This window comes from Argiope bruennichi, chromosome 7 (assembly GCF_947563725.1).
Source record: "Argiope bruennichi chromosome 7, qqArgBrue1.1, whole genome shotgun sequence".
Lineage (NCBI taxonomy): Eukaryota > Metazoa > Arthropoda > Arachnida > Araneae > Araneidae > Argiope > Argiope bruennichi.
The window spans coordinates 107,573,732-107,717,910 of NC_079157.1; the positions used below are offsets into that span (position 1 = coordinate 107,573,732).

The 144,179-nt window shown below is 28.6% G+C and overlaps 8 protein-coding genes and 1 long non-coding RNA gene across 9 annotated transcripts; 2 read left to right on the forward strand and 7 right to left on the reverse strand.

Moving 5' to 3' along the window:
• Positions 1-4,208: 4,208 nt before the first annotated feature.
• Positions 4,209-9,503, reverse strand: LOC129975113 (zinc finger protein OZF-like). The gene has a single exon (XM_056088055.1). It carries the CDS (start codon positions 9,370-9,372, stop codon positions 7,699-7,701), a length of 1,674 nt encoding a protein of 557 aa, XP_055944030.1. The 5' UTR covers positions 9,373-9,503; the 3' UTR covers positions 4,209-7,698.
• A 10,769-nt stretch (positions 9,504-20,272) lies between these two features.
• On the reverse strand, positions 20,273-25,493 carry LOC129975114 (zinc finger protein OZF-like). Its single transcript, XM_056088056.1, has one exon. It carries the CDS (start codon positions 25,387-25,389, stop codon positions 23,716-23,718), a length of 1,674 nt encoding a protein of 557 aa, XP_055944031.1. The 5' UTR covers positions 25,390-25,493; the 3' UTR covers positions 20,273-23,715.
• A 15,993-nt stretch (positions 25,494-41,486) lies between these two features.
• LOC129975115 (gastrula zinc finger protein XlCGF46.1-like) lies at positions 41,487-44,342 on the reverse strand. Its single transcript, XM_056088057.1, has one exon. The coding sequence runs from the start codon at positions 44,033-44,035 to the stop codon at positions 42,389-42,391; it is 1,647 nt and encodes a 548-aa protein (XP_055944032.1). The 5' UTR covers positions 44,036-44,342; the 3' UTR covers positions 41,487-42,388.
• A 6,047-nt stretch (positions 44,343-50,389) lies between these two features.
• Positions 50,390-55,895, reverse strand: LOC129975994 (uncharacterized). Its single transcript, XR_008785065.1, has 2 exons — positions 55,599-55,895; positions 50,390-51,754 (listed from the first exon to the last, which is right to left on the reverse strand). It is a non-coding gene; the product is annotated as an uncharacterized LOC129975994 (long non-coding RNA).
• A 17,299-nt stretch (positions 55,896-73,194) lies between these two features.
• LOC129975522 (spidroin-2-like) lies at positions 73,195-74,543 on the reverse strand (the record flags this gene model as incomplete). The annotated part of the gene is made up of 1 exon (XM_056088584.1): positions 73,195-74,543. A coding segment is annotated over one exon (1,338 nt), but the record flags the coding sequence as incomplete, so codon positions are not given.
• LOC129976744 (spidroin-2-like) lies at positions 74,456-76,920 on the reverse strand. The gene has a single exon (XM_056090472.1). The coding sequence runs from the start codon at positions 76,908-76,910 to the stop codon at positions 74,544-74,546; it is 2,367 nt and encodes a 788-aa protein (XP_055946447.1). The 5' UTR covers positions 76,911-76,920; the 3' UTR covers positions 74,456-74,543.
• Positions 76,921-89,317: 12,397 nt separating this feature from the next.
• LOC129976720 (tonsoku-like protein) lies at positions 89,318-93,619 on the reverse strand. The gene has a single exon (XM_056090422.1). The coding sequence runs from the start codon at positions 93,527-93,529 to the stop codon at positions 89,591-89,593; it is 3,939 nt and encodes a 1,312-aa protein (XP_055946397.1). The 5' UTR covers positions 93,530-93,619; the 3' UTR covers positions 89,318-89,590.
• A 265-nt stretch (positions 93,620-93,884) lies between these two features.
• Positions 93,885-109,671, forward strand: LOC129975730 (tryptophan--tRNA ligase, mitochondrial-like). Its single transcript, XM_056088914.1, has 7 exons — positions 93,885-94,116; positions 96,418-96,590; positions 99,494-99,575; positions 101,451-101,531; positions 104,359-104,441; positions 106,666-106,784; positions 109,162-109,671. Exons 1-7 carry the CDS (start codon positions 94,051-94,053, stop codon positions 109,626-109,628), a joined length of 1,071 nt encoding a protein of 356 aa, XP_055944889.1. The 5' UTR covers positions 93,885-94,050; the 3' UTR covers positions 109,629-109,671.
• An 8,083-nt stretch (positions 109,672-117,754) lies between these two features.
• Positions 117,755-138,074, forward strand: LOC129976148 (survival motor neuron protein-like). Its single transcript, XM_056089575.1, has 7 exons — positions 117,755-117,913; positions 124,296-124,358; positions 124,446-124,508; positions 127,448-127,675; positions 130,250-130,426; positions 131,818-131,979; positions 137,852-138,074. Exons 1-7 carry the CDS (start codon positions 117,902-117,904, stop codon positions 137,912-137,914), a joined length of 768 nt encoding a protein of 255 aa, XP_055945550.1. The 5' UTR covers positions 117,755-117,901; the 3' UTR covers positions 137,915-138,074.
• Positions 138,075-144,179: the final 6,105 nt, after the last annotated feature.

Consider the following 144,179-nt stretch of genomic DNA (forward strand, 5'->3'; position numbering starts at 1 on the left):
ACTTAAAACTATAAGCATATATAAAAATATATATATAACTAACATAAATACAATTTAATTACAAAAGCATGCAACTAACCTAAAAATAATTTAAATCATTGAAAACAGGTTAAAAAAAAACTACTTAAAAAACGACGTACTTAAAACTATAAGCATATATAAAAAATATATATATAACTAACATAAATACAATTTAATTACAAAAGCATGCAACTAACCTAAAAATAATTTAAATCATTGTAAACAGGTTAAAAAAAACTACTTAAAAAACGATGTACTTAAAACTATAAGCATATACAAAAAATATATAACATAAATACAATTTACTTACAAAAGCATACAACTAACCTAAAAGTAATTTAAATCGTCCGTTGATAATGGTTGCCATGCCAACGATCAGAACACAGTGCGCATGCGTGAATTTTCTTCGCCTTTTACATAACGCAAATGCGTGAATTTTTCTACGCCAGTTGGGGTAACGCTATGAAGATTAGACATTTTTAATTTCCTTTATTCTGTGCTATTTTAATTCAAAAGTACTTCAGAATGAATCTGAAACATGGATTAATTAACAATGTTTAATTTTAAATGCATAAAACATTAAGAAAATAAACAGAATCGTTTGAAATAATCCGCCGAAAAATCTTAACCCTAGCCTCATTACTGTTGGGAGAAAAAAAGAACTAAAGCCTAAATCATTTGGCGTTGGGGAAAATTGAAGATTTTTTTGGCGGAAAAGTTGGCGGTGGGAAAATGGAAGATTTTTTTGGCGGGAAAGTTAGTTTTTAATTAATAATTGACTACCCCTAACATTTAGGGGGATGAAAAATAGATGTTGGCCGATTCTCATAGATACCGGATAAGCACAAAAAATTTCATCAAAATCGGTCAAGCCGTTTCGGAGGAGTATGGCAACGAAAACTGTGACACGAGAATTTTATATATTAGATATATATATATATATATATATATATATATATATATATATATATATATATATATATATATATATATATATATATATATATATATATATATATATATATATGTAATGATATTTTAACTCTAATTTCAATTTAATTAATTTTCAAGATTTTATCTTAATTTAGCCCATAGTAACTTCATTCTAAAATATTCTCTTATTTCGTGATCCAATTCCACTGTCTCTACTTAATTAATTCAAGAGAAGCTTTGTTAAACTGCTGAATCAGCTAAAACTAACTTTCCCACACTACGCTTGAAGAGATAAAATACCGCTGATCAGGCAAATTCTTTTTTAAAATCTCCCTGTGTTTCCGCTACCTTCTCCGCGCATGTAACGAAAATCCCTATCGAAATCTCGTAATATAGTAGTACTATGAAGAAATATTTTCTCTATCTATTTCTCTGGTTATATAAGACCAGGGATAAAATGTCCAAGAGCTTTTCCCTCATTCCTTATCTGTGTCGCTCTGTGTGCTCATCGCTTGTACATATGCTTGCTTCTTCAAAATGAAATAAAACGTCACAAAAATTAAAAGTATCTTCACTGTCTTCAGACGGCATCATGCTTCACAACAAATAATGTTTTATATATATATATATATATATATATATATATATATATATATATAGATAGATAGATAGATAGATAGATATGTAAGCATATAATTCTTAAAATCAGAAGGCAGGTTCGAAGACATAGAAGAGACATTTTGGATTTTTAAATTCGTTTTAATCCATCCTTGAAGGACTTAATATATTTACAAGAAGGTGCGGACAAAACACGTCCGCCTCAGGGCGAGACAAGAGCAGAAGTGGGGAAATTATCCCTCGTCTTATATAACGTGAGATTTCCGTCACGTGTCGATTCAATATATGTGTTGACCTTGAGAAGGGCAACGCAGTGACGGTTTTCACTCAGCACGTGCAACTGAAGCCGCATCATTTTTACAAAGCTTCAGTTGAATTAATTAAATAGAAAAAGTGGAATGGGACCAGAAAACAAGAGAACACTTTAGAATGACCCCGACATGGGCCGAATTAGGCAAAAATTTAGGAAATTAATTTGGATTAAATTAGATATTAAAATATCATTGCATATACAGTAGACTCCCGATTATCCGCGGGCGGGTTATCCGCGGTGCGGATTATCCGCGCCTGCCGCACAAAGTTTTTTTTTTTTTTGACTGATTTTTTTCAAAAAGGTACAGTTTTACAGTTATGCTTTTGTAATTACATAATACATTACAGTATTAAAACAGTACATATGTATTAATTTTTCTGTGTATCCTTGACGCCTGTCGTAAATACAAAGCACTTTTCTATTTTCATTAACAAAATGCATTTTAGGTTAGTTTTGAGTGATATACTAAAATATTAAGCGTTAGTTAAACATTTCCTGCTGTTTATTTTTCGTTTTATTGTACATAAAAAGATTTTTCAAAGTTGGAATGACTGTTTTCTTTTTTGCTATACCCGTTTTTAGCTTTTTTCGGATTATCAGCGATTTTTGTTATCCGCGGAGGCCGCGCCACCCAATTCCGCGGATAATCAGGAGTGTACTGTATATATATATTCTTATAGCTTTAATTACAATTTTTCTAGTTTTAATTTCACTAACCGTCACGAGCAAGGCTGTGGCAATAAGATAAATGAGAGTATCATTTAAATTTCAAACATAATTCTTCGAATTTTTCCATGTTTTTGAATTTGCAAACAGTCCTAAAGTACAAGTATACTCAAAACTGGCTGACTGTAAATCACAATTCAACAACTCAGGCAAACTTAGACTTAAAAATATTTGGATTATGTAGAAAGTTCTTCGAAATTTTTAACATGCCTTTTGCAAAATTTTGTCTAACATCTTTTTATTTATTATTTTGTACGCGATGTTTCGATATCTACGCTCCTGAAATTAGTTCACAACTAAATATTATGCGGGTTCAGTTTCTCATTATATCTATTACTTAAGAATTGTGTACTGTATTGAATTTCTTTAATTAAGTTGGAGAATTCAAAAAGAAACATCAAAACCTTCTCGTACTTCGTACAGGCTCTTAAAAGAACTCATCGACTCCGATTAGATTCACATTATTGCACCTAATGAATTTCTTTATTGTACCTTATCAGTTTCAATTGATAACTTTTTTTAAAAAATGTGACAATGATTTTCAAAAAGTAAGCAATGCGGCAAATACCGCTTAATGTGATATCATTAATATCATTCTGTTTCTTATTATCTACATTTTTGGTTCTAAATTATAACATTCAAATGTACACAACAATATTTGCTTAGTGTAAACGCTACATCGTTTAATTTTATCAGTTTTGAAGTTAATAATTCACCATTCCTTCATTTTCCATAAGCTTCAAGGATTCATTTTCGAGGAATTTTTTGCCCATATTTGCAAAGAAACACATGGGAGTCATTTTTCCTATGGGATGGAGTTCACATTTTTCATGTCTGGACTAAAGAAGTTTGGATTGGTTTAAACAGACAACTACGCTGCCAAGTCTAGCTGAAATCTATAGAGCAGCCATAAACTAATGTCGCCTGCAAGTGAATTACGATGTAAAATGAATAAAAAAAAAGAAATGATTTGAGATTCAAAGACATAATTGTAATTCTCAACAAGTGTGAGTAATAAATGCTGACAATTCGGATAGGGACAAAAATTTGGAAGAAAAAAAAGGGGAAAGGAAGGGGGAAAAACCCTCCTATGATTGAATCAAAGATTTGCTCGTTTGAAATCCAGCAAAGCAGCATTCTTTAACAAATTTAAAACGACAAGACTATGAGCAATATATAGGCGATATATATATATATGTTACTAAGGAAAAATTAAAAAAGTTTTTAGTATTATTTTTTAAATAAATCACAAATCTCTCCGAGATTTTCTTCTGTCTTGATGTAATGGTATAGTTGATTTTAACTCAATTCGGTTATCGACATTCCCGAATAGTTCCCATTAAGTGGAAGCTAATGTAGTAAAAAATATAATTAAATGTTACTAAATGCAACATGGACGAAAAAACAATACCTGCTACAAAAGTTTTGAAGAATATTCCTGAAATATTATTAGATACAACTTCATCACTGAACTCTTCAGTTAATGTATGTACTGTTCCAAGAAAATAATACAAACTAAAATTTTTTTTAAACAATTTTTATTAGTATACTAAAATGCAAAATGCAATTCTTTTAAATAAGAAATCTAGATGTCGAAACTAACCATTGATAAAAAGTTTCAGGCATTGATAAAAATACACTAAAATCTTAATTATCACAATTAATTGAGACCAGGAATGTTAGGATTAATGACAAAAAAACTAACTATGCTAATTTTTTGCTGATGACAATCCAAATTAATATTAATTTAATGAATACAAAAGTTTGTATATCTACATTCTTTATCAATATATAATTACCTGAAACTACCACATAAAATCTCTTGTTTTCCTATTTTTATTCAGAAAATTTTTTCCATGAATTCATCTCTTGGCATGATAATGTTTATAAATTAATTTACTATCAATAAATTCCATCACAATGGTATATATGATGCAAAAATCATGCAAAATGCTTTATGGATCAATATGATTTGATTTAGTTAGCAAATTTGGCACATTTTGAGTAGTAGACTATATAAAAAAAGAAAGGATTCAGTAAGAAAAGATATTTGAAATAAGAAGTTACATATCCTTTAATAATTCTAAAAACAATTTTTACTCAGTTTAATTCTCTTTTAACTTTCTGTCAATGCTATTTATTTTTTCTCCAATTTTAATAAATTTTTGAAAGTAATTTTAAATATTTTTTTTCAGCATTGCCTCTCATTATTTTATTTATTTGCATCTATACATATGCACTTTGCAACAATATTAAATAAATTTCTCGTATGTATTTATAACCAAGAGCATATGCGAGAAATACAATCAAGTGGACAAATTTCTTCTAAATTTTTAACAAACAGATCATTAATTCCTTACTCCCTTTCCAGAAATTGGAGTTCTGCTGCACCATCATTAAATTGAAAATTTAATCACATTCAAAATACACTTTAACTTTCAATAAATCTGAAATAATTTTCTTTCCTTTGATATTCATTCTAATTAAATTTGTATTCTTACTCTTTCAACACATAATGCTTCAACAATTGTTTTCTTTGACCTGTAGATTTTTAACAAAAATAAAAATTACTACTTTTAATTTATTACCCTAATTATTAAGAAATTCAGCAACTTTTACTTCTAATAACTTCCTAGATATAACTTGTCAAAAATTTAACCATTGACTGACTTTCTTATAATGAATAAAATTAAAACTAAATAGAATTCTCATTCACTAAAAAAGTTGAAATCAAATTAAGTGATTAATTATTAACTAAGCTCTGAAAATTCTATAATATATAATCATTACAGTCTGAGCATTTTCTGTAGGCGGTTCAAGGTCGCATTTTCTACCTTGTTACTGGTTGTCTGCCTCGCAAGTTTGAGGCAGATAACAGTGTCACTCTTTTTTCCTTTTTTACATAGCTATTAAGGTATTCCGAAGGTAAGGTATTCCCGAAACGTACTGGCATGGAAAAAATACAAGCTTTGTTGAAACCATGGCAATGGAGAAGGAGAAAGAGTAAAGAGTAGAGAAAATGAGTGTCCTTGAAACGCCTACAGAAGTTGTACAGATTATAGGAACATACAATTGTTATTAGGAGCATACAACCATAAAGAAATTTAGAATTCCAGCACATTATAAATTAAGTTCTAAATTGATGAAAAAAATTTTATCCTTAAAAATATTAAACATATCAATTTAAATAAAACTTTGTTTGAAAACTTATTCACAAAACATTATATATCAAGAGGATAGAGAAGATCTCATATAGTAACAATAAATTCATACTGAAAAGAGATTCTAATAATTAAAATCAAAATATATTGTAAAATAAAAAAAATACTGCACAATAATACATATGTTTTATATAAAACTTCATAAAATCTCACAATATTAATTAATCAATAAAATGTAAAAACAGTGTTTTTTGTAATTGAAGAGTTAAAAATAATAATAATAATATTCTTTAATATTTTATTCAATTCTTACAAGGACAAAATTTTAAAATTATGGATTAAGATAACTGAATAGGATTTGAGGGAGGGGGGGGGATATGAAATTTCCATAACTGTTAAATATTTTAGCACAGATTGAAAAAAATAAAGTCTCTGAATGATTTTAACACAACACTAAAAAGTTAAAATAATTGGTACTTTTCCATTACATAGCACCAGTGCTAACATGATCTAATGCAAATATTTAATTATTTTTCATTCTACATTGTTAGTAATATTTGGCAATAGCTGGTATTAATACTTTTATTTGGTGACAATTGGTTTAAAGGAAATAAAAAAAGTACAATATAATTATATTAAATTTTCTTTCATTATTCACCAATCTAAATTTATTTCTGCAATTTTATATTCCAATGACTGTTTACATATAAATCAAGTTTGGAAAACTCTTCTTTTTTTTTAAGTCTAAAGAGAGGATTATACATCAGAAGAGAATGTTTCAGCTCATATCTATGAAACAGATTTAAATGAAACTGGAATAACATGACCACTATCTTTAGAGTATATATAAAACAATGCACAATAAAAAGTTTTTTTTTTCATAAATTTATAAAATTGAAAAATATTTAAACATAAAATTAAATAAAAGTTTTAAATGAAATGGATAATTTCAAATAAGGACTGTAAGTAGTCATATTGTTACCTGAAGAAATACAGTATAAACAACTCAATGTAATGTTAGAAAACTATTTATATGTATGACAATATAGTAACTGCAACATCATTATAAATAATTTAAAATATTATTCATAGAAAATCAAGTATTATTCTATTGGCACAGCTTGACTTATTGCTACTATTGGATAATGGAATGTGAAACATTTTCCCAGAAATGCTGTTGTCTTTGAAAGTGGATGCCTATTATCAAACAACAAGATTTTCTCAGTAAATTGGAAATGTACAAGAGAATTTTCCATATTTCTTGAAGGATTCAGGAAAGAGAACCTGATCAGATTGATGAAAAGTAAACACTAAATAATAATCTTTTCTGAACTTGATAATATATAGAATCATTCATAGAAAAAAATGCACATAGCTTATGTTTAAGATTAATATTTATCTCAAATTCAAAAAGTATGCTTAATAATTTTCACAAAAAATTTGGAAGTTTTTAATTTTTGCAGGTCCTAAACAAACATAAAAATAAACTTAATTTTGTTCAGTCTTAGGCATTTGATCGTGAGTCATTTTAATGGACATTCAAAGAATTCTTTACATACCCTATAAAAAAACCATTTATAATTCATCTAATGCCCAATTACAGCTTCCATTTCTGATTTTAACATTAGTCTTAATCTTAACATACCACAAAACATAAAAGTTGGCACAAAATCCACTTTTTAAATAGTTTGTCAGCTGCCAGCATGTGTGAATATGTAAATATTATTGATATCTTCCACCACAGGTAGAAATTCCACAGTATTCCATGAATTTAAAATATAATTTTTGACAGCCCTTATGAATGAAAAGTTGTTACACCAACAGAGAAGGGTGTGGGGTGGGAGCAAAAAAATGTCCAATTATATCAAATTTCCAATTCCTAGAATAATATAAATTATTATTAGATGAAATGAGAAAATTATTGCATCATGCATCAGATTTTTCCTGTGTATGCAATCTTGAATGTTTAACTAAAGTATCAGGTCGATTAAAACTTTTATTGCATATTTTACACGCAAATGCATTCCTATCCTTATGAAGACGTATATGGTTTTTTAAACTTTGACTGTAATTGTATGCCTTGCCACATTCCTGACAAACATATGGCTTTTCTTTGGTATGTGTACGTAAATGTGGATTTAATCGATATTTTGTAGCAAAACCTTTACCACATATTTCGCATACATGTGGGTTCTCTTTTGTATGTGTTAATGAATGTATCCTTAATGAACTTTTTTCCTGAAACCCTTTGTTACATACATCACATCCAAATGGCTTCTCCTTTGTATGAGTAAGAAAATGTCTTTTTAAACTGCTGGATTGGGAAAATCCTTTGTCACAGAATGTACATACATATGGCTTTTCATTTGTATGTGTCCCCATGTGAACTCTTAAGGAACCAGGCTTGGAAAGTCCTTTTCCACATATTTTACATATAATGGATTTGTCTTTTGTATGAATACGTATATGACTCCTTAAAATAGAAATTGTGTGGAATCTTTTGTCACAGATATCACAAACGAAGGGTTTACTTTCTGCATGAGTCAAAGAATGTTCTTTAAGATAACTCTTGCGATGATATGCTTTACCACATATTTCGCATACATACTGCTTTTCATCTGAATGAATAGGTACATGTTGCTTTAAACTATCATTAGTTTTAAATGCCTTATCACACTTCTCACATTTATAAGGTTTCCAATTGGAATGGGTAAGTAAATGGAATTTCAAATGTTTTTTCAGACAGAACTCAGCACTACACAATTCACACACATGTTTCTTTGCATATACACGTAAATGAGATTTTAAATTTCGGGGATCAGAAAACTTTTTGCCACAGACTTCACACATATAGAGCTTTTCAGAATTATGTCTCAATAAATGATATTTTAAACTTGCTTTACGAGAATATGCTTGCTTGCACACTTCACATACAAATGGTTTTTCATTTGTATGTATAATTGAATGTGCTTTTAACATACCACAAGTAGAATACTTTTTGTCACATACACTGCACTTATATGGCTTTTCATTTATATGACAGATCATGTGTTGTTTTAAAACATAATTTTGATGGAAACCTTTGTTACATACTTTACATATGTAGGGCTTTTCTTCTGTATGAATACAACGTATATGCAGTTTTAAATTTCTGATACAAGAAAATCTTTTTCTACATACTTCACAAAAATGTCTATTCTCCTTTGAGTGAGAATATAATTTTTTTAAATTTCCATTTTTTAAAATACTTTCAGTTTTTAAACAGTTATTTGTACCTGCATGCCTTAGTAAATGACTCCTTAAATATCTCTTTAGAGCAAATTTTTTGCCACACACTTCACAAACAAAAGGAGTAATACCTTTGTGTAAAATCATATGCGTTTTTAAAGTATCTCTTCTGGAATATCTTCTACCACATATTTCACAAACATGAGGACTTTCATTCATATGAGAACATGAATGAATTTCAAAATCTTTATTTTGAGAAAAATGTTTGCCACACTTTTGACAATCATAGCTATATTTCTCTACTTCAGGAAGTGATACTGTATAGTAATTTGCAATAGAGATTTCTTTACACTCGAGTTGTTCTTCTGTCATCTCAGTAAATTTTCAGAGGCCGATATCAAATTTCAATTATTCTTAAGAAGAGAGGGGAAAAAGAAAAAAAAAAATCCGATTTAAGTGAAGATCAGTGTGCACCCGAGTTAGTTGCCAAAATTGCAACCCATCGGAATGCTGTTTTGTTTACTACTTTTTGCAATGGTTGAGTTGTACATAAACTACAACTGTCTTATGACAAATGTTAAATTAAAAATATTAAAAAAATATCGATTAAAGTATTTAATTTTGTTCTTTATTATAATTAAAATTTATTAAATAAAGAAAGTAATGCTTATAATTAAAAGTTATTTTCTTCTTCCGTTATTCTTTTGCAATTTTTAATTGTCAGTATGCGATTTAAAAAATCGTATGCATTCTCACTGTAAAAGATGCTGCAATGGAATTCTTCACAATTCTTTTGGTATTCTAACGGTTGGTTTCCTTCTTTATTTGTTATGTCGGAAGTATTTCGAACCTGTAGAATGGATAAGAGTGAGTTATATATATATATTACGAGTTGATGAAGTTAGGAAAGGATGCTTGTTTGAAATTTTGTATAGAGAATGTTCCGATTGCTTCTTTCTTCGCTCTTTAGGTTATGTACTGTTTCTGTTATTCACACAGTCTTTATGTTCAATGTGCTAGCGAAGAAGTAGGATGTTTTTTTTTTAAGTGAAAAAATTCTGCTCGGTGCAGAAGACAAGTGCCTAGAAGGCGCCGGGCAGTATGGAAAAAATCTTTATTGGCGACTTGGCATTGTTGGAGCAGTGGGTGCACACTAAAATTCACTTTTATCAAGAATCCTTCTAAGTTAATCATACAGCCTCTATAGAGCTTTTCACGTCCTTTTACATCAATACTGTTGATACTTTACTGTGGATGGTCGCCAAGGGTTAACGCCAAGCAGTAAACAAAGCGAGCGATAGCTCACCGACTTCGGTTGCCCATTCGTTTCTTCCCTGTGAGTATTATCTGTTAAAGTGTGTTCACACGAGGCCAACTATTGCGCGCAATAGAAGGTCACGCCTACTTCAAGAAAATCACGTGACTGCAACGGGACAATGGCAAATAGATTCCAATTTTTTTTTGCTTTCGCTTTAATCCGGTTTTGTGCTTCCGCTTTGGCATAAAATTCTATTTAGTAATGATATCATTACAAAAGAATATTAATAAAAATGAATAATAAAACTTTAGTTATATCCTAATTAGTAAATTAATTACTCATATAATTAAACGTTTTTTTAAATAAATTATTCCCTACAGTAATAATTATTTTGTTCAAATATTTTATTATTTTTTAATAATACCAATAATTTTTTTCACTATATTTTAAATATTTAGGGTCGGTAGTTTAGTCGCGTTCTATTCCTTACGTTTGTATTGAATAATTATTCCTTAATAATTATTCCTAACTTTTTATTAACAATTAATATTTTCACTTCCTTTTGAATTGAAGTTTCAGTAAAAAACTGGCGTCAAGGTTGACAAAGGAACTGAAAATTAAAAAAAAAAATTATTATATGAATAAAATTCTATAAAAATGACGAATAGAAAAGGCAAAACTATAGAAATGTGCTTATCCCTGTTCCAGTTATATCTATGTAATCTTTAGGCTTCCTTTGTTCATTATAATGATATTTTTGTGTGTTCCTTTTCAGAAATTAGGCTCAAGTACTCAGATAAATGGGAAGGCGGGTGCCTAAAATTTGTATAGAATCAGTAGTAACAAGTAACATTTTTTTTTTTTTTTTTTTTATCATTTGATTATGTATTTTTATGGAAAAAAAATATACTGTGTAAAATTTTTTATAAAAATTATTAATTAATACCATTAACATTTTCTGTATATTGCTAAAGTTTTTATATCAATAAAAAGAAGTATTAAATATGGCTTTTTTACAGGATCATCTACAAATAATAGTTTAATTAAATCTGTTGATTACAATTTTTATTTTAAACCAGAAATTGGAGCCAATAATATTTATAATTTTCGTTTACTCAAAATATAAAAAAATTACACTTTTTTAAAAATTAAAAATTGGATAATATTGTGAAATATTTTTACTGTTATGCAATTATTATAAACAAGCACAAGCTTTTTTTTTTAATCAATGGATTTGAACAATTTTCGTTTCATGGTTTTATAAAAGTTCAGTGAAAATCCAAAAACAAACTTCGTATAACTTTAAAAAGTATGGATATTTTCAAGGTTTTTCACTTAAATTATCTTTTTTACTGTCACTTAATCAATAAATGAAAATGTTCTCTTGCAAAAAAAAAAAAAAAAAAAACTTAAATAGATCAGGCACGCTTCTAAGCGGTCAGCTCATTTGTAAGTAATTTCGTATAAGACTGAGATGCAAAAGTAAGTTGGAATAAAGAAAAACAAACCTATAAGTTTTAAATTTTTTTTAAAAAAATCGTCTCGTGGAGTGTTTTTACAATTTTTGAAAAGATACAGGGAGATTTCTGATTGAAAGAGTTCTTTGAAATAAAATCTGAAACCAACAAACTAAGCAACATTTCTTCTAAAAAGTACCAGAGAATTACTTAAGTTAATTCCGCGATAAGGTGAGGAATGTAGCGAAACAAGGTAAATAATAAGGCTAATTACTTTACTTATTTCGCCATTGTTTGGTGAATTTATTTTCGTTAATGGTTAACATATTCTTTAAAATTTAACAGAATGGAAAAAATTTCTTCGAATTTTATGAGATTTATAAGCGTAATAGTTCTTTTAAATACTTTTTAAACTCCTTTTTCAAAGTATTTTTTAATAATCTTATTTAAGTATTGAATCTCAAATTCATAAGAAATGCAAAGTATCAGGTTGTGTTTGATTGACTCAATAGATTCACAAGCTATTTCAGTTTGAAATTCTTTCAAGAGAAATTTTTCGTGAATTCCAAATTAGTAATAGTAAAGATAGAGATCTTTTATAATATATGAAAGAAATTCCTCTGATAAGAAGAAAAAGGAATAAAGGTACAATTGTTAATTTCTGAAGTAAAGAAAGTTATCTTGCACTTTTAAATATTTGTAAAACATTAATTCAACAATAAAACTCAAATAAATTTTTCTGCTTTATTTCTTTTCTCAAAAGAAAATAATGAAGCCCTCTTAATGTGATCGCGGCTAATATTAACATTCACTTTATATTTTCAAAATCTTCTGGCCCCAAAATGATGTAATAGAATGTACACAAAAATTTTTACGGGTATTTAGTGTGATCGCAACATTGCTTAATGTTATTAGTTTTGAAGTAAAGAATAGAACGATCTGACATTAGTAACAAGAGATTGACATTCATAGAATTCTTTGTCCTCTTTCTAAGAAAATATCTGCAGGCGGAGTCATTTTTCCCATGCGATGGGGATTCACATTCTTTTGTATGGATAAAAGCGATTTAGATTGCAGAAATGCAGGTTGAACAGACATACACTGAATATATAATTGATTTTTTCCTGCGATTGAATTATGAAAGAAAAATGGATTGAAAAAAAAAAAACAACTTATTTGAGTGTTAAAAGACACAAATGAAAGTCTTAACAGGTATGAAAGTTACCTAAAATGACTTATGGTATAGCTAAAATTTTCAAAGCCTATTTTTAAGATTTTGAAAAATCATGACTTTTTTCGTGGGCAAGACCAATCTGTTAGCAAAAATAGGATGCTGGTTTCTTTCCATCCGAATGCGTGCACACAAACTGTTGATGATTCGAACCTCGTTCATAACGATTTATCAAATGAAGTGAAATGATGCTTCCAATTATTTATGCAAATGTTTTTCACTATATATAAGAGCAGAAGCACTCGATACTTAGATGCATAGACGTAGATTTAGATTTTCTTTTTTTTTTTTTTTATTTGTGTTCGTAGTCTGTGTCGGTGTTATGTTTTATAATGTATTAAATGTTTGTTTGTTTCTCTCAAGAAATAAAAATCTGTTTTTAAGAAGTCTTCTCGACCTGCAACATATTATAAGAACCAGTCACATGCATTTTTCACTGCTATTATTAGAACATTTTACTCTTCGGGCCTTACAGACGATTGATCTTGGCAATTACAGGGTTTGAACCCAAATATCGTCTGACACAATCAATAATCGTTAATAATTCCATCGAAGGCAAATATATTGAAGAAAGCCCTTTCATAAAAATCAAAATGAGTCAAGCATTTGATATTTGGAACATCTTCAAATAAATTTTAAAAATCAGTACAAGTACGAACATTATACGAGTGAACTATTAAGGAATAAATGTTAACAAGTAACAATTAATAAATTTTTTAAATGTTATTTTTGAAATAAATTATCGATATTCCTGAAGCGTTATTTCCCCCCCCCCTTTTTTTTATCTGAAAAAAGTATAGTTGATTTTGCCCAATTCATTTATTGCTATTAACCAATTAATATTACAAAAATTTTAAGTCCCGACGTGATCGAGAGTACGTAGTGAGAAAATGCTTCAAAAATTAAGCACCTTTTTACATTCATGCATACGCGAGTCTGATTATTTGCTAAGCATTTTTCTACTTTATAATAAAGTTTTGTTTTTATTGAAATTTTTTAATTAGTTTTAAATGCGTATTTTTGAAATTTTAAGTTATTTCTGCAATAACATAATAATTTTAATATTTATATCTGCAACACTGCAGAAGCGTCTATTGTAAAACCATATTTGGTTTTGACAAAAACAAAAAGTGATCATAGTTTTAGCATTATCAAAAAATTAAATCACAATTTAATCAATCAGTTAAACTTTTTTACTCTTTTAAAATAACAATAAAAATTTTTCTTCTTTTTCGACATTTTTTTAAATTAGCATGGAATTCGGACGTAAATTAAAATTTCCTCCTGCACTAACTCACCATATATAGCAGTTTTAGAATATTTTATTTGTCGCTTTATAAAGCAAAGTGCTAAAGTATACCAGGACGGCTATCATCATAAGATTGTCAAATTTGCCAGAAATTGACGGTAGAACAATGCAATGTTTTAAGTGAATTTTCCAGATCAAATTTTTTAATAGAAAGAAATAATAAAAATAGTAGAAGTAATAATAGAAATTTAATAGAAAATAATTATGAAAAATTGTTTTATCACTTCTTATTTCTGATGCATAGTAAAGAGCTTTTTTTTTTTTAATGTTTCTCATTTCGCAAAGTTAAGAAAAACCTGCTTTTTAACCTCTATGCAAAAATAATTAAAATTTTATTACTTTAGCTTTAAAAAAGTAAGAAAAATATGATTATATATTTAAGAAAGAAATAAAAATGATTCCCAATTTCTATTTTTCATAAATAATGGAAACAAATCCACGAAGATAAAAAACAACTCTGCAATTACAAGTAAAATGGAAAAAAAAAAAAAAAAATAGTTAAATGCCTTTTTTTTAAATAGTAATTTTTGAAGCTAGTATAAGACTAAATGCTGCACTGCCTTAAAATTTCATAACACCTATCAAGTAAAGAACCTTATTCAATGAATTGCTTTAAAGTTTTGCATTTTGTTTGAAAATTTTGAATTAAATTTGAAAAGCAAAAAAAAAGCATTTTTAAAAAAAAATCATAACATTAACACGTTTAACATGATTCAACAATTCAATAAAAAAATATTATTTTGAATTTTTTTTTTAAAATTATTGTTACAAATTGTATTTAAGATTAATTTCCCAAAAATAACAATTTTCAAATGGACGAGAAAATTTACAAAAAAAAAAAAAAAAAAAAAAACATTAGCGAAGAAATCTCTATTATTGGAAATCTGGGGCTTCCAGTTAAAATCTCATCATATTCGGATTTTACGCAACGACTAATGCAATGAGTAAGAATTCAATATACATTTCTTTAAAAAGTAAATCCTTTTAACAAGTTGTATAAGACATTGCTCCAAAACGAAATATTAACGAGAACGATGATCAAATGTGTAACGAAATAAAGCGGCTTCACTGTAAGCGTTTTTAGATATCTTAGGAGCACAAAATTCATCTTGTTCTATTCATAATTTCCGTCTGTTAGACAAATCTGCGTATTTTTCTTTAATAATACATAAAAAGTTTAAGCATACATTTATCAGACATAACTGAAGCACCCTCTTTGAATGTAACTGAAGATCGAACGTTTTTTCGAAGTAGCAAAGTATGGCACAGTACGCATTTGCTATTACCCCTTCTGGATAACCTTCCCAATATTTCAATAAATAACAATGCACATTCTTGAAGAAAGAGGGGGCGGGGAAAAAATATTTAATTTTATTTTAATTCATGTTGGCACCCCTCAGAAAGTTTTCTTGAAGAAAAGTGATAAACTAAACTAAATAAGAATTTATTATAAAAATATATTCAGTTTTTTTACAGGAAAAATTTAAACATCATATCAACTACATGTAAACGGTTTTATTCTGCTATTCCTTTTTGTGGCATAAGAGAAAATAAATATATATGGTTTGTTTAAAAGAAGAAAAAAAATAGATAAATAGGGAGAAAATATAGTTTAAAAGAATGAGAATGATTGATTTCGAAAGTGGTAGGAAACAATATTATGAGAAAAAATTATATATATATATATATATATATATATATATATATATATATATATATATATATATATATATATATATATATATATATATATATATGAATTTTTTCAGATTTGGATCACTGGACAAAAAATGTAAATAAATGATTTCATCAATATTATAGGATATTTTTTTATGATTTGTGCTACTTTGAAACAAATACTTCATTGCTCTTGAGAAAAATGGTAGAATACTGTTACAAATTTGTAATTTTGCTACCCGGTACGAATAGTATCATCCTGGGAAAAACCGTTAAAACCCTTTGTAAGATCTGTCCTGTGCGTCAATGATCTGAGAGATTGGCGGTCATTTGGCGACTTGGCGACAAATTTGGCGGCTTTGGTGACAAAATTGATCATACTGGAAAGTTCGAGAAGTTTCACGATCCATCCAGTAGGAACGGAGATACATCCAGAGACACCCTGATTGGTCAGAAGATTCTAGCCCCGCCTCCCAGAGCTATAAAAGACAGACACTCTGAAGCTGCAGGGAAGTCTTTACTCTTCTCACAGCTTAGAAACTAAAAACCGCAAACACTGTTATGGAAAAACTGGATATACTCATGAAGGCAATTCGATAACCCAAGTCAACCTGTCATTAACTAGTTTTCTCCTGTAATAGCCTTCGCATAGTCTATTGGAACGCAAATGGCATTAACAATAAAATAATTGACCTTCGTAATTTTGTAAATAAGTATAACCCCGATGTAATCCTACTGCAAGAAACCAACCTTAGACCACAAAGAAAAATTTTCCTGGCAAAATATTTCTTATATTACAGTTACAGAGCTAACCAGGCTGGCGGCGGTACTGCAATTTTAATTAAAATTGGTTTACCTCACAGTGAGGTCCCCCCACCTTTACTACAACATGTAGAAGCTAGCCTGGTAAAATTAAATTTTAAAAATCAAGATCCAATAACCTTAATCTCTATTTATATCTCCCCTAGTGCAGATAATTCCAATTTTATTTTCGACATCGAAAACCTGATGCAAACAGGATCTAATCAAATAATTTGCGGAGACTTTAACGCTCACCACGTTAGCTGGGATTGTAAGCGTAACTGCCCAAAAGGTAATTCCCTAAAATCATTCGCCCTTCAGGCCGGATTAGACATTATAGCACCGTCCACCCCCACTAGATTTGGGCCTCAGTCAGCCAATACAATAGACCTCACCTTAATTAAAGACTTCCTGTACCCATATGAAATTCACTCCTTACCTGTAGCTCTGACCATAATCCCATCTTATTAAATTTTTTCTTTAAATATTCCCTGTCCAATAATCTTAATAAATATAAAACAAACTGGAATAATTTTAAATTAACCCTCAGTCAATCAGAAACCCCAAACATTGATGAATTTACAAACCCAGATAAACTTGACCATTTTGTAAACATCTTCGAATCGCAAATTATTAATGCAAAAAATCTAGCCTCCACCCCCATTATAAATAGTCAAAATTTTATTGGCCCTAAAATTAGAGACCTAATCAGGGACAGGAACTTAGCCAGGAAAAATTTTCAAAAAACCAGAGACCCAGTCTTCAAGAGACTAATGAACCAAATTAATAAGGAAATTGAAAAACTTAACAATAAAATCCAAAACAATGAATTTATACACAAATTAATTAGTGTTAACATAGAAGACGGATCAATCTGGAAACTTGTCAAAACTTTTAAAAGTAAAAAACAAAAAATTCCGGCCCTTAAAGGCCCTGCTAGTATTACAGTAACTGATAAAGAAAAAGCAAATTGCCTGGCGGCTAGCCTTGAGAAACAATTTCAACTTAATGAATTGAACAATTTCACCACAGAACATAATGTAAATAATACAGTCAAAAGCTTTCTCGACTCATTGCCACAAAAAATTTATTGATATTCCCCCTCCCTCAACTGATGAATTAAAGGATCATATTAAAAAAACTTAATATCAAAAAAAAAACCCTGGCCTTGACAGTATTAACAACCAAATGTTAAAAACACTTCCGGACAATTACCTAAAATTTTTAATTAATAAAATTCATAGCATTCTCAAATTAGGACATTTTCCCATGTTATGGAAAACAGATGCAATTATCTCCATATTAAAACCAGGAAAAGACCCAACTGATCCCTGCAGTTATAGACCCATATCCCTACTCTCCTCTGTCAGCAAAATTGCTGAACAGATAATTCTCAATAGATTAAATAATTACCTAGAAGAACATAATATACTAACACCTGAACAATTTGGATTTCGCCGAAACCTATCTACAACCCACCAATTAATAAGAGCAGTAGAATTCATTGAGGAAGGTTTTTAAAATAAACAAAAAACTGCAGCGGTTTTCCTTGACATTCAGAAAGCTTTTGACAGAGTTTGGCAAGATGCTCTTATAAACTAGCTAATTAATTACAACATACCTCCACACCTTATCAAAATTATAATTTCTTACCTCAGTTACAGATCCTTTAAAATCAAGATAAACAATGAATTTTCTGAAGTAAAACCTATTCTTGCAGGTGTACCTCAAGGATCTAAACTAGGGCCAATTTTATTTTCCTTGTTTATTAATGATATCCCCAAGCAATTTAACACTATGTTGTGCATGTACGCTGATGACACTGCAATACTAGCTAGAAACAAAAATCGAAATTTCATTACCATAGCTTTAAACCGACATATTAAATCTCTTGAGGACTGGTTCGTCGAATGGAAAATTGAAATAAATGCTAGTAAAACTGAAGCTATAGTTTTTAATAAAAATAACTGTAAAAAGAATTTCTCCCCAGTTAAAATTAAAAATCAAACTATCCCGTGGTCTAAAGAATACAAATATTTAGGCGTTATTCTAGACAGTAAATTAACTTGGAAACCCCACTTTATTTACACAGCTAAAAAGTTTCGAGACCTAACTCGTAAATTTTATCCCTTAATTTTTCAAAACTCCAAAATGAGTAGACAAAATAAAATGCTTATTTACTCTGCCTACTTGCGTCCTGTATTAACTTATGCTTGTCCTGTATGGGGATATGCTGCCAAGACTAATCTTAGACTTATTGAACGCCAGCAAAATAACTTAATTAGAAATTTCTGCAATATGAAATACTACATGCCCAATACAAATATGTACTTATGTCTAAACTATCCCCCTCTTAAAAAATTCATTAAAAATCTAGCCACTAACTTCTTTAAAAATATGGATAAGAATGAAAATGAACCAATAGCTAAAATTCCCGAATATAAACCATCTACAAACTCTAGAAGACCCCGTAATATAATACTTTAATTTATCTCAGGCCTTTAGTTTTTCTTCCTTTTATTTTTTCAAACTCAAATTAAACAGTATCTCAATAGCCAATTCTAGCTGCTCACAAGCAGTAAAAACTTACTAAGCCCAACGGCAGCGTACCCCCCCCCCCCCCCACACTCACCCTAATATCAGACAATCACAATGAGTCCTGGCACTCGTCATCTCCGGGGCTAGAAGCCTCTCAACCAATCAGGAACTTTCGAGGCATATCTCGGTTCCCAATGGACGTATCGAGAAAATTCTCGATGTTTCGGGTATAATCTATTTTGGCGCCAAATTCGTCGCTAAGCTCCGGGACCCTCCGACGCGACACCCGGACTACGTCCAATACCGATGACTGTAAAACAGTCTTTCTGATGATGGAACCAACTATGCTCACAGATTCGTAACAATATATTAAATAGTATTTCATATAAACATGATTTATACTAGCCGCATCACCCATGGCCCCATCATCATTAATTCCATTTATTTGCTTGAAAATAAAGCAAAAAACATATTTTTCGTATAATAGCTTACGATATTCTTATAATCGATCTCTTAAGATTCTTAACCGTAGTAATTAATTAATTACTATACTAGCTTTTGGATACATGACAGCTTTAGTTTTGTCCTAGGGAACATAAGAATCCAATCAAGACTAATAAACTTATTAAGTAAAATAAAATCTTATTTTATGAACTAAACCTTAAAAAAAAAAACAATAAAAAAGAAATGATAATTTCTGACTTCAGAGATTGAGTGCGGAGTATTTCAATTTGCAGCTCTTAACCTCCGGTCCTAATAATGTTGAACGAAAATACAGAACATGTGCAATAAAATTGATTACAATTTTTCTAGTTTTAATTTCACTAACCGTCATGAGCAACGCTGTGGCAATAAGATAAATTAGAGTATTATTAAAATTTCAAAATTATTAAAATTTCAAGTTTTTTAAAACAAGTTTTTATTAGTATACTAAAATGCAAAAAGTAATTTTTTTAAATAAGAAATCTAGAGGTCAAAACTAACCATAAAAGCTTCAGGCATTGATAAAAATACACTAAAATCTTAATTATCACAATTAATTGAGATCAGGAATGTTAGGATTATTGACAAAAAACTTACAATGCTAATTTTTTGCTGATCACAATCCTAATTAATATTAATTTAATGAATACAAAATTTTGTATACCTACATTCTTTATCAATATATAATTGCCTGAAACTACCACATAAAATCTCCTGTTTTCCTATTTTCATTCAGAAAAATTTGCTCAGGAATTCATCTCTTGACATGATAATGTTTATAAATTAATTTACTATCAATAAATTCCATCACAATGGTGCAAAAATCATGTAAAATGCTTTATGGATCAATATGATTTGATTTAGTTAGCAAATTTGGCCCATTTTGAGTAGTAGACTATATAAAAAAAGAAAGGATTCAGTAAGAAAAGATATTTGAAATAAGAAGTTACATATCCTTTAATAATTCTAAAAACAATTTTTACTCAGTTTAATTCTCTTTTAACTTTCTGTCAATGCTATTTATTTTTTCTCCAATTTTAATAAATTTTTGAAAGTAATTTTAAATATTTTTTTTCAGCATTGCCTCTCATTATTTTATTTATTTGCATCTATACATATGCACTTTGCAACAATATTAAATAAATTTCTCGTGTGTATTTATAACCAAGAGCATATGCGAGAAATACAATAAAGTGGACAAATTTCTTCTAAATTTTTAACAAAAAGATCATTAATTCCTTAGTCCCTTTCCAGAAAGAGTTCTGCTGCACCATCATTAAATTGAAAATTTAATCACATTCAAAATACACTTTAACTTTCAATAAATCTGAAATAATTTTCTTTCCTTCGATATTCATTCTAATTAAATTTGTATTCTTACTCTTTCAACACATAATGCTTCAACAATTGTTTTCTTTGACCTGTAGATTTTTAACAAAAATAAAAATTACTACTTTTAATTTATTACCCTAATTATTAAGAAATTCAGCAACTTTTACTTCTAATAACTTCCTAGATATAACTTGTCAAAAATTTAACCATTGACTGACTTTCTTATAATGAATAAAATTAAAACTAAATAGAATTCTCATTCACTAAAAAAGTTGAAATCAAATTAAGTGATTAATTATTAACTAAGCTCTGAAAATTCTATAATATATAATCATTACAGTGTGAGCATTTTCTGTAGACGGTTCAAGGTCGCATTTTCTACCTTGTTACTGGTTGTCTGCCTCGCAAGTTTGAGGCAGATAACAGTGTCACTCTTTTTTCCTTTTTTACATAGCTATTAAGGTATTCCGAAGGTAAGGTATTCCCGAAACATACTGGCATGGAAAAAATACAAGCTTTGTTGAAACCATGGCAATGGAGAAGGAGAAAGACTAGAGAAAATGAGTGTCCTTGAAACACCTACAGAAGTTGTACAGATTATAGGAACATACAATTGTTATTAGGAGCACACAACCATAAAGAAATTTAGAATTCTAGCACATTATAAAGTAAGTTCTAAATTGATAAAAAAATTTTTATCCTTAAAAATATTAAACATGTCAATTTAAATAAAACCTTGTTTGAAAACTTATTCACAAAACATTATATATCAAGAGGATAGAGAAGATCTCATATAGTAACAATAAATTCATACTGAAAAGAGATTCTAATAATTAAAATCAAAATATATTGTAAAATAAAAAAAATACTGCACAATAATACATATGTTTTATATAAAACTTCATAAAATCTCACAATATTAATTAATCAATAAAATGTAAAAACAGTGTTTTTTGTAATTGAAGAGTTAAAAATAATAATATTCTTTAATATTTTATTCAATTCTTACAAGGACAAAATTTTAAAATTACGGATTAAGATAACTGAATAGGATTTGAGGGAGGGGGGGGGGGGTATGAAATTTCCATAACTGTTAGATATTTTAGCACAGATTGAAAAAAATAAAGTCTCTGAATGATTTTAACACAACACTAAAAAGTTAAAATAATTGGTACTTTTCCATTACATAGCACCAGTGCTGACATGATCTAATGCTAATATTTAATTATTTTTCATTCTACATTGTTGGTAATATTTGGCTATAGCTGGTATTAATACTTTTATTTGGTGGCAAATGGTTTAAAGGAAATAAAAAAAGTACAATATAATTATATTACATTTTCTTTCATTATTCACCAATCTAAATCTATTTCTGCAATTTTATATTCCAATGACTGTTTAAATATAAATCAAGTTTGGAAAACTCTTTTTTTTTAAGTCTAAAGAGAGGATTATACATCAGAAGAGAATGTTTCAGCTCTTATCTATGAAACAGATTTAAATGAAACTGGAATAACATGACCACTATCTTTAGAGTATATATAAAACAATGCACAATAAAAAGTTTTTTTTCATAAATTTATAAAATTGAAAAATATTTAAACATAAAATTAAATAAAAGTTTTAAATGAAATGGATAATTTCAAATAAGGACTATAAGTAGTCATATTGTTACCTGAAGAAATACAGTATAAACAGCTCAATGTAATGTTAGAAAACTATTTCTATGTATGACAATATTGAATAAGTAACTGCAACATCATTATAAATAATTTAAAAAATTATTCATAGAAATTCAAGTATTATTCTGTTGGCACAGCTTGACTTATTGCTACTATTGGAGAATGGAATGCGAAACATTTTCCCAGAAATACTGTTGTCTTTGAAAGTGGATGCCTATTATCAAACAACAAGATTTCCTCGGTAAATTGGAAATGTACGAGAGAATTTTCCATATTTCTTGAAGGATTCAGGACAGAGAACCTGATCAGATTGATGAAAAGTAAACACTAAATAATAATCTTTTCTGAACTTGATAATATATAGAATCATTCATAGAAAAAAATGCACATAGCTTATGTTTAAGATTAATATTTATCTCAAATTCAAAAAGTATGCTCAATAATTTTAACAAAAAATTTGGAAGTTTTTAATTTTTGCAGGTCCCACACAAACATAAAAATAAACTTAATTTTGTTCAGTCTTAGGCATTTGATCGTGAGTCATTTTAATGGACATTCAAAGAATTCTTTACATACCCTATAAAAAAACCATTTATAATTCATCTAATGCCCAATCACAGCTTCCATTTCTGATTTTAACATTAGTCTTAATCTTAACATACCACAAAACATAAAAGTTGGCACAAAATCCACTTTTTAAATAGTTTGTCAGCTGCCAGCATGTGTGCATATGTAAATACTATTGATATCTTCCACCACAGGTAGAAATTCCACAGTATTCCATGAATTTAAAATATAATTTTTGACAGCCCTTATGAATGAAAAGTTGTTACACCAACAGAGAAGGGTGTGGGGTGGGAGCAAAAAAATGTCCAATTATATCAGATTTCCAATTCCTAGAATAATAAATATAAATTATTATTAGATGAAATGAGAAAATTATTGCATCATGCTTCAGATTTTTCCTGTGTATGCAATCTTGAATGTTTAACTAAAGTATAAGGTCGAGTAAAACTTTTATTGCATATTTTACACGCAAATGCATTCCTATCCTTATGAAGACGTATATGGTTTTTTAAACTTTGACTGAAATTGTATGCTTTGCCACATTCATGACAAACATATGGCTTTTCTTTGGTATGTGTACGTAAATGTGAATTTAATCGATATTTTGTAGCAAATCCTTTACCACATATTTCGCATATATGTGGGTTCTCTTTTGTATGTGTTAAAGAATGTATCCTTAATGAACTTTTTTCCTGAAACCCTTTGTTACATACATCACATCCAAATGGCTTCTCCTTTGTATGAGTAAGAAAATGTCTTTTTAAACTGCTGGATTGGGAAAATCCTTTGTCACAGAATGTACATACATATGGCTTTTCATTTGTATGAGTAACCATGTGAACTCTTAAGGAACCAGGCTGGGAAAATCCTTTTCCACATATTTTACATATAATGGATTTGTCTTTTGTATGAGTACGTATATGACTCCTTAAAAGAGGAATTGTGTGGAATCTTTTGTCACAGATATCACAAACGAAGGGTTTACTTTCTGCATGAGTCAAAGAATGTTCTTTAAGATAGCTCTTGCGATGATATGCTTTACCACATATTTCGCATACATACTGCTTTTCATCTGAATGAATAGGTACATGTTGCTTTAAACTATCATTAGTTTTAAATGCCTTATCACACTTCTCACATTTATAAGATTTCCAATTGGAATGGGTAAGTAAATGGAATTTCAAATGTTTTTTCAGACAGAACTCAGCACTACACAATTCACACACATGTTTCTTTGCATATACACGTAAATGAGATTTTAAATTTCGAGGATGAGAAAACTTTTTGCCACAGACTTCACACATATAGAGCTTTTCAGAATTATGTCTCAATAAATGATATTTTAAACTTGCTTTACGAGAATATGCTTGCTTGCACACTTCACATACAAATGGTTTTTCATTTGTATGTATAATTGAATGCGCTTTTAACATACCACAAGTAGAATACTTTTTGTCACATACACTGCACTTATATGGCTTTTCATTTATATGACAGATCATGTGTTGTTTTAAAACATAATTTTGATGGAAACCTTTGTTACATACTTTACATATGTAGGGCTTTTCTTCTGTATGAATACAACGTATATGCAGTTTTAAATTTCTGATACAAGAAAATCTTTTTCTACATACTTCACAAAAATGTGTATTCTCCTTTGAGTGAGAATATATTTTTTTTAAATTTCCATTTTTTAAAATACTTTCAGTTTTTAAGCAGTTATTTGTACCTGCATGCCTTAGTAAATGAATCCTTAAATATCTCTTTAGAGCAAATTTTTTGCCACACACTTCACAAACAAAAGGAGTAATACCTTTGTGTAAAATCATATGCGTTTTTAAAGTATCTCTTGTGGAATATCTTCTACCACATATTTCACAAACATGAGGACTTTCATTCATATGAGAACATGAATGAATTTCAAAATTTTTATTTTGAGAAAAATGTTTGCCACACTTTTGACAATCATAGCTATATTTCTCTACTTCCGGAAGTGATACTGTATAGTAATTTCCAATAGAGATTTCTTTACACTCGAGTTGTTCTTCTGTCATATCAGTAAATTTTCAGAGGCCGATATTAAATATCAATTATTCTTAAGAAGAAAAAAAAAATCCGGTTTAAGTGAAGATTAGTGTGCACCCGAGTTAGTTGCCAATATTGGGTAGAGTTAACCGGAGGACGTATTGGAGGATCAAGCTAGGTTCCAATTAGTGCCTGTAGACGGCGCCAGCAGTTTACAGCCATCTATAGGCGCTAACAAGAACTATCCCAATTGCAGGATTAGCTATAATAGGGGTTATATGATTTGGCAAAAGCACATTTGTGGCGAATTATGCCAATCTTTTTCATTTCCTATTACGCGATTTTGTTTTTTATTTTATTTTATTTTGCCAAAACTTGGAATCGTCAAACTGATTCGTTTCTTTTACTCTTTCTGAAACTTTACTCGTTTCTTTTACACTCTTTCAGAAATTCATCTGATAATTTTTTTTTTATTTTAAATTGATTTTGATGTAAATAAATTCTTTATTATTATTAAAATGTATTTATTTATTAAGAATTTTTTAAGTCATTTGTTAAAAATTATTATTTATCAAATAACTTATTGAAAATATAATTGTATTTATTTATTATTTTTTATTTATTTTATTATTGTATAATTATTTTTCATTTGAAAGAAAACGTCTCCAACAGTCGATAATAATAGAAATATTTTCATGCGAAATTTGAATAAATAAATGCTTTTATGTTATTGCGATTCGAAATAACATTTGGTTGCAAGGACTCTCCATATAATATATATATAAATTTTTTACTAAATGCAAATTTTTTTTCTAATAAAGGAGAACGTGCGCGTGTGTATGCAGAGAAGAATAAATATGTAGGAAAGGAGGGTTGGAAAGTGTAATGTTTGGTAGAGCAATTTTTTAATTTTTATTATTTAAAAACAGCGAAAAAGTTTGAAGTTTTTCTGCAATAACTTACGAAAATGTTTCCAAATTAAAAAAAGATTTTAATTCATCTTTAAAATAAAAGTATATTTAGACATATATCTTTCTAATTATAAAATCTTATAATATTCTTTATTTTAACAAATTTTTAAATTTTGATTTTCAGCAATATTGTAAATGAAAGACAAATCATTTTCATTTTTCAATCAAAGCCTGAACGATTTTTCTTTGTTAAAAAATATGAGATAAAATTATTCATACTATTAACATAATAAAATTTATAGGCTGGCATGCTATGAATAAATTGCATCTTTCGAGGCAGGTTGTTGGACTTAGAGCTTCCAAATTTGGCTGGCAATTAGCTATTTCTTAGATAGCAATATAAAGAAATCTTGTTTCAAAAATTAAATTAAAATTTTAATAAAAAAATAACAAAATTCCAGTATTTTCTTTATAACTTCGAAATATATCATTGACCAAAAATATTTTAAATTTTAAAAAAATTAATTTTTTAGTTATCTTTTTTTTTAAAATTCCATTCAATGTTTTTCTTCTTTGATCTTAGTATTTTTCAAAATACTTTTAAACATATTTTTCAAAAATATTTTTCATTGCCTTAGTAAACTATACTTCTATATGAGCACATTGCAGTGATATTCAATACAATTTTATGCGCATATTATTGTCATTTTAATTTTTTAAAGATAATATAAAACTAAACAATTAAAATCTACAATCTTGGCTTTCTATAATATTTTGGATAAGATTCAAATCTACTTTATTATTTTCATTTCTATTATTTATTTTTTATTTATTTTATTTCATTTATTTTAGGTTAACATAAAATTAAAAATTAGGTATAACTGGAGCATCGTCTTTTTTTCTTTTTTTTCCTAATAAAATACAGTTGATTTTTTTATTTGACCAGCTTTTTATGGCTTTTTTCTATCATTTAATAAAAAGCAATTTTAAAAATTAACTTTCTATTAGTTTTAATATATTTACTTCTTAGCTCAATCATTAAATAAGTCCTCTATCAACTGCAAGATAATTCTTTTCGAAGGTTATGTTAATTATTTATATATTATAGTTTGCTTAAACAGTAATTCACATAAAAAACTAAGAATTAAAGAAGAATTAAACTAAAATTAAGTATTAAAAAAATAATTCTCAAAAAAATTCTCATGGACAGTATTTTTTATAATAATTTACAATTATATGTAACTTGTTATTTTTTTGCAGTTCATGCATTAATTTAACAAAAATTAAATTTATTGCAAATACTTTAATTGACATAATTAAAGTAATACTAAATGAATGATGGACAGACCAGCTGGTCACCGAAAGCAGCTGGTACATCCCTAATTATTTCGATTTCGTTTCCAAAGTATACATCTAACAATAATCATCCTTATAATGTAAATGTGTTTTCAATGTGAAACAAACCGTCTACTTATATCATTGGGGAACGCGGTGTTTATTTATTAAATAGTTAGCTAACATTAGAGCTCATGTTTCTTCTTCGGCTCTAGCCATGTCATACATGGAATACCTGCTTAGTTATGCACCGACTCCTCTTAAAATCCAAAATTAATATTTATTGACTGATTCTCTATTTAGCATTTATGTTCAGCTGCCGGGTATGCGCCTATATTGTCATATTAATGTTGAATGCGTAGCATGGACCTTTAATTGTTCTATAAATTTCTACATATCTTTTCTAATCAACTACTATTCTATGAATAATCTACATTTATTCTCTGAAAATGTAATGAACTTGTTTGTAGATTATTTGATGAAAATAAGCTGGAATGTATAAACCCCTTCAAACCCATAATGGGATTTATGATATTTGATTTTATCAAGTAAATTCTTTCACTCAGACTTCAAATCTGAAGAAATAAAAAATTCAATTAAATGTGCATCAAAAACTATTGTTATGACTTTTTCAAACGCTATCAATAGAAGGATATTGGAAAACCTATCAGGAAAAATGATAGAAAAAAAAAAACCATGAAGGAGCCCGAAGTGGAGCAGTTCTCTTAGTTTTCGGAAAGGGGGCATCCTACAATGGCAAATTTTCAGGCACTGTGTTTTAATTTTGTTGAATTAAATCCTATTAATCCTTCCAATGATTAATACATTAATCTTATCCGATATCAATAACATCATTTAATTGATCTTGACCATTTGTTATATGCTAGGAGAGAACAGATTAAGGAAAAAAATGTCTTTGACGGCAGATCAAAAAGATCCTTATATTTTCTATAGACTACTTATATTCTCTTTTCAAATTTATCACAGAAATTATACAAAAAATAAATATTAAGGTGATTCGAACCTTTAATTCGAAATAGTATAGTATAATTCGTAGTATAATAATATTTTAGGTTTCATTTTAATCTATCTTTATATTGTTCTTTTTCCTTAATTACAACAGCAATAAAGTAAATAAAAATGGTGTTTAATATCGACAATATCAAACACATTCTTGAGTATAAGACCAAGAATTAAGCAGGATCGGTCTTCAGTCGATTGCTTCCAACTGAGCGACGTTCATAAGGTCTCTTTCATATTTCCTGCATACAGGGTTAATTTTTCTTCCGCCTTGCCATGGACCTTAACAAACATAAAAGAATCCTAGTAGTCTTTTTATGAAGGGTATTGTATGTTCGTAACATAAAATTTACAGCTACTCTGTCTATTTAGTAGGGGGAAAAAAGGGAGGCACGAGAAGGGTATTGGGACCAGACATTTCCGTACGAGTTAAACGTCCAATAAATCATTCTTAACTCATTGAAAAAAGGGGCTAGGGAGTGATTAGTCTTTGCTAAAAAAGCATAAGCCTGCTGGCAAGAATGTTTAGTGAGAAAATGTATTGCTATTTTAACTAAATTTTGGTATTTAAACATAAGGAAAAAGCTTCTGTCTGCTTGTACATGTGCTGACTTTACAAACCAGCCTTTTTGACATGTATCAATCAAATTTGGCAAATATTTAGTTTGGTGGGTAAAAATGTGCTTTTCAGAGTGATTAAAAATTTTTTAATTAATTAAAAATTAAGCGAAATATTGGTCTTTATTCTGGATAACTTTTTAAAAGTTTACAGTAGAAAAATAGTTTTTATAGCATTATAAAATTAATGCTGTTTTGTTTACTACTTTTTGCAATGGTTGAGTTGTACATAAACTACAACTGTATTATGACACATGTTAAATTAAAAATATTAAAAAAATATCGATTAAAGTATTTAATTTTGTTCTTTATTATAATTAAAATTTATTAAATAAAGAAAGTTAAGCTTATAATTAAAAGTTATTTTCTTCTTCCGTTTTTTTAATGTAAATACGAACAGAAATTATTTATTCTTTTGCAATTTTTAATTGTCAGTATGCGCTTTAAAAAATCGTATGCATTCTCACTGTAAAAGATGCTGCAATGGAATTCTTCACAATTCTTTTGGTATTCTAACGGTTGGTTTCCTTCTTTATTTGTTATGTCGGAAGTATTTCAAACCTGTAGAATGGATGAAGAGTGAGTTAAAGATGCATATATATATATATATATATATATATATATATATATATATATATATATATATTACGAGTTGATGAAGTTAGGAAATGAAATTTTGTATGGAGAATGTTCCGATTGCTTCTTTCTTCGCTCTTTTGGTTATGTACTGTTTCTGTTATTCACACAGTCTTTATGTTCAATGTGCTAGCGAAGAAGTAGGATGTTTTTTTTTTAAGTTAAAAAATTCTGCTCGGTGCAGAAGACAAGTGCCTAGAAGGCGCCGGGCAGTATGGAAAAAATCTTTATTGGCGACTTGGCATTGTTGGTGCAGCTGGGTGCACACTAAAATTCACTTTTATCAAGAATCCTTCTAAGTTAATCATACAGCCTATATAGAGCATTTCACGTCCTTTTATATCAATACTGTTGATACTTACTTTACTGTGGATGGTCGCCAAGGGTTATCGCCAAGCAGTAAACAAAGCGAGCGATAGCTCACCGAAGTCGGTTGCCCATTCGTTTCTTCCCTGTGAGTATTATCTGTTAAGGTGTGTTCACACGAGGCCAACTATTGCGCGCAATAGAAGGTCACGCCTACTTCAAGAAAATCACGTGACTGCAACGGGACAATGGCAAATAGATCCTAATTTTTTTTTGCTTTCGCTGTAATTCGGTTTTGTGCTTCCGCTTTGGCATAAAATTCTATTTAGTAATGATATTATTACAAAAGAATATTAATAAAAATGAATAATAAAACTTTAGTTATATCCTAATTAGTAAATTAATTACTCATATAATTAAACGCTTTTTTAAATAAATTATTCCCTACAGTAATAATTATTTTGTTCAAATATTTTATTATTTTTTAATAATACCAATAATTTTTTTCACTATATTTTAAATATTTAGGGTCGGTAGTTTAGTCGCGTTCTATTCCTTACGTTGTATTGAATAATTATTCCTTGTATTATTTTCAAACTTTTTTTTAATAATTAATATTTTCACTTCCTTTTGAATTCAAGTTTCAGTAAAAAACTAACGTCAATGTTCACAAAAGAACTGAAAATTAAAAAAAAATTATTATATGAATAAAGTTCTATAAAAATAACAAATAGAAAAGGCAAAACTATAGAAATGTGCTTATCCCTGTTCCAGTTATATCTATGTAATCTTTAGGCTTCCTTTGTTCATTATAATGATATTTTTGTATGTTCCTTTTCAGAAATTAGGCTCAAGTACTCAGATAAATGGGAAGGCGGGTGCCTAAAATTTGTATAGAATCAGTAGTAACAAGTAACATTTTTTTTTTTTTTTATCATTTGATTATGTATTTTTATGAAAAAAAAATATCCTGTGTAAAATTTTTTATAAAAATTATTAATTAATACCATTAACATTTTCTGTATATTGCTAAAGTTTTTATATCAATAAAAAGCAGTATTAAATATGGCTTTTTTACAGGATCATCTACAAATAATAGTTTAATTAAATCTGTTGATTACAATTTTTATTTTGGACCAGAAATTGGAGCCAATAATATTTATAATTTTGGTTTACTCAAGATATAAAAAAATTACACTTTTTTTAAAATTAAAAATTGGATAATATTGTGAAATATTTTTACTGTTATGCAATTATTATAAACAAGCACAAGCTTTTTTTTTTTTTTTAATCAATGGATTTGAACAATTTCCGTTTCATGGTTTTATAAAAGTTCAGTGAATATCCAAAAACAAGCTTCGTATAACTTTAAAAAAAATGGATATTTTCAAGGTTTTTCACTTAAATTATCTTTTTTACTGTCACTTAATCAATAAATGAAAATGTTCTCTTGCAAAAAAAAAAAAAAAAAAAAAAAAAAAAACTTAAATAGATCAGGCACGCTTCTAAGCGGTCAGCTCATTTGTAAGTAATTTCGTATAAGACTGAGATGCAAAAGTAAGTTGGAATAAAGAAAAACAAACCTATAAGTTTTAAATTTTTTTTTTTAAAAATCGTCTCGTGGAGTATTTTTACAATTTTTGAAAAGATGTAGGGAGATTTCTGATTGAAAGAGTTCTTTGACATAAAATCTGAAACCAACAAACTAAGCAACAGTTCTTCTAAAAAGTACCAGAAAATTACTTCAGTTAATCCCGCGATAAGGAGAGGAATGTAGCGAAACAAGGTAAATAATAAGGCTAATTACTTTATTTATTTCGCCATTGTTTGGTTAATTTATTTTCGTTAATGGTTAACATATTCTTTAAAATTTAACAGAATGGAAAAAATTTCTTCGAATTTTATGAGATTTATAAGCGTAATAGTTCTTTTAAATACTTTTTAAACTCCTTTTTCAAAGTATTTTTTAATAATCTTATTTAAGTATTGAATCTCAAATTCATAAGAAATGCAAAGTATCAGGTTGTGTTTGATTGACTCAATAGATTCACAAGCTATTTCAGTTTGAAATTCTTTCAAGAGAAATTTTTCGTGAATTCCAAATTAGTAATAGTAAAGATAGAGAACTTTTATAATATATGAAAGAAATTCCTCTAATAAGAAGAAAAAGGAATAAAGGTACAATTGTTAATTTCTGAAGTAAAGAAAGTTATCTTGCACTTTTTAATATTTGTAAAACATTAATTCAACAATAAAACTCAAATAAATTTTTCTGCTTTATTTCTTTTCTCAAAAGAAAATAATGAAGGCTTCTTAATGTGATCGCGGCTAATATTAACATTCACTTTATATTTTCAAAATCTTCTGGCCCCAAAATGATGTAATAGAATGTACACAAAAATTTTTACGGGTATTTAGTGTGATCACAACATCGCTTAATGTTATTAGTTTTGAAGTAAAGAATAGAACGATCTGACATTAGTAACAAGAGATTGACATTCATGGAATTCTTTGTTCTCCTTCTAAGAAAATTTCTGCAGGCGGAGTCATTTTTCCCATGCGATGGGGATTCACATTCTTTTGTCTGGACAAAAGCGATTTAGATTGCAGAAATGCAGATTGAACAGACATACACTGAATATATAATTGATTTTTCCTGCGACTAAATTATGAAAGAAAAATGGATTGAAAAAAAAAACTTATTTGAGTGTTAAAAGACACAAATAAAAGCCTTAACAGCAATGAAAGTTACCTAAAATGACTTATGGTATAGCTAAAATTTTCAAAGCCTATTTTTAAGATTTTGAAAAATCATGACTTTTTTTGTGAGCAAGACCAATCAATAAACGTTAATAATTCCATCGAAGACAAATATATTGAAGAAAGCCCTTTCATAAAAATCAAAATGAGTCAAGCATTTGATATTTTGAACATCTGTAAATAAGTTTTAAAAATCAGTACAAGTACGCACTTTATACGAGTGAACTATTAAGGAATAAATGTTAATAAGTAACAATTAATGAATTTTTTAAATAAATTATCGATATTCCTGAAGCGTTACCCCCCCCCCCCTTTTTTTTTATCTGAAAAAGTATAGTTGATTTTACCCAGTTCATTTATTGCTATTAACCAATTAATATTACAAAAATTTTAAGTCCCGACGTGATCGAGGGTGCGTAATGAGAAAATGCTTCAAAAATTAAGTACTTTTTAAGCACCTTTTTACATTCATGCATACGCGAGTCTGATTATTTTCTAAGCATAGGATGTTTTCTATTTTATAATAAAGTTTTGTTTTTATTGAAATTTTTTAATTAATTTTAAATGTGTATTTTTGAAATTTTAAGTTATTTCTGCAATAACATAATACTAATTTTAATATTTATATCTGCATCACTTCAGAAGCGTCTACCAAAACAAAAAGTGATCATAGTTTTTATAGCATTATCAAAAAATTAAATCACGATTTAATCAATCAGTTAAACTTTTTTACTCTTTTATAAGATTAACAATAAAAATTTGGCTTCTTTTTCGACATTTTTTTAAATTAGCAAAATACCAATTAATTTGGATGGATACATCATTTCTGAAATTAAATTGGTATTGATAAAAATGAATAGCATGACTTTTTTTTTTTTTTTTTTGGATATATGCTGCAACAAATGAAATTCGGATGTAAATTAAAATTTCCCCCTGCACTAATTCACCATATATAGCAGTTTTAGAATATTTTATTTACAGCCTTATAAAGTTAAGAGCTAAAGTATACCAGGACGGCTATCATTATAAGATTGGCAAATTTGCCAGAAATTGACGGTAGAACAATACAATGTTTTAAATGAATTTTCCAGAACAAATTTTTTAATAGAAAGCAATAATAAAAATATTAGAAATAATAATAGAAATTTAATAGAAAATAATAATAAAAAATTGTTTTATCACTTCTTATTTCTGATGCTTAGTAAAGAGCCTTTTTTTAACTGTTTCTCATTTCGCAAAGTTAAGAAAAATCTGCTTTTTAACCTCTATGCAAAAATAATTAAAATTTTATTACTTTAGTTTTAAAAAAGTAAGAAAAATATGATTATATATTTTAGAAAGAAATAAAAATAATTTCCGATTCCTATTTTTCATAAATAATGGAAACAAATTCATGAAAATAAAAAACAGCTCTACAGTTACTAGTAAAATGAAGAAAAAAAATGACAGTTAAATACTTTTTTTTAAATAGTAATTTTTGAAGCTAATATAAGACTAAATGCTGCACTGCCTTAAAATTTCATAACACCTATCAAGTAAAGAACCTTATTCAATGAATTGCTTTAAAGTTTTGCATTTTGTTTGAAAATTTTGAATTAAATTTGAAAAGCAAAAAAAAAAAAAAAAAGCATTTTTTTTAAAAATCATAACATTAACACGTTTAACATGACTCAACAATTCAATAAAGAAATGATATTATTTAGAATTTTATTTTTTTTTAAATTATTGTTACAAATTATATTTAAGATTAATTTCCCAAAAATAAAAATTTTCAAATGGACAAGGAAATTTACAAAAAAAAAAAAAAAAAAAAAAAAAAAAAAAACATTATGGAAGAAATCACTATTATTGGAAATCTGTGGCTTCCAGTTAAAATCTCATCACATTCGGATTTTACGCAACGACTAATGCAATGAGTAAGAATTCAATATACATTCCTTTAAAAAGTAAATCCTTTTAACAAGTTGTATAAGACATTGCTCCAAAACGAAATATTAACGAGAACGATGATCAAATGTGTAACGAAATAAAGCGGCTTCACTGTAAGCGTTTTTAGATATCTTAGGAGCACAAAATTCATCTTGTTGTATTCATAATTTCCGTCTGTTAGACAAATCTGCGTATTTTTCTTTAATAATACATAAAAAGTTTAAGCATATATTTATCAGACATAACTGAAGCACCCTCTTTGAATTCAACTAAAGATCGAACATTTTTTCGAAGAAGCAACAAGTATGGCACAGTATGCATTTGCTATTACCCCTTCTGAATAACCTTCCCAATATTTCAATAAATAACAATGCACATTCTTGAAGAAAGAGGGGGCGGGGAAACATATTTAATTTTATTTTAATACATGTTGGCACCCCTCAGAAAGTTTTCTTGAAGAAAAGTGATAAACTAACTAAATAAGAATTTATCATAAAAATACATTCCGTTCTTTTACAGGAAAAATTTAAACATCATATCAACTACACGTAAACGGCTTTACTCTGCTATTCCTTTCTGTGGCATAAGAGAAAATAAAACGTTCTGGATTGTTTAACAGAAAAAAAAATTTAGATAAATAGAGAGAAAATACAGTTTAAAAGAATGAGAATGATTGATTTCGAAAGTGGTAGAAAACCATATTGTGAGAAAAAATAATATATATATATATATATATATATATATATATATATATATATATATATATTATTTGTGGTGAAGCATGATGCAGTTTGAAGGCAATGAAGATACTTTTAATTTCGTGACGTCGTTTTATTTCATTTTGAAGAAGCAAGCATATGTACAAGCGACGAGCACACAGAAAGGAATGAGGAAAAAGCTCTTGGACATTTTATCCCTGGTCTTATATAACCTATGATTTTGATAGGGAAAACATTTCTTCACAGTGCTTATGTATTATGAGATTTCGATAGGGATTTTCATTACAGGCGCGGAGAAGGTAGGGGAAACACAGGGAGATTTTAAAAAAGAATTTGCATGATCAGCGGTATTTTATCTCTTCACGCGCGGTGTGGGAAAGTTAGATTTTAGCTGATTCAACAATTTAACGAAGCTTCTCTTGAATTAATTAAGTAGAGACAGTGGAATTGGATCACGAAATAAGAGAACATTTTAGAATGAAGTTACTATGGGCTAAATTAAGATGAAGTTACTATGAAAATTAATTAAATTGAAATTAGAGTTAAAATATCATTACACATATATATATATATATATATAATGTCAATAAATGATTTCATCAAAATTATAAGATATTTTTTTATGATTTGTGCTACTTTGTAACAAATACTTCATTCCTCTTGAGAAAAATGGTAGAATACATACCAAGGAAATTTCTTTTTAATTAGATTTGTTAAATGATTTCTTTGGTATGGTACGGAAATTACGAGAGGAGTGCCGACTTAGTTGTCGTCCTCATCACCTGTCTGCAACTAAAAATTACGAGGTCTATCTGAAAACAGCCATCATGCTGGACGAATTTCAAAATAGAATATTAATCTAACTAAACTAACTCGGTAAATGGAAATATCTCGGGAACAGTAAATTACATTTTCTTCATACTCTAATTACATGACAACTTTTGCTTCGGACATTCGTTACCGCATTCCTTGAAATCAAAATTTATAGAATTTTTTTCCTTGATTTTCTTGAATTATTTATAGATTTTGTCTTTTAGCATCGAATTATAACATCTATGGATGACTTGATTTTAACCATAATTTTAAAAATCTAAACATCTGCTCCTCATTGATTGTAACATTGTTTAGAGGGTTAACTTATGAAATGAGATATAACCCTTTAAATTTCTTATAATTTTGTTTAGGTTTTTTTTATACTTAATAAATTAAATTTTTATTGGTATTTTTTTTAATAATATGTAATTGCTTTTTCAAAATCCTTTCACACAGTATGAAACTTTTTTGTGCAGCTAAGAGATTTCAAAATTATTTAATAAAACTAATATTCTGATTTAAGAAACATGAAGTTGCAGGCTATAAGAAAAGGCAAGCTTATAGAAGCAGGTAATAAGAGAATGTAAATAAATATTAAATATTTCATATAAACATGATTTATACTAGCCGCATCACCCATGGCCCCATCATCATTAATTCGTTTTATTTGCTTGAAAATAAAGCAAAAAACATATTTTTCGTTTAATAGCTTACGATATTCTTATAATCGATCTCTTAAGATTCTTAAACATAGTAATTAATTAATTACTATACTAGCTTTTAGATATACGACAGCTTTAGTTTTGTCCTATCGAACATAAGAATCTAATCAAGACTAACAAACTTATTAAGTAAAATAAAATCTTATTTTATGAACTAAACCTTAAAAAAAAAAAAAAAAAAAAAAATGATACTTTCTGACTTCAAAGATTGAGTGCGGAGTATTTGAATTTGAAGCTCTTAACCTCCGGTCCTAATAATGTTAAATACAGAACGTCCTAATAAAATAAATCCGGTCCTAATAAAATACAGAACGTGTGCAATAAAATTGATTACAATATTTCTAGTTTTAATTTCACTAACCGTCATGAGTAAGGCTGTGGCAATAAGATAAATTAGGGTATCATTAAAATTTCAAACATAATTCTTCAAATTTTTCCATGTTTTTGAATTTGCAAAGTACAAGTATACTCAAAATTGGCTGACTGTAAATCACAATTCAACAGCTCAGGCAAACTTAGACTTAAAATATTTGAACTATGTTGAGAACTCTTCGAAATTTTTAAATCATTTTTTACAAAATTTTGTCTATCTTTTTTTGTTTGTTTATTATTTTATACGCCAAGTTTCGATACCCACGCTTCTGAAGTTGGTCCACATTTAAATATTATGCGGGTTCAGTTTTTCATTATATCTATTACTTAAGAATTGTGTACTATATTGAATTTCTTTAATTAAGTTGGAGAATTCAAAAAGAAACATCAAAACCTTCTCGTACTTCATACAGGCTCTTAAAAGAACTCATCGACTCCGATTAGATTCACATTATTGCACTTAATGAATTTCTTTATTGTACCTTATCAGTTTCAATTGATAACTTTTTTTTAAAAATGTGACAATGATTTTCAAAAAGTAAGCAATGCGGCAAATGCCGCTTAATGTGATATCATTAATATCATTCTGTTTCTTATTATCTACATTTTTGGTTCTAAATTATAACATTCAAATGTACACAAAAATATTTGCTTAGTGTAAACGCTACATCGTTTAATTTTATCAGTTTTGAAGTTAATAATTCACCATTCCTTCATTTTCCATAAGCTTGAAGGATTAATTTTCGTGAAATTTTTTGCCCCATTTGCAAAGAAACATGTGGGAGTCATTTTCCCCGTGGGATGGAGTTCACATTCTTCATGTCTGGACTAAAAACGTTTGGATTGGTTTAAACAGACAACTACGCTGCCAAGTCTAGCTGAAATCTATAGAACAGCCATAAACTAATGTCGCCTGCATGTGAATTACGATGTAAAATGAATTAAAAAAAATGATTTGAATTTAAAGACATAATTCTAAGTCTCAAGAGCTGTGAAGTTACGAAATTTACTGCTGCTTTTTTGGGGGGGGGAAAAAAAAAAAAAAAACCTTTTAGTGAGCAAGAAAAGCAATAAATGCTGTCGTTTCCAACGGGAGCAAAAATTTTGAAGAGAAAGAAGGGGAATTTGGGGGGGGGGGCACCTACGATTGAATCACAGATCTGTACATTTGAAATACAAACAGCAACATTGATTTACAAATTTAAAACGACAAGACTATTAGCAATATAAAGGTGAAGTGTCAAAAAAAAAAAAAATGTTACTAAGCAACAATTGAAAAAGTTTTTACTGTTATTCTTGAAATAAATCACATATATCTCCGAGATTTTCTTCTCTCTTAATGTAATGGTATAGTTGATTTTAACTCAATTCGGTTATCGACATTCCCGAATAGATCTCATTAAGTGGAAGCTACAGTAGTAAAAAATATAATTTAACGTTACTAAATGCAACATGGACGAAAAAATAATACCTTCTGCAATAGTTCTGAAGAATATTCCTGAAATATTATTAGTAACAACTTCATCACTGAATCTTTCAGTTAATGTATGTACTGTTCCAAGAAAATAATACAAACTAAAAAAGTTTTTTAAAACAAGTTTTTATTAGTATACTAAAATGCAAAAAGTAATTTTTTTAAATAAGAAATCTAGAGGTCAAAACTAACCATAAAAGCTTCAGGCATTGATAAAAATACACTAAAATCTTAATTATCACAATTAATTGAGATCAGGAATGTTAGGATTATTGACAAAAAACTTACAATGCTAATTTTTTGCTGATCACAATCCTAATTAATATTAATTTAATGAATACAAAATTTTGTATACCTACATTCTTTATCAATATATAATTGCCTGAAACTACCACATAAAATCTCCTGTTTTCCTATTTTCATTCAGAAAAATTTGCTCAGGAATTCATCTCTTGACATGATAATGTTTATAAATTAATTTACTATCAATAAATTCCATCACAATGATATATATGATGTAAAAATCATGAAAAATGCTTTACAGATCAATATGATTTGATTTAGGGTTAGCAAATTTGGCATATAGTTACATTTTGAGTAGTAGACTATAAAAAAAAGAGAAAGGATTCAGTAAGAAAGGATATTTTAAAATGTTAACTAAGGAGTTACATATCCTTTAATAATTCTAAAAACAATTTTTACTTAGTTAAATTTTTTTTTTTAACTTTCCAGCAATGCTATTCATTTAATAAATTTTCGAAAGTAATTTTAAATATTTTTTTCAGCATTGCCTCTTATTATTTTATTATTTGCATCTATAAATATGCATCTTGCAATAAGGATGCATATATAATTAAGAGTATACGCAAAAAATACAGTAAAAATGGACAAATTTCCCCTGAATTTGTAACATAATAACATTTGTAACATAATAACATAATTTCGCCCTTTCCAAAAATTGGAGTTCTGCTGCACCACCAATAAACTGGAAATTAAATCACATTCAAAATACATTTTAACTTTCAATAAATCTGAAATAATTTTTTTTCTTTTGATATTCATTCTAGTTCAATTTCTATTCTAACTCTTTCAGCACCTAATGCTTCTACAATTTTTTTTTTCTTTGACCTGTAGATTTTTGACAAAAAAAAAAAATGCTTTTAATTTATTGCCTTAATTATTAAGAAATTCAGTAATTTTTATTTCCAATAATTACCTAGATGTAGCTTTTCAAAAATTTACAGTCAATTGACTTTCTCAGAATGAAGAAAATTAAAACTAAACAGAATTCTCAGTTCACTGAAAAGGTTTAAATAGAATTATGTGATTAATTGATAACTAAGCTCTGAAAATTCTATAATAATATATAACCATTAGGAACACACAACCATAAAGAAATATAGACTTCTAGTATATTAGGAAGAAAGTTCAAAATTAATAACAAAATTTTATCTTTAAAAATAATAAACATGTCAATTTAAATAAAACCATGTTTGAAAACCTATTAAGAAAACATCACATATCAAGAGGATACAGAAGATCTGGTATAGTAATTTAGATCTCATCTAGTATTTATCAATAAATTCATACTGAAAAGAGATTCCAATGATTAAAATCAAAATATATTATGGAATAAAAAAAAATACATATAATCAAATACACTAGTCTGCACTGTAGCAGATGGAAAGTGTTTTTTTTTAATCAAAAATTGTGCCATATACAGACTAATACATAAATTTTACATACAACTACTTAAAATCTCATATTAATTAATCAACGATAAAATATAAGAACAGTTTTTTGCAATTAAAGAGTAAAACAAAACACAAAAAAATTATAATAATATTTTTTAATATCTTATTCAATCCCTGAGAGTAATGATTTTTAATATTATAGATTTTAATAACAAAAAAAGAGGGGGGGGGGTATGAAATTTCCTTAACTGTTAAGATATTTTAGCACAGAATGAAAAAATAAAGCCTCCGAGCAATTTTAACATAAAACTAAAAGGTTTAAATAATTGGTACTTTCCCATCAACATAGCACCAGTGCTAAAATAATCTGATGCTAATATTTAATTATTTTTTATAATATATAGTTGGTAATATTTGAAAACAACTGGCATTAATACTTTTACTTGATGGCAATTGGTTGAATGAAAATAAAAAGTGTATGGAATAATTATACAGACTTGTTTCATTATTCACCAATCTAAATCTGTTTCCGCAATTTCATATTCCAATGATTTTTTACATATCAATCAAGTTTAGAATTTTTTTTTAAAGCCTAAAAAGATGTTTATAAATCAGAAGAGAAAGTTTCAGCTCTTATCTAGAAATTCTGATAGGAAGCAAATTTAAATTAATTAAAAAATTTAATTAATTTAAATGAAACTATATTAACATGACCACAGTTTCTAGAATATATGTAAATATATATACAATACAAAATTCTCATAATTTAATAAAATTGAAAAATATTTAAATTTAAAATAAACTAAAACGGTTTTAAATGAAATGGCTAATTTGAAATAAGGACTATAATTAATCATATTGTTATCTCAAGAAATAGGTACAGTATTAACAGCTCATTGTAACTCAACTTTTATATGTATGATAATACTGAATAAGTAGTTGCATCATCATTATAAATAATTTTAAAAAATTATTGCTAGAAATTTACGTACCATTCTGTTGATATGGTTTGACTTATTCCTGCTTGGGACATTTTCCTAACAATGCTGTTCTCCTTGAAAGTGGATAGCTATTATCAAACAATAAGATTTTATTGGTAACCAATTAGAAATGTATGTGAGAATTCTTCCCTATTTCTTAAAGGATTCGGGACAAAGAACCTCATCAGATTGATAAGTAAATACTAAAGAATGTTTGCTGAACTCGATATTGGAATATATATAACCATTCATGGAAAAAAATGTTTATTTTTAGCTTAGCTGATATTTTAGATAAGTATTAATCTCAAATTCGAAATGTATTCTCAAAAATTTTAACTTTAAATAACCTTTATCAAACCTTAATGTTGGTGCTATTCCATTAGTGGATTATAAGAAAAATTTGGCAGTTTTTATTTTTAACATAACAAACATATCAAAACAAAATCTATTTTAACATTAGCTCACCACAAGTGTTGGCACAAAAACCACATTTTGAAACGTTTGTTAGCTGCCAGCATTCGTACATAAGCAAAATTTAGAGATATCTTGCATCACAGGTATATATCCATAGTATTTCACATATTTAAAATATATTTTGAGTTCCTATGAATAAAAATTATTTCAGTTACATGCAGAGATAGAAGGGGGGGGGAAGAAAGAAATATCCAATTACATTCAACATCCATTTTTTAGAATAATAAATATAAATTATGATTAAATAAAATAAGAAAAGTTTGGATCATGCTTCAGATTTTTCCTTTATATGCAGTCTTATATGTCGAGCTAATATATCAGGTCTGGACAAATTTTTACTGCATATTTTACATGCAAATGCATTCCTATCCTTATGAAGACGTATATGGTTTTTTAAACTTTGACTGTAATTATATGCCTTGCCACATTCATGACAAACATATGGCTTTTCCTTTGTATGCGTACGTAAATGTGTATTTAATCGATATTTTATAGCAAATCCTTTACCACATATTTCACATACATGTGGGTTCTCTTTTGTATGTGTTAATGAATGTATCCTTAAGGCACTTTTTTCCTGAAACCCTTTATTACATACATCACATCCAAAGGGCTTTTCCTTTGTATGAGTAAGAAAATGTCTTTTTAAACTGCACATTTGTTTAAATCCTTTGTCACAGAATGTACATACATATGGTTTTTCATTTGTATGAGTCCCCATGTGAACTCTTAAGGAACCAGGCTGGGAAAATCCTTTGCCACATATTTTACATATAATGGATTTTTCTTCTGCATGAGTACGCATATGACTCCTTAAAATAGGAATTGTGTGGAATCTTTTATCACAGATACCACATACGAAAGGTTTATTTTTTGCATGGGACAAAGAATGTTCTTTAAGATAACTCTTGCGGTGATATCCTTTACCACATATTTCACATACATACTGCTTTTTATCCCAATGAATACGTACATGTTGCTTTAAACTATTATTAGTTTTAAATGCCTTATCACACTTCTCACATTTATAAGATTTCTCATTTAAATGGGTAAGTAAATGCAATTTAAAATGCTTTTTCAGACAGAACTCTGCACTACATATTTCACACACATGCTTCTTTGCATGCATGCGTAAATAAGATTTTAAATTTTGAGGATGAGAAAAATTTTTGCCACAAATTTCACATATATATGGCCTTTCAGAGTTATGCGTCAATGAATGGTATTTTAAACTGTCTTTCCGAGAATATGCTTGCTCACACACTTCACATACAAATGGTTTTTCATTTGTATGAATAATTAAATGTGCTTTTAGTAAACCATAAGTAGTATACTTTTTGTCACATACATTGCACTTATATGGCTTTTCATTTGTATGACAGAACATATGTCGTTTTAAAACATAATTTTCATGAAAACCTTTGTTACATACTTCACATACGAAGGGCTTTTCTTTTGTGTGTATACGATATATATGCCGTTTCAAATTTCTTCTACAAGAAAAACTTTTCCCACATACTTCACAAAAATGTCTCTCTTCATTTCCATTTTTTAAAACACTTTTTGCTCCGGAACAGTCATTTGTACCTGCATGCCTTAGTAAATGAATCCTTAAATATCTCTTTAGAGCAAATTTTTTGCCACACACTTCACAAACAAAAGGAGTAATACCTTTGTGTAAAATCATATGCGTTTTTAAAGTATCTCTTGTGGAATATCTTCTACCACATATTTCACAAACATGAGGTCTTTCATTCATGTGAGTACATGAATGAATTTCAAAATCTTTATTTTGAGAAAAATGTTTGCCACACTCTTGACAATCATAGCTATCTTCCTCTACTTCAGGAAGTGATACTGTATAGTAATTTGCAATAGAGGTTTCATTATACTCGTGTTGTTCTTCTGTCATCTCAGTACATTTTCAGAGGTCGATATCAACTTTCAATTATTCGGAGGAAAAAGAAAACGAATCCTTCTAAGTTAATCATACAGCCTTTATAGAGCTTTACATGCCCTTTTACATTAATATTTAATAGTCAAAACAAAATTATTTATAACGTCAGGGTTTAAAATGCATTTCACTAATATTACAATAGTATATTGGAAACTTGGTCAGTAAAAATCGTAATCTTTATTTACATAAAAGACGTGGTTTTATGCCTTTCCCAGAAATATTCTTCATTATAGTGCAGTATGTGCGAACACTTCAACTTAAAAATAAGCGGTGAGGCATGTAGAAAAAAAAATATATAAATCGATATTTGATTTCAGTTCAATTCATTTCTTTGCTGGCTTAAATCCTACATACTGGTTTTGTCACTATTGTATCTATTAAAAGGAAATTAAATAATAATTAATTATCAGCTCTTAACAGCACTTTTAATAGAAGATTCAAAAATTACAGCAAGTAGCTGAATTTTTCCTTAATAACTTCAGTTAAAATATTATTGTTACTATATATTTATAAGTTGTATACTGGCAACCGTCTTTTGTAGACGCACGCGAAGTTAATTTTAGTTCTGGAAAATTCTCTTTGAAAATATTGTTTCGGTAGTTTATAGCTTTGAGTTGTGTTTTTCTTTCGAAAGAGTTTTAATATTTGCGTTGTAATTGCTACTGGAAAAAGTCAGTATTTAGGAAAAATTTCAGGTTGCAAAAAAAGATTTGTGGGAAATTGTCTTTAATATTATTCTATCTGTTTGAAAAAATTCCTATTCTAAAATTGTTTATTATTTTCAAATGGTTTATGTATGCTAAATTTTGAAGTTACTATTAAGACGGTTGTTTCTCGAAAAACATTAGAAAGCAGAGTTCGCAAAAGCAGCTGTGGTTGGTTTGAAAAATACGATTTCATCACTTTTCTTTGAATAACAATCATATAAGCACTATTTGAAATTGTAAAACAATATTCGATTTTTTTCGAATTTTTTCTCCGTCAATTAAAATTGATAATTATTCATTATCCTTTTTCGATACCCCCCCCCCCCCACCACCACCACCACTTTCTTTCCAATCGAATCAGTTGCAATTTTCAAAAAAATAATGCAGATGACGATTTGAACTATCATTAAATGTGACCGAGATTATATCTTTGTTAATCTCAAAATGATATTTAAAAATTCAGTAACAAATTAAAAAAATGTTTTAATATAAAAATCATTGTTACTTCGTAAAAATGTGAATTACCCAATTTTAAAAACAGAAATCACAAATATCCCATTAATTCACTATAAGTTAATATTTTGGCCCCTTACAGAAAACAAAAATTGATCTGAAGTATTTTATTGTAAACTAGTATCTTTTTCCAAAAATATTGCGAGTTATCCGCAATTTTTAAAGCTCATAAATCCGCATAAAGTACGAATTCACCTTTGTTGTTAAATATAAACACTCCTCCTTTCAGCCTTCCTCTCACCCAAATTTTGACTCATAAACTCATCCTGACGTATGCGCAAAAGCGCGGAGGGTTTTAGCACAGAAAAGAAGAAGCACCAAGAAAAGGGTTCTTCTCTGTGGGTTTTAGAATCAGAGATTGAATATATCCGATGCCCATCTAACATGCGAACGGATGAAAAGAAGAGTTATTTGGAGCATCGTTCACCAAGTGAATTGTTTCGTCTTCTCACCCAAAGTAGAGGGCATTCCTTTAAAGAGTGTCAGTGCTGCAGTCCAACACTACATATAATTTTTATTACTTAACCAGTTAACTGTTTAGACTTCTTCGAAAAATGTGTATCTAAATTGTCATAAACATACATATTACATAAATATAATAGATTCATTAATATATTAACTAAGCAATTATTATATAAATATATTAATTGTCATTGAATGAACTCGTCATAACGTAAATTTTTGTACTTTTTCCATTACGATTATACTCGTCAAAAACAGTTAACTAATTAGAAGCTACATTCTTATTTTAGTGCATTGAATTTTTGTGAAATCAGAAAAATCTTTAATAATTCTCAGAATTATTATTACAGAAATTACGGAAACTATTCTGTAATAAACATAAAACTTTAATGATGAACAATTCTACTTTCTCTTCATATATTTTATGTAAATATATTTAGTTTCATCAAATTTAGTATTAGTTGAAGTTTAAACATTTCAGTTTTCCAAGTTAAAATTCACATTTTAAAAGAGATGACAAAAAAAAAAAAAAAAAAAAGAGAGAGAGAGAGAGATGTATTACACAATAAACTTAACAGTGTAAGGCTTTTAAAATAATACGCATTAAATATCTATGTAAATTTATGCTTAAACATACTTTGTCAAGAAAGCATTAAGGTCAAGCTGCATTAAATATTTAATTAAAAAATTTATCAACCATTCCCTCTGGTGAACAACTGGTCACCAAAGGTGGCTAGTTTTACACACATTGTACAAGACAGTTAGTTCCAATATAATGTATTTCAAAAATATATTGATATCCTAAATTCTTTCTATTAACCTATTTTCTGTTACAGAAAGTAAAATTTATAAGCATTTTTGAAATATAATAATAGAAATTGTGACGCGAAATAATAACAAAAAAATTAAATTTAGAGGAGGCACAAAAGTGCATATTACATTAAAAATTATGCCTTTGAAATAGCAATGAAAAAAATGAATGAAGAAAAATTGGTATAAAAGTTCATGGATGTACAAATAGATGTTAAGATCACTTTTCCCGTTTTTAACTTGGAGAACTTGTCTATGATATTTTCCATGATCTGACTGCTATACTACGTCAATTTAATAAACAAAAGCAACAGCTCGTTTAAGTGTGGATAATTCAAACCATACCGCAAATAATTCTTAATGCGTTTTTAAACAAAAACAAACCTTTATTTACATTACAAATTGGCATAGATTTTCGCTAGATTTCAATTTCCAGAAAACCAAACAAAAACATAATTAAAAAATTTCATTTAAAAATTTGTTATTTTAATTTACTGCATTTAGAATTTTTCACTAATTTCGAAAAAATATGTGGCTTTATTTTGAAGGATTTAAGCGATCCACAGAGAAGGGGACATCATATATTTTCGAAAATAGAAGTATTCGATTTGAATAATGTTGACACCCGTGAAGATAACAAGAGTTGCCTCAATGCCGGACAAAAGCAAGAAATAAAAAAAGTCGGGCGATGAATACCGGAAATTGATACTATTCTATTCAAAATTAATCCCTCTCACTAGCTAAAAAGCAATTTTAGTTTTTATAAATTTATTTTCATATCTTACAAACTTTCTAATTAATACTATTTTTGAAATTCTCTACGGATCTTATTTTTCTCACCTCGTTTCCCGTCTGCATTTCATTTGGTTGTTATCAATAATTTTTTTAAAGAGAAAGTAAGAGGAAAATATTTTCTAAGAACAAAACTGCACATAGAAAACTTGCCGTCGACTTACAGCTATGATAGAAGCCCCTCCCCCCTTTTAGCTCTGGAGGCAGAGGCAACCTCTTCCACCATTCGAACGGAATACCACCATTGATTAGGTAGTAAAAAACACAGTAATATTATGAAAAAAAAACTTCAGTTTGTTACCGAATAACTAGGGATAATTTTTTATAAAAAATAAAAGCATAACACGTAGAAATGAATCACAATAAAAAGCTGCGATGCGATTTAAAATGGTATGGAAATAGTCAATCTGTTATTGAGTATTTTTACCTATTCTTGCTATTACAGTAAATTTATTTAATTTTAAACAATGCAGATTATGTTTGTGGATTCTCTTTGCGTGGCTTTAAATTCTTTCAAATTCACTATGTGAAGACCATATTATTCTATGTCTCACCAACATTGTTAAATATTTTGAATGGTGTATATATAATGAAGATATTGTAACAACCATTTTGAGTTATTAGAGATGATTATTCAATGAAATAAACAAATGGCAATGAAAATTATTTTATTTGTTTAGAAACACTTTTGCGAATATTGCATCCAGTCGCATGTGCTGAAAGCATTAAAATAATTGATTCTCAAAGTGCAAAAGTTTCATATTGCTTACAATGACATGTTTAGGAAGTTCACATTACAAGTTTTTAATAATCAGTCATATTAGTTTAACGTTAGTTAATTTTAATCATGATTCTAATGATTTATTGTAGTTTTATTTTCTTTTATTAGCTTTGAGAATCTACATACTATTTTTTTAAATATAAATCATGGAAAAATCACTTCATAGAATTCTTGAAAACCGATTATAATTAATAATTTCATTCTTACGAAGTATTTATAATGCTAGGCTAATATTGTATATGTTAAAATATTCTTTTCTAAACATTTTACAGGATTTGTCAAGAGGAATGTGACATTATCAGCAAGGGAATATTTCAATATGTTATAAATATATATTTTAATTTAATCCTTATTGGACTGTGGATATTTTTTTTATATACGTCCTAATTGACGAAGCTTTATTATCAAGTGAAATATGGCTTATGACCGCTAAGAGTTAATTATGTAAACGAATACTATTATCTTAAAATTTTATAATTCTAAGAATTTGTACATCATTAAGTTTTACAATTATGCTAATGTTTCTTCATCAAACTGTTCGCGGTGCCATGGGCAATTGCATAGCTTGAAATTTGTCTCCAATAGCTTGTGCAGACATTATTATTGCCAGCCATTATTTTTGAGAAGAGTACGATGAATCTTAATTTCTCAGTTTAAATTTTAAATCAAGGTTTCTCTTCCTATACTCATTTAATTTAGGAGAGGGGCAACTCAAATATGCAAATAAGAAGTTGCCACATTAGTAAGCGGGTCGAATTACCTACGTTTCGATCAAGAGTCATACCTATTAAGAGAAGTTTAGTTCAGTTATATTAACGTCCCGTTTAAAGCAACACTAGGGATATTTTGGGACGGACCTCGTCATTTTGAACCGCGGTCAGATGGCGAGGACGACACCTGAACTGGCACCCCCCACCCCACATCACACCACACCAGCGAGAGGACGTTTGGCCTTCACGGATTTAACGTGCAACAGACCCCCTTACACGACGATTCTTCGGTGGAATCGGGTCACGAACATGAAACCCTCCAGTTCTGAAGTTGAGACCTAATCACCAGGCCACGGCGGCCCACCTATTAAATGAAAGGCAGACTTGGATGTTGGGCAACAATGGGGGTTAATGCGAGTTTACCACAGAACACGCTTTCATTTTCGGGGCGCTTGGATCATACAGATCATTCCGTACGCAAAAGTAGGTCGAGAATAGATATTTTGCCGTTCTCCTAGACAATGCCAATTAAATGCTCCATGCTTTAATTTTGGAATCCTTTTATATATTATACTGCTGCTTATACCATGCTGTAATAGAAAATGCAAATTATTAGATGACACTTCCAGTGATATTTATCTTGTTATTGGGATCTCATATGAATTGACTTGATTCCCCCCCCCCATTTGAATATACTCAGAATTTTGACTATGCGAATCATCAAATTCAATTTGATTATTTAAATTCTAGTTTCATAATTTTCAAGAAATCGAATTCGTCTTGCAATATCTAAGTTTTCTGTCAATTGCAATATATATATTAAATTACTGCCGATTTCCATCAAATCATTGTACGATATCTCGCTATAATGAAATATAATATCGAAAGATATCGTTACAATATTTTAAAATATGATATATAAAATAAGTGCACAAGTCATGCAGATTTGATTTACAGTTTTAATATAAATTTTGGAACGGTCCTTGTAATTTTGGGCCATGTTCAGATGATGACAGAGTTAGAAGGGTTCAACGACACCCCTCTAACGGAAGGATATTTGACACCATCAGATTTAATGTGCATCAGCATTTGACCGAACCGATACATTATCACTAGGCCACAATAGAATCGAGACAAACTTTTTTTTATAGCTCCACAAAAAAAATTATACCCGTCATATCTTTCAAGATTTTCTCATAGAAAACAAGACCAAATAACACCGATATTACGTTTTTTCGATACTTCGAAGGTCAGGGCTTCGGGAGCAAGTCACGCCGCTGAGAAGATAATTTTATCATAAATGAAATTGCAATAGAAAGAAATGCATTAAACGCATTAAACATGCAATTAATGCATTTCTTTTTACTGTAATTTCATTTTGGGCAGCCACAATCCATAAAATAAGTCACGTAAAATAGAAAAAATTTCCATTGTTTTGTTAGATTAACACCCTGATTTGAAATAATAACAAATTGATTAGAAGTGAAGTACTTGAAAGAAGTAAATAATGGGCACAACTAAAATTGTTCAATAATACTCATTTTTTATTGCAGCATAAAAATTACAATTAAGAACCGACTCATTGCAATTACACTTTCTTGACCATACAAAGGTTTTTGCGTGCTAAAAGAAATATGCATCGTTCATTATAAAATACTCAGATAACAATAAAAAATATGATTCAATATTCGTCACTTAACAATTCTATAAATTCAAAGAGGATGATGCGGGTACTATTCTGGCGAAATACCCTTTTGTAAGATATCCAAAAAGGATTCAAAATTATTAACATTATTAATAATCTAGAAGTTTCGTTTGGAAGAATTCAGAATGTACGTATGCTGAATATTGGCACATTAGTAAGAAATGGATAGTTTTTGGATGATTGCACGTAACAAAATATGCACAACTGCATTTAACTCGGGGCTGGCCGTCATAACTCGCACGACGGGATCTGCCATGAATACACGCATTAAAGGATGTACTTCAATTCCTTGGATCACAGACAGGGCTACAATGTACAGTAGCAGATAAAAAACTAAAGTTCTTATTGATGTGTTTCTCGCAGCCTTATGTGCTATAAGATGCATCAAAGGATTTGAAGCAAATAATAGCACAAAAGGGTTTGTTAGAACCCTCTTTGCAAGCGGTGCTATGGCAAAACGTATCAGAGGAAATGCCAGAATGCTAGGCATAAAAATACTTGACTTGATAGATCGCATAAACTGCGACACAACTGCAGACATCAGGCGGCATTCTATAAGAGAGCATAGTAAAGAGTTTGTATAAATTGCATTCAAGAGAAGCTGTTCTGTCAAAATACGCATTCGTGGGCGTGTTACGAGTATTTGAATCACAACATCTGTCAGAATAGTATATATCCGGGGATTTGACTGTTCAAAGTGTGTCACTGGATGCGATGTAACATAGCATGTCGAGGAGTGTGACAAAACAATGCGCAACGACAGAAGAGCACGGTCTATAGGATCCTCCATGATTTAAAGAAGCAATTTTTATTTTAGTTCCAAGTAGTTCTGCAAACAGTCCAACAGAATCACGATTACTCGAGCTCAGATATTCAGTGCTTTTCTCTAAAAGCGTGGAAATATTTTGAAGAGAGGTGCTTGATCAATAACAATATAATTAAAAAATCCAATTTAATGGTGAAACATTGAAATTTCGAGATCTAAAAGCAGTATAAAGAGTCAATATAAATATCACAAAATATAAAAACGTATACTTTTAAAAACATCACGTTTAGTTTCCATTCAACTTTGCCAGCCCTCGAAAGATCTGTTGAGATAACACCAAAGATAGTATAGTTTATAAGGACAGAAGATGAACAGAAACGGTTTTGAATTATTTGTAGAACATGAAGCTCTTCTTCCCCGGAATCAACCTATAAAAGTGAAATAATCCTTTAAAAAGCCATTTAAGAGTACTCATTATTGATATCAAAATAATTTTAATAAAAGCCGAATAAAAATAAATACTAATATATCTTGCATCCAGATCTCAAACCAGATCAGAAGGGAAGTGGATAACGTTAAATGCATTGCTTAGTTTACATTTAGTGTTGCCATCCTCAAATGATTAAAATATATACTAAGCCGGTTCGAATCTGTTAATTTGAGATCATGAACGAAAATTGGAAAATATCTAGAAACATTGGGCCCGAAAAAGAATCATTTTAAATTCAAAAATGACGTAGTGCCTGAATAATTATAAAATAAATCCTTACTAAAAAGTTTATTCTTTTTATATTTCTAAATAGCTAATCAACAAAATAAACCAAAAAAAATATATCTTCTCGGAAGTGGTTTTTAAACTTTTTTTTTTTATTTCTAATCTAAAATATTGTATCAATTTTTTAAATTCGATTCGACGGTCTTCGTTTGATTGCATCAGCCGTTATATTCCTCATGTAACGATTTTAATACAGTGTAGTTAACAATGAAGGGTGCCAGCCTAAAAATATTCTGTTGAAAAACATTTTGCGTTTTGAAATATATTAAAAGATTGATTGTAAATTAAAAAAAAAATGTAAACTTATTTTTGTTTGATCGCAAAAAATTATTGAAATATCCATACTGCTTTTTCATTATATTGCCATTTTGCTGCATTCGCTATATAAAAACTTCCTTACAAAATCGTAATTAAACCCAATTTTGAAAAAATTACCATAGAAAAACACTACAAGGAAATAAAAGTAAACTAACTTTCTATTAAAAAGCTTTCTACTAAATGCTAATTTTTAAAATTATAAAAATATTTGTGTTATGTGAAGTTACTGTAAAACCGTTAAAATTCATTCATTCGAATAAAATACTAAAGATAATTCAAATTTAATATTTTCGCATCTTCCCTTTTTCCTTCTAAGAAATAATGACATGCCAGATTGGCAAATCTACACCCGATGATATTCCGTGTAGAGTATTTTGAAAGATATCTACACTATGTACTTTATAGATGGAATAACAGCTTAAAATCGTGATATTAAAACGCTTAAAAATATTACTTGAACCTTATAAAAATATATACATAAGAAATACATCAATTTCAAATAAGAAAAATTATTCATAATCTTGTTTATGAGTTAATCTTTTGAGTTCGATGCGGATGCAAAAATCTGGTTCGAACTGTGTCCTGTTTGATGCTAACTTTATCTGATCATTTCTCAATAACAAGCTCAATGAACGATATAATGGAATAACTCATTTTTCTAATTTGCTACATTTTAAATAACTATATTTACATAGAAACTAGAAAAAAAACAGGAATTGCTCATTTTTAGACGTATTTAGTCAAATTAGGCATCTATTTACAATTTTATCCCAACCTCAATACAATTTTACAGTTGGATAAAAAACCATAGCTTAAATTACAGCTTCTCATTACATTTCTGAGTTAGGGTTCATTCAATATGAAGTACCTTTCAGTTGGATATAATTCCAACCAGCAAAAGGGTCTCTTCCAAAATTATCTCACATATTTTCTAACAAAGATATTATCCCTTTCCCACGCATAAAACTATAGATCTTGGGTAAGACCGTAAATGCTTTGTATGGCACTGGCGAGTAGTAGTTACAAAATATAGATCTTTCATATGAATCTAGCATTTTTACTGAATCCATCATGCGATTTTGGACGGATTTTTAACGATTAATCCTTCTATATGTGGTAAATTAACTTCACGAGAGGGCGCTCTGCGTTCTTCCGGTGATAGCCAGCAGTCGGAGGGCAGAGTTGAGAGTTCACTAGACGAGGGGAGAGAACGGACGTCCGCCAAGAAGGGTGCGACCGGAAACCGAGAAGACGTGATACTCTGAAAAAGGGCCGAAACTGGAATTCTTGCGTTGAAGAATTCCTCTGCAAAGGCCAGTGCACCACGCGTAGGTGGGAAAGATCCTTTGAACGACATCAACTGTCCATCTTCATGTAATATAAATTCCTTCTTCATCATTGAATTCCATTTGTAAAAACCATCCGAATCATCATTTGTTAATCAAGAAATAAAAGATTAAGCTAATTCAAGTGGACTGATGCATTAAGACCCATCACACACACATATATAGTTAATACATAAAGGCCCGAAATTAAATATACAATTTGTAAGTCTTTTTTCCAACTGATTGAAACAGAATTGGACATAGAATTAAGATTGTAGTCACAAGATCAAGTATTAATTTTTGTTTATTTCAGTCATTGCACTGTTAGTTTATTCGTTTACATTCATATGAAAATACACACCGATAGACAGGTTAATATAATTTGATACAAATCTATACTTTAACCCTTTCTAGGGCCGTGGGAAGTAGGCTTCCCTCCCAATTTATCAATCTTTGTATGAAATTATGTAGGTTGGCATAAGTTCTGACACATTTTTTTAGCAAGTCAGAAACTTAGATGCTTCAGTTCCTTATCTCGGACAAAATGATGCGTCTTGATTTGCTACTTAATTATTAATTAACAAAATTAATTAATCAAATTAAATTTATCTAATAAGCTAAATGAATACCTTTTCTTATTCCAGGGGTGTTTGTGGGACCCCAAAAAATCCCCGGAAACTTTTACGGACTTACTACCGACATTTTGGAGTTTCGAGAAGGGGGGGGGGGAAATGGAAAATTACGATTATGAAGTATTGAATGACCTAATTATAAAAGTTCAATGAATTACTTTTTTTGCAAAATTAAGACCTTTGAACCCAGGTCACGTGATCGCACATCTGGTCGAACGAAGTCTCTCCCTTTTTTTTCTGCCGCGCCTACTTGCCGAAAAGAATCCAGAAGAGAATGTCCGAGAACCGGGGGAATGAGTCATAACTCGCAATAAGGAAAGAACAAAAAAGAAGTTTTTCCCCCTTTTCACGCATTATCACTGCCTTTGGAGAAAGAAAGGAAAAGTTTTCACCACACACACTGACCTTGCGTTTTCTGCTTTCAAAGCAAACAAAATTACCCAGATCAAAATAAATAATTCATTATTATTCCTACTTCCTTTTGAACGACGATCCCCGGAATTTCCGGGTATCGAAGTTCAAAATCCCCGGAATTCCGGGGTTTCCCCGGAGCACAAACACCCCTGTTATTCTAATTTCAAGCATAAAAAATTTTTAACATAATATAACTAGAAAAAAGTGGCCCTTTAAAAGGTTAAATACCAAACCTGCGTATCAAAATTTATCTATCTAGCTCGTTACATTTTGAAGTAATCGAGGTCATTTTTTCTCAGATAGCTGGACTAACAGTTACCATCTAATTGGTTTACAATCAAAATTTGACAGAAATTTACAGCGTTGATGTTAAGTTTCATGTACCAAATTTTAGCCGTTTTAGATGAAAGTGTTTTTGAGTTATGGTGCACACAGACATAAAATTTAAAATATGTATTTTTCACTCTCGGGTAGATCCGACACGTGGAGACTCAAACTCTTGGGGTAGGTTTTTGATGATTGTAATACTTTTTTTAGTGCATTATATTTTATATACGAGAAAGCAAAACCTACAGAAAACATACTTAAAACTGCTTTATAGTAATAGCCGGAAAATCGAATAGACAACCGAATTCAAATCGTAAAATCGCGCCCATATATTTATCTTATTAACATATATAAGTAAATTGCACATACATAATTTCTAAATTATACATATATAAGTAATATGAAATTTCTTTAATGGAAAGGAAAGAGTATATAACCAATAAACTTAATAATTCGATTAATTTTTAAAGAGCAGTGTTACCTTTTTAAAACTGTCCTCTAATGTTAAACAGACAGTAAACTCGGAGCACTTGACTACACCATCGAGCGTTCTCAACAGATTCTTTCAACAACTGTAAATCATTGACTAATGTGTGACTGAATTGAAACAAATGAATGGGGCTGAGATATTCACTTGGATGAAAATCATGTAGTTGTTTTTTTTCCGTCAACAGTTAAGCAATTCCTCTCATTTGAATCTAGATTATCTTATGATTAAAAATTCATTGATTGTTATTTTTGTAAAGTTTTTTTCCACGCTAAAAATGTTCTATGAAAATATCCGAAATTATTTCGAATCCGTTTTTCAGCAAAGACTCGATGACATTGCAAATATAAGCATTTGTTTTGTTACATAGCTTTATTGTTCAAAAACTAGTGCACTATTTTCTTTCTCTAATATACATTAGAAAATATTGCCCTTGTCAAAAATGTAATCTTTAAATTTTGATAAATTTGCATGTTAAATCTTTTTGAATCCGACTAAATCATTTTTGGAATTACATCTGTCGGTCAGTCGGTTTGACTCAGAACATGATAATTCGGAATTCGGAAATCAGAACACGATAATTCGGAATTCGGAGCAACCGAGAGAACCGAACTTCAGTATGTGAAATATACATAAAAAATAACATATCTATATCAAGATTTGAACCCAATCACAAAAGAAGTGACATCTAAAATGTACACTTATTTATTTACTTTGTTATACGACGAAGTCAAAGCGAAACACACCATAATGGGAATTATATAAGAAAGTGGCGAAAGAACATTCCTTTGGTTTTTATTAATGTTCCGTTTTGAAAATACACGAGGATTGTTTTGGGGCTGATACCCATAAATTTGAACTATGATCAGACAATGAGGCGGATTTCTAAGCCAATATACAACCTTCTGAACTTCTGTATCACATCTCTGAAGCAACGGCAATTTGTATGGACCAAATATCTTATCAAATATTGAATAAGATAGCAAATGAATTCTCAGCATGGTCACCAAGAGTCGATATTCATCCCAGATATGAAAAAAAAAAAAAAAAAAATAGTTTCGAAAATTAAAAATATAAAATATTAGACTAAGTATATGAAAACAGAATTTAAAATTTCCAAGATATAATTTTTTTGATTTTCTTGATATTGATTTGGGATTAAAGCAGACATTTTTACAACTGTTTGGAAAGCAACGACATCGTGACGAAGTCTCGGCTTGCACAGAAAGTTTCTAGTTGCAAGCGCAATTCCACAAAAAATTTCCCATATGTACAGGTTTGATGGGCATTAAACTTATCAAACGTCTTCTTACTGATGTGGTGTTAAAATTTTAGAGAGTTTTGAGGTGTAAAATTTTTTAAACTATATAAAAATCATTTTTTTTATATTAATGTTTTCGGAAGTTATTGAGGAAACTGCCAAAATCTCGCCTAATTATCAATTATTAAAAATTCCAAAGAAAATTTTAAAAAAGCTCACCATGATGCACATTTTCTCCAATTAAATTGTGTCAAATTCGATAGTTCTGGATCAATTCTCACAATTGCAATAAGGAAATATGGACGATAAAAGAAAAGATAAAAAGTGTAAAAACTAACAATTGTATAGAGTTGAATTGGGTTGAGGCTCATATTGGGATATATGGTAATGAAAAGGCGGATCAATATGCAAAGTTGGCGGCACAGAAAGAAAGTGTTGATATGGTTGTCCCCAAATCAAATGGTGTCTTAAAATGGGAATTAAGAGAAGAAATAAAGCTGCAATGGTTTGACAGATGGTATATGTCCATAAAAGGAAGAGTAACTTTCGACTTTATTCCTAACCCAGAAATAAAAATAAGAAGATACCATCCACTGGTAATCCAAATTATATCAGGACATGGGAGATTTCCTGCATATTTCCAAAGATTTGGAAGAATGCAGGAAAATAAATGCATCTGTGGTGGAATCGGTACTGTTCACCACTATTTAAAGGAATGTATTGAAATCTCGGAGTTAAGGAAAAATCTGAAAAGTTATATATTACAGTATTGATGGTACCAGGTAATCTTAAAACTCTGAAGAACATGATGTCAAAAATTGTCAGTTTTTTACCAACAATTTGAGAGTTTATAGATAAGGTAGAAGGACAGTAATTGACCACTTTGTGGCCAATTACCTCGAAGAGAATGTCAGTTTAACAAATCGGTCAATGCAAGGATGGACAATGCTCAAGATAGCAGTCGGCCACAACAAATCCTGTCGATACTGCTACGTTCAGTGGTGGCGGGGTGGTCGGCTGTACGCAAGAAGAAGAAGCTCTGGATCAATGGTCTGTCCTGCAGAGCACCAACACACACACATTTTTATTATTAGTTGAGTTTACTATCATACAATCAGGATTTAGTGCCAGCTTATGGATTTGGACTTCACAATAAAAAGCTTCCCCCTGCAAGAATGCAAAATTAAACCGATATTACTCTACTTATAATAATTAAAAAAAAAAAGACTGTGCTTTTATGTGACTTTGTTGGCTTTCTACAAAAACTTAGGATTTCCGAATATGGCACAAACATATGATAGAAGGTAAGAATATGCATTTCTTGCGATTTTTTTAAAGATTTGATAAAATTTTCAATTATTTAAAAATGGAACATATTTTTGTTTTTTCACATTAATTTCTGAACATATTATTATAAAAAAAGTTATTTTTATATACACTTAAAATGTTTTTAAATGCAATTCTTAAAGTATCAATTTAGATATCGTACAATTGTTTTTATAAAATTATTTTCTATTTTTGAAATGTATGCCAAAACCATTTTCATTGCTTCAATTCAGAAGTTCTTTTTAATTTTGTCTCACAAATTGGGAAATTCTGACTGGTAAGATTTATACTGATTTGAAGACTTTTTATATCTTTTATTATTTTTTTATATATTTTTAGCAGCAAAAATCCATCACTTTACATCATTAATTAAAGACAAATATATGCCGTTTAACCAAGTCCTATGAGACGATCTTAGCAGCAGTGCAAACACAAACACATTAGAACAATTTCTAGAATATTTTGTGTCAATATGATGAGTTGAAAGACTCGTCTTTTCGGCTTAAAAATGCTCTGTTGCAAATACTGAGGTGAATTGCAAATGCCCAAATGAACGAAATGTTTGCTTAAGAGAGTAAGAAAAATAGTGCGATTTTCATGCAATGAAGGCTAAGCAGTTGAGTATTACAAATCGCGCATTATTTAACATGGTTTTTCTAACTTCTTTGATGTAAATGAAGTTTAAAATGAGAAAATTTTATTAATTACAAAAAAAAATCAATTTCAAAATAATTTTTTAAAATCTTGTAGAATACATATTGACAAATAAATGGATTGGACGAAATAATTTATCATGTTTCTATTTTTCTGCACAATTTGCAGCATCATTTGCTATAAATTTCAGAATTGTTATCTTCTTAAAAAGCATTATAATTCCTCTACAGAAAATTTATATTACAACTAAATACTTGTTAATTTGGATTTATTAATGTTTTTCGACTTTGTGTTTTTAAACTGAAAGGAAATATTTTTGTTTTATTATTATTAAAATTATTTGTTTTTTACCTTTTTCGTCCTTATCTGCATGTTGGTTTAATTTATATGTTTTTATGTTGGTAATATGGCGCAGACTTCAATAATTACATTTTTCTTCGAATGTTGAATAAACAGAAAAAGAACTTTGTCTATAGGAGGTCGGGTAAGAAGAGTGAAGGTTCTTATTTTGAAAAAAGAAAAATTCACGCCTGGAATGCTGAACACATTTATTTATCTTATATCAGACGTCATACAGCAACACATGGAGTTGTTGTATTACATTTTATTCCCTTTTTACGAGAAAAAAATTAGCGGTAGAAAGTTAATGGTATCAAGAAAAATCGTTTGTTAGCAGAGAAAATACAATGATTCAGCTTTATTTGGGGGCACTTGTGTTTTTGAAAATAATTTTTAAACAACATTATTTAAATATTAAAGATTTTATATAAATTTTTTATATAAATTCTTTTTTTTTGTCTTTGATAAAACCTAAGTGTTTTGATACAAATAAATTCAATATTCAATACCTGTTTTTTTTTAAATAATTTATCGAGAAAATATTAAAAACAATCTCATATAAGTAATTGGAAATTTTAATTATTCAACAAATATAATCAAAAGTATAAAAATTAATCAAAAAAATTTTCATATTTTATTGGGAATCCTTTTGCCGAAATTACATTTTTGATATATTTTAGCATGGAAGATTTGATATATTTTAGCACGTGTAAGAAAGTTCTTCTATTAATACTGCTTTAAATTAAATTAATTTTCAGTTAGTTAAATCTGATTATTATAATATAGTCTAAATAACTTAGGCCCAGTTGTACAAAAGCCAAAACGAACATTTAGAATTGTACATTTGGTATCATTATCTTAATAAAACTTAAATGCGTTTTCGATACCGAATTTTTGTTCAGAAATTTTCAGGTTTGTTTTCAACTTCTAAACAGTTTCTCCATTTGTCAGTTTTTTTCTTATAGTGGTCCGTATTATTTTCAATAAAAACTAAATTCCCATACTAGAAGCAACAAAATATCTCCAAATCATTATGAAACCAATTTCCATGTTTAATAATAGATTTTTCGGACTGAACTACTCAGTGGGCTTTCTCCTCACAATTATTCTCCCTCAGATCCAAATAAGTTACATTTTGATTTATTCAAAAATATAACTCTTTCCCAAAACTGATATCTATCATAGATTTTTCAAAATCTAGACGTTACTTTTCTTGTCCTTTTTATTAACGATTTTTTTTTCTGGAAACTGCTGACGTATCCAAATGATCTGATTACTCGTCTAACAGTATCGGCTGATAATAGAATTTATTGCAAATCATTTTTATAGTTCTGTTTGTAAACTTGACTGCACTAAGTTTAGGAATTTTCTTGATTTAATGCATGATAACCCTTCGATTCTTGGAAGTTCGCTTGTGAAAAGCTCCTGATTTCAATGAATTTCCAATAGTTTCATTTAATTCCTATCATTTTATAATAGAAAACACCGTTGAATGACTTACTTTAACAAAATTTCTCGATAAATCTGCTGCATTTGCCGTCTCTTTAAAATGTTATGTAATTTCTATTGAATTCACAGTAGAATTTGAAACTTTGTAGCACCTGGCCATGTTCATTTCAAATAAACAAATGCCAAATTTTCATGAAGTAGTAGTAATTTTAAAAATTGTAGACGATAATATTTGACATACATTTACATTTATAATAAAAAAATAACAAAAAATATTGTCTGTCAAAAAAGATTTAAGATTCCATTTACTTATGCAAGATTGTTTTTGATAAATTAATTTTTTGAAATAAAGTATTGAATTTATTTTTATTAGAATGAAAAATTTTTAAAAATAAATCCTTTATTTTAATCCTCCAGATGATGTTTTTTAAAAGTAAGTTTCAAAAATACAAGTATTCAAAAACAAATGTGAGATACTGTAAAAGTAAAATTAAGGATACATGTAAAAAACAATAAGTAGAATAATATCCGGCAGTGAATATATAAAATATTTGAAATACCGAAGAATAATAAAAAATAAAATAGAAAAAATAAAATTAAACAATAAGGGAATAAAGTGAGAAAATAATAAAAATTCTTTTTAAACCAACACCTCCCAAAGTATTCCTATACTTAGGAGGTGTTGGTTAAACATCCTTTAGAATGAGTTCCGCCCTCTTTTAAAAAAGCAAATAAAATCTGAAGAAAGATTAAGATGCTTTTTTTAAATGAAAAGCATAACTGAATGCGCCAGATGAACTCTTAATTTTATTGTCATATTTTACTGGAAAAAAATTTCTTGGTGTGTTTGTGGAAGAGGAATGTAGTATTTAATTCAACCTACAAGCTTAGCATTTATTTCAAATGCTATTGACACAGAAATGTATTAAAACAGAATGGGAATTCAATGAAAATTTCATTTCGACTATACCAAGCCCGATTTTTAAAAAGGGCAGATCCTCTAAAATTTTTTTCCGAAAAATATTTCTCTATAGAAATGCAGTTGAATCTCCTTATATCGATTCTCTATCAATAGAACTTTTCTTGAAAAATTGTTTTATCATAAGAAATATATATATATATATAATAAAATTTCTATATATGGAACAAATATCTTCCCACTAATTATTATGCACACTTTCTGTAGTCAAAAAAAACACCAGGATTTCGTCTGTAAAAAGGAATAATCAAGGGAAGAAATGTTTCACCGATTCTTACTAAAATAGAAATTCTTTAAAAACCTGGAAATAGTTGACGAAAAATAATAAACTTTTGAAGGATGCATATGAAGGTACATTTTGAGGAGACATATATATTTATATAATTTTTTAAAAAATAAATTTCTTTGATCATTTAATTTTAATTGAAAATATTTATTGGTTCAATACTATTTTTAAATTCTGACATAAGAAAGTTGGCATGCACGATGTAAAAACCATTCAAAATACCCAACAAGACAGACCATTGCAATGAGAGTTACCAAATTTGGTAGGCAATATTTTTTTGCGTAAAAGGAGTTCAATTTAAAAAAAAAGGGGAGGGGTTCAAAATGTCAGTTAATTGTTTTATTAAAAATTAAGCGAATTTCAAACTTTTTCTTTAATAAGTTAGGATTGTATTATTGCACGAAACATCTTTATTACCCCAATTTTAAAAAAACAAAACAAAAAATAATGTTTTCCATGATTTTTTTTTTCAAATTTAAATTATTTTTTCTAAATTTTTTATATATTTTACATTAATATTTTTTGTACTTTAGAACGTTAATGCATTAAATAGTAAATACTGTATTAAATGATTCGAATAAATTTAAAAAAGGTAATTTAAAGCCAGACGAATCCAGCCATGTTTCGGGCATTTAAGTTCGAATTGCGTTAAAAAATTTTAAAAATCATCTTTTACTCAAAGATTTAGCTACGCACATTTATTTTCAATAAGAAAATATTGAAAAGTTATCTCTTTATCCTGATTTTTATTCATCTTAATTTTCTTTCAAGCACTTTCAAGTTCAATATATGGAAATCCAATTACACTGTGAATTGAATGTAAATAAATTCCGATTTAAAAATGATTGAGAATGTCTATAGGTCGTTTGATCCCAATTATAAGAAGACCCATGTATCAGCTACTATATCCAAGCTCTAGTATTTTGTGTAGTCCCTAGTATTTATTTCCATTATAAAATCACGAGTTTTGGTTATCCAAGAAATAATTAATTAACCCAAGAGATACAACAATATTTCTACTTCTATTTAAAATATGGCCTTTCGATCAAAATGCCAAATTTACTTTTGAAAGGCATAACAATTTTTTTTCCATAATTTTTTTTTTCTGTTACTTTACTAAACTTTACTTAACTTTCTTTCCTTTTGAAAAGCATGATAAATTTTTCCTAAAAGTAATATTTTATTGTTATTTTACAAAACCAGAACTTTCTAAATCAATATTTCTAAGTTAACCGTAACTTTACTATACTAAAACATTCTGACATACTCAAAAATAAAGGTGTATCCCTCTCCTTCAGCCTAAAAATTGTGAAGCAATCATATGACCAAGGCTGTGAAAGTCACGTGTGCAGATTTTTATTTGGTGGGTCTCACGCATGAGAGTTTTCTGTTCGTAGTATAATAAAGAAAACTAAATATGCATTCTGGATGCTTCTTTATAGACCGATTGAAGCCAAGATTTGATAGGAAATTATAATGTTAGTATAAAGGACCACCAAAGAAATACCAAATTTTATTTATGGAAGTTGATCAATTTTTGAGTTATTACTTTTACATATATGCGAAAGTACAGATCTACAGATGGTCAATCTGTTGATGGATTTGATTCAAAAATTTACATAGATTTATTTAGGTACTAAAGATACATATCAGATTTTATTTATTTAGCTTTTTATGTTTTGTACGTATCAGGTTCACTTGTACTCTGACAATTAAACAAATCAAAATTTTATAGAAATCTACAAAGATGCCTATAAAGACCATTTATTAAATTTTATAACTATGGTGCTATGTGTTTTTGAACGATCGTGTTTAAAAAACCCGCAGACATAATTCCAAAAATGTGTTATTCAAGCTCGGTGAAGTCAGAAAATGAAGGATTCGGCAAAATCTCGAGGCTGGATTTTTTGACGGTTGCAAACTTTTCTTTGTATATTTCGTATACGTGAAACTAAAAACATTCCAATCTGATATTTCATGTCACTAATTAAGGACAAACATTTGCTGTTTAATCAAAATGCACTGCGAAGAAAATGGGTTGAAGGAAAGTGCAAATAGAAGGGGCCCTGAGCTGATAACTCGAACAATCTGTGTCAACACTAGGTGTCGCAGAAATGGTAATCGTAATAACAAATGAGAAGCATTGCTTAACATTTGACGCTCTGTTCTGCCTTATGTGCATTGAAAGCAACGGTTTCTCAGGTGAGTATATAGGATCCTGTTTTTGAGGAAAAGATTTGAATTTCTAATTTCCATCTGTGCATGTTTTGATGCAACTAATAGATGATGTTGGTTATTGTGGGTGTCGAACACTTTGGTATTTTCTATGGCCAAATATAGTATATCAAATGTGATGTACAACCTGCGATGTCTAATCAGATTACTGTTTCTATCTCAAGTGATTTAAGAAATTTTTCATTTCGAAATTGATTTCAGGAAACATCTACTTGTAGTGTTTTTTGAAGTTCGTTGAAGTAATATGCGGTGTTCATGAGACAGATAAATACATAAAGTTTATAATGTAAATAAATAAATGGAATTGAAGAAAAAGTTGGAATTAAGAAACACATTAATTTGGATCTTCATTTACGCAAGTAGAATCAAAGAATAGTAGACAGAATCTGTATCGTTGCCTCCCCCCCCCATCTACTTGGATATGTTGGCTAATGTGATGATTCTTTTTCTTTTTTCTTTGACCTTCAACAGCAATTTTTAGATGAGACAACCAAAGAGCGCAAATATATGTCACATTTTCTATTTTATACACGGATTACCAGAGTACAGAAAACTAATTTAAAAAAAATTCATTACTAAGTGGCAACAGAAATATCTTTCAATTATGATTTTTTCACATTTATTTGCATAGTTATTTTGAATTGAGCATGAATTTTATGGACACCTCCTCTCATAACAGAGGTAGTTCGTTTAAAAGTAATGCTCTTTCACTAATATAACTTCCATCTAAACTTGAGACTCATGATCTTTAGCAGCAATAGCATCATTGGATCGTGCTATTAAAAAGGCTGTTTTTATAACTCAAAGAAAGTAGTTGTAGATTTGTAGCAGGTTTTGATCCAAATCAGTAATCGGAAATACGTAATATTTAGAGAAATATCTTTTAAACCCGGTTTGCAGTTCGCAATGAATGTAAATATTGCATATTTATTATAAATCACTACATTAATATGCCAGAGGGTTATCTATCACCCAAGGATAATGTTATGCCCAGTTTTTGGTCTATTATTTTTGTTTTCATGTATTATACTTTGGCATTCCTATTATAGAAAATATAAAATACATTAATACTGTAAGAGTAATCACGGACATAACAAAAAATAATTCTTTTAAAAAAATCAGGGAAATCAGAGAAGAAAGGCTTGAAAAACCACATTGATGTCAAGTAATAGATAAATTTTTTAAAGTTTTTAGAATGTTGCAAAAACTACTTTTTTGGATGGAAGTTTCCCCTTATTATCAAAATGTATTCAAATGACAAAATAAAAAAACAAGTGTTAAATTGCAATGGAAAACACAATTTTAAAGCGATTTTATTGATTTACAACAGAAAATGTCTGACTGTATTGTATATACAAACGACCATTTTCTATTACGCATTATTAAAATTCAGGATTTAAAAGGAGTATCTTCCTCCTCTCGACTTTCTGGCATTAATCTAAAACTGTCTATACGCCTAATTTCAAAATCACATTATAAATTTCACTTATGTAATCTAGCTTGTTTTGTTTTTAAATTATAGAGTTCATGTACACAGAAACAGATAAAGTCATCGACAGTCCATTAGTAACAGAATTAGTTTACAATTTGAAAGAAATTTCCAATTTTGATAAAAAATTCCATAAGTCACCCATCTAGCTCATTATGTTTCGAGTACACAAGCTGGACAAATTTCTTATAGACTGATTTCGTCACAAATTTTGCAAGCACTTAACATTTGGATGTAACGACCAAATACCAAATTTCATTTGTCATGCTTGTTTCATATTTAAAATCGTCGTTTCCTCGAAAAAAAAAAATAGGGAAAAAGTTTTTGCTTCTTGGGCTTAAAAAAGACTACAACGTGGAGATTCATCAAAAATCTCAAGTTTGAATTTTCGACGAATACAGTGCCTTTCTTCTGGAATTATAAAGGGATAAAAACTGTGAAAAGTGAAAAGTCTACCAGTTGTACATCTGTTATATAAAATAGAAAATGTACGTTTCTGTTTATCTTTCATTATGAATTTCTCCTTAAATACTGGACAACAGCGATATAAAGTTTAAACCTTACATCCTGGTGACTATTTCCAGGTCACTTGCGCTACTCCCCCCCCCCCCCAACTTTCAAAAGTGACAATTTCATAAGATGTTTATTAAGTGACAAGACTCAAGCAGGAAGTCGGTATTTCCAATCAGCTTTTTTCAAATTACTTTTTTACTAATTATTTCACGTAAGCGACTTGTATGTCATCTTAAAGAAGTACGATTATCTTTTTAATGGTACTAATTAAATTGTAGAGCATTTTTTAAACAATTTTTACAAGTTCTTTTAAAATTTCTTTCTCTTTCTTCAGTTTGTCACAATGCTTATTTTTGTAATTAAATTCAAACTCGGTTCAATTCTAATCCCTTTTTCTTTATATGTTCAATGGTAGAGGTACCGATTATGAATTATTTTCTTCTATTTTATTGGATGAAAAAATATTTTGGAATTTTTAAAGTATATTTTCTTTAATAACAAAATATTTCAATGGTTCTTGCAAGTGCTTACCTTAGTTAAATCTTCAATTCAATATTAAAATAAGAGAACTCCAAATAATAAGTTCAAAGTTTATATTACCAACTGCTGACTCTAGGTTTGCTTTGATTTTTTTGGCACAAGGGTCGTAGAAAAGTAAAAAATATATGAGATTTGGCCAAACTGCTGACTCTAATGTGATAAAAAAATATTTTTAAAAATATGGTCTTGAATTGGATTTTTACATTTCTAATTTTCAACCCTTTTTTTGAAATAAATAATGGAATTACCATTTATTACTATAAAAAAATGAATTCTGAAATATCCTTCGTCAGCTGAAATCGACCAATCCTTTCTTTCATAACAAATTATTTAATTTTAGAGATCAGGGGGGGGTCACCTTCACTTCTTCAGCTATTTCCTTTTCCGGTATTAAAGACAGAATCCCATAGATACTTTTTTAAATATCTGATCCTCTGTTCTAATTTTATGTTTCATTCCATTTCAGAATAAAAGTGGGGATAAATTATAGCTTTTATTACATTTCTGAGTTAATCATAAATTATTGTTTTGATACTTTCTGTCATTATAATTCATCCCGTTTTCGGAATCAGAGTTTTAATGGTTTTTGGAAGTCATAAATCTGTCACTATCAATAAATATCATGGAAATTCAAAAAAAAAAAAAAAAAACCCTTTGCTGTTTCTATTCTTACTGTGAGCTAACTTGCTGTTCTCAAAATGTTGTTAACAAAAAATTGTTTTAAGATCTAATTCTATAACTCTTTCCCTCTTCCTCACTATTTTTTTTTTTCACTATTTTATCACTATTTATCACTCACTATTTTATCAGGGCATGAAACAGTAGAATTTTTAAGAAGTTATTCTTATTTTTTTTTTCTAGTGTACGACGTTTAGTTATATTAATGTCCCGTAAAGCAGCACTAGGGCTATTTTGGGACGGGCCTCGTCATTTTGAACCGCGGTCAGATGACGACACCTGATCTGGCACCCCCCTCTCCACACCACACCAGCGGGAGGACGTTTGGTCATGACGGATTTAACGTGCAACAGACCCCCTTACACGACGGGCCTTCGGTGGAATCGGGTCACGAACCTGAAACTCTTCGGTTCTGAAGTCGAGACCTTACCACCAGGCCACCGCGGCCCTTAATAAATGTGTTATTCCACCTCCCATTCCAAACTGCGGACTTTGGAAAAGCTACGAATGAAATAAATTCTCAGAACTTTATTTGCAGAGTTCCGCATAGGAGCATTTTATGTTATGTAGCATAGAGAAGAAACCGGGGATGAATTTTGAACGCCCTTTTTTTTCCCCCATCCGATATTGAAATTAAAATCTGACACAGAACTACCAGTTTCCGCTCATACAAATTTTCATTTATGTAAATTGTGATGCTTTTGAGTTGTGTTTGCATGCATGAGAATATGTAGATCAGCCTTTTGATGGAATTTATTCAAAATTTCATAAATATATACACATCAGATGCTAAAATTGTACACAAAAATTTCATTTATCCAAGTAGTTGTGTTTTTGAATTGTCGTCTGTATCTATATGCACGCAGAAGTATTGACTGAAGACGATCGACGCTTGAAAGATTTGGTTCAAAATTTGAGAACAATCTATAATTCAAATGTTAAAACGATCAATCAAATTTTATTTTTCAAAGTTGATACGTTTTTGAGTTACACAGTTTACATGCATGTGAAATCACAGATAGTAGACCAAGCCCATGGCATATTTGGCTCAAAATTTGAAACAAAACTACTCTTTAAATGCTTAATCTACATTACAAATTTTATCTATCTAGGTTATTTCAATTTTGTAATTATCGCATTCAAACAGATTTCCTTTGAATTGATTTTGTAAAATAATTGACAGAAATCTAAAAATTTGATGTAAAGATCACATTCCAAGTTTCATCCATCTAGCTCAAAGCGTTTTTGAGTTATCGCGTTCGCAGACTGATTCGTAAAAATGTATTTTGCGCTCTCAGGGATTCAGGAGCATGGAGATTCGTCAAAATGACGTTACTGTGGTGGATTGGTATGAGCGAGGATAGAACCTGGGCCCAGTAACATGACCACGATACAAAAGGGATTGCTCGGGTAGCGTGGTTATTAACTGGCTTATAAACTATTCACTACATTACAATATGATCATTACGTCAAATGACTCCCGTTTTTGACGATTACAATACTCTCTCTTTGTATATGAGAAAGTGAAAAACAATTTTATATCAAATTTGTTGATACTGGAGAATTTGTTTATATTTAAATAAAATATTTTGTTATTACATTTTCTATTTTAAATTCATAGTTTAAAGAAATATCTTTAATTAACTGGTATACCAATTTTATTTAAAAATATTACCGGAAATTGGAAAAAAGTCGGTAAATTTTCAGTCATTATAAATTAAGAACCTAGCTAGATTTCCAATCTCTGGTCCGTTCGTGTATGCTTATAATAAAAATTAATGAGTATTTCAAAAAACTTTATATTTTAATACTTGAATAGAAAGGCGCAAGGCTCTTATAATATTAAAATGGTAAAATATGATATGTGGATCAAAATCTGGAATGCAGAATATTTCGTTGAGGTAATCATTAAGGGCAAGTTACATAAAATATTTAATTGAAAGTTTTAGCAACCACTGATCCCAGTGAATCAACTGATTGCGATGGGCGAGTAGTATATATTATAAGTTTCAACACCGCTCGTTACCTTATTAGTAGTAACTTTAAAATATGCGTCTACGTTCAGAATGAATTTTATTCAAAAAAAGATGTGATATTGTAAATTTTTTTTTCATAAAATAAATTAAAAATAATAATGAAACTAAAACATGTCAGTTAAATGTCAAAAGTTTTTTTTAAAAATCATTTTTTGATTAAAAAGAGATATAAGGCAGAATCTTCTAGTTTTAAAAGTTTATCAAATAATTTGCACAAAACCTTGCAGATAATTTAATATATATTTCATAATTCTAAACTTAAGAAAGATCTATCTAATCTTTTAATATTGTGATTCAACAGATAAATAACATGAAATTTCCAATTTCTTTCGCATGAATGATTAAAATAACTGCAGTTTTTTTAATGGGCAGATTATTTATTCTCTAGTTCAGGAACAGTAGAGCATACTGAGAAATTACTATGCGAAATTTGAACAAAAAGCATGCATTAGATTTTAATCACGTTATTAAGAAAATTCTGCAAAATTTAGAATTTAAGAAAATAGTATTTAAAAATGTAAAAAAGCATTTAAACATGTATTACGCAAATATAAAAATCAACGTGATTTTCAAAGAATAAACTTGGAAACGAAATTCAAACGCATTTATGAAGAAAATTGTTAAGAAATTAAAAATATTAAATTAACAAAAAATATTTTATATTTTAGAAAAAAGGATAGATTTTTTAATGCAGTCACCTACTTTAACTTATACTGCTGAGCTAATATTTTTTTCGTTTATTGAGCTAAAAAATTATTAGCTCATTATTAGCTTTCAAAACGCATGAGCTCCCATCTTAGCTGATAAAAACTTTGGACACATTGCCAACTGCCTCTTTCAACAGTGAAATTTCAACGGTGCAAAATTGTTTTTGTAATGAAAATTGTCTAAATGCGGAGAAGAATAAAAATTACATTAAATTTCAAATTTCTTTCTCTATTTATATATAATACTGTCTGGTAATCCATCGTTGAGCGGAATTGAAATGTTTATACATGTATTATTTTTACTGTGTAATTTTCATTTGTGTAAAATACTATAATAGATAAGATCTTTTTATCGTCCGATATGTTTCTAAATTAAAACGATAATAATTGAACCCGACGATTTTTAAAAACTGGCTATAATTAGTTTTCTGCATAACTTTTTAATATGTAAGCTTGCATAATATTTGTATTATACAAAGTTTTCAAATTTTGAATCACAAATACTGGTTTCAATTACAGTTTTTTATTTTTCATTAATAAAAAGACTTAAGAATTTTCTAAATCAGTAGTTGCTCCACCTATAAATTGTTAATCACCTGCTTTTAAACTTTACATTTAGAATTTAATCACAATTTTACTAATATGAGCTTTTCTGTTAGGCATCATTAAATGACTTCTCCAAATGTCTGACTACTCAGTTCTGTGCTCTTCTCAATCACAATATTATTTACTTATTACATCATAGAAGAATTAAGTAAAGATGACTGAATATATTTTCCTCAAATATTGTTAATTTATATAAATAAGCTTTAGAAATTTTTTTAAATAGATGAAAAAAAAAAAAACTTTACCAAAAAATTTGACTAAAAAAAAATCTGAAAAAGACTTTTAGAAAAAAAGAAAAAAAGAGAGGGGGAGGGAGAAAAAAAATTAAAAATTAAAAATAACGTAGAGTAATTTAAAGTTTCATCATTGCCTAACAATAGATCATGTATAAATTTTCTGCATCTAGTCAATTATTAAATTTGGAAAAAATTAATAATAATAAAAAAAAACTGAATGATAAAACGACAAAGAAGTAAAATTAATAACATTGTAAAGGTAAATTTTTGTATTTTAACTTGATAAGAGTGTTTTTTCACCCTTTTACGTATATGAAGTACAGAGAAAGTATTATAATCATAAAAAAAATTCGAACTCGAGATATTGACGAAATGAATCTCTACGTTTTAGATTTCCCTGTGTTTGAAAAACATATGTTTGGAAAATATTTGTCTGTCTGTCTGTGACAAGGATAATTAAAAAAAGCTTTGAGCTAGACCTATGAAATTTGGTATATGGTCTTTACCCCAAATTTGGAGTTTTAATTAAAATTTGAGCAAAATCCGTTCAGAGCAAGTCTGACTGTCCAGCTGTCCGAATATACAACTAAAAAATGAAAAGAGCTACATGGATAAAAGTCTGTACACAAATTTTATATCCGTAGTATAAATAACTGTCAAATTTTGAACCAAATCGAACAAAGAGTTGACCGTCTCTATTGTCAGAATCATGTAAACGCAATAATTCAAAAACACAGTAACCTAAATATATAAATTCAATACGATATTTTGTGGTAATATGATATTTTTAAATGTGGTTTTGTGTGAAATTTTGGTTTCAATCGGTTCGGTGAAACGCGTCTAAAACTCAAATTCGATTTTTGGGTACTAATAACTGTGTCATAGGGATTGATCGCCAAAAAACTCGCCGAGGATCACACGATAAATTCAACAAAAAAGCTAAATTCATACCAAAGGTTAGTATTTCGTAACTATTCAACACCGATGCTGTAGGACTTAATCTGGGAAAACACGTTGAGTGTTTCTGGGAGTATATTGCTCCAAAATTAATTAAATATGCGAAATACATTAACATTTCAAATAATTTCTAATTAATGACTATTTAATTAACTTTTGCTCTCAGAAAAATTGACAATATTTATTCTCTTGTCTTAATTAAAAAGTGACCAAAACTTGGTTGAATTCGGCTGATTTAAATATGAGGAGATGTGAAACATACATACGAATATGACATTGCTCCAACGGCTTTTACTAACTATATTAAAATTACCTATAAAATTGGATGAAGAAAGAAAAGGTAAGCAGAAATTTTTGTGAAGTTATATCTTGAGAAAACCGTTGCAACTAGTACTAAAGAAGTATAAGAAATCTACTTTGAAAAAAATATGAAAAGTAAACATTTCTGAATTTACATCTTATTTTTTAGGATTTTTTTTTTCAATTTTTGATTATTTTGAACTGATGAATTTTGCCACAAAAGAACGAATCATTTAAATGTTTTGAAAATAACGGAAACGCCCATTTCTAGTTGAATGCATTCGTTACATCCGATAATTTTTATATTCAGCCAACAATTATATAAATCGATGGATTAATTTAATATTCAGACTTTTAGTTAGTCTTTTTCTCAAACGAATCTTGACTGATATCCCATCCATCCCGATTATAACTCAAAAAGGTACAAATTTATACCATGAAAAAAAAAGTTAAAAATTCCTTCGGTGCAATTTTTTTTCGTTTTAAATTCTAAACAGAAATAAAAACCCGAAGAAATGTTAGTATTAGGAATCAACTACCTATACACTGAAAATGAACTCTTCGAAAATTTTCGTAAAATTTTCAATTTTCTGATGTCTTTACTTGATCAGAAATAAATTGCTTAAGTTTTACTGATTAAATGACGTGAAAGGCAAACGCGGTCCGTTCATAGTTTATTTCTCTTTCCTAAGATAGGAGGCATATGAAACTCTCGTTTTTATTTTTAACTGTTATGAATTGTCACAATATAACATTTTTGAAAAATCATTTACTCAACTGAATGCAGCAAGTAAATGTGAAAGGAAATTGAATCAAAAGCTATCCCTTTCCTCTCCCCAAACGAAAACATTTAGTTTACAAACAACAAAGCAGTAAAGAAAGAATAAATGAAGAAAAATATAAATATTTTTTTTTAAATAAGTTTATTGGAATACAATTTTTGCAATTAGCAAAATTCAATTCAGAATTTTTTCAGAATTAGAATTTTTTTGCATCAGGTCTCATTAAATTTAACTGAATATTTGGGCTATCGACTGGCTCACCATTTGAGCTGTTTGACTAGTACCATCACAATTCACTTCTCCAAGGGTGGCAGATCCCATGATATGCACTAAAGCAGACAATATTTCTAAAAGGGATTGAATGAGGACATCGCATTCCGAAAGACCGCTATTGTTTGCGTTCACTTGTGATATAACGCTACTTATAGCGTTTATCAAGGCGTCTGGATTAGTAGGCCCGTTCGACACTAATGTTGAAACAGCTGATGAAACTCTTGAAGAAGATTCTGGTGAGGACAATCTCGAAGCCGCAGCAGAAGCCGTTGCTGAAGAAGCTCCGGTACTTCGTTGTTGATCAAAATAACTAGATTGTCCGGGGCCATATAACTGTGAGCTGGATGTCGCTACTGAAGCAGAGGGCGAAGATCCTATTCCTTTAAGCTGTCCTTGTCCAGGTGTGGAATCTAGAATTGCTACTGAAGATACGCTTTGTCCATTTAGTGAGCTTTCATATTGTTCCTGATTAAAATCAGATCCTGTGCTATAACCATACCCGTTTTGACCGTAACCAAGGGAGATGGCAATTGAGGAAGATGAATATCCTTGCTGACCAGAATATCCAGACTGACCTGCGCCATATCCTTGAGAATCAACTGATGATGTTGCGGAGGATGAGGAACCACTTGGTCCTATTTGTTGTCCTAGTCCTGGCCCGTAACTTTGGCCTACAGACGATGCCGATGCTGAAGAAGCACCATCAGGTCCTCCTAACTGTCCACCATATCCTCCTTCCCCTTGACCTGTTCCTGAGCCTGAGCCAGTTGCACCTGAACCAGGGCCATATCCATTTTGACCATAACCAAGGGAGATGGCGATTGAGGAAGATGAATAACCTTGCTGTACAGAATATCCAAACTGCTCTGCCCCATAACCCTGAGAATCAACTGATGATGTTGCAGAAGAGGAGGATCCCCCTGCACCTGCTTGTTGTCCGAATCCAGGCCCGTAACTCTGACCAGCAGACAATGCAGATGCTGAAGAAGAGCCACCTGGTCCTCCTAATTGTCCATCATATCCTCCTGGCCCTTGACCTATTCCTGAGCCTGTGCCAGTTGCCCCTGAACCAGGGCCATATCCATTTTGACCATAACCAAGGAAGATGGCGATTGAGGAAGATGAATAACCTTGCTGTCTAGAATATCCAGATTGCCCTGGACCATAACCTTGAGAATCAACTGATGACGTTATAGAAGAGGAAGATTCACCTGCACCTGCTTGTTGTCCTAATCCAGGTCCGTAACTCTGACCAGCAGATGATGCCGATGCTGAAGAAGAGCCATCTGGTCCTCATAATTGTCCATCATATCCTCCTTGCCCTTGATTTATTCCTGAGCCTGTGCCAGTTGCACCTGCACCAGAGCCATATAAATTTTGACCATAATCAAGGGAAATGGCGATTGAGGAAGAGGAATAACCTTGCTGTCCAGAATATTCAAATTGTCCTGGACCATAACCCTGAGAATCAACTGATGATGTTGCAGACGAGGAGGATCCACCTGCTCCTGCTTGTTGTCCTAATCCAGGCCCGTAACTCTGACCGGCAGACGATGCAGATGCTGAAGAAGAGCCACCTGGTCCTCCTAATTGTGCATCATATCCTCTTTGCCCTTGACCTAATCCTGAGCCTGTGCCAGTTGCCCCTGAACCAGGGCCATATCCATTTTGACCATAACCAAGGGAAATGGCGATTGAAGAAGATGAAGATCCTTGCTGTCCAGAATATCCAGATTGGCCTGGACCATAACCTTGAGAATCAACTGATGACGTTATAGAACAGGAGGATCCACATGTACCTGCTTGTTGTCCTAATTCAGGCCCGTAACTCTGACCAGCAGATGATGCCGATGCTGAAGAAGAGCCATCTGGTCCTCCTAATTTTCCATCATATCCTCCTTGCCCTTGATCTATTCCTGAGCCTGTGCCAGTTGCACCTGAACCAGAGCCATATCCATTTTGACCATAATCAAGGGAAATGGCGATTGAGGAAGAGGAATAACCTTGCTGTCCAGAATATTCATATTGCCCTGAACCATAACCCTGAGAATCAACTGACGATGTTGCAGAAGAGGAGGATCCACCTGCTCCTGCTTGTTGTCCTAATCCAGGCCCGTAACTCTGACCGGCAGACGATGCAGATGCTGAAGAAGAGCCACCTGGTCCTCCTAATTGTGCATCATATCCTCCTTGCCCTTGACTTAATCCTGAGCCTGTGCCAGTTGCCCCTGAACCAGGGCCATATCCATTTTGACCATAACCAAGGGAAATGGCGATTGAAGAAGAGGAATAACCTTGCTGTCCAGAATATCCAGATTGCCCTGGACCATAACCTTGAGAATCAACTGATGATGTTACAGAAGAGGAGGATCCACCTGCTCCTGCTTGTTGTCCTAATCCAGGCCCGTAACTCTGACCGGCAGACGATGCAGATGCTGAAGAAGAGCCACCTGGTCCTCCTAATTGTGCATCATATCCTCCTTGCCCTTGACTTAATCCTGAGCCTGTGCCAGTTGCCCCTGAACCAGGGCCATATCCATTTTGACCATAACCAAGGGAAATGGCGATTGAAGAAGAGGAATAACCTTGCTGTCCAGAATATCCAGATTGCCCTGGACCATAACCTTGAGAATCAACTGATGATGTTACAGAAGAGGAGGATCCACCTGCTCCTGCTTGTTGTCCTAATACAGGCCCGTAACTCTGACCAGCAGACGATGCAGATGCTGAAGAAGAGCCATCTGGTCCTCCTAATTGTCCACCATATCCTCCTTGTCCTTGACCTGCTCCTGAGCCTATGCCAGTTGCTCCTGTAGTAGGACCATAGCCATTCTGACTGTAACCTAAGGAGATTGCTATTGCAGAAGATGAAGAAGAATATCCTTGCTGATCTTGATATCCTGATAGTCCTTGTCCGTAGCCTTGAGAATCACCTGTTGCAAATGATGATATACCATTACTAGTCTGACTTAGTCCATATCCTTGAGTACTGCTTGTTGTAGCTGAAGAAACGCCTTGTCCTATTCCATTGTTTTGTTGTCTATTATCACCTGTTGATGATAAAGTGTAAGATGTTTGATATGACGATTGTCCTGCTGTGTATCCGTCAGAAGTGACTACCGCTGTTATTGGGAAAGATGATACGTAATCACCAGCAGCAAATCCTGAGCTTGTAATTGTATTTCCAGATGTGATATCATTCATTGAATTTCGGCTGAACATAATTATCAACTGTCTTATTTCACTTAAGAATTGATTATTTACTCGTCCTCCTGTCTTAATGAATGCTTCATTCAAGGCATCAATAATTGCGTCAGTTTTGATATCAATACTTTGTCCTCCTTGATCGATTATGGCAATTTCCGCCATGGATGAGGCGAATGCCATATTTAGAGCTTGCAAAATGTTTGTAGAACTCTTCCCACTTTTAGACATGTTATCCAGTGAAGCTATCAATGTGTCACCTATGGAAGACATGTCATCTATCTGCTCACGGGTAAAAGCTGGAGAACGAGAAATGGTTTCAATGAAATATTTAATGAAAATATCAGCCCTTTCAGTAGTTGACCATGGACTTTCTACTACATCTTGTGCATTAGAAATATTGATGCAGAGGGCAGCTAATAAAAGCAGAGAGAGGCAAGAATTCTTCCAATTCATTGTGACAATGGGTCAGCTTTGGAACTCAATTGATTTGCAGAAGATGGACACATCTTTTTATACGTTGAGTTTCGTGAGAATCTTCTATTCAGCTGAATAAACACGTCATGAAATCAGCATTTTTTCAAATATGCGCATCTTGCGATCACCTTCACCAATTAATGTATCTAGATTACGAAATGAATTAACTTGCACCTGCTGTGAAGAATGCTTTTCGGGTCGGATTCATCATTTGTAACCTTGTATTTCAGATCGGAAGTTACTGCTACAAGATCTGTCCGAATTCTGAGGCTGTATTTCCTTTCTTTCCTGAAAAGTAACGTATTTGTGCACAATAATAGTATTTTTTCTTTCACCGAAATTAGAAATTTGAAAAGTAGTAATTAATAACAGTAAAAGAAAAATTCTAAGAGATTATAGAAGTATTTTGGATTCCTCACTATATGAGAATATTTATAAGTAAACAAATTTATTTATTTGTTTAATCGGTCTTTTTTTCCCGCAGTAGCAGGCAGTATCCTTAAATAAGATAGAAAGTAAGTAGATAAATTATAAGCCAGGATATAATAATCAGGATATTTTATAAAATTTATTGATTGAATCGTAGAATATAACAATTCACAATATTAAACAAAAACGACATTTTTTTTTTTTTTTTTTTTTTTGAAAAATAAAGCTAAGTAAATATTATAGTCTCAGATATTTGTGTTCTTTTATTACTAAATTCTAAAAAAAAATAGTTAAATTAATTTAGCTTTTCAAGATTTAAGATAAAACTAAACAGCAAATATCAAAGTGATTGGAAATCAATCTATGTCTTCTTTAATCACGTGAAGGACGAAGAAGAGCTTACTAATAACTCTCGATCTAAAAATTCATTATCAATTTTTTTAGGAATAAATATATATAATTAGTCATTCAACATTTCAAAATATTGATAATTTATAAAAAATTTGAAAATTCTGAATTTCATTAAAATTTAAATGTAAAAAAGAACGAATTTCTGTCTTTAAATGATAGCTATTTTTTTTTCTTCCTTTTTGATCTTCTAAAATTTTTTAAATAAAAAAAATGATGATTGTTTCGCCCCTTGAAGTAGTTCAACTTTAGTTTCCATTCTGTTTATTCAGCAAAAAAAAAAAAAAAAAAAAAAAAAAAGTTATTCACATTTTTCTGCACATTTTAAAATATTATTGATAAAAATGTTTTTTCCTTAGAAACTTCGACTACAAGTCAGATAGTATGGTTTACTCACTTTAAAATATCGGTTCAAAAGGCTGACTAAAATTAAATAAAATAACTGGCAGAATGAAGTTCAAGTATTATAAACACTTAAAGACATGAAGTATTACCATTTAAAACCATACGACACTGATTCGCAGAACTCTGAAAATGAAAATCTGAGTATACGTAGGAATAACGGTCTTTGCCAATATCAACCATTTTCATCGTCTTTATTATATTTATTAATGCAATTTTTATAACACCTTTATTAACTACAAACTACCTTTAGCGACCAGCTGGTTCGCTGGGATTAATAGTAGCTAAAATTTTAATTTAATATTTTATGTAACTTGATCTTAATAGCTTCTTCAGCAAGATAGTTTTAAGCTTAAAATTTTGATAGATATGTAATTCATACTATTTTAGAAGCTTTATGTTGTTCTCTTCATTGATAACATACATTTGCCTTATTTTCTGTCAGCTCTCCTAAAATTTGAAAAAAAAAAAAAAAAAAAAAAAAAATGGATACACTCTGCTGTTTAAAGCCTTTCAAGAATTTAAACTTGAATCTTTTACAGATTCTTCCCAGAATTAAGTAAATATATCGCTTACTTTCCTGAAATCTGTTTTGGCAATAATAATTTGTATTAATTTCACTTTTTACACATAATTTTTTTATTAATATCGATGGTAATTTGGATTGTAAAACAAACGAATCTACAACTTTAATTGTGACTTTTTATAATGTTTATAACTTTGGAGTGCTTCTAGAATTTTTATGATGCTTTTTTTAATTATTGTTCATGATGTGTTTAATATTTTTACATGTCTCTGTATTCTATTGAAAACATGCTTGAAATATTTTCAAAAATTGATTAAATATAGAAAATAATTTATACAACAAAAAAATTAGTATCATTGAAAAGCTAATTTCTGAATTTTAAAATGATGCAAAAATAGTTTTATAGTATTTTCGGAAATTATCGCGGAAAAGTGCCAAAATTTTACTTAATTTTTGGTTAATAATTGTAGTTAAAATTTTAAAAAATCGTTTCGAGGTGCATATTTTCTCCCTCCAAATTATATACATGTCAAGTTTGGTAACTTTAGATCAATTGGTCAAGCTTTTAGAACGCCAATATACACAAACGCACGCGCGTGCTTTTTTTCACACAATGTTCTTCCGACTTCTGAATGAAGTAGTCAGATGCTGTCTTGAAGACACTGCAAAGATGATTTTTACATTAGTATTATATGTCTATATATTTCATCTCAGGGGTTCATTTAATCACTTAGGCGATTAAAAAAATGATATAAAATATTTTTGTCTAATCTATTTGATATCTTAAAGTCTGTGTATTTATTACTTTTTACATAAAGTTATATTATATCAATTGAATATTGATAGCCTCATCGCAATTTTTGATAACTAAATTGATAATTTTTTAACCGGAATTTTGAGCTTTCATTTGGGTTTGTCCCTAACACAAACTATTTTGTCTTCTAAATTATATCAAAAATTATTTTTTATTCTTTGACTGTACCTTCTTTTTTATCATTTTTCTAAACATGTTTGGTTGCACAATGATATGACGCCAAATTTTATTAAAACTACATATTAAAGAATTATTCTAAATACAAACCATTTATGATGCATAAAATTTCATTAAATGGGAGACCAAATTTTTCATTATAAAAGAAATGCATCAGAATTAAAAAAAAATCTATTATTTTATTAAACAAAAAGTGCTTTTGAAATAATTACTGAAATTTGGAAGACCTCTGTACCAGTTAAAAAAATCATTTAGGATTAGTAGATTTTAACACGATTTTCCTTTCAAAGCTGGAAAAAATTCAAATTCATTTTGATTGTTTCTAAAAAGAAAAAGCATAATTTCGATCTATTATAAATTTTAAAAATATTAAGACTTTTTATGAAATAAATTTGGATGAATTTTAATTCTTTCTAACCTTATAGATCTGCAAAAATAATTAAATATTTGAAATACTATACATTAATCCTGTACTGTAATAACAAATCCATCAAATATTCTTTTATCGAATTATTTTTTATATCTCATGCAAACGATTTATCACAATAAAACACAACTTAAAGTTTTATTTAGTAAAAAAAAGTAAATAAATTAAAAAAAAGACCTCAAAGAAAGAAAGCAATTAAAAGTTTGTTTTGATTAATATATAAAAAAAAGGTAAAACTACTCAATTCTTATGGAAGAAATTTTTTTTTATAAATCATGAACTTTTTCTTTGGATATGACACAGACTCTGTGAGATATAATTTCCAAGTAGCTTGATTAGTTCAATATGTATTACTCTAGGAACAAAGTTCATGCTATTAAATTTGATTGTAAAACAGTGTTGCGATTTTGGTGATTTTTTTTACAAGTACTATAAATATTATAAGCATAAATACAGATGTTCTTAGAATGAAATCAGTTGGTCTTATTATAGACAAAACATATTTGTTATTGTTATTAAGTACAAACAATTTTTTTTTATCATGGATGTCTTCTTTTTTATAAAATTAGTTTGATATTTTTATTTACATTAAAAAGGAATCAATATATATATATATATATATATATATATTGCAAAAAATAAGCGTATTATCTTAATTTTGATTGTAAAAAAATAGACGCACTAATTTTATCCTTTTCATTTAAGATGTTAAAGTGCAGTTTTTCGCCGAAGCATTCCAGAATAAGTCTCCGCATAAGAAATGTTCGTGTAGCAAAGGATTCATCAATCTTATTTTTTAAAAAAGTTAATGTATGGAAATAATATATTAAAAATATAGCACAAAAAAACTTTTGGAAATATTTAAAAAATATGTTCCTCTACTTTCAAGTACATTTCTTTTCTTTTTCACTCAGAAAATATAACATAATTAGGAAGCCGCTTTTTGGCAATGTTTTAGTATTGGTCATAGAACAGATAAATGTTATACAATACATCTACGATGTTTTTGGATATACTAAATACCGGCCAATATCATCAAGATATCTTAATAATGTTGTTGGGGATTTGGTGTTAATAGGAATACGAATGATTTCTTATATGAGAAGGAGAGGAAAAAATGTATTACTTGTTCACACAATGCTAATGTTCAAGAAAGGTCTAAAAAATTGACAGAAATTAATAAAATTCCAATATAAGAAATATCTTTTAATTACGAAAAAAGGAATAAATCTGACATTGAAAACTGAGAGAATCATCTGAAGAGAATTCTTAGAAGGCTGCAAATTTATAAGATCAAGGGAGTGAAATGAAAATATCAGTACAGAGAAGAAAAATGAAATACCAACATTACTAATCATGCCAATCGAATCGTACATCGACAAGAAAAAAATATAACAGAAATTTTATTATTTTAAATTGTTTTGTTGATTTTCCAAAATAGATGAAAAAAATTGCCCCCCCCCTCCAAAAAAAAAAAAAAAAGAAAAAGTTGAAACACCGGTTTTTCGTATTTAAATAAAAAAACATTAATATGATAAATATTTTAAATTTAAAAGTTTTAGGTATTAAAAGGATCTATACAATTAGTTTGTCGAACATTATGAAACTTAATTAAACCAAGAATAATTTTTTTAAAGTGCGAATTTGAAAATATATGCTTCACTTTTAAAAAAAAAAGTTTAGAGAAATTTTCGGTGTAACACATATGTAATATACAGAAAGTAATAGCTGGTAAATATTTCAAATCGTTATCTGCCTTTGTTTTTAAAAAATACGATATTAAAATAAAAAAAAAGAAAGACAAAAACAGAGTCGTTGGAAAATGCCTAAAGATATTTTTCTTCAACCAGAATATCGCGGACCCCCCTAAAAAATCATATTCTGAAAGTGTTATTCTACGATTTCAAAAAATATCATAATGTACAACAACAACAACAAAAAAAAACCCCGAAAATTGAATTTGAAGTTAACATTTTGCCTTATTAAGTCTTAATTAATTTCCTGATAATCTATACGCTTACGAACACTATTATATGTTTTTTGAGAATCAATCACAGCAAAGAAACACTTTTTTTAAAAAAAAAATTTAATGCTCTCTGCTTTTTTAAAATGAGAATTCAATGATTATGATATCATTTGAAATCGCGAAATATCACTTTCAGAATAGTTAATTGTACAGATTTTTTTTTTCTTCTTTTTCTTCCATTTCACAAATTTTAATGGATAGAAAAGTATTTATAAGCATTTTTGAACAACACCCCTTAAAACAGAGAGAGAGAGAGAGAAAACCCACAAATATTTCAAAAAATAATGTAGATATCGATTTGAAATTTTGCCATTTATTAACTTCTATGTAATATTTATTTACATGGCATTCTGAAAATTTCGTTCATATTAAAAAAAAAAATAATAAACAAACAGATTTCTAAATGTGTTTGTTTATTAAAAAAATTTACTTAAGATTATTTCCGTTAAAACTTTCCTTAAGCTATCATATCATTCGACGACTTATTGTGCCCTTGTAATATCAAATTTTTTCAATCTAAACTTTTCCATTCAAATTAATAGCTTTTTATCTAAACATGAAAAACTGGCATTTTAACTGTTTCCCCTCTTACCCTTATTCGGGAACATATCCGGGTGCAAATTTAAAAACCTGCTTAGAAAATCAACTTAAGAATTAAATCAATAATATATTCTTTCCATAATTTGATATTTTTCATGACAATTCGAATGTAAAAGGCAGATGAAATGAAGATTAAGAATATCAACTAAACGCTATATCACTATAGTTGAAGCTTATGCTTGAAGTATTGATGAATCAAAAGTTGTTAATGTAAAGAAAATGAATTTTGGATCAAACTCATGAATTCAGGAGAATGGTTAAGAACTAGAAATTTGAAAGAGCGCACAAAAATAATTCTAAGTAATAATTGTAAATAATAATTGGGTTTATACAATTAATTTTCCAGTGAGCGCATGAATGTGAGAGATAGACTAGAGAAGAATTTCATTTTATATCTTCGTTAGCATTACGAAAGTATGATTTTTATCTACTCTTGCAGCTCCTTTCGACTAATTTTCATTCAAAGTTAACTAAGGCATTAATAGAACTCAGTTATTTGTATTTCAATGATACGCGTGACCGTTTAGATAAGTTTTTGCTGTATCTTCTTTGTAGTTTTAAAAATAATGTAACTATTCAACCGCTACATTATTCATTCAACAAACAATAAAGAAAGACTATTTAGAAGGAAATATTTACTACGATTAACAAACGTTCTTATGGGGGGAAAAAACACGTTGAGTATTTACACAAAGTTTTTACAAAACGAGTTAAGATAAAAATTATTGAAAAGAAATATAGAGCTAGGTGTTGAACAAATGAACAATGTATCATCAGGTAAAAAAAGACGTAAACTTACCGAAACGATAAACACATTAGAATCATAGCTGTGTTCTAATGTGAGATTTTCCAGAAATTTATGTTTGGTGCATTTTGAGCATATTTGCTGACTGCATTAATATACTGACGTAATATGAAGCTGACTTCTTAGTTTTTATATCCAAATTTCAATTTTTTTTATTTCCATATTGTTTCTACAGTTTTGTATTACAAATATAAATATTTAATTATTAGCATTGGCGATTTCATTTATTTTATTTTCAGGTCATTCGGTAATTCATTGATCAGTTTACAATGTTTTCCTCTTTTATGATAACATTGTTTCCATCTGTTATTATCCTTCTTTTTAAATTAAATTTATTTAAAATAGTTGTACTTATTAACCTTTACTAATATGATTAATTTTATTAAGGCCTAATTTTAATAATTAACCGCATAAAATTTTATATTTTATCATAGTCTATCTGAGAAATATTAAAGGCCTTTCATGTTGGCATAGACTTTAAGAAAAATGCATACGATAAATTTAAAAGAAGTCTTAAAAATTATAGTCAGCAATATGGCAACTTTGATCTCTGCTACAAAATCAGGAAGAATTAGTTCTAAATATTGAAGCAAGTGAAAAAAAAAAATGCATTTTGCACAATTTGATATAAATATTAGAAAAGACTTTTTTTTTTCCACTGCAACTTGAAAGTTACAACGCTAAACCTCATAAGTTCGTAGGCTTCAACGGAGGTTGTAAGGAAAAAAAGGAAGCTCCAAGTTTTTGAAATAAATGCTTTGGGAATTTCCTCATTCATTTTGGATTTTAAACAAGAAGACTAGTACATATTTACACGTAAAAGGTAAAATCAGCATAGAAATAATAATTTTGTCCGTAGATGATGGTTTAGTTGCAGTAACTTGAAACAGATTTCATAAAAGAGCTGAAATCTAGATTCAAAATTACTCCAAAGCCAGCTTTTTGCTTCCTACATTTAGAAATTAAGATGGATGAAAGGAAATTAGGCAAAAGCATGTGCTAAGAAACCTGGTTGTCTTAATAAATTTGAGCGAAAAGATCTAGACTAATTTGATGTCCCATTAGAATAATATAAATAGGAATTTAAGCCCTTATAGCCAATAAAAATGCCTAGTTAATGATCCATATTCTTTTAGTATAGCACTGGATAGGGTGATTAAAGAATTAAATTTGTTGAATATTTACCTGATGCTGCTCACAGCTAGCTACCTTTTTGTTGGTAATTACGCACATAGATAAGAATTTTAAAATTGATATTCATGCTTTTGTAATATAAAATCGATGGTTTTCAGTTACAAGATCTCATTATAATTTTATATTTAACAGATTTCGATTTGTAATTAAATGCATTGTTACATTCAAAATTGAATCAGTATAGAAAATTTTTAGACATACTTAGAGCCCCAATTTGAGGGATTCTAGTACCTTACAGCCAAATTTACCCACCAGATAAGACGGCAATGCTTAGAGAAGATTGTGAAAATTCATTATGGAAAGCTGCAAATCATTTATGAAAAAGCAACCAAATTCTGATGGAGATCAAATCAATAAACCGTTTCCTTCAAAGAGAAGTAAATGTCGTCATGTTATGTGATGATTGGAATAAAACCAGATTTGTCTTATACTATAGAATTCTCAAAAATCAACAATTAATACTACAATTGGTGAAAATTAAATGTATTTTAAAGTATATTGCTCACTATGCGAATGAAACTTATAAAGAAAACCATATTTTTGATATCTTAATTAGCAGATGGCAGAATACCGAAATCTCTGATAATTATGGAAATGGCCATCTTATATAGGGTGTAATATTGAAAGATAAACCAATCATAGTCTACATTTGATAATGTAGCAATTTCAAACCATTATTGACTCATACTTTGAGATTGCTGCACCCTATGCAAAATGTTCATTCGTGTAGATGACTTTTCAAACTGAGAAGATAATGAATGTTTCAAGGGAATTATTTGATTTCAAAGATTATTTTCAGGCACAAAATGTATTCAAGAACTCTAGAAACTTAAAAAAAAAAAAAAAATCAAAATGTTAATACTTAAAATGTATCCTTCCCTTTTAATGGCACTGAAATGTGACTGGATACACAATGGAAATCTCGAAACTTTCTGCTAATTTTAAGCTTAAATTATATGCAAACTTTTCTGAACATCTTCCAAAAGTTTATGCTAAGTTGTAACATATTATAATCACATATGAAAAAAATATTCATTCACTGAAAGTTTAGGATAAAAACAACAACATGTGTATGTAAAAATAAATTGATTGCCACAAGAATGAAATATCAGTTCCTATTACAGAAAAAAAAAAAAAAAACCCACTTTATTTAAAAACAAATAATGCAGCAACAACTGTATAAATGTATTTCAAATAACGAAAAGCCCTTAATTAAAGTAAAAATATTTATTTAAATAATTTCTTCTAGGAATTTCTAACTCAAAACCTTTGTTTATGTTTGATTGAAATTTACATTCCAAATTACAAAAGACATATAGACCAAAGAGTCAAAATAAATTACTGGTAAACAAACTTTTGAATCTAATTTTTATTAATATACAAACATATTAATATTTGTAGAAGCTTCTCATATCACAAATTCAAACTTTTAAATAATTATATCACAAGAAAAATTCAGCAAGAAAAGCCCATGAAACAATTTAATACAATACAACAGTTAAGAGTATAATAATATACCATTTTACATGGTAAATGTAATGATGAATTATTGGAAAAATAAAAAGAAACATCTTGTTATCCAAAAATTATAATAAATGAAATTAATGTTCTTAAAAAAAATCCTTTGGAGTTAATTTTGAGAATAAAGAATATTTTCTTATTTATTAATTTTATAAAATAAAATGTCGACAAAATATATGAATAATTCAAATTTGTACAGTATAATCTTGTAAATACTCCGCCTTAATATTTAAAAGTTATTATTTATTAATATAAAACTTTTGAAAAATTCACATTTAGCAGTAAACTTCTCAAAAGTTACATTTTTCAAATTAAAGCTTTAAATTCACTTCCTAAATGAATTAATTTTAAAATACAATGGTAATGTAGCAAAAGTTTATGAAAATTTTTTCATAAATTCTCTTTAGATATGGCACTCATAATGAATGATACCAAATACACAGTGGCGGTTTTCAGCACAGGCGTTGAAGGCGGTCACCTCGTGACCTAAGGAGCCTCAAAATCTACAATACATTGCATTATTGAGTTAGCGACGTTTATTTTTTCTGGAGATAGTCAACTTTACGCATCTTTCAAATTCTGGTGACAAACAAACGCAGCTTTTAAAAATTAAAAATGCAATTCTTTTCAGTTATCATGATCAATTTCTATTCTTGAATGATTTAAAGAGAATTCATTTGATAATTTTCTGCATATGTTAAAAAATTACTTTAAGAAAATTGAACATAATTCACTAAAAAATATGATGAATAATAGTTATAAGATGAAATGATAATTTTAATATTGGCGTTTGGCCACTACTTATTTTCGTATTAATTTAATATTTTAAATGACAGAAAAGAATACGATTTTTTTTACTTATTTCATGGATTCTTAAAATTATTTCCAACATAAAAAATTATTAAAAGATTAATTTAGTATAAAAATTTTCATAATATTATATATTATGAAAAAAATTATGATTTTGGTACAAAAAAAAATTACAAGAACAATATTTGTTATTCAACAGAAAAATAATTACTATTAGCTAAATGGTTGAATATCAACATTTATTAAAGCCGAATTATTGAAGCTTAAAAGCCGCTTCTCTAATCTTGTCTCAACTGCATTTTTTTTTTTAATACGCTAATTTTTTTTTCTTCTATTTTCTGCAAGTAGTTTTTAAATTCAGAAAAAAAAAAAGTATTTAAATTCAGTGAGTTACATTTAAATAATGAGATATCTTCATTCCAGAAATTTTAAAGTATTAGTCTCTTTAAATACAGATAAGCGTTATAAATCAATAATCAAATCATAAATTATATTGTATTCATCCCTTTGAGCCTTTTTTTTATGCAAAATACACATTTATTAACAAATTTGTAAGCATTAAATATTTTAAAAGCATCCAAACGCTTCATGAAAATTAAAAAATTACATATATTTCTTTAAAATATTCTATATTAAAATGTGAAGCTTTTTTTGGTAATATATATATATATATATATATATATATATATATATATATATATATATATATATATATATATATATATATATATATATATATATATATATATATATATATATATATATAAATTAAAGCCTAATCAATTTCCTAATTTTTATCTTAATTTAACCCATATAAACTTCATTCGAAAATGCTCTCTTATTTCCTGATCCAATTCCACGTTTTTATTTAATTAATGGTACAGAAGCTCAGTAAAACTGCTGAAATCGGCAAGTTCCCACACTTCGAGTGAAGGGATAAAAACCTGTCATTCTAAGCAAATTCTTTTAAAAGATACCTATAGTTCCCTTTTCTAGATCGATATGTGTAAAGAATCTCTATCAAAATCTCATTGTAAAAACTACCAAAGGAAAAATTTCAGTCTCTTCTGCTCTTGTATCGTTTGTGAACGGAAGTCAGTTTTGTCCTCGCTTCTTATACATAAATTATGCTTCCTGGGATGGAATAAAGCCAAGTTTTTAAAAATCCAAAAGTGTCTTCTCTTTTCAGCCACAAAACTGCTAAAAAATATGTGTTATATATATATCACATAAATAAAACAAACATAAAGATGAATTTAAAAGTGCAAACAACACGTTACTTTCTAATCATCAATACAATTTATATAGAAGGGAGCATCAGAATAAGTTAACACCTGTGGCTTCAGGTTGTCGAAATCTGCAACTGCAAATACACTGTATAATGAAATGTATTATCAAATAAGATATATCAACTCAGTTTTGAGTTTATCCCATATTCACTTTCAGATATTATTCAAGTAAGTTCATGTGGAAATAAGAAAAATTTATTGTCTTAGAAATTTTTAGATCTTATTTCTTAAGATTTAATCGCAGACAAATTATTAATAAATATTTGAATACAATAAAAAGTTAATTAAAGAGTAATTATACTTAAATTATTACTTTCACAATTTAAATTACATTATTTCTATTAGAAATAAAAATAATAGCAGAAAAAAAAGCAATAAGTTGTTAGTATAGGGAAAGATAAGACAAGTATGAGCAACAACCACAAAAAAGCATTATTAGAGTGCTATAAATTCCCACTAATTCTACTTATTATATGAAAATAAAAACTTTTCTCGAACTGAAGTTCTTTTATTAAGTATATATATAAATTGATCATGAGCAATAGCTGTTTTGATCAGAAATATTTAATGCAATTGCAATTATATATAATTGAATTAGTAAAATACTAATGAAGTTGAGTTTTTTCAGTTAATTATAAAGAATAATAAGCTAATTCTAAAAGTGGAAATAAAATACAGGTTTCTCAACAGCTATATTTTAAAAATAGACTGTGAAGTTCTACCTAAAAGCACAGATATTTTTCATACATACTGCTGACTTCAAAAAATATTATTCCATTACAAAAATGATTTTGTAAGGCAGGGAAAACAATACTTGTAAAAAATGAAACAAGACAACTAAGAATCAGCTACTGGAATAATAAAATACTCATTCAAAAAAAAAAAAAAAAAAAAAGAGAGAATGAAAGTAAGTAATTTACATTTAATTGTTTATAACAAGAATTCAAATTCTGGACGTTAATAATAGAATGTTGATAACATGTTTTCTATAAAATATGTAAAAGTAAAAATTAAATCTTGTGAAATTTGTTAGCAAATGAAACAAAAGGGATTATTATGTCACCATTTCACAAATTTTTACATTTCTTTATCAATTTAAATTTGTCAAGACAATACCATAAATTAGAAAAGCTTTGGCTTTTTTCATGTATATATATTTATATAATAATTTATTTTAAAAAAATAAATAGTTGAATAAACTTTTCAGATACTGAACTTTTATACTAAATATTTACAATATACTTAATTTGCAAAATAAAGCACTTAAACAAGATGCTTTTCCACCCCAATGATTCTTCCAAAATTCAATTAATTTTTCTTGACAAGGCTCTGGAATGCTGTCCAACATTAAATTATTTACATTTGATGAGCTCAAGATACTAATTAGAGTCTCTGTACTTTGTGTGTCCCATAAGCATGTTCCAGTCATAAAGATATCAGTTAAAGATCTATTATTATTTAAAATTGATTTCAAAAAATTTAGAATAGCTACAGATGATAAATCAGCATTTGATGAAATATTGAAAGATTTTAATTGTGGGCAATGAAAAGCACTTTGGGCTAGGAGATAAAGATCTTCATCTTTTAAATTACAATCTTCTAAATGTACTTCTTGAAGCACAGGAATGAATATCAGAAAAGCACACATGTTTGGAATAAAAGAATAACTTTGAACAGTACGAGATAGATCCAATTTCTTCAAACTTTTCTTTGGAAGACTATGCAACAGATTATTTATACTTTGTTCACTAAAAGAATTGCATGCAACATTAAGTTCTTCCAAGCATGAATTTTCCAAAAGTTGGCAGAGTTCTCTATTTTCAAAAAATGATGGAATTAAACTGCAAGAATAAAGGCTTAAAACCTTTAAAGAACTAAGTAGGAGGATAATATTAAAATATTCACTGGAATTCCCATAAAACAAATTACTATCCATGATGAGAGTCTTCAAGTGTGGAAGTCTGGCTTCAGAGCTCTGTTGTTCTTGAAGATAATGAGAAATATTTTTCACAGTCTCTATAGTTAAACAGCAGCAACTCATATTTAGTGAGACTAGAGAAGAAAAAGATGGGAAACAAGATATAATTCCAGAAGCTATTGTATCAGTGATAACTGTTCCACTTAGGTCAAGATGCTGCAAGTTTTGAAAATATTGAAGTACTGAAAAGATTACAATCATTTGTGGATTAGGAATAGAACAATTTGAAAAATTTAACTCTGGGGACACTTCAAAGTTTAACAAACGTTTCTGAATTGAAGGGGAAAGCGTCAAACCACGTTTCTCACATAACTGAATATAACGTTCATTAAGAGAGGGCTCATCCCAGAATTCAACATTTGATGCAATTTCTTCATTGTTATCAAACAAATTTTTCACTAAATCTGTTTTAGAAAGAAAGGCACCATCTTTTGTCATAAGAGTCAAGTGTGGTTTACTACCAAGTAAATCTTGATATCTTTGAGCTGCTTGCTCAGCTAACCATCCAATTGAGCATGAATCTTCTGGTATAGGGACCAATATGAGTTTATCAGTTATTTTGACTTTTATACAGAAAGACAATTTTGAACCATCCTTTTTAATTACTTGGGAAGGGTTACTTTCCTGCAAATTTTTAGTGGATTCTGTGATAACTTCACTAGTGTTACTAGATGAATCATTGGTATTATTATCTATAATTACATTTTCCATGTTTTCACAAAATACATTTGTAGAAGCCATATAATTATATAAAGATTTACTGGTACGTACTTGTAGACGTGACATTCTTCGTTTCTTTTTCTTCATTTTAGGAATGTGCTCAGTATCTTTAATTAACCACTCATCAACAATTTTATCTTCTTCAATCAAGGCTGGAATAGCGTCAGGTTTGGGCGTTGCATTATGTCCTGGAATTATCGATTTTCCACTTAGTCTCAAGCTGGACATCACCGTCTTATATTCTAACTTAGCTTTTTTAGCATCATCCCAATTATCTCTTTGAATGCTTCTATTAGGAGATGAGGAATCTTCAATATTGTCATCAGAGTTTTCTTCAGATGAAGAGTCAGATGAGGATCTGGTACGTTTTTTTGAATGGCATACAGAATCGCTATTAGCAAAATAATCATCAGAAAAGTCATTATCAACAGAAAATGCAAAATCCTTAACATTTTCATTAAGCAGCATAGTGTCTTTTGCAGGCTGGCCAGCTTGAGCCATTTTTTTCTTCAATTCATCTTCCATTTCTTCAAACTGTTTTAATTCATCTGCAGTCAAATTATCTTGCACTTCCATCTTCCTTTGAATCAGCCTTTCTAATGGAGTAAAACCACGATCATCTACAACAGTAACAGAAGCACCTCTGGAAATCAACATCCTCATAATATGAATGAGTCCACAACAAGCGGCATCATGAAGTGGAGTGATACCTTGACAACCTGGACCACCACGGTCATTAATGTCAGCTCCATGATCCAGTAGATATTCAACAATTTCAGGTGCATCATGATTAACAGCTTCATGTAAAGGTGTCCAACCACAGTTATCTCTAACATTTACTTCATGACCACTTTCAATTAATTTTTTAACAGTTGAGAATTTTTTATCAATACAAGCCAACTGCAAAGGAGTTTCACCTTTGTTATTTGGCTTGAAAACTGACTTCTTAGGACATTTTCTTCTTCGAAGATATGGCTTTGATTCAGTCTCTTTCAAATCTGGTAGTTCATCTAGACATATGTCATCAAATGGATCAGGACTGTCTTCTTCGGATTCATTGTCTGATAAATCTTCAAATGAATTACATTTTAATTTTAACTTTATTTTTTTGGCTTGCTCAGTCATTTGATTTCTTTCATAAAAATCCAAAAGTTTAATCAGAGAATTTTTTAATATTTTATTGTTTGAACTGCTTTGTGCAACAGTAACTGATTTAACATAACTTGTTTCACTCTTCTTGAAATCACCCATTTCTTCATATACTTCGGCCATGTTCATTAGAGACTTTGTTTGCTCTTCAAGTTTATTCACATAACAATCTATTTCCTTATTTAAATACTCTAGTGCTTTGTCATATTCACCAATATCCTTATAAGTCATTGCAATTGAAAAATAGATAGGAGCTCTCTGAGATATAGTACATTCTGTATTTTCAATACATTTCAAAGTTTCGAAATAATATTCTAAAGCTAATTTATAGTTCTCTAAATATGAGAGTGCATCAGCCATTTTTTCAAATATAAGTTTTCTTTCATCATTATTATTAGGATCTAAATCTTCTAATTTGCTCTGAGAATTGCATAACCCCACACAAATTTTTAAAAGATTACATAATTTATCATAATTTGCTTCTACTGGAGCATGCAGTTTATATGCTGTTACTAGGCAGGATTTGGCTCCAAGGAAGTCTTTTAAAGAAATAAGAATTCCAGCCTTTGACATCAATTCTTCAACCAATAAAATATTATCATTTAGTTTTTTAGCAGATTCTATTGCACAATCTATAGCCTTTAATGCATCTTTATATTGTTGATGCTTAATATACATAGAGCCAAGAAAGCTTTGGCATCGATATAAATCTTCATATAAATTAAATTTAGTTGCTAAAGCTACAGCACGAGCAATATAAGTAGCACACTCAGTTATGCTCTCACGGCATTCACATACAAGCCCTAAATTTAATAAACAGCGAGCTTTCATTTCAGCATACTCTTTTTCATTCAAATGAGTTTTTGCATGCTCACATAATTCAAAAGCTTTGAAATAAGATTTTTCGGCTTGATCAAGAACTTTAGAATTAATATGGTTGTCTCTATCAGCATCTTTCTGTTTTATGTATTTTAAATAGAAAGTCCTTCCAAGGGTTGCCCAGGCACGTTGTTCTTCTACTTTGTTTGTTAAGGAGACAGAAATATCCAAATAAGTCTTAATATGGGAAAATGCTTTTTTAAAATTTCCAAGTTCAGCGTAACATTCGCCAAGTTTACGATGTGCAATAGCAATTCCAAGATTATCATCTATTTTCTGATTTAATTCTAATTCTTCGAGGTGATATGGTAAAGCATCTTCATACTTTTCCTTTGCAAATAATTGACATCCGATATAATTCGAAAGATCCGCGGCTTCTTTATATTTACCAAGATTAATTGCTTTGAATTTGTCCTTTTCTATTTTTTTCAGATTTTCATCCATAATTATGAATGATTAAGCTCGCATTTATATGAAGAAAACAAAACCATGCAATTAGAGAAACTTTATAACGTTCCAGGTTCGGCGCGCTTCTTAAAGCTGATATCTAAACATAAACAAATGCCTTTTATAAAAGTTACAGTTAACATCTTAATTAAAGCAAAAACACTAATGTTTTTCAATTTAATTAACCACATTATAATATCCTATAATCTTTAAAGTTCTCATTTTCAAAGAATTTCGTTTAGTTTAGACAGTACAAAAGATCGGTGTGGTTAGAATAAAGTTTTCCAATAACTTTTAATAAAATGAGAAGTTGAAATATAAGGAGAGCCGACTCATATTCCCACGCGGAAAATGCACAAATACAGTAAACACAAATGTAGCCTGTTTTATCTGTTAGCCTAATGCAATAAAAACACTTTTCATTTTAGTTTAATTTTCGATGAAATTAATAAAATTTAAACATTTTTTAATCTCTTTCAAATTAAGCACCAGTAGGACTATAATTTTTCTCTAAAATTATGTGGATTTGCGCCTCTAGATTTCGTTCTTTAGCCAAAAATTTTAAATATAGCCTTAATCAAAAGGTAGGGAAAATTCTTAATAAAATGTACTTGGTAATTTATTTTTAACATTTTTTTATTCAGAGGGTTAATTTCAGACTCGTGAGATTACTAATAAAAAAAACATTGCTTAGATATAAGGATATAAATAGGAGATTACCAAATTATATGATAAACCTAAGAATGTATCTGGTTTCAGCTTTCTAATCATCATAATTTTGACTACGTCAGATTTAGCCGTTTATGTTACGCTTCTTTTTTCCGATAACGCATAAAATATGTTTCGAACAATACCTTTTGGCTTCCAATTCAACCTAAATGGCTGGACATGCACAGAACGGTCGAAATGCCATACGCGTATTTCCTTCACCTTTTCTAAAGAGAGTCGTAAAAACGATATGAGGTGATCTTATCTTTTTGACAATAGTTGCTTAAATTATAGGAAGCTTTCTGTTTGTTAGATCTCTTGCTAAAGTGCCGGGATATAATAATGTTAGGCATTTTTTTCCATTGTATTCACATTTTGTGTTTGTCACAATTTTGTTTCCTTGGTATGTTTCAAATGTCAATATTATATAAAAAGGATTCTTTTACACTAAGGGGAAATATTTTTACTGTAAAAATATTTAAAAACTAATTAAATATTAAATTATATACTCTAAATAAAAATTTTAATGATTCAAATTTTCGTTCTAAATATGACATTTATGCTTGAAGTCAACTTAAATACAGTGTTCTTATTTTTTTTAATAAAAATAATTTATATACATTAAAATTTGTTTTCAATTAAATTGCTATTTGATTCTACATATCTCTTTAAAGAATTTTGTAATTTTCCCTAAGTTAATTGGGAAATCCTTCATGGTATTATTATATCCTGGTAACAGGTATCCTGGTTTTAATTGAACTTTTGTAAATCAAGTTAATTACAATTTAAATATATTCACTAAGCCAATAAAAGAGCATATTAAAAAGCTTATTGTAATTACAACTTAGATACATAAAAAATTACACTTTTGAATTTATAAATCCTTTATGTATCATTTTAGTAAAATAAATGAAAAATGGGTACATTTATTATTTTGCAGTGCAACTGATAAAGTCATAAAAAATGATACAACCGACACCAAGTGGAATTGTTAGAACTAAAATTCATTCATATGTATAAAGTGTTGTTTTATCAATAAAGTCTGCTTGGTGAGATTTATGCTAGCGAAATGGAAAAATACAGAAAAAGTTTTATTGAATGATAAACTGAGAGTTTGGAATTAAATGATTTTTTTTTGTCCTAGATATATGCATATATTAGGTCATATGAAATCTAAATATCACCCTATCACTTAAAAATCATGATAATTTCTTTTCATTCTGTGCAAGATAATTAGTCTGTACAAATTGACAAGATAAGTCACATATTTGTTCCTCATTAATGAACTCGACTCATAAGTAATAGATCAGTTGTTCAGTGAACTAAATGCTTTAATTCTCAAAATTCCAACCATTAAATTTAAAGTAAGTAATTTAATGAATTCATTTTTTAAAAAAAAATTTAGATAGTGGGATAGAGGAAATATTATACTATATATTTGGGCTTCTTATTATAAAAAGAAAAAAGTTAAACACTATTTTAAACACTTTCTTCTTTACTTTCATTTGAAAATACATATGTATAGCATTTGAAATTAATTAATTTATTTAAATATTGAGCCTAGGAAAAGCTGAAATAAGTTAAGATTTGTGTATAACATTTGCAGGCAGTTTACTTTCTTAATAAATTTAAGAATTTCAAATGCTTTAAATGATACTTTAGTAACTTTAAAAAAAATTAACACTTTTATGTTAGCTTGTCAAACTGTATCTTTACTTTTTGTGTAGCAGTTATTCAAATTTTTACTAAATACAATAACGTCAAGTAGCAAGATTGATTAAAAATTCCATGTTTCGATTAAAATGATCTTATTCAATGATTACTATTAGGTCACTGTAGTGATCATTGAATATGATATATTGGATTATATATCATTAGGTTATTATATATCATCATGGTTAAATTATTATATATCATATTAGGTTATACATTATATTAGGTCATATTTAATCTTTATGCAGATTTATACTTATGCATTTAATCTTTATGTATTTGTTTATTCATTATCAAATTAATGAAAGAGTATTGAAAATTTCATAATTTAAAATTGTTTTAAAATTATTTTTTCATTCTTTTTCTTCAAAATTTAACTTTCAATTTGAAATTAAACTTAATTTATTATTTTTTTATGAATATTTTACTTTGTTTTTATTTACTTAATTATTATTATTATTTAGAAATGCATATCAACAGTTTTCTCCGGTATTCAACCTACCGGAGTGCCTCATTTAGGAAACTATTTTGGAGCTATAAAAAAATGGTCATTGCTTCAAAATGAAGGAAAAAATTGTGTATTTAGTGTTGTAGATTTGCACTCCATCACTCTTCCACAAAATCCTCTGGTCCTAAGGTAAGGTGAAAATTTTTGTATTTTTTTTTTTCAAAGATGCTTTTTTTTTGTACACCATTTTGTTTTATATTTTTTATGAAAGGAATTTTTTGTAATAATAATTGGTCATAAAGATTTACAAAGGTAAATTGAATTATATATATTATTTCATTCAAAATCCAAAAAAAAAAAAAAAAATTTAATGGAAGAATGAATTTAAAAAAAAAAGTTTTTATTTGGTTTTTCTTTCAAAGTAACTATTTGATGCATGTAGGCATTTTGTTCATTGTTTATATAAAAATGTAAATGCAGATTACAAGCTTTTTTTTTTTTTTTTTTTTTTTGCTACCTTCTACAGTACTTCTATTGTTACATTTTTACAAAATTATTTCCTTTTATCAGTACAATTCTTTATTCAGCAAACAAAATTTTTAAGACTAGATGAGGGAAATAAGTTGTCTTTGTTGGAATGTGACATTTTAACACCAGGAAAGACTTGTGAACTAATGCCTTCTCTTATTAGTGAACATTTAGCTTTTCGTTCCCCAAGATAGGAAATTTTTAATGTTTATTATCAAAAGTAACATTCATGCACTGTGCATATTTGATCTGGATGAAATTTATTTTGACTAGAGGGCTACATAAAACTCTTCTTTTTTTTCTTTTTTTTCTGCTAGAAAATATTTATAAAGTTTGGATAAATATTGGAAGTTTTTAATGTAGTTATGTTCCTACTTCATATTATACCAATAAACCTTTGTAAATTTTGCATCTTCTAGTTTGTGTAATTTATGGCATTAGGAATTATTATACATGGCTAGATACATCATAAAATACACAGTAATTCTATGAATTTTAAATTATGCTTTTAAAAACAGTGCTACATGACTAAATGGCTATAATTAAAAGATTTCTCAGCTTCAGATTTTCAACAAATTTTGTTTTTTATTATTTGCTCTGAAAACAAAACAAAATATCTATCACTGTTAATTCTTTATTGGTGGCATAACATGAATCTGCAAATAGTAGTGATCATTACTTCTTTCATGGTTTTCAAACTGAATTTCCTGAAATATTTCCTGTGAATGTGTTAAAATCATCAGGATAAATGTTCATGGAAGTTTAGAAGAAAAGGCAATCTAGATTATCAAATAAGCATAGTATACAACTGTCTAACAAGTCCTATAACTTTAGGGGACTCGTTAGGAAGGACCTCAAAAAAATTTTTACTGTATTTTCTGTATAATTTCATTCTGTACTTACATGTCATAAAAGTTATGCATTCAAACTTATTCAATTTAAAATCAAGTAAGAATATTATTCTTGCAGGGATTGTTTTTTACACCATTTTAAATTGACTTGTGGATCAATGAGTCTAATTTCTCTTGCAGTAAGCTGATTTACTCGCAAATCAACTATTTTGGCAAACTTTGTATTAGTTTATTATTTCATTTAAAAATTACATTTAAATTTTTACTAACCATCTTGCTGCTAAATATCATAAGGTTGTCACTTAATACCTTGTTTGCTAGAATTATTGCTTTCCTTTATTATTAAGCTACTACTAACGAGTATATAACTATTTAAAATTGCACATTTGATGTTTAGTAAGACTGGGAAAAATTAATTTAATAAAATTTGGAATCTATATAAAAATAAATAATTTTTATGTATGTTTTCAAAATAAAAATTATATTCTTTAGATCTTAACCATATTTGATCTTATGCCAAATTTTGTGAGTTATTGATTGAAAAATTCAAATAAAATGAATGTTAGGGTTTATATATAAATAGTACTTTTGAATTATTTCTCAAACAAGTGATTATTAGGAACAGGTGATTATGGGTGACCTATCTAGAGAACATTTCACATCATATGCAATAAAAATTAGCAAAATCAGTGGTTGGTCTGAGAGACTCTCAAAGTTTTTTTTCCTCCATAGAGAATGTGCAATGAGGTAATATTTCTAAGGTTTTTATGGATAATTTGGACATTGGAGTGGAGGTAGGTGACAAGATAGCTAAAGGCACTTTTATGTAAAACAAAATTTACTGAAACTATGATAATGATTGGAGTTGCAGAATTCTATCAATGAATTAGGAGTTTTAAGATTTCTCCCAAAATAACTTGTTATGGAGTAGGGAAGTAAGAAGCCTTTGATAATATACATAAGGATCATGAACCTTTATATGAAATAAAAATAGAAAAAAATCAATACTTTGTTTAGGGGCTAGGGACTTTTGAGATTTTTTTACCCCACACAGGACTAATTTTTCTGCAATAAAAAAAAATAATAATTTAAGTGTGGCAAAAGGTGAACAACCATTGGTGACGTATATAAGAGTCATGCGCTTTCATATAAAATAAAAATTGACAAGATTAGATAAGCTGTGTTCAGGTTAGAAGTTTTACTGATTGTTTGAAGTATGTCAATTTTTTGCTCTCCAGGTTTTTAAGTCAGTTCTAATGAAAATGATGATCTACAATAAATGTTTTATTATTTTGGTTTGCTATATTACATTATTATTATTATTATAATATTATATATTACATTGCTTAAAAACTAATTATATATAAATTAAATTAAATTTAATAAAAAAATGTTTTTTTAAGTGGGAAAGGAAAGGAGGAATGACCCTGAATCATATATTGCCTGAGATTCTTTATTGCATTAATCCTGCCCTGGGAAAAGGCAGCTAATTCCAATTCACTGAATTGCATTTTATCTGATCATATTCAAAATTATAATGTCTGTTTCAAAATAACTCTTTATGTTTTTTCAAAATGGAGATAAACTTAACTAATTTATTTTTCTTTAGCAGTATAATTTCTTCCTTTTCTTTTCTGTTAAAAATAATGTGCTATATTTTACTTTAAATAAATGAGATTGTTTAACATGAAAGCCATCTTTCATTTCTTTCAGGCATAATATTCACTTAGTGACTGCTTGTTTATTGGCTTCTGGAATCAATCCCAATTTGTCTATTTTCTTTTTACAATCTCAGGTAATTTTAATACTTTGAATTTATTTTGAATAAATATTGTTACATTTTTTAAAAAATAATCTAGAAAGCATTTATCAATTTTATATATAAAAATTGATGATTAATTTTTATTTTCTACAAAAATGTGCATAATTTCCTTTATTCCTTGTATAATGTCATATTTGGGGCCGCGGTGGCCTAGTGGTAAGGTCTCTTCTTCGGGACCGGAGGGTTTCAGGTTCGTGACCCGATTCCACCGAAGAACCGTCATGTAAGGGGGTCTGTTGCACATTAAATCCGTCATGACCAAACGTCCTCCTGCTGGTGTGGTGTGGAGAGGGGGGGGTGCCAGCTCAGGTGTCATCCTCGTCATCTGACCGCGGTTCAAAATTACGAGGTCTGTCCCAAAATAGCCATAATGTTGCTTCAAATGGGATGTTAATATAACTAAACTAAACTTCACTTAATAGGTATGACTCTTGATCGAAACGAATATAGAATTGAGAAATACATTATAAGGAATAATTTTTTATCATATATTTAAATATTGTAATAATCTAGCAAAAATGGTTTGATTAATTTTCATTATAATGCTAAAAGAATTTTATTTTTTTATAAAATGCAACAGTTATAATGGAAATTCTATTGTATGTAAAATAATGTTAAATCTAATCTTGAATAATCAGTGTGACAAGGATTGTTTTTTAGAGTATGCGGGCTTAATGGACCTTTTCTTCAATACTTAATCTTTCTGTTGATGTAGCACAGAAGTTTGAAAATAAGGTGTCACTGACTGCAATTCTCAATTATGTGGTCCCACATAAAATAGTTTTCATGTTGCTTCAGAATAGGATCTAAATATAAACATGATTAAAATATGGGATTCTGAAGTATAATTGAAATGAGAGCTAAATAAATATGATAACAGTAATTTGAAACTTTATTAGAAAATCATTTTTATGTTTCCAATTCACTGAATTGTATTGTAGTACACTGATAAATATCAAATGTTATTACTAGAGTTAATTTAATATTAAGTATAAAAATTGATTTAATAAACTTTGCTCTTTTTCTTTTTAATTTCCTTCCCTGAATGCTAAACTCATGCCTTTTCATTTCCTGCTATTGTTGTGTTAAACCATCAGTAAGTAGTAGTATATAGGTTCCAATGTTAATACAGCTTTTTTATCAGATCACTTATTCTATGTACAACCCAGATCAGTTTTTGGGGGAGAGGGAGCAAGTTCATCCATCAACACTCAATTTTTTCACAAAAACTTCCATATTCATTAGAAGGAGATAAAAAATCTTTTGAAACTCCTTCTCTCCCCCCCTTCAAAAATAGCATATAAATGAATACAAACAAATAAACTCATTGTGGCAAAGATCGAAAAAAAAGAAAGGCATCTCTTCATAATAACCATTTTCAGTTAAAATGATTGATACACCATATCAAAGTGTATTAACAGGTACAGTAACTGTAGTATGTAATCTAATCAATCACTTACGAGCATCACTATAGAAAATCGCCAATAAAAGAGGCATATGACATCACAATTATCAAAACCAACACATGGTGCTAAAACTGTCTTTGAAATTAGAGCCATTACTAAATTATAATTAAAAAAATATCCACAAAAATAATGATTCAATAATATAATAATAGTTTTGTAAAATCTCATAACCAATCAAATACTTATCAAAAACAGAAATAAGTAGATTTATTACATTCCAAATTTTCCAACAAATTAAATACCAAACCAATTAAAACAATTTAATAAGCAAAATTAGCAGCACCTCTAAAAAGATAAAAATGATAAAATTTTGCTATATTAGAAAGATTAGTGATATTTTATATAAACCATAATAATATATTAATATGTTTGGATATTACAGGTCCCACAACATACTGAATTAGCATGGATACTTGGATGTTTAACCACAATGGCAAGGTTGACTCATTTACCACAATATAAGGTAACAATTTTAAAAAAAAAAAAACTACTCTATATTTTATGGAAATGAAACAAAAGTAAAGAAACCTTATGTAATCATTCTTCTTCTTTTTCAAATATTGTAGAAGTATTATTTTCGTAATTCTTTTGTACTACAACACGTGTCAATTTATATATTTATTATCAAATTATTGGGAGGGGATGAATCAAGATTTTATTTTATGGCTCTTCCTGTTGACCAGCTTGATCCAAACTTGATAAAAATTTACCGCTTAAATGGCAAGACCATATACCATATTTAAATCATTTTACTTGTGTTTTTGAGTTATTGTGTTCATTTTTAAATGGTCAGATAAGCAAACAAGTATGTTGCCCTTTGATTGATTTGGTCCAACCTTTGATGCTGAACTACAATTCTAATAAAACCATATGCAAATTTCATTTCCTTATCTAGTTGCATTTTCAAATTATCAGATTCATGTCCATAGATGGACAAGTAAATTTACATTTTCATAACAAACAAACATAACAAACTTCATCCATCTAGCTAACTCACTTTGGTTTTGAATTATTGTGATCATCAGACAGATATAATTCTGAGAACTTTTATGACTCATCAGAGACTAAAACATATAAAAAGTAGTATAAGTGCTGCTCCTTTTTATATATTTGATGAATTTCCTTCTTTAAGCAATAGTGTGAACTAATGTAGTATGACTATTCATCCTGCAATATTTCTTTAATGTTTTTTTTTAAATTATTTTTTATACAGTTTTGTTCTATTTTGTTACTTCTCAATCTTATTTTGATCATGCAAAAAAATTTTAAATCTCTATTAATTATAAATTATATTTATTTGGAAGGCTTTTCAGAATTATTTAGTAAATTTTGACCAAGAAATTATAATTTTATGTCAATTGAAGCTAAAACAAAGATTTGCTTTTTTTTTCTAAAGAAATGTGTTTATTATTCTATAATAAACTTAAAAATGCTATTATGAATATATATCACATTTTTTTCCCCTCTATGCATATGAATTTTTTTTAATTATATAAAATGTCTATTTTTTGTTTTGTTTAAAAACAAAATGTTTTTTTTAATGTACTAAGAACACATTATTATTTTGTGTAGTTGTAAATCTAGTAAATATTTTTATAAAAATAATATATGAATTTTAATCAAACTAAATTTATTCATTTAATTTATAGTAATATTACTTGATTTAAGTTATAAAAAATTCAGGAAAATTCATGTAATCACAGTTATATATATATATATCCATGTATATTTATTTGCATAAGAATTTCACATTTTTAAACAAATAATAGTGAATAAAGTTACTTGCATTCAATGTAATATGTTCCATATGAAGCCACAAGTTAAGATACTATATCTCCCCCCTTTGTTAATGACAGACTGTGTCAGTATTTAAAATTTTGACATTTTTTTTTAATAATCTATTTTTTAAAATGAACATTCCATGTTTTTGGCATTATTGAATAAAATTTTGGACTAAAATTGGAATGTAATCATTCAATCCAAATTTTTCTGATAAGTCTTTTTTTTTTTTTTTTTTTTCTGTTTTACAGAGAATTTTTATATTTTTTTTATCAAATAAATTGTTCACAATCAAAAACTATAAAAGAACAAAAGTAATAAATTTCATTTCGTAAGATTAAAAAACACCACTATGCAGTATTGAATATCTGAATCAGTAAAACAAAAATGATCTCGTCTTCCAGATATTTGAATTAATAATCTGGGGGGAAATTATAAGTGTTTTACACAATTTTGAATATATATATATAAAATATTAAATGAAAAAGTTCTATAAGTTCTATAATAATAAAGTTCTTATCATTATATAAACAAAATACAGATGTATTTATTAGGTAATTCCATTAACAGTTTATCAAAAGGGAGAAGAATTATTATGAACTTTATGATATGTTAAATTTAAAATATTGACTCAGTTATTGGATTTAAAAAAATTTATGAATATTGAATCATGGTAGAGTGTCAACATTTTGGTTACTAAAAATTTCCATGTCTTTAATGTATCCATATTTTTAAATAAGATATTTCATTTTCTGAAGTAATATAAAAACAATTTATTTTATATTTTTTACTTGGTTATTATTGAAATTTTAATTCCTAATCTGATTCTTTGAAACTATATATTTTTACAATGTTTAGGAAATAAGAGCTGTAGGAAAAATCAAAATTAATCATGAACTGCTGCTTTAAATATTTAAATTATTATTACTAAAATATCATTAGATTAAAATCAAATTGTAAATAAGTTATAGCAAAATATTACAGTTACATTTTGCTATGTAAAGTTTCAAAAATTGTAATGTAAATAATAGATTATATATATATGCTAAGATTCGTTAGTTTTATTTTTATCCTTATTAGAAATTAGATTTCCATATTCATACAGATAATGGAATGGATACAGATGGAAATTAAACGAGCAAGAAGCATAGCCTATGCAGATATTTATTCAAAAATTAATTGAGAAGTAAATGAGTTTAAAAAAAATTGAAATTCTTTATTATTTGTAATTCTATTTCAGTGTACTGAATAATTTTTTATCTATATTTATATACAATATTAAATTATATTTATATACAATATTAAATTTGTATATAAATATATATATATACAATATTAAATTATATTTATATACAATATTAAATTTTGATACTACTCACTTTATTCTATGAATATTAACAAGACTTTTGTTTAACTTAATTAGAATTCACCGTTGGAATGGATTTTTTGTTTGTTTTGAGTTTTTTGTTTGGATGGACAATAGTGTTTATTTTTTTCTTTCCTTTTTGTAGGAAAAATCAGGTTCAACTGAAAATATTCCTTTAGGATTGTATATTTATCCTATTTTGCAAAGTGCTGATATATTAATGTACAAGTGAGTGGATATCTTGCATATTCCTGGAAATGGAAAGATCTTAATTATTAGAAATTTTAATTATTCTTTTCAAAGTTGAAATAATATTTTATTGTGCTCAAGTGAATATTTTAAAATTTTTCATTAAAACACATTATTTCTTCTCTTATTATTTAGATATCACAAGAAGCTTCAGATTTTTAAATTCAAGATTTAATTTGATTGTAAGTGCTAAATATTTTTATAAAATATTTAGCATTTAAAATTATTATATGAACACAATGACATATTAAAAAGCATTTTTATGCATGTCTTTCTCAGATTTCTGAATTGATAAATTACATTTCAAAAATAAATTTGAAATTCTTTTTTCTTTGAAAATATAATCTTACAAGATACATCAAGATGAATTTTAAAAGTTGGGAAACTTATTGTTTTAAACTGGATCCTTTATAAACAAAATAGTCAATTGATTTTCGTAATTTAGTTTTGATTTGCAATATTCATTATATTATTCAATTTATATTAATATTTCATATAAATTGAATTTCAAATTGTTATTAACCAAATTAGAATAATTATTAGAAATAAATATTAAGTTTACAGCCAAAGAATCAAAAAGAAAGATATAATGAATCCGGTCTGAAGACTTTCTCAAGGGTCACCCTCAGGCAAGGATTCAAACCAGGAATTTTTTCTGTGAAGGGTCTGACTTTCATCCAACAAACTGACCCCTTGTGACCTGCAAATCCCAGGAAATTGAGGTTTTGGAGATAAAATTAGTATTGCATAATTAAAGATAATTATACAATAACGAATAAAATCATTTCCAAATGTATTAATCCAAGTAAGAACACAGCAAATCAAACAACAAAAGACTATGAAAATAGAACCAAATTCATTTAAATAAGAAAGCAAAACACTTACCATTTGAAAGTACAATTCCAAAAGACAGTGTGAGGCAAAAAAATTGTTAGTGCAATTGCATTTCATTAAAATAAACTAAATTTAATTTTTCTGCATTTAAAGCTATATACGCGTACCACGTTTCAAATTGTTATAAGTAATTTGTAAAGCATTCTCTGACAAAACTTTGAAAGGAATTGAAATATTTATAAAGTAATTCTGTTATTGCTTATTTTAATTCTGTAATTCTATTATTGCATCATTTATCATTTTTTCTTCTTTACAATTATTGTTTTAATTCATTTCAGAAAGCACTGTGTTTAAAATATTATTTTTTTCATTATCTATTTAGTTATTCCCATGCCTTAGGTATGATCAACCAGATAATTGAAAGTGTTAATTGTCAAATATATTTTTGGTAACCATTTTATACAAATTAATTATCATTCTGCCATATTTGTAAAATACATTTAACTGGGAAAAAAATTCAGTTAAATGTTCATAAATATTTTTTTTTAATTTGCTGCATTTTCTTCTTTTTTATACATGCATTTTTTTAATTTTCTATTTAGAATTATATGTCATTATAAATTATATAAAAGAAATGGAAAGATTACAGCTATTTTTCTCAGTTTTAAATAAATAATAATGTTTTGTTTCTTCAAAATAATTATATATATATGGAACTACAAAAAGTGAAAATAGTACATATTGTGAAGTATCATCTGATAAATAAAACTCTATTTCATTTCATTAATTTTGAGGAGAGAGAGAAATCTGCAGATATCTTCAAAAAATCATATTTTAAGCATATTTTAAGTATGCAAAATCCAAGCGGCATTATTTTTATAGTCATTAAATTAATATATTACAAAGAAATCTCAGAGTCTCCTCTAAGTATTTACTTTTTTTGTTATGTTTACTAAATTAATCAGGTAACTGGAATTTTATATTATCACTATTTATGGATAACAGACAAAGAAAAAGCTATACCAATAAAAGATGTTGATGGTGTAAATGAATCTAAGAAAAATTGCCATCAAGCAACCATTCTGCAACAATGTTTCTCTCAGTCTAATAGATATGTAATAAATAATAATATGATTTCATTTTTGTTTTTTCAGACATTTAGATGCTCATCTTTCTTTTTTCTTAATTGTTCACGATTCTGGCTATTATTTTAGTATACGTATATAATATGTACACATATATGTATTTCTGTTAGTTAGCAAAAGGATATCAAGTTATAAATTAGAAATTATCATTTTTGCCAGTGTATAGCTTGAAATTTGCATTTAATCTTTTAAATAATTAATTACGTTTTTTTATAATATTTTAGAGCAAATGAAGTTCCTGTTGGAGAAGATCAATTGCAACACATACAGTTAAGCCAACATTTAGCCAAGTTGTTTAATAACAGATATGGAAAAACATTTCCCATTCCTCAGCCCTTAGTTGGTGAGCCATGTCATTTATTAATATTTATCATTTCTTTATTCAATGTTTGCAAAAGTTCATCTTACTATGCTAGTTATTTTTGTATATCGGATAGATATTGCAGAAAGATTACAGCTTGCCACCAGAATTACTTTATTGCAATATTTTGGAATTAATGCAAATTAAAAAACACTTCTATGTGATTGTGAAAAATATATATAATTATAAATTATCATATATTATCGTCCTTGAAGAATTATATTTTATCAACAAACTGATTCCTGTACTTTCTGTTTATTTTAGAATTCCTTTATTTCTTTCTTAAGGCTTTATTCATAGACTGAAATCAAAATGCTTAAAATCACGCATAAAATTACTTAGGAGTTGGTAATGTATAATAATTTGCAGTGATTGTGAGATTTGTGGAAAAGGCTTCATTACTCTATACATAATTAAAATACATTTTATAAAGCTAACAATATATTTCAAATTTTGTTTCTGAACCAAATTTTTAAAAAGATAAAAGCACCTATCAACCATAATTTTTTAAAATCTTTTTTTATATTATTTTTTTATTTAATATTTCACTCACAATTTTTCAATGTCTTAAAAAAATTTATTGTTGAAAAAATATTAATTCTTTGTGAATAATGACAGTTTATATTTAAAAGTATAGTTCATTCTTTTTTCTTTGAATAATTTATATTTTTTACTATATTAGCAAATTCTGTTGAACTTTTTTTGGTTTTTAGGTTTGTAATCAATGTTTTGTAGATAAACTTCTAAAATTTAAAATAGTTCACAATACTATATATTGATATAATTTGAAATGCTTTCTGAATAAGTCAAGTTATATTTAATAATAATTATCTAACAAAGAAGAAAATTCAGCATGAAGGCTACATTTATAATGGCATTTCTTCAGATTAATTTCTGGAGTTGGCGAGCAACAGACCTAATATAATGAGTTTGGAGCATGGTTCAGATCACAAAGCATAGATTGTATTATTGCTGAACACAGTTTTTCACATCAACAGCCGTACACACCCCTACAAAAGCTGCTCAGCGCACATTTTCCTACAAATATTTAAAAAGGATACAGAAATCCTTATAGTTGAATTGATAACATTTTTCTGTATCAAATACAAGTTGAGATTGACGCTCAATTGTATTTAATGTAATCAGTAACTTGTCATTTTCCTATCTTTGTATATTAAACACTTTTAACTTTAAAGACTTTTGTCTCTACCCAAATTGCACATTACTTTGGTATAAATTGCACATTGCATTGCTCATAGTTTTGATTATTAATTTTAATTTTTTACAATGTTTTTAAAGCCTTATTAAAGAGTAAAAATTTTTATAAAGCATAAGAGAGAATGATACAATGAAGAATGATAGATAGAGAGATATGATAACAAGAATTTAGTTTTTATTTTGTGAGAGAGAATGATAACAAGAATTTAGTTTTTATTTTGTTTTAAAATGCATTCATATATTTATAGTTAAATTTTAAACTATTTTGAAGCATATTTTTAAAATTATTATCTTCTAAAAATTATATTAATGTTTAATGCTTAATTTTTTAAAAAAATTATGTTTATTTATTTTACTTACCTGTTTGTTTTTGAAGAAAAAAAAGTAGATGTACAAATACCTCTACCTATATATATATATATATATATATATATATATATATATATATATATATATATATATATATATATATTTATATATATATATATTTATATATATATATATATATATATATATATATATATATATATATATATATATATATATATATATATATATATATATATATATATAAAATGCTAGGTTTTAACTACCTAATGCTAATAAAAAATATTAGCATTAGGTAGTTAAAACCTATAATTGAAACAATCTAAAATAAAAAATATTTTGGAAACAAAACTAAATTATTTCAGAATCACAACTAAAAAATTATATCTGATTCAAACTATTCTTTATTTGATTTAATTTTGATACTTTTTTTCCTATTAACTTGGTTTTTGTTACTCTTTCATATATATATATATATATATGCCTCTTTACCATTTTTACTTTAACAGTTGCCTTTTATGCTCTGATATTTTGTCTCTTGTGCTTCCTAATCTATCATCCTTTTTGCCCCTTTCCTATTGTCCATGCTTTTCTAGTGTAAAATGAGTTTAAATAATTTTCTCACCTATTATTAGCTTGTCATTTTTGCACTTCCAGATGATGAAATTAAAATTTTTGATCACACAATTTTTGGTCACACTGTGATTTTGTTTTGCTTTTGTGCTTTGTACCTCTTCTAAACTTGGTATGTTTAGTTTTGAGTCGCTCTGTATTATCAATTGGCCATTAATCTTTTAAAACCTTTTGTTTGTAGATGAAAATTGCGCACGCATTAAAAGTTTGCGACAACCTGACAAGAAGATGAGCAAATCTGATTCTAATATTCGAAATCGGATTGAAATCACCGATCCCCCAGATGTGATGCTAAAAAGAATCAAAGAAGCTGTCACAGACATGACTTCCGCTGTGACATATGATGCTGACCAACGGCCAGGGGTCAGCAATTTGATATTGATGCATAGCTTATGCACAGGTAAGTCATGTGAGAGCATTTGCGAAGAGCATCGGAACCTGGACACTGGTCAATACAAGCTAGTTGTGGCTGAAGCTGTGATAGAGTATTTCAAGCCTATTCAAGCAGAATTTCAAAGATTAATATCTGAACCATCACATATTGTTAAAATTCTTGAAAAAGGCTCTGAAAAAGCCTCAAAAATAGCTCAGCAAACTATGATTGAAGTTAAGAAATTAGTTGGATTGTCTCATTTCGGTAAATTATAATATTATATTATTATAAAAACATCTTTAAATATAGTTTTTTTTTTAACAAATGGAATTTGTGTCAATTTAAACTGATTCAAAAACATTTTTAATCTATTAACTATATGTGGCATTTAGTTCTGGATTTTTGTTTAGGCAAATGGATTAAGAGGGAGGCCATGGACTATTTCATTAAAAAGATGTTATTAGCCAAGTTGCTAAATAAATATATTTGTAAAGAATACAAATTCTATGAATAATAAATTCTTAGGTTAATATTAACACTTTGTTAATATTAATACCTTTTTCATTACAATCATTTATTTATTGCAGTGTTTGTAAACACTGTGTGTCTGCATGAATATATTGTGTACAAATGTGGATGTCTCACAATCATTACATAATAAATAATAACAAACATGTGCACGCACACACGCACAAATACACATATTGACAAAAATTAAATAATTAAATTACACGTATTTACAAAATTAATTAAATCATTAACATGCAATCTGAAAATGTGTTGAAATGTGAAACTGGATTGTGCAGTTTATTATAAAAAGGGGCCTTATAATATGCTCTGCCTAAATCTGCCACTAATACTTAGATATCTTTTACTCTATTTTATATATATATATCTAGATTTATTTTGCTCTACTTGAATACATTTGACTGATATATATAATAGAGTAAATCTTGTAAACAGACAAATATCTATATTCTATGAAAAGAAATTAATGAAAATTCTATGCTATGCTATGAAATCAAATTTTATTAAAAAGTAATAATTATTTATTATATTTAGTGATATGTTTGCTTTATATTGCCATTCAAACAATTACTAATGAAATAATATTTTTTCATGCTAATGAATTTTATTTTGTTGCAATCTTGAAATTTTAATAATGATAATTTTGCCAATTAATTTTTATCTTTAAATAAAAAATATAAGTTTTCGTCATTTTGCTTTAATATTGTTGCAATGTTTGCAATTCAAGTATACACAATGCACTGGATTTATATAATCATCATTTTTTTTTTCATCTTGTAATAAATTTTTGGAATAAAAATCTGCACTTAACTTCTTGATAAATGGTTAAATTTTATTTATTTGTATAAAAAGATATTGAAAAAGCATATTAATGTTTTGTTAATTGTAGAAAAATAATTTTTTTCTGTTTTTGCTTAGACTTTGTTTTATCTGTGTTCTTATATTTATTTGTGGCTCTTTCAGGGAAAAAATAATAACAGTTGATAAATTAAATATCTGTGTCCAGAAATTTTGATTAATATAGAATGCATTTAAGAAAATAAAATTTTGATTTGACAAAATTGTATCAATATTCATTATATAAATGTAAAAGAAGTCTGACTCTATAATTTTATTAGAACTAAAGTTTAAATCCTGATTACAATTTAGAAATTTATGGCAAGAAGATTTATTTAGTTTATTAATTTATCAGTGTTTTTATTATTAATATCATTTATTTTCCACGCCCACCAAAGTTATCCAAAGAGTATAAAACTGACATGAATTAGTGAAAGAAATGTCTGAGTGTGTGATTTCTTTTTAATTCATCTGTAAAAATTAGATTTGTTACTAAAAATAAATTATGATTGTTTTAATTAATTAGCCATTTGTTTCACTTTTAACCTTTTAAAATCAATAAAGAGTTGTCTGAAGTGCTCCAATTTCTGATGTGGTCTGAAATCAGGATTTACCCTTTTTATGCACCTTTCAAAATAGAATATATATTATTTTTCAAATTATTGGCATGAAAAACTTTTCATTCCTTCATTACATTTGAAAGCTGAAACAGCAGCAAGAAGAGGCACATTAAATTTTTTCTCTTAAGAAGTAATGTTAAGATTTTTATTTTTATGTTAATTGCATACATTACTTTTCAGATACATAATAAACTACATTCTCATTATGTATTTATTTTGTTTTTCTAGATTCTAATTTTCATTGTTTTGAGTGTGATGATTTAAATACAATTTCTAATGAAACTGCTATTACTTTCTTTAATTGATTATTTTAATATGAACACACTCATTGATAATAACATAATTTGAAGCTACAGCAAATACTTTGGACATCATTTGCAATAAAAATTATGTCCCTATCCCCCACATGCATTTGTCTTACCAGATTTTTGTGCATCCAATCATAGATAGAGTAAATTTCATATTGGAAAGTATTAGACAAAATAAAAAAGAATTTGAAAAGTATGATTAATATCATACTTTTCAAATGAGCAACAAATATTTTACCTTAAAATAGAAAAAGATCCAAATAATCTTTTCTTATCAACCGATCTTTCTCCTTCCAAATATCAAAAAAGTCTTAGAGAAGTTAATGATTTAAAAATCTCAGTAAATATCAGGGATGTAGAGAAGACAAGTCTGTTGACTCCGCAATCCAAGCAATACTTGACAAAATAAATTATAAACAATCATATGAAGGTGTTCTCTTTAGATATAAATGAGACATTTGATAATCTGTAACACAAAGAAATCCTTTAAAGTTTGGACAAAAGCAAATATTCTGGCAATACTAGCAAACTATTTTACTGTTGTTGGAAAATAGGCAAGTGACCCATTTTTCACCACTGGAGAGAGCCACAGGAGAACATAAACAATAACATTGCCAACATTAACAGCTAATAAAATTTTCCAACTTTCTAAAATTCAGTTGCAGGCATTTGCTAACGATTTTATAGTACTCTCCAACAGCAAAACAGAGGCCATAAATTTAGAAAAGAAAGTATTAAGTAAAATTAATTCAAAAATTAATTTGCGTTATAATAAACTATTTAATTTTAACCAAAAAACTTCTTCTCAACAAGTAATGCGTAAGCTCTGGAATTATTTAACAATAAATGTATCAAGTGAAAAAAAATTATTTTTTTGGGGATATCCTGAGATACATCTGGATTATAAACTGAATTAGACAGATCCTTATAAAAGCAGTAGATAAGACATTCAAAATCTTTGTAAAATCAATTGTGGTATCAACCAAAAGCAGACAAGGATCCTATATAAGATTGACTAATGAGTGCAAAATTGTTCATGGAGCAGCGGCTTAGTACATATCATCATTTGTAAAAAACAACCCAAAAATTATCATCAATATATTACAACAAATCTGGACTGACACAATATTAATATATCTGGATACATCACAAAGATCTTTAGCCCTAGATCACAGGAGTCCTATCAAACCACACCAACGGCAGCTCTTCAAGTAATACTTGGAATCTTACTATTTCTTTTACAACTTCAAAATGAAGCTCTTCTAACTTCGCTTTCTTCAGAGATAAGTGCAATTTAAGAGAATTACTGACTAATCTCCCATCTATCAAAATTCCTCAACCAAATGCAACTCTTACTGAATGAAAATGACACAGACAATGACTTTGACTGTTCGTCGTCAAAATCATTTAAAAATATACATAGATGTCTTGGAAAAAAAGTACAATGTGGCAGCAGCTGTGTAATGGAAAACTACTCATGGACACACTGATAGTTGGCCGAAATAAATGATAATAATACGGTGTATAAAACAAAATTTAAAATAGCAACAATTCATGTGGATAAGGCCAGCATCATGGCTGCATTTGACCTCAAACCAACAAACCTAATAGTCAGAACAAAATTTCAAATTGTGCTAGATCACTCAACAATAAACGTCTCAGGGGCTAAGATACATGTGAGGAATACTGGAAATGAGAAATAAAGCAGTTATACAGGATGGGCAGTATTAAATTCCTCATGTCATTTAACAAAAATCATTTAAGAAAAGTTATACTAGGTAGATAGCAAATAGATTGGAATGACGATTTTATTGCAGGAGTGTCTTTAACCCATTTGGGAATTTTACATACACCACTCAGCGCCAAAAATATATTTGGTACGCCTGACAGTTTAGTTTTATTTTATATATATCAGTCAATATTGTGTGTAGAATAAAGTGTGTATTCTGTGTTTCATGTCTTTACAACAAGTGAATAAATTTGAAATTCGTTTGTAAATTGAATGAAACAAATTATCATATTTGAAACATTATTTTTTTTATTTGGTTTTTATATTATAATGAACTTTTAAAATTACATAAACATGTAATTTAGAAATTATTGCAATGATACTTATTCAATCTTTTGTTTTTTATTGAAATGATTTTATAGGTCATTTTATAACAATGCCCTTTTCCAAAGATATTAGATATTTTTAAACTGAAAACATGGCAGAAAAAAACGTAAATTCTATCAAACTCTCCCTTATTCTATCCTCTTTACAGGATTATAGAAATTTTTAAATAAAGCAGTAAATACTCCTAAGTACTAAGGAACATGTGTGCCAAATTGTGTTCGAATCTGTTAAGGAGTGAGGAATTTATAAGGTTCAAACATACAAACATATTTTTCAATTTCATAAATATAGAGTGTATCTTTCATAAATATAGAATGTACCTGCTGTGGCACTCTATTTTAAATCTATTTTAAAACTTAAAAAAATTCTATTTTTTAACATTTATAGAAGAAATTGAATAATTTTTTTAAAGCAGCATATTGCGTAAAAAAATATCTTTTCTTTCTTTCAGCTTTGAAGAATTGAGAACTTGGTGATAGCTCAATGATAGTTAATAAATATTTTATAGAAATTTTTAATTTAATAAACTTTAATAATGATAAGATTCTGTAAAGTATGTTTTGCAATCGTTTTTTAAAATTATCATTACCAAATATAACATAAGAAATGTAATACTTTTTGAACTTAATTTACAAACAAATCTTAATTTTTCAGGGCAAAAAAAATTTATTTGATCTTAATAGCAATTCAGTTTCTCCATTGGTATACTGTATCTAATTATTAAAAAATATGGCTTTGCAGCTTTATTAGAAACAAAGCATTGTGCAAAAGCATATATTTCATCATTTCAAAAAATTAATTTCTGCGAGCATGCTCAGCTATAGGTATAGGATAAATATTTCTTCACATAAAATATAGGGATGTTACAGTTTTAAAGAATGGAATAAGAATATTTACAGTTTGGTATCCATAGGGCTACACTTAGCTGAATGCCTGCTAAACATTTCTGTGGTAAGTGGGTAATGTTAATAGCAACTACTAGCTGCTATTTATTTACTGAATTATATGTAACTCTCATAATTTTTAAGAATAACAATAGAAAAATTTATACTTGAATATTTGACCGAGCTAGTCCAACAAGCATTGACATTACATAATATGAGATGCCTTGGATGTAGAATACTATACTTTTACTATATAACTTTCAAAAATAAAATAATAAAAATAAGCAAATTGAAATAATAATGTATGAAATAGAGAGCATGTAATTAAATTGAAATTGAAATACTAATATGAAAATTTTTTATGTCTATTGAATTGATATATTTTGCTATAATTTACAGTGTAAGATTTTAATGAATGGCATTAACACTATCAATAGGGTTCTGTAATGAATAAAGGCACATATTAAATGTGCAAATTACTTATAAAATGCTAAGGAAAATTTGTAAACTTTATGAAGTATAAGACAATGCATGATATAAAAAATTATTACAACTGAAAATCATGGCAATCATAATTATAATTTCAGAATCAAAAATCAATAATATAAGGAAAGCTAAAAGAAGGAATTATTTACCTAAGTACTTTGAATACTAATATATCTTCTCATAAATCATACAGTCTGTTACTTTTTATGAGTAAAAAATGTTCAAGATTCAAATTCCAATACTGCAATTGGTTTGAATTATCAATTTTTAAATACTTAGTACATTCTAAAATAGATCCCATGAAACTGTGCATGCAATATTATAATATTTTACATAGATTTTTTTTTTCTTCTTTTGAAAAAGAATTTCCCATTGCATAATTATTTTTAGAAGTTATATAACTATAACTGTTGAAAGGAAAATAAATGTAAAACACACGAAGTTCCTTGCGGTGTCTTAAATGTGTATGCTTTTTTGATATGAGAACGCAATACAATTTTGGGAATGGGATTTTTATGTCAGAAAAAATTGGCCAGCTATAAGTATTTTTTAATTGGAACTGCTGAAAATTTAAAATCAGAAAACATTCTAAACAAAAAATGTTTGAGTTTAAATTCTGAATTAACACATCTACTCTTAACTCTAATCATATTATAGAAAATATTTCTATAGGAAGATTATATCAGGAAACTTATTCTATTCATATATATATATGAATAGAATAAGAATATATATGTATATATATATATATATTGTGGGTGCTTCAATTCATCAGTGTATTTTGTGACTAGCTATAGTTTAAAAATCCAGCTTTCAGTAAAATTAAAATTTATACTACAAAATTGAAATGTTCTCACATCATAACTTGAATTTAGCAATGGCAGAATAAAATTTATTTCAGTTCATAGTAACATATTAAGATAAATAGAAATGTTAAGTAAAGGAGATGGTGGCGTTTCTGGTAGTGGCGTGCACATTGAGATTCCTGAAGGAGCTACTGATATTTTGATGAGAAATCCTGACGACTGTTCTGCATTCAGGTCCGAAAAATCTATAAGGGACTATATTGCAATCTATAAGGGACTTCAATATATCGACACGTCCTCTGAAATTGTCTTCGGGGACATTTGGATTTTAGCTAGTCGTGCCTCTATACAGCACCTTTCTCACTGGACGAAAGTGATTGACAAGATTAGCATGAATATTGTGGTGAAAGCTTATAAGCCAGTTAACAGCTACGCTACTCGGGCAGTTGCTTTTGTATTGTGGTCATGTTACCCGGCTGCGAACCGCAAGGTCCCAGGTTCTATTCTCGCTCATCCCAAACCGCCACAATATCTTTGACGTTATTGCCAGGCTCCCCCGCAGAACACTCTACACACTTTCAGTGGGTCCCCTCAAATGTTGGTTTAAATAGTAATGAGATAACCGATAACTTAGCTAAGACAGCCTAAGCTGACATATTTCATGGTGATGCAACATCAACTTATTTTGAAAGCAACTCTATTAGAAAGATGGAGCCTTTGGAGAGTCCCATTTGCTAATCTTTGGTACGTTGGTAAGAGTCCCAGTTGGTGTCACCGTCTACATATCTAGAAAGCAGCAAACGGCTTTCTCTTGTTTTTTGAGTGGACACACCAAATCCCTTGCCTTCCAATACGGCTATAGGATCTTTGCTGCATGTCCTTGGTGCAAGGCAGATCAATCCTTCCCCAATCATATTCTTACATGTTTAAATTTTACTATTTTTGAGATTTTAAAGGATCCGCTATTATTTTTGCACTTTTTAGAGATCTTTGGATTTATGGAAGTGGTAAAGCGTAGCTATACCACCTGGAATCAGAAACAATAACAATAGAAATGTTAAACTTAGAAATTATAAAAAAAAAATAGGCATACGCTGTTCTGGGAGTGTGAAGGCATTGGTGGAATATTTTCTTTGACAATAAAGATACTGTATTCATACAATCATATAAGGTTTTAAGAGCTGCAACTTTTTTCTTTTTGCAGAAACAGTATATATTAGATGTTAATGAAAAATATGTTTCCATATTATTCAGAAGTTTTTTTGTAAAGGAATATAAGTTATGACATTGCTATTAAAATTTTTTTTCAAAATCAGTAAATCACCAGTTTGAAGATGATATATTAATGGAAACATTTTCCAGGCCAAAAGTACTTTTAAATAATTTCAAGACTCATAAATATCAGGAAATGCTGAACCCTGTAAAAACAGCAATAAAAATAATAATAAATAAGGGGCATTAGAAAACAAATAAAAATCCCATGAAGAAAATAAATAGTCTGAAATTTTTCGTTTGTATTGAATAATCAACACTATGTCATTTTTCTCTAACATTCGCTGTAATGATATAATATACAAAGGAAAGCTTATAAAATATGAAACGGAATTTATATAAAATAATTATTCTATAAATATGATTAAATGGAATTTGTATTAAACATCCATTAAATAAGATGAAAAGTTACTGAAAAATATGTTTTAAGCTAATATGACGACACCTTGTTTTGAAAAAAATACCATTCCGTTCCCAACAACTCAACATATAAATGACCGATCCGAAATGTACGGTCACGGTTTGCGATGGATTCGTTCATTCCATAGGAATAACTATTGCGATTGAGACGCTAGACTCGAGTCTTTTTCTTTATTCACCGCTTCAATCTGTGAAAGCGTAGCAGTAACCGTATCGTTTAAGAAATTTTTGTGTACATCATTCATAAAGCGCAATTTTGAAGCAGCATAATATGGAAATTAAGGTAAATTTAAACTTGACATTTTCTTTTCATAAGGTTGTTATTATTTATTAAATTTATGAGGCCGGTGCGCGAAACATCTTCCAATAAATTAAGTGCATGCAATGGCGGAATTTGACAAACATTTTGTAACCCTAAGCAGTGCGTACGTAATGAAACCCCTTTCTTAATAATAATTACTCTTTCTTAGTGATTTTTAAGTGGTAAATTCAAGATAAAGTTAATCTTTTTCATTTTAGTTGTGGAAATATATTTACTTTTATCGATTTATAATAACCTAAGACTTAACTGTGCTCACTATTATTAAAACAGAAGGCATTTGGGAACCTGATTCAGTTATTTTGGATAAAAATTTATACATTATCGTAATATTTTATCTTGTATAATTTTTTTTTCTTTTGAAATTCAATTACTTGACAGTTAAGCTAATGTATTTTAATCTACTAGCCTATGCCTTCGTGTTGGCCTCCTGACTTTAGGTCAATTAAAAATTGAACCACGTGAAGCATATATTAAAAATTTAGGAGATGTGATCCAAAAAAAATTTGATGACTAATTCGTTAATATTGTTCTTATTTGTCTGGACAAATTTATAACTTACATAATTTTACTGTCAAGTAAAGTTAATGCAATTAATTTTTCTCAAAGAACACAATACATATTTTTCACTATAAATGCAAATTTATTTCCGGTAAAAAAATTACAATTACGATGACTGTACTGTATTCTTTAGGCCTATATTTTACTATATAGCATTAGGCCTATATTTTTTAAAGTTTTGATCATGTGATACTTTTCAATGTATAAGTAACTTATTTCAAAGTTGGAGTTCTTATTTATTCTTATTTTAACTGAAAAAAGTTCATAGAAAGTATAAGCAACGAAATCGCTTGAAGTCTTACATTTTATAAGGTTGAGGAAGTTTTATTTTAATGTCGCCTCTTTCAGTACAACTAATATAATTTATTTCCAGAAGTGAAAATTTTCATATATTTCCCTTTTTATAGATAAATTTTAATCTAATTATTTCTATTTTTTACTCTAAAAAATTATTTTTTGTAAACTTTATTTATACCAATAGCTCATCTGTAGCGAAATTATGATGATATTTGCTTTGTTAAATGCTTTTAAGGAACAGAAGCTTTTTGACTTTACTTTATTTGTGAAAATTCATATGTCATAATCATTGAATTCCAGCTACTTTATTTTTGTCTTATTTCCTTGGGATGCTTCATCTCGGACGTTTGTCGTTTTCAAGCTGTTGTACTTGTGAATTAGTCAGACTAATGTTATAATAGAATTATAATATAGTGGAGTACTGTATTGCATGAATTTTACTTCATCTGACATTATCTTATATTATAATATAACCATTAAAATTCTTAAAATCATCTTTGATTTTTCACATACATGCTACTTATCATTAAAATTATAGAAGAGCATTCATTTTTAGTCTTGAATTTTTTAAGGATGAATGTTGCAACATCATGTCCCATTGTTGAAAATTAACCAATTTATGTTATTCATTTTTCTGTAGCATTGTGGCTTAAATCGGGTGCATGGTGTCATTAAATTTGAAAGCTATTTTTAAATACTTTAAAGTGCTAAATTTTCTTGATATATAAAGAGAACTTTTCTTTTTACTTGTTTTCACAGACAAATTAAAAACATAAAAATTGAAGAAAGAACAATCAAGAAGGGGGTGGGGGAAGAATAGGAATGAATCCAACGCGAGATAGATAAGAGTTCACTCAGTTCCAGGGATGCCGGCTCATATTAAAATAATGTTTGGTTGTCTTTTTTCTTTCACTCTTTCTTCATTGATGGGCAGCATCGCATATGGAATGATTATTTCAAAGAAGCAGTATAAAATATGGAAGGTGCCAAATTTATAGTGAATTAAAAATATTTGTGAAATTGGTGATAAAAATCTAAGTATTATCTGATAATGTTAAATTTTCTGAAGTAATATGGAATTGATAATTGCAAATTATACAAAAGTATCACAATCCTAAATGTTAATGGCAAAGAATGACTAAGTAATTAAATTTTTAACTCATTTTTATCAAAAATATATTTAATTTACCAACAATATAATTCTAATATTTGTAACATACATATATGAACAATTAGAGGATGTGCTCATTTAGATGGGCTGTTATCCTGTTAGCAATATCTTGGATATGATAGTCATAGATTAACTAACAAAAGTTGTAATAAGGTCTCGTTCACGTTGGTAGGGTGTTTAATAATTTTAAAAAATTATTTGTAGTATATTTTATATTTAAATGCTTAGAAATATTAAATATTTTGTTCCCTTACTGTAAAGTCATGACAAATGTTCAAGTCAAAAATCTGACTAATCTTACTAAAATTAGTTTGAACAAATTTTGATTCACTAACAGCAGGAAATCAGGCTACACTGGCTTGACAAAACAAAACAAAAAAAAAACCTGAACTTCATAAAATAATGAATTTTGTCAGGCATAAACAATGATAAGTAAATTAAGTATAATTAAATGGACAGTAAAATTTAACGAAACAAAACAATTTAAACAAGAAATGCTTTAGATATTAAAAATATTGTATAATTATTACATAAAAGATTAATCAATCTCAAGTATCGTACATTTGCTCTAGAAATGTTAAAATCAACCTTTATTTTGAAATGCAATGCCAATGCAAAAAAAAAAAAGTGTTGAAAAAATATTAGCTTGACTGCAGCTCATCAACCTTTGATAAAATACAGCGTTTAAAAAAAAATGGTTTATGATTCTATAAATACAATATGTTCAGGTACACTCAAATTGAAATTAATCATTAAAATCAGTTTGAAACAATTGATAATCACTTTCAGGGAAAGGAAGAGGTACTGTCAAATGCAAAATTTTTAAAAAATTAAATAGGGGAAAAGAACTATATATTCATTTATTATAATTATATATTAATTATTCATATATTTATGAATATATATTATTCATTAACACTTCCAATTTTGCCATCATGCATTATTTGCTCATGTAAAGAATGGGGGGAACCTCCCACTCTTGCCGAAAGAGCATTTTGTACATTTTAGAATGATTCTAATAAAAAGAGATATAAATTCTAATTAAATATTTACAAATTAAATTTTCTCAACTTTCAATTCTTGTATTAAATTTACTTAAAAGATGAGGCTAAATTTCATTCAAAGAAGGATAAAACCTCATGAAGTTATAATCATTTTTAGAATTTTCCCATATCAGAATATTAAAATAGTTATTTTATTGTCGTGAATTATTTCCTCCATCAATTAATTTAAATTGATTAATATCCATATACCATTTTTTATTGAGACTTAAAACATCAATGTTAGTAAAAATAAAAGGGACATTATATTTAAAAGTTTATGAAAATTGGGAAAAAAATATTTTTAGTACAGGATAAAATATTAATTTTTTAAAATGCATCCTTTAATTTTTTATTCAGTTTTGATAAAAATATGAAATTTTTTTTACTCATGCTATTCTTCTATATTAAAGTTGTGATTTTCAGAAATGGTGCATCCATCAGGGGTGTTTGTGCTCCGGGGAAACCCCGGAATTCCGGGGATTTTGAACTTCGATACCCGGAAATTCCGGGGATCGTCGTTCAAAAGGAAGTAGGAATAATAATGAATTATTTATTTTGATCTGGGCGATTTTGTTTGCTTTGAAAGCAGAAAACGCAATGTCAGCGTGTGTGGTGAAAACTTTTCCTTTCTTTCTCCAAAGGCAGTGATAATGCGTGAAAAGGGGGAAAAAACTTCTTTTTTGTTCTTTCCTTATTGCGAGTTATGACTCATTCCCCCGGTTCTCGGACATTCTCTTCTGGATTCTTTTCGGCAAGTAGGCGCGGCAGAAAAAAAAAGGGAGAGACTTCGCGACCAGATGTGCGATCACGTGACTCTGGGTTCAAAGGTCTTATCTCTCCTGGCGTGGCGCCAATTAGTAGAGAAGGGGGATTTTTCGCCGTATTAGCTATTTGTCATTGATCGCTTCGCAACTTTTTTTTCTCCGCTGTGTAAAATTTTCGTTTCTCTTATTGAAATATTTTTTTATTTATGTACGCAAGAGAATTTCACTTTGAAATTTCAGCATACGAAACAGAAATTACCCCTTAAAAATTCATATCTAATTAGTTTTACAGCATTAGATTCAGAGCTAAGAGGTAAAACCAGTACAATATTAGCTTTTGAAAAATTATCATCTTTTATGTCCCATATTTTTAGTGATAATGAAAAGTCAAAAGTAGAAGCTGAAATAAGGTTATACCAGAGTGATATTGATATCACCAAAGAAATGCTCTACACATCTAATGAAAGTGGAAATCAAGTCAAGTGTACAATTGATAAATATTGGTCTAAAGTTTTTAATTTAAAAGATGATTTCACAAATGATTATAAGTATCCTACATTGGCTAAATTGGTCAAAGCCTGCCTTAGCTGCTTCCATGGCCCATTAGTGGAAAGTGCATTCAACTTAATAGATACACTTGTCACTGATTATAGAACCTCTCTTAAGATTGATTCCCTAGATGCAGTGCAGACTATTAAATATGATTTAATGGCTTCTAAAGAAACCTCATGTGAAAAATATGGCTCAAAAAATCCAATGACTGATCCAATTCACAAAGATCTCTTACTGAATATGTACAGAAGTTGGAAAACATATCAAGAGGACTTAAAAACATGTATTTCAGATGAGTCACCTATAAAAGTCTCTGAAAAACCTTCTACATTAGCAGAAAAGCAAACTGCTTCTACCTCTGCATGTGCAGTTCTCGAGGAAATTTCTTCAACTGTAAATGAGGAAAATAAAAGTCAATCTTCCTGCAATTATGAAGTTCACCACAAAAGAAAGACAAGCCCACAAACATCAGAAAATAAAAAAAAAGCAGCAGAAATTAGATAATTTTTTTAAAGAATTAATTCAGGTAATTTAAAATATTTGCATAAAATGTAGTAGTTTATATGTTTGAAAATTTATGGTTATTAATTTTGCAAAAAAAGTAATTCATTGAACTTTTATAATTAGGTCATTCAATATTTCATAATTGTAATTTTTCATTTCTCCCCCCCCCCTTCTCGAAACTCCAAAATGGCGGTAGTAAGTCCGTAAAAGTTTCAGGGGATTTTTTGGGGTCCCACAAACACCCCTGATCCATTCAAATTAACTGGTGATTTTTAATTTTAAGAAATATTGAAAACGATAGCATATTTTTATTGTTAATTTGATAAAAGTTGGCTTATTTCATTTGGTAGTGATAATTTACTAATTTTTTTCTGTGAAACAGGGAAAAAGTGCTTTTTATTTTATAATGGTAAACATTTAAAAAATATTGAATTTTTTAAATACAAATTAAAATTGAAACAAAAGTGTAATTTAAATTTTTAAATAAATTTGCATGCATGATTGTAAACCAGAAAACCTTAGAAAATGTTTGGATGCACATGTGCATACAAAGATGCTCCCCCCCCCCCCCCTCCCAGTTGTGCTTAATTTTCATTGTAATTTCTTAAGACTCGCCATATTTATGTATATAATGGTGTATCCTATTTCATTCTGTAATACTGTAGCCTGTCTGACATAGCTTCTGATAATAAAAAAAATGTGGCCTCATTTTAAATTAGATCACCCATTTTAGTTTAGCGAAGCCTAAATATAATTAGCTTTACTACTCAAATATTACTTATTTGATTAAGAGGATTTGATTAGAAATGTCTAATGGACTTGGAAAACAATGTCTGAAAAGATTTTTTATAAATTAAACATAATTTTGGGCCTATTTTATAATAAAATTCACTGTACTCCATATAATAATGCCTCATTTTTTGTTATTTTAACTCTTTTCTTAAACTATTTTATAGTTGTTATTAGCTTCATTAAACAGATTTTATTATAAAACCTTTAATTCAGTAACTAAATTTAAACTTGAATCCAGTGATGAGAGCAAATTTTTTCTTTTGTTCGGAATGGAATTCATTTCGTAGAAAAATATATGTGGTAATTATTAGATGGAATCTACTACAAGTTTTTGTTATATTGCAAAATTTGCCACCTTATTACTTATCAAATTTTTTTTTTTTCGGTGGTTAAAAATTTAAGTTGTTGAATTGTACTTTCTTTTCTCTAAAATAAGACTTTTGTGTTCTTTCTAGGTGATTGTCCTTTAAAACATTTTGTAGGCTAAAAGCATTACATTTACAATATAAAAATATTTTTATATACAGGTTTCTTCTAGTTTAATATTCATAACTTCTAATTATTAATGTTATCTTTTGACTTTGAGATGATATTTATTTGATTAATTAAAAGTAGGCTTGAAGTTTTTTATCTGCATTGAAAATTTCCTTTTCTTTTTCAAGGATATTAAATCTCTTGATTGGGATGATTCTGAATTGCGTAGAGCATATGCAATAGCCTTTAATGTAAGTAGCAGATGAAATAGTAAGTAAAAAAATTTTTCATTTGAAACTTATGTTTTAGAATAACTCTTAAATTATAATGTTTTTCAGAATAAGAATACAGACGAAAGAGGAAAGAAGAATTTACCACCCCAGGGAAAGAAAAAGCGCAATGTAAGACTTGCATATTAAGAGTATATGTCAAAGCTTCTCTTTTTTATTTTTTATAACAAACATGTCTTTTCTGATTCATTTTTATTATTAATAAGTTTTTTTACATATTTCAAGTAATAGGGAAAACCAATGAACCATTCATTTAGCTACTGATCTGATTTTTCTAATTTTTGTGAAATACGAAAACTTAGGACCTCTACATATTTCATTAAGGTTGAGTTGCCTTATGCAACCTTACCTTTTTGAGAGAAATTGAAAAACAAAATTTCACTGTTCATTCTATATGAGGAGTTTCCATGACAGATTTAGCCAGAAGTTTTATTTCATGTGAAGATTTATGACCTTTCAATACATCATCAGTGTTCACTTACCCACCACTACCACCTTTTGAAAGATATTGAAAAATAAAACTTTGATACAACTTTAACAATTGGAATGATTTTGCCAATTTTCTTCACTGACTTGACAATTTTGTATAGCCAATTAAAATATTCTTTCATTATTGCATAACTTTTGGTTATATTATTGCAACTAATTTTTATTGTACTTCTGCTGCAATGAATTGCAGTTTATTAAATTTTTCTTATTTAATGCTAGCTGTCTTTAATTACTATATTAATGACAATGATATAATCATGTGGATGAATTTTGATGAAATACAATTTATCAAATCAAAAAGAAGTACTGTTTTAAATCATAATAATGCTAAGCTTTTGGATTGATTATTTATGCTTGTAAAGTAACAAAATTAGTCTACTTATTAAAGTCAGTGACTCTTTCTGAAGTTCATTTTTCAATATCTCAAACGGAGGTAGGTAAAGTAGACAGTCCTTGAAGATGTATCTAAGAATCATGTGTTTTAATGGAAAATTAGCATTTGCAGAATCTGTGTATAGGATATTTTTATTTAATAGTTGTGACTGGCAGGCTCTTAAGTTGTTTTCTCCTGCTGATAATATACAGTGTTGCCCAAAAAGAATTAAACACAGCTTAATTTTTTTACCTATTATAGATAAGTAAATTGCAAATTAGTTCAAAATAAGGTATGAAATAAAACCTTGTTAATAAACAAAATCCTATTAATTTTCTAAAGGTTATACTTTTTAAATTTTTTATGCAACTCCTGTGGGCAAATTTTATCAATTTCAAAGCTTCAGTTATTCAAGCAATTTCGTTGCAAAAAAACCACATACTCGTATTTTAAAAATTAAGTGAGTTATTATTAATTGAAAATTGAACATGCTGCATTGGGACCTTATACCAAATTAGTAATAAAATTTGTTACATGTTATAAAAAGATAAAATGTATGTTAATATTTGTATTAAAACTCTTGTTACCTGATAGAGCTGGTTCACAGCATATACTCTTAAGGATTTTTTTTAATGTTAAGACCGCCATTTTTGTTTGTTAAAGTTAAAATATAAAATAAAGACATCCAAATAATTTTTTGGAAAATTTTATTTTTAAAGTGGCGTTCTAACAAATTAACTCGCAATTTATTTTCTTTCATTTAACTGTAATTTAGCTATTTAAAATATTTTTGAAAACTATACAGTGAAATGTAGACAATTTCTTTTTAAATTTTTTTATGTGTCCCAGTTGCGAGACAATATAAAGTGGAATTGAGAGCCATATGCATGACCCTTTTTTCATAGGTAGACCATTGTTTATCTCTTGTGTATTAAAGCTTCATTTAAGGGCATTTGGGATTTTTTTTATCTTAATAATTTTGAATATTAATTTATATATGGTCCCTATTTTTACTGAGACAATATTGTTCTAAGTGATGTAAAGAATGGGGCAAGTCAATCCCCCCGTTCCATTATTCAGTTGGTTTTAAAGATAGTTATGCTATCTGCATAACTGTATCTTTGAGGTTGCATAAAAATTAAGTGTAACTTTTTGAAAATTAACAGCAAAAATTTATTAACGTAGCCTTATTTTGTATCGTATTTTGAACTCTTTAGCAATTTACATTATCTCTAATAGGTAAAGATTTAAACTGCATTTCAATCTTTTTAGGACACTCTGTATAGTAAAGTAATTCTTTTGAAGTATCTCTGAAAAATGGATGGTAGATAAGACATGGATGCCATTGGTTTGATATGCAATTCATATGACTATTTTCAGCTTTAATTTCATGTGAAATTAAAGTTGTGAGAAATTTGGTACTGTGTTTTTAGTTTGAGGAATGGTTCTTTGGTTTTGCCATTTAAATTGTACAGATGATAGGTAAGTTGATTGTTAGAAGCAGCTAATTTATTTATAATGATATATCGCAAATATATTCATTCGGAACCATTTTCTTTGATGTCATTGTTAAATATATCTGTGGGATTATTTTTTGTAATAAAAGTTAGTCATAATTCATCAGTCTTTGTTTGTACCTTTTCCTTTCATCTGGTATGAAAGTTTTTGTAAAATATATGCTAGTTTGAGATCCTTCCTGTCATCTGATTGCTACCCAAAATTACTAGTTGTAACTACCTTCTTTTAACTAGAACAGAATTAACACAGAACTAATTCGGGAGTTTTGACATTGTCTTTATATGCTAAAAGACTTTGGTTGAATTTGTAATGCAGTGTTTTACTGCTAGTTCTTTGTTGTTGTTTTTTAAAATTTCAAATCATTTAATCTATGTCAAATTATGCATGTGCATTATTAAAAAAAGTCCTTGAGTATCTTTTTAAGGAAAATTATTTTTTAAAGGAAAAATCATTTCTCATTGATTTAAAAGGCTTGTCTGTTCAATTGATTATTAGGACAAACTGAAATGTCTACTTTTATTTCACACTTTACTTAGATATTAAATAAGATTAAAAGTAATGTAATAATGTAAATAAAAGTAATAATATGAAAAAATACATTTATTTTCTTAGTAAATAATTGATTGTTATAGAAACTTTTTTGCAACTATATAATATGTATTTCCTCTAGTGGAAGGTTGGTGATTACTGCAGAACTATCTATGCTGGTGACTGTTTGTATTATGAAGCTAAAATTATATCTTTAAATGGAGATTTTTGCACAGTAGAATTCGTGGGTTATGGTGATAAAGCAGATGTTGATCTGTTGGAATTGAAACCTAGTAATGGAGAAGTAGCTCGTAAATACCAGATTGCAGAATCTAAAATTGATTCTTTTGCCTATGATGATTCTGTGGAAGTAAGTTTTTATATTTTTAAATCCAGCTTTGTATTTAAATGCTAGCAACTTTTAGTTACCAATGGTTTGGTGGAAATATTGATTTTGTGCGATTCCAATCAAGTTTCTTAGGTATAGCTTGATATTCATTATTTACTCAACAAAATACATTTAACATAGCAAAATAAATGTTATAGAATTCACATCGATTTAAATGCACTTAAATATCCCAGCAATCTTAAAAGAGTAAAGTATTATATTGTAATAGACGTTAAATTCATGTTTTTTTTAAGTCCAGCATCAATTCTTTGAATTATGTATATGAACCGTTTCAATAGAACTAAGTTCCATTACATCATACAGCTATTAAAAACATAACAGCCCAACAGAAAGGAGCAGGGAATAAATTCAGAAGGAACTCCACAGTATTAAATTTTATTGCTTTCCAGCAAGTAAAGAGCATTACATTGTTAGACAGCAAATCAGAGAGGGTGCAGGATAAATTTTTTTCTTAGAAATTTTTTTGATAAAGCTAAACATATGTGTGCAGTGTTGAAAAACTTGTGAAATCTGCTCACATTCGTCTTTTTATATCTCAATAATGATGGCATCATTATTTACTGTATGCAAACAAATAGTTAAAATCCTTGTTATGGTTTTCTATTTGTATATCTTTAAATGGATAATAATATATAATTAAATGGATCTCAATAAAAAGAAGCTTGGAGTGCAGCCCATTGTAATTTCACACTGATCGCACTAGCCTGTTACATGTTTAATTTAAATCTGATGTTTCTAGAATAAACTAATGTGTGTTGTGTATACTTCTACACAGCCTTTCTATCTGCAAGTCTGGGTTTCGTGCACCGCCAAGACTTTTGGTTGTGTTTTGGCTCTTTCAGACTACTTGGGTCAACAGTTAATATAGAGAGATTGGTGAACAGTCATTATAAAGGAGGTGGTATATGCTCTCTATTGGTTATTATTATTATTTGGGGGGGGATTAAGCAATTATTCTTTTCTTAGTTAAGAAAGTCATTTCAAATAATAGTCATGCTCATTTATTTAATGCTGGTATTTTGTATTTCTTTCTATTGGGAACATGCATATATTTTCCATAACATTGACATATCTAACAATTTCATTTTATTTTCATGGTTTGAATATTACCATGTTATGTCCATTCCAAAACTTTTCAAAAGCAGACACTCCAACTTTGACTTTTAATTCTCGCTGATAAATGTTTTGGGACTATGTTCCAGTTTTTGCAAATGGCCTGACACAACCTGTAAAAACACAGGTTGTATCTTTACCTGTGGTAATGAAGTTGATAGACAGTAGCTGCATGTGTTTTTCTTTTGTATCCGAAGTAACTGTCATTTTGCTCTTCGATATATAACAATAGAATTTCAAAAAAAAAAAAAAAAATGCAAGTTTAAAAAAAAAACTTGCATCTGGAGTTTTCTGCAAGCTGTCACTAACCCAAATCATCCATCCATTCATACTTAAGGTTCGATTCATACTACCCCAAATCTTGCCTATAATATTATCTAGGGGAAAGAGGATGTCAGTACTGCTGCAGAATCTGCTAATGAACTTTTTATGTAGTCTCTTAACTATGCTGAAGTGCAGGCATCCATTTGAAATAGATTTTTCAAATTTGAAAAATGAGTGGAATTTAAGTACAAAAAATAAATTATGTAATGCGAAACCTTTTGATTTTACCATGAATTTCCTCTCAAAATTGTTGGTATAATGTTACCTTATCCCAGTTAAGGATTGGTCATTCAAGACTACTCGTAAATCTTTATTTTTTACAGAATATTCACCAATGTGCAGCCATTGTGGAAACATTTTAAATATAAAACATGTTGTAATAGATTGTTCAGTTCTGTCTTCACTGAAACTTGAGCGCAATTCGGACTTTTCTCCACGTAATTCTGACATTCGCGATTTATCATTTTTAATTGGATAAACTATGCATCCATGCATTTTGAAAAAAAGTGGTTATTTTATGATATTTGATTTTATTCTTTAATACATTTTACATTTCTAACCATTTCTAGTTTTGTTCTTTACACATATTTTTTAAGTTCATATTTTGAGCAAAATTATAATTATATTCTGTATCTTAAGTTTCAATGTAATTTATCCTATAAAAGGATTTTTGGACCAAAATAATACCTACATCACCATCCATATTAAATTACATATAGATAATTCTTCTTCCTTAGCTTTCAACAATGAAAGAAAATCACACTATTAAATATTTAATGAAATAATGATTTTATTAGAAAACAATCATACTTGTGACCATTTTGTTCAGTTTATAAAACCTTGAATGAATTTTGAGGATTGCTTTTTGTTGATTATTATTTTACTTTAATTTGATGTGAAACATGTCAAGAATATCGAGGTATTAGAGATAATATTATCTGGTTTTAAACGAATATATTATCAATTAAATAATTCTTAGCGAGAACAAATCATTCCTGATATTTAAAATTGTTTACCTTAGCTGAGAGAGCTTGTTACAATTGATATGAAGGTGAGTATTGCTTGTTATAATAGATATTAATATTTTCTATTTACCAGGAATTTAGTGAAATATCAGAAGAAATTGATACAAGTTGTAATTCCGGCAAGAAGGAGAAAAAACGGTGTGCAAAGAAATCGACAAATAATGCTACATTGGATAGAACTAGGTATGAAGCTACCTTCCATCAACATTATTCTGGTTCTGCTGCTCAGGCACCTTCAACTTCTACACCAGTAAGTTATGTCATCGGCTTTTTTTTAATTGATAACTGTGATAAGTAAGAATATTTTTCATTTCAAAGCTCTATCCTATACCTTTAAAAGAGCAAAAATATTATTTTTTTTTTTCTATTAGGAATAAATACATGTTTTTTCTAAATATTATTAAATCACACTTGCATAAAAAAAATTTTTTTAGTATTTTGATTTAAAAAAATATTTCTTGTACTTACTGTAATGCCCATAAATTTTAAGTCTTTCAATTTTAAAAAGCCCTACCATCAGATTTTTGTTTTAAAAAAAATTAACAAAAAGAAATTTTGAGATTTACTGGTGGAAGAGCCTTGATTTTACAGATTGTCAAGATCCAAATTCAAGTATCCACTATACAGATAGGCATAGTGAATTCTTAATTTCATTGGCATTGCATCTACTTTTCAGTATGGTTTAGAAATTAGAAGTGATTTTCAATGGAGAAGGAACCTTAAGCTTCAAGTTAATACCACCTTAAGATTTTACTTCACAATAATACCCACATCTTATCTCAATGGGAAAAGGGAGTGTTTTGAATTTTAAGATAGATTTTTGTATATTTTCAGAAGTTTTTGTCAAAATTTTGTTTGATTTTTTTTTTAAATTAAAAATTCTGTTATTAAAACCAAGGGGCCGTATTCCTATTTTTGAAATTGTATTTATACCAACTTTGGAGCTCTAAGTTCATGGAAATCAGAATATACAGACACATATGTTTTCATGCAAATATCCTTGCAGCAATTTATTCACTTGGGTATTGTAAGATTTTATTTTTTAAGATACACTGAATGCATCTAATGCATGCAAAATCTGCTCAGGATCTTTTGTTTGATATAATAGGGAAGTTAGGAGTGGTGCCTAATTTGTCATCTAACTGCAATTCAAAATGTTGCAGTATCATTTATAAAAACAGATTTTATATTGTTTTGTGCCTTAATTTGAAGATTGTTCATCTAAAGACAGTTGAAATTAACTAATGCATATAAAAATAAACAGAAAATTAATTTTAATGAATGTTTCTCTTTTAGCATCATAATTTGTAAGTGCAATGTTTAAAAAGTCATAACTCATTCTGATTTGCAATGGTTGATTTAAATCAAAGTATTAAATTTGCTTTATTATCTTTAATATTAAAACTGTATTTTTTCATCTTCAGCTTTGCAGTTTCAATGTTGGTGTTGGGATTTTAAATACAATTTTATTAAGATGTTTAATAATTTGCGTTGGAAAATGTGGAAATATTGTGGAGATAAAAGGGTCCTACAATTTTGGCTGGATGATTGACTTTCAGTGTATTTTTTTTGCTTTTTGTATAAAAAAGCAACATTCTGTAAAATTGTACTCATTTTTTAAAATTTTGATTATTTATTTAGGCCAATCTGCCATTTATGCCATCTCCTGTACCCATGCCTCAGAATTCAGTTCTTCCTCCTCCACCTATGATGCCACAATGTCCAAGCATTGCAGACAATCCTACACTTGCTGCTATGTTATCTGCTTGGTATTTATCTGGCTATTATACTGGCCTCCGTAGTGTAAGTATCTATGATAGAGAAATTGAAATCATTTGAAACGAAATGTTTATTTATTTTAACATTTTCAAATCTGAGATCTCTATTAAAGAAAACTAGATTGACATAGTTAACTTCAAATGTTTTAAAAAGTGATCACAGTTGTTTAAGTTTAAATAATTTTCTTCAACTTTTACAAAAACATCAAAATATTGTTTGGAGTACTAATCTTTTGTGTGGAGGATGCTAAAACTTATATTGATTCTCATTTGATGTTGATAGTACTGAAGTTGTTAAACTTATATTATTGATTTAATATAAAGACTTCTATGTGTCATTCCATTTTTTAACCCATAAATGCCATTTCAGTTTAGAAGTGAATAGTAACCCCCACCAAATTGTAATGGGAATTGGTAACATCTGCATTTCACTTGTTGTCCAATTTAAAACAATTGCTGCTCTCTAGTGAGTTTTCTACTACCGGGGGGGGGGGGTGGAAAATTGAGTTCGGGATGAGATTTAATATAATGGTAGTATGCTTTTAGAATGTTCATTTATTAAAATATTAAAGCGCAATAGCCAGCCAATGTCGAGAAAAAGGATCTCAAACTTATATTAGTATATAGCATAGCTTATATACTACAGTCTGTATATTTTCTGTAAGTGGTTCAAGGTCACATTTTCTACCTTGTTATTGGTTGTCTGATACCAGTAACGCAGTAGAAAATGTGACCTTACCGCCTACAGAAAATATACAGACTATAATATATCACTGTTGCAGAGTATCTGACTTGTTTAGTGGATAAGGCGATGACATAGCATTAACAAGACCAGAGTTCAATCCTGGGCTAATATTTTGGCTTTTTTTAAATGTTTTCTTTTTAAGTTACTCCAAATTAATTTAACAATTTAAAATTAATTTGTTTTTTTATGCAAAAATAAATATTTATTCTACTAATTCTTCGGTTGTAATTTCATTTTCAGATAAAAAATAATTTTAAATATGAACATTTTTTTAAATATTCAAAATTACTTAAATAAGACATTAAAACATGGTTTCAATTAACATGATATTCATTTTTGTATGGAAAAATAAATGTTTTCTTTTAATATGCAAGTTATAACTTATTTTTTTAAAACAATTCATTCATATGTTTCTTAAATTATAATTTAATTTTTAGGTTTTGAAATTATAATTGTAATTTTAATGGCAAAAAATAATTTAAATGTTATCTTAAAATCATTAAGTTTTAATATTATATAAAAGTTTTAATATATTGACAAATTATTTAATGTAACTCAAGAAAGCTGTATTGGTAATTAATAAAATTATATCATCGATCAATCACAATATTAATAATTGAAAAACAAAAGTAGGGTGTTAAATTATGGAATGCATTGGCAGATAGTTCAGAATTTTTAATAACATTATATGGTATGCTTCATATGCTACCTGATTTTCTGAAGAACAAATATTTTTTTGAATGTAAAGGAAATTTGTTTTTCCATTTGATTTCTTTAGGGTTTCTCTTGTGTAATTAATAATTATCAACAAGATGTCAATAATATATTTATTTTGTTTCCAATTTTTTTAATAATTACTATTCTGATTCTTGTATATAATTTAAAATAAATGAAATATTTTATGTCAATAATTATAATTAATATTTATCATTATTTAAGTTATATTTGTAATTATTTTTCCTGTTAATAATAAAATTGATTCTAGTGTTAAGTGAATTAACATTTGTTTTTGAGAGAGATTTAGTGTAAGAACATTTGTTTTTTATTGTTAAGTTATATATTAATTAGAACTGTTTGCAATTTTCTTTAAATTTTTTAAAAGAAAAACATGTCTATACCTTATAATTAAAAAAAAAAATTGTAATATAAAAGAAAATTTATTTTTCCATACAATAAAATAAATACCATATTATTTGAAACCATCTTTAAATTGTTAATTTAAGCAGTTTTGAATATTTTAAAAAAAATGCATTCCTATTTTTCAAATATTTTTGCATAAAAATAAACATATTAATTAAAACTTTATCATTTTAAACTTTATATAATTTAAAAAATGAACAATAAAAAAAATTGGCCCAGGGCCGAATTTGGGTTTTGTGAATGCTTTGATTGCACTTTACCACTGTTAGGGTATTCAACTATGGCAATGCATTTTTAGTATATAAGCTATGCTGAAAGTTGGAGGGCCATTTTCCCAAAATTGGCTGGCACATCCTAAAGGCATACTACCTATCCTAGTATTTTAATTGATGAACATCCTAAAAGGCCTATTACCATTATACTAAATCTCATCCTGAACTCATTTTTTCAATCCTTGCTCCCATAGATTTGACACAATAAACTGTAGGTATCCAGGATATCAGTTTTATTGTGCATTAGTAGTGCCTAAAGGAATTGTATCATGCAAGAAGTCAGTGATAGGTCTGAGACTTAGTCTTTTTCTGTATTGAATGATGCAACTATGTGGATAATTATCTTGAGTTGCTCTCAACAATTTTAATTATTTTGCATTTTCCTGAAATTAAGAATTGGTATAAATAACAATTTAAAAATTTTAAACTTACTTTAATGTATTTAAAATTATGCCCTGATATTTTAGTTTCTCTAACACAAATTTAATTTAAAAGGAATTGCTTATTTTCATTTTTTTGTGTGTGTGTTATTTGTAATTTGATTTAGTTCAGTATTATTTTATTATGGTTAATCAATAGTCCAAGATAACTAAAAATGCTACATTTCATCTGGAAAGAAAACAAATACCTGGAAGCTTTTTCTCCTGGGTATCATTTGTTTCTTAAATAAAAACTAAAATTGTGGAACCTTTTGAATAAAACCATGTTTTATGAGATTTGACGGCTTATTACAATATTTTATTATTATAAGTTGTATATAATTTTCCTAGAATTTGATAATAGATAATTTAATGAAGAATTTAATAAAATATTTTTTATAATGGGAAAAATTGTTTTGCCACAGCTATAAGTAAGAAAGAGGAGACAGAAATTTAGGCGTGAATATTAGATTTCTCACATGGTTTGTAAAACTTAATTGAGTAACCTTTTATCATCAATTATTTGCAATATGATTCTGTGGAGTTCACCAATAGTTTTGACTACTACAATCTAATACAAAAAACTGAATTTTATTTCTTCAAGTAATTGAATTTTATTGGGTTGAATTTCTTCTATGTTATAGCTGTTTTTAGCTTGCTCTATAGATTTCAATTAAGGTCAGAGTTAGTTTCAGAACATTCCAGTTGTGAAATATAGTTGTTTTGAAACCAGTGTTTTACATACAGTGGCAATATGACATGTTAGCCGATTCCTGCTGAAATATAAATTCTTTATTACCTGGAAAAAGTCATATGCGGGAGGCAGCAATTTGGAAACATTGCTATTTTGGCCATGTAATTCCCATTAATATATTAAATTCTGCCCACATCTTTTGCTGTTATTAAACCTTGGATATCATAACACTAACTGGGCATGTGGGGGCTAGGTGTACTGCAATCAGAATGACAATGTTTTCTTATTCTTCTTTTTATGTTATATGCCATCATTACCAAGTAATGAGATTGTGTTTCATTGCTTCAAATTGCACTGTCCCATTGTTCCGATGTCCATAGATTTTGCTCTTTTTAATCTTTCCAACCTTTATTTGGATTAAGATTGCCATGCCACTGAGAGAACAAGGTAAACTGGAAAAACAAAGAGAATTTAAAAATCGAGAAAATGCAAGGGAATCTGAAAATTTATATAAAAGTAGGAAATTTTAAGTTCCTTATTTTTCTCCCCATCTAAAACTGTCAATCTCTAAAGATTGCAAGAATAATTCACATTTATAGCTTCTGAAAACAAAACAATACCATTCGCAATAGTGTAATATGGAAACTTGCTGCTTTTCTCTCGCCTTTATGTCTGTATTGATCATTTCAATTTGCCTGATATCCCCCCCCCCCAGAATTGCAGCTAATAAGTGTGCACAAAATCTCTAATTATGTGAAAAAATAAAATACATTTAATTTTTGGGATTGGCAACATTCAATTAGCAGAAAAATTGGAATGATGTTTAATCAACCATACATGATTTTATTGAACGTTTGTTTATTATTTGAGAAACTGTGAGCTTATTCAATGTAAATAAGAGTTTAAAAAAAAAAAAAGACAGTGAGCTGCTCAAAATTTATATTACGAATTGGACGGGTGAAAAAAAATCAATCCTGATTTTGCTAAATGGGTTCAAGAAGATCTACAAAATCCATTTATTGCATTTGTAAGAAGTAAATTTAAATAATATAGAAAAACAGACACTTACTAGTCTCGCCAAAAGAAGGAAACATTCAAGACTGCATGCCAGTTCAAAAGAGTTATCATTGATGTTGGGCATTGTATCTAAAACGATGACATGTTAAATTTAATGTCAAAAAATAAACCAATTTCAAACTTTTTAGTTCACGAGCAATTATTTAAAGTTGAATTTTTATGTGCATTAAAACTTGTGGCATCACATTCATCCTTTAATGTATTCAGTGATATATTGGGAATATTTTCACACTAATTCATTGAAAATAAAATAGCAAAAAAAAAAAAAAAAAAAATGTATGTGGGGGCCATACAGAACTGTCATAACTTATTTGTTACGGATTAGGTCCATTAGCTTCATGAAACTGATGGCTGAAAAGTCTGCAAAAATTGATGCCCAAATACTTAAACTAGCAAAAATGAATAAATAGAAAAAAGTAATTTTGCTTTGTAATTTTTTTAAGTAATCATTAAATGTTTTGTGTCATGATGATAAAAATATTTTGTTTTATTTCGCCCAAATCCTTAATTTTGTGTTACAATTACTGAGCATGAGAGTTAATACCCCCCCCCCCCCCCCCAATATAGAAATTTCTTTGTGTATGTCAGTATAAAGCTTCTTTTAATATGCTATTATATCGAATAATGTTAAATTGTTGCTTCCTTTCTTTGCTTTTTCCACTCTTTAAAATCGTATTGCATTGTAACCAGCACATGAGTGTTATTTCCTCATATCTTGAAAGTACGTACAGGGAAAATGTAGGAATTTTTTTCCCAGGTTTGGGTGGCAACCCTGTGCATTACAAAAATGACTTTCTTCATCAATTTTTTATTTAAATTAGATTCTTACAATCTGTGGCAAATGGACATCACTCGTATTTCACTTCATATACTTCATGATTTTTTATGACATACAGTTTTTAAAAATTATTCTATCATATTATATTGCACACTTTCTTCTTGCCTTTACCAATTCTGTTTTGCCATTTCTTTTATTTTTAATGACTTACAAAACTGAAAGTTACCTTTAAAGTTAAATATGGTTTTATGGTATTGTTGCAAGTATTATAGTTGTCAAGAACCATGAAATCTCGAATGCACTTCTTCCCAAAGGTTTTTATTAATTCGCTATTTTATTCTTACTATTTCCACTGTAAGTTTGCAAGAATAAAGTGCTAAGGTAAATGCAGAATAATTTTTGATATCTTCACATATAAGCAAGAAGCAGCAATCTACAATATAATACATATAATAGTCTGTCTAATCAAGCATTATCATCTGTCTAATCAAGCATTAGTTAAAGCTAGTATTTTTTTTTTTCTTGATTTGTATTTCATTTCATATCTTGTAAAAATAATCCTGAATTCATGTCTTATCTGTAATATATTTCAGATTAGAGATCATAGTTTCATTGACTGTTCCACATTTCAGTTTATTATCCTGTTTTATTAATTTTTCAGTTTAGGGAATCTCTGAATATGCATAAGTAATTGCAGTTATTGCATCTTGGTATGTTATTTTTGTTTTTTTGTGCCCTTAATGTATTAATTGAGCTTTGCATCTTTTTATAGGCTAGCATGAATCATGGGTGTCATCATTGCTGCAACCATTCCAGCCACTGCAATCGTCAATAAAGGAATGGATCCCTTTTTTCCTTCTTTGTTTATATTCATCCCATTTAGTTCAGCCGCAATTAAAAAAACGATTTTAATTTCATTGTTCACATCATCTAATGTTTGTGTATTGAATGTTGCTTTCTCTTATTTTGTGATCCTTTTTTGGTAGTCCAATAAATTTTACAAAAAAAAAAAAAAAAATCCAGCATTTTGTTCTCATTTAAAAATCAGACTTCTAAATTTTGATATTTTTAAAAAAATGTTTCATTTGAATGGCATTGGTTTGATATCATCATTACATCTCTAGAAATTGTCCACGAAAAACTAATATGAAGTGCATTGATAAAAAAATTTTTAAAGAATCTCAGCTAATGGAATAAATTTGTGTATGAATTCTTATATAGTATATTGTATTTATAACGACAACTTCAAATTGTGATCTATTTAATTTTAAATAGCTAATCTTTCGTCTCTCAGAATATTGATCAGCTCTGCAAATTCAAGATGCTGTGCTTATTCATAGCAAACTGAATATTTTTTAAAATTGAAATATTATAATACTTTATAAGTTATGCTTATTTAATTTGGAATAAATAAAGGGATTAAAAAGTATTTGTAGTCTATGAGTGGAAGGATTTAATCCATTTGTTAAAAAAGGAGACATGATTTAAGATTTAAAAAAAAAATAACTTATTTTAATTTATTTTATTAATTCAGCCTTGAAATTTTTTTGAAATGTTATGCATCTTATTCAAAATATTAGTATGCAGCTCTGATGGCTTTACCATAATCTCTACATTTTTTTTTTTTAATTTATATATTTCGTAGCTTTTGTTTTTTTTAAAAAAAAAAAAATCATAGAATAAACATTCTACGCATAGGATCGCTGAAATGTGAATCAAAGAGAGTAGTATAGCTCTATAAGTACACCTCAAATTCCAAAAGCCCCAGAGTCAATATAAAATAATTTATGCATGTGCAGTAAAAACACTCTCTAGTCTGCAATTTTATGACGGAAATATCCTATCTGTTATCCCATCCGAGCTTTCTGACTATGCACTTTAAACTATCGCATTCAAAACAGCGCAGAACATAACCGATGTTTTTAAAAATTCAAGAATGTTTCAAGTCCACCAATTTTAAGAGGAAAAGAGTTAAAAAGTTTTTGGTATTTTTCAAGGAATATTTTGTTGGGATTTCTTGAATAGATGAAAATGGAGATAAGGGGTATAAAAGGAGGGGAAGGATTTTTCCCTTCTCTATTTGATTTCGATGCAGAGTAGAAGTAGTGAGAAGTCAGAATGCGCTTGCACTTTGATGTATGCATATGTACTCTAAGAAATTTTTTATTTCTGGATGATTTTCTTTTTTGTTTGCTTAAGTTAGTTTTGAACTAGTTAGTTTGCATAAGTTATCTCAAACTGTGACATCGAAAAAAAATTCTACTATATTTCTCTATTTTTAAGAAGAGTATCCATGAAATCCGTGTGCAATTTCAAAACTTGTAACTTTGTAAGTATATAGGATAGGAATAGTCTGTAAAATGGAATAGAGAGCATGATGTATCTAGATATTTTTATCTCAACATTTTTAGAAATTTAACATATATGCAATCTATTTTTTACAAAATTGATATTCTATTTATAACTCAATAAAAGTAAGTGCATAAATTATTTTTTCATCTATATGGAAACAAAATTCTTGCTGTTTATTTTTATGTTAAAATAGTTGAAATGTTAAGCTTATCCATAATAGGAAGAATTTTCGGAAAACATAAGCTTAGCATAAGAAAAAATGAATTATTTGAGTATGTTTTTTTAATTCTAAAACCTATTTAATCTTCAACTTATTATCTATATACTTATTATAATCTATTATATGCGTCTCTAAAAATAATTATTTGAGAATCTAATTTAAATTTAAAAAAGATAATTCCCCCCCCCTCAAAATTGCTGTCTACTTGTGTTGTCTTCGATGGGCAAAAGTACGCTATGAAAGTGCTCTCCCCCCCCCGCTGAATATATTTGGATATAATGTTCTTGATTTCTGTATTTATGTTAAAAACTACTTTTAACATCGAAAGTGTATAAGATGGGAAGAATTTACGAGTGGAATTATTTTGATTAGAATTATCTTTTTTTTTCAGCAATTAAAAGACTAGATTTATTGTGTGTATCATTAGAAATAATATTTTTTTGGAGATTTAAATCAAAAACAACTTATTTTTCAAAATTATGATTAATTAATGACTTCAGTAGAAAACAAAGTCATTTTCTTTCCTTGGATATAAAATTTTTGCGTTATTTAACTGCACGATAAAATTTTAAAAAGCTACAGTAAACAGATAAATGAATAATTTTTCCACAAATGTGCTTTATTTGAAAAATAACTTCTGTAAATGATTACAAATTAAAAAAAAAAAAAAAGAGTTTCTATTCGATTTCATTTTTATTCTCTGTTCTTTTGTGTTTCTTCAGTAGAATCGCTTTCTCGAGGAAGACATCGGTGTTCAATGTGACCTGCTTTTTCTTGGACTAAGCATTGCATTTTGTACACCGTACTCTCTACAGCTGAATGCAACATTTCAGGAGCATTTTCATAACAGCCCGTGTTATGATTTCCTTTAAAACTGATAAACTCGAGACTCGACCAAACTAAACCTCCGATTTTAAATAACCCCATAGAAAAAAGTTCACATGGGATTAGATGCGGGGAGCGAGGTGGCCATGTAACACGAAAACAGTGACTAATGACTCTTTCTTCTGTAAAGTGATGGCGCAACAGTTGCTGTTACGGATGTACCAATATGTGGTGGTGCTTCATCCTGCATAAAGACAATTTTATCTAAGCATTTCCTGTGCTGAAGTTGTGGGATAACAAATGTACTCAGCATATCGTGATATCTGAGCGTTTACAAAACAGGTTTGCGGTCCTGCTTGGGTAATAGTCTCAAAAAAATATGCTCCGGTGATAAAATCTGTTGTAAAACTCACCAAACTATTACTTTTTGAGAATGGAGTGGAATTTCTTGAAATGCATGGGGTTATTCAGATGCCCAAATTCTAGAATTCTGAGAGTTAACAGTTCATTAAAATAAAAATGGGCCTCATCACTCCAGAAAACTGTGCTAAGCCAAGCCTCGTCTACCTCCATCCTGACAAGAAATGTCAGGGCAAAGGTTAATGGAAGATCGTAATCTGTAGGTTTTAATTCATGCAAAAGGCTAATTTTACATGGATAAAATTGAAGAATTTTTCTTAAAACTTTCCATACTATTGAAGCACTAACATCCAGTTGTCGGGCAACTCCACGTGTGCTGCTGTTACCAGCAGTGCTCGTCTGATTTCTTTCAACGATTGCAGTCGCAACACTTGTGATCGTATCCTCCGATACCGGTTTCCGTTCTCTACCAGGCCGAGTTTCGAGAGCATGTTTTTTCAAATTTTTTTAATCGTTGCTTTCACTGCATTAATTGATAGAGGTCCTTAACGTAAATTGTTTCGACTTCTAAATTCGCGAAGAGCGGCCGCTGCATTGGATTGATTAAGATAAGAGCTTCACAAGTTATACACGTTGTGCTAAAGTGAGACGCATTTTACAAATCAACTGATACTTGAAATGATTTTCAATGCCCGCTTCTTTTTTATAAGTCAAAATACTGGCGCTTGTGTCGACTACGTAATCGGGATTTTGCAATTTTACCCGGTGTTTTATGCAAAATTTTAGCTGTCTTAAAGAGTAAAGCGCCACATTTCCCCCTATCGGCAACTTTTGGAACTAAATATTTTTTTGGCGGATTCCTTTTTCCCATTTTGTCAATAGTCCCCGTACAAAATTTGGTGGCTTTGCGGCTGATAGTTCAAGCTACAGAGTTCTCTGAGTACCGTCAGTTTAAAAAAAACATCCTGCATTTGGACGTTAAAAGCAGCTGCACTTTTGAAAGATAATGTACTAGGAAGAATTAGATTTTTGCTGAGCTAAAAGAAGTAGATTATGATTAGAATATTCATATTTTCTACTTTTTAAGACAAGCGCATAATTTCAATAACATGTAATAAAATTGACGCACTAAAAAATAGAAAAAAGTATGAAAATTCATCATTGGATGGAATTGCATCAATATCCAGGGAGATTTAAGTTGAACACTCATGGGAAACAGTACAAAAAGAAAAAGTAATGTGATATTACAACATTTCTTTTTTTAATTCCAAAGTCAAGTTTCCAATTTGAAAGGCTGTTGTTTAAAAGACAAATGTCAGACGAAATTTGACCTGAAGGACGCTTCATATTCGCTCAATTACGAAGAACAATTAAAGGCGTAGAGTAGAAAATACAGTTTTAAAAATGATTGAAAATAATGGGTAACGTTGCATTGCGCATCTTTTCGATTATTTGTTATTACAGAGATACATGTCTTCTGTATTGTATGAAGATATAGTTCAAGCTCTCGATTTTACTGAATTAACCAAATTTAAACCTTACAACAAGGAAAAACATTTTCTTTGATTTACTTAATTATGAATCAGAAAATATCATTTTAAATATTAGCGCAACGCTATCTATTGATGAACATTTTAACTATTTTTCCGATTTTTACAGACCTCATCGTTAGTATTACATATTAGAAAAATCATGTTTCTTTATGAGCCATAGAACCTAAAGCTTTCAGAACTGACGTTAATTAATTCAATAATGCATAATAAAGCTGATGTTTCCATCTCGGTCTACACATTTTGTTGAATATCAATAGTAATGATAATAGTACGTATATTTCCAGGAACAAACCTAATAAAGTATTCCTGCCATTAAGCGCCTTAAGTGTTTATCTTGATTTACTTAACATCGAAACTAGAAACATGATTTTAAATATTAACGCAGCGCCATCTGTTAATAAAAACTGTAAATACTTTTTTATAGCGCTTCATTCATATTGCATCTTAGTGTATTGGCAGCTCGCCAGTAATGCTCAAAGTTCAGGGCATTATAGGTCGCCAGGCTTGTACGTAACCAAGATCTTGGAGATAGCCTTGCTACGCAAGGCGGGTGCTCCGTTAATTCTACCATCTCCGCATCTTAGTGAAATCATATTTCGTTATGAGCCATAACCTAAAGCCTTCTCAACAGACTTTAATTATGTCAACCTTGTTTAACAAAACTGATATTTCCAGATCGATCTAGGCATTCTGTAGATCATTAATAACGATAATAATTCTTATATTTCCAACAGCAAGCATAATAAAGCACACCTCCCATTCAATTTAAGTCACTAAACCTTTCTCTTGATTTACTTAACATCCAATCTGGAAATATTGTTTTTAAATATTGGTGCAGCGCCACTTGTTGATGAAAATTTTAATTATTTTTTTCTATTTTTGCAGTGAATCATTCGTGTTAGTGAAATCATGTTTAGTTCATGTCAGACAACCAAGAGCCTTCAGAACAGATTTTAATTATGTAAAACTTGTTTAATAAAACTGATATTTCCAACTCGGCCTACGCATTCTGCAGAACATCATTAATAATTATATAAATACGTATATTTTCAGCAACAAGCATAATGTAGTGACGAGCACCTGTTGGCGAGCGCCATCTGCTGGTTGTTAGACGGAGTTGACGCTGGTTAGACGGAGGGCAGATCAGACGGATCTGGACGAGAGTAAAGACGAGATGAGACGCGACGTATTCGACGAAATCTACTGAATGTTCAATTCTTTTATGTTAATGTATATATATCCTAAATGTCCTAATCGTCCTAAATGTAATTAAATGTGCGTTCTAAAATAGTAGTGATTTCTGAGTCCTACAAATATGGGGGTTCGGCCGAGATATTAATGAAGACCGGCACATAGACGAAAGAAGAGCCAAACAGGAGTGAAATTTGACGTAGAGCAATTTGACGTGCTACAATAAACCTTTTGGATACCAACTCCTTGTGGACTGACGCAGTGTGGATCGACGTTGAAGAAATTGTGAGTACAATTTCGATTTATTCTCAAGTATGGCATTTCTTACACGAGCGCGAAAGAGCGACTTACTAACTTTAGTAGACGAATTAGAACTAACGGCACCACAGGATGCCAAAGTGCGACAGTTAGTTACAATGATAACAGAGTCGAAAGACTATGACGAAGAGTTCGTAAAAGACTTACTTTTAACTATCACTCAGGAGCGCGAAAGGTTAGATGCTGAAAAGGCCAAAGCCGAAAAGGCTAAGGCAGAAGCCGAAAAGAATGAGCGTGAATATACTTTAAAAAAGTTAGAACTTGAGTTAAAAAGTAGAGAA

Coding starts and splice junctions, on each gene's coding strand:
- LOC129976720 (XM_056090422.1), bottom strand. CDS start 93,529: ATGGATGAAAATCTGAAAAAAATAGAAAAGGACAAATTCAAAGCAATT.
- LOC129975113 (XM_056088055.1), bottom strand. CDS start 9,372: ATGACAGAAGAACAACTCGAGTGTAAAGAAATCTCTATTGCAAATTAC.
- LOC129976148 (XM_056089575.1), top strand. Junction 124,509..127,447: donor AGGGAAAGAAAAAGCGCAAT/GTAAGACTTGCA, acceptor TATTTCCTCTAG/TGGAAGGTTGGTGATTACTG. Junction 130,427..131,817: donor CACCTTCAACTTCTACACCA/GTAAGTTATGTC, acceptor TTATTTATTTAG/GCCAATCTGCCATTTATGCC.
- LOC129975114 (XM_056088056.1), bottom strand. CDS start 25,389: ATGACAGAAGAACAACTCGAGTGTAAAGAAATCTCTATTGGAAATTAC.
- LOC129975115 (XM_056088057.1), bottom strand. CDS start 44,035: ATGACAGAAGAACAACACGAGTATAATGAAACCTCTATTGCAAATTAC.
- LOC129976744 (XM_056090472.1), bottom strand. CDS start 76,910: ATGAATTGGAAGAATTCTTGCCTCTCTCTGCTTTTATTAGCTGCCCTC.
- LOC129975730 (XM_056088914.1), top strand. CDS start 94,051: ATGTGGATTTGCGCCTCTAGATTTCGTTCTTTAGCCAAAAATTTTAAA. Junction 94,117..96,417: donor AATATAGCCTTAATCAAAAG/GTAGGGAAAATT, acceptor ATTATTATTTAG/AAATGCATATCAACAGTTTT. Junction 99,576..101,450: donor TTTTCTTTTTACAATCTCAG/GTAATTTTAATA, acceptor TGGATATTACAG/GTCCCACAACATACTGAATT.